The 144,179-nt window shown below is 37.8% G+C and overlaps 4 protein-coding genes across 5 annotated transcripts in view; 1 reads left to right on the forward strand and 3 right to left on the reverse strand.

Annotated features, from left to right (window-relative positions):
* Positions 1–13,190: 13,190 nt before the first annotated feature.
* On the reverse strand, positions 13,191–15,857 carry LOC117342477 (mucin-1-like). The gene has a single exon (XM_033904648.1). The coding sequence runs from the start codon at positions 15,855–15,857 to the stop codon at positions 13,191–13,193; it is 2,667 nt and encodes an 888-aa protein (XP_033760539.1).
* Positions 15,858–19,508: 3,651 nt separating this feature from the next.
* Positions 19,509–99,048, reverse strand: LOC117321796 (E3 ubiquitin-protein ligase UBR4-like). Its single transcript, XM_033876370.1, is given in 116 exon segments — positions 19,509–21,895; positions 22,166–22,325; positions 29,092–29,185; positions 29,328–29,467; positions 29,669–29,753; positions 30,291–30,485; positions 30,755–31,014; positions 31,667–31,789; positions 31,964–32,053; positions 32,219–32,447; positions 32,859–32,968; positions 33,497–33,569; positions 33,951–34,141; positions 34,379–34,498; positions 34,708–34,861; positions 35,512–35,593; positions 35,863–35,950; positions 36,691–36,818; positions 37,121–37,274; positions 37,677–37,798; positions 38,271–38,526; positions 38,981–39,122; positions 39,505–39,620; positions 39,622–39,773; positions 40,167–40,308; positions 40,528–40,673; positions 40,943–41,027; positions 41,464–41,646; positions 42,105–42,216; positions 43,683–43,843; positions 44,509–44,655; positions 44,926–45,051; positions 45,249–45,387; positions 45,723–45,962; positions 46,166–46,230; positions 46,589–46,717; positions 47,060–47,147; positions 47,574–47,659; positions 47,932–48,079; positions 48,539–48,710; positions 49,009–49,206; positions 51,447–51,525; positions 51,706–51,876; positions 52,314–52,361; positions 52,557–52,634; positions 53,076–53,240; positions 53,512–53,637; positions 54,078–54,191; positions 54,751–54,955; positions 55,765–55,918; positions 56,180–56,333; positions 56,626–56,682; positions 56,951–57,124; positions 57,423–57,683; positions 57,922–58,043; positions 58,941–59,126; positions 60,188–60,359; positions 60,725–60,859; positions 62,292–62,355; positions 62,630–62,840; positions 63,041–63,128; positions 63,401–63,532; positions 64,025–64,114; positions 64,283–64,353; positions 64,994–65,153; positions 65,378–65,425; positions 65,786–65,963; positions 66,203–66,263; positions 66,599–66,683; positions 67,178–67,402; positions 68,011–68,070; positions 68,394–68,486; positions 68,894–68,983; positions 69,492–69,743; positions 70,292–70,462; positions 70,896–71,129; positions 71,766–71,913; positions 73,299–73,369; positions 73,864–73,929; positions 74,155–74,203; positions 74,785–74,861; positions 75,151–75,217; positions 75,440–75,634; positions 75,992–76,071; positions 76,377–76,471; positions 77,032–77,127; positions 77,510–77,738; positions 78,145–78,235; positions 80,001–80,079; positions 81,063–81,144; positions 81,623–81,851; positions 82,206–82,297; positions 83,026–83,163; positions 83,411–83,524; positions 83,815–83,997; positions 84,266–84,388; positions 84,801–84,877; positions 85,277–85,421; positions 85,866–85,968; positions 86,214–86,337; positions 87,249–87,489; positions 89,201–89,286; positions 91,309–91,391; positions 91,621–91,706; positions 92,125–92,312; positions 92,459–92,585; positions 92,940–93,080; positions 93,305–93,601; positions 93,958–94,017; positions 94,338–94,412; positions 94,414–94,582; positions 94,855–95,233; positions 96,439–96,568; positions 96,882–96,985; positions 97,662–97,759; positions 98,933–99,048. Coding segments are annotated over 116 exon segments (15,543 nt in total). The 3' UTR covers positions 19,509–21,830.
* Positions 99,049–118,151: 19,103 nt separating this feature from the next.
* On the forward strand, positions 118,152–118,886 carry LOC117342484. Its single transcript, XM_033904660.1, has one exon. The coding sequence runs from the start codon at positions 118,152–118,154 to the stop codon at positions 118,884–118,886; it is 735 nt and encodes a 244-aa protein (XP_033760551.1).
* A 23,818-nt stretch (positions 118,887–142,704) lies between these two features.
* The window catches only part of LOC117321798 (tubulin polyglutamylase TTLL11-like), a 23,444-nt gene continuing 21,969 nt past the window's right edge, over positions 142,705–144,179 (reverse strand). For both annotated transcript variants that reach the window (XM_033876372.1, XM_033876371.1), the window contains one exon: positions 142,705–144,179. This exon is cut by the window's right edge and continues 1,800 nt beyond it. The gene's annotated coding sequence lies outside the window, so the exon portion shown is untranslated.

Consider the following 144,179-nt stretch of genomic DNA (forward strand, 5'->3'; position numbering starts at 1 on the left):
TGTACTGTACTGAGTGGATGGTGTACTGTACTGAGTGGATGGTGTACTGTACTGAGTGGATGATGTACTGTACTGAGTGGATGGTGTACTGTACTGAGTGGATGGTGTACTGTACTGAGTGGATGGTGTACTGTACTGAGTGCATGGTGTACTGTACTGAGTGGATGGTGTACTGTACTGAGTGGATGGTGTACTGTACTGTGTGGATGGTGTATTGTACTGAGTGGATGGTGTACTGTACTGTGTGGATGGTGTACTGTACTGAGTGGATGGTGTACTGTACTGTAGTGGATGGTGTACTGTACTGAGTGGATGGTGTACTTGTACTGATGGATGGTGTATGTAGAGTGGATGGTGTACTGACTGAGTGGATTGTGTAATGTACTGAGTGGATGGTGTACTGTACTGAGTGGATGGTGTATTGTACTGATGGATCGGTGTACTGTACTAGTGGATGGTGTACTGTACTGAGTGGACTGTGTACTGTACTGAGTGGATGGTGTACTGTACTGAGTGGATGGTGTACTGTACTGAGTGGATGGTGTACTGTACTGAGTGGATGGTGTATTGTATTGAGTGGATGGTGTACTGTACTGAGTGGATAATGTAGAGTACTGAGTGGATGGTGTATTGTACTGAGTGGATGGTGTACTGTACTGAGTGGATGGTGTATTGTACTGAGTGGATGGTGTACTGTACTGAGTGGATGGTGTACTGTACTGAGTGGATGGTGTATTGTACTGTCTGGATGGTGTATTGTACTGAGTGGATGGAGTACTGTACTGAGTGGATGGTATACTGTACTGAGTGGATGGTGTACTGTACTAAATGGGTGGTCTATTTTACTGAGTGGATGGTGTACAGTCCCATGTTTTGAAAGATATTCCAGATGTGATCAAAATAAGTCGAGTAAATTTCACGAAATCTGAACCAATATTTTCGCCAAATGTTTCCTTTAGACAGAAATGCGTGGACATTAGCATTTTGACTTTCATATCAGACTGAAAGCGAGATTGATTTGTCTTATTTTGTGACAATATCCGTTTAATATCCATTCCATTAGCCATCTTTGTGTGGGAAATACCAGTAAGATATCAATGTTTAGTGATATTAGCCCCCCAATGTTGGGGTTGATTTGTTGTGATACCCAGTGCCATTGTGTGGTCCTACTAGGCCGAGTCACCTATCGATAACAATCCAGCCCACAACAGGTACATATTTACTGTTGTGTTTGGGAGCCTTGAGACGGTTATCGAACGATTCCAGTGATATGCATTAATACCTGTACATATATGTATACAAAGGGACTATCTCGTCCTGGAGTGTTGTCCTCCAACAGACAATTCGTCACATGCACCTTTGTGGGATTGACAGGGTGCTGCAGTTTTATATAAACTCGCATATCAGATCATCCGCCAGTTGAAAGAACTCCCATACATTGTGATCTCGGGAATAGCAAGGTTTGTGTGATCTCAAGTAGATTGTTTCCACATCGAGCACGATACACAGTTATTGTCGATACCATACTAAGACATTTGTTGGGAATTCTCTCAAAACACCCGTTCTCTCAAGAACCTGTCGGTATAGCCATTGACACACGTGTGCGTGTCCGACAGTTTTCAAAAGTAACTCCACAGGAAAAATATGCCGTGTCATTTATCGCAAAATTATACTGTTATAACAGTCATTAAATAACTATTCTTCCAAAAGACCCATCACATAACTATCCTGTTATCAGTATTATAACACCCATCACATAACTACCCTGTTATCAGTATTATAACGCCCATCACATAACTTCCCTGTTATCAGTATTATAACATCCATCACATAACTACCCTGTTATCAGTATTATAACGCCCATCACATAACTACCCTGTTATCAGTATTATTACACCCATCAGATAACTACCCTGTTATCAGTATTATAACACCCATCACATAACTACCCTGTGATCAGAATTATAACACCCATCACATAACTACCCTGTTATCAGTATTATAACACCCATCACATACCTACCCTGTTATCAGTGTCATATCACCCATCACATAACTACCCTGTTATCAGTGTCATATCACCCATCACATAACTACCCTGTTATCAGTGTCATATCACCCATCACATAACTACCCTGTTATCAGTGTCATATCACCCATCACATAACTACCCTGTTATCAGTATTATAACACCCATCACATAACAACCCTGTTATCAGTATTATAACACCCATCACATAACTACCCTGTTATCAGTATTATAACATCCATCAGATAACTACCCTGTTATCAGTATTATGAAGCTCATCACATAACTTCCCTGTTATCAGTATCATAACCCCCATCACATAACTTCCCTGTTATCAGTACTATATAACACCCATCACATAACTACCCTGTTATCAGTATTATCAGTATTATAATACCCATCACATAACTACCCTGTTATCAGTATTATAACACCCATCACATTACTACCCTGTTATCAGTATTATCAGTATTATAATACCCATCACATAACTACCCTGTTATCAGTATTATAACACCCATCACATAACTACCCTGTTATCAGTATTATAACACCCATCACATAACTACCCTGTTATCAGTACTATATAACACCCATCACATAACTACCCTATTATCAGTATTAAAACACCCATCACATAACTACCCTGTTATCAGTATTAAAACACCCATCACATAACTACCCTGTTATCAGTTTATCAGTATTATAACACCCATCACATAACTTCCCTGTCATCAGTATTATAACACCCATCACATAACTACCCTGCCATCAGTATTATAACACCCATCACATAACTACCCTGTTATCAGTATTATAACACCCATCACATAACAACCCTGTTATCAGTATTATAACACCCATCACATAACTACCCTGTTATCAGTATTATAACACCCATCACATAAACTCTTTTATTAACACCATGTTTCTTGTTTTAGTTCTGACGTCATACTTCTCAGCGTCACGTCCGTTGAGACGTTCCCAAAGAAAGACGAATGGAACTTGAAGATATCGCCATTTTAAATTTCATATCAGCATGATAAAATGCTGTTTTCACAACTATTTGAGAGATATTTGACCTTTAAGCACAAACACACAAAATTATGGGTCTATACGAGTCTGTCCAGACGTCTTTTGGCCTATCATGTTGTATACCATTTTTAATGCTTAGCACTAGTTAGAAATACTGTATTTCTTGTGGTTAATTCCTAGACTGATGATAGACATGTCTGACTGTATGTCGTGATGACCTCAGCGTAGAGCATATAAATATCTATGGTATATATGACACAATGGCACAGGACAGTGACGGACACACTGTACCTCCACACTGTAGTGCATAAGTTGAGCAGTTACATCTGCGATGAGATTTTTACTATCTACCCTGGAATCTCGACATTGCTGTGACCCATGGTGACGAGGTTAAGGGCTTCTTCACGCGCCCAGTATAGCGGTAAACAATGGGCTGATAAGAAGTCCCCTTGACGAAGACTGTCTGAATGGTCTAATACCTCAGAAAAATGACGGGTATGTAGCCGATATCACATGAAGATATAACAGGAGGGGGCGAGTATGTGCCGGTAATGTTTGGGGAGGGGCGAGTATGTTGTACCGGTAATGTGTGGGGAAGGGACGAGTATGTACCGGTAATGTTTGGGGAGGGGCGAGTATGTACCGGTAATGTGTAGGGAGGGGACGAGTATGTACTGGTAATGTAATGAAGAGGGGGCGAGTATGTACCAGTAATGTGTTGAGAGGGGGCGAGTATGTAACGCTAATATGTTGAAGAGGGGGCGAGTATGTACCAGTAATGTGTTGAGAGGGGGCGAGTATGTACCGGTAATGTGTTGGGGAGGGGCGAGTATGTACCGGTAACGTGTGGGGAGAGGACGAGTATCTATCGGTAATGTGTTGGGAGGGACGAGTATGTACCGGTAATGTGTGGGGAGGGGCGAGTATGTACCGGTAATGTGTTGGGAGGGGACGAGTATGTACCGGTAATGTTTGGGGAGGGGCGAGTATGTACTGGTAATGTGTAGGGAAGGAACGAGTATGTACCGGTAATGTGTGGGGAGAGGCGAGTATGTACCGGAAATATGTGGGGAGGGGACAAGTATGTACCGATAATGTGTTAGAGAGGGGACGAGTATGTACCGGTAATGTTTGGGGAGGGACGAGTATCTATCGGTAATGTGTTGGGAGGGGACGAGTATGTACCGGTAATGTGTAGGGAGGGGACGAGTATCTATCGGTAATGTGTTGGGAGGGGACGCGTATCTATCGGTAATGTGTTGGGAGGGGACGAGTATCTATCGGTAATGTGTTGGGAGGGGACGAGTATGTACCGGTAATGTGTTGGGAGGGGACGAGTATGTACCGGTAATGTTTGGGGAGGGGCGAGTATGTATCGGTAATGTGTAGGGAGGGGACGAGTATGTACTGGTAATGTGTAGGGAGGGGACGAGTATGTACCGGTAATGTGTGGGGAGGGGACGAGTATGTACCGGTAATGTGTTAGGGAGGGGACGAGTATCTATCGGTAATGCGTTAGGGAGGGGCGAGTATGTACCGGTAATGTGTGGGGAGGGGCGAGTATATACCGGTAATGTGTGGGGAGGGGCGAGTATGTACCGGTAATGTGTGGGGAGGGGACGAGTATGTACCGGTAATGTGTTGAAGATGGGACGAGTATGTACCAGTAAGTGTTGACAAGGAGACGAGTGTGTAACGGTAATGTGTTGAGGATGGGACGAGATTGTTCTGGGTATGTGTAAGAGAAGACGGGTATGCGACGGTAATGCGTTGAGGATGGGACGAGTATGCAACAGTAATGTGTTGAGGATCGGACGAGTATGTAACGGTAATGTGTTGAGGATGGGACGAGTATGTAACGGTAATGTGTTGAGGATGGGACGAGTATGTAACAGTTAAGTGTTGAGGATGGGACGAGTATATAACAGAAATGTGTTGAGGATGGGACGAGTATGTACCGTTAATGTGTTGAGTATGGGACGAGTATGTAACAGTAATGTGTTGAGGATGGGACGAGTATGCAACCAAAATGTGTTGAGTATGGGACGAGTATATAACAGTAATGTGTTGAAGATGGGACGAGTATGCAACCAAAATGTGTTGAGGATGGGCGAGTATGTGACAATAATGTGTTGAGGATTGGGCGAGTATGTACCGGTAATGTGTTGAGGTTAGGACGAGTATGCAACAGTTATGTGTTGAGGATGGGACGAGTATGTACCGGTAATGTGTTGAGGATGGGACGAGTATGTAACGGTAATGTGTCGGCGGAAAGAACGAATATAATCAGTAAGATGTTGAAGTTGAGGTGTGGGGACAAATAGATAGTCCACCCACTTATCTATAGCAAACAACGATGCCCCCTCCCTCGACACATACCCGGGGATTTAATCCTTCTTTGATCGTTCGACACAGACAAAATTTATAGGTAAGCGAACTTTTAAAATCGCGGCGAGCTTCGCCACACGTTTACAAAGGGATAAAACAGTGTGACTTTATTGCATAAAGGTACAAGACCGAGAGATACGGCAAGTATTTTTATGACGACTCTGTATGTCCCAAAGCAGACGGCTATTTTATCATCGAATCGTGTAAAATTACGAGCGGATTGAGTGATAAGAACATTGTCACTGTGGTATAAAATACATCAATGCAACTCAGAGATAACGCCCACAATTACAACACAAAGGTTTCAACTTGCTCCTAAAGGGGCCACGTTTTGTTTGATACAGGTGACGAAACGGAAGCAGCTTACATTAGCTGATTAACCCAGGTAAGCCTACTCCATCTGAAAACTAAAACTAAATAGAAGACAACATGAACGCGCGGCAAGATATTAGCGGCTATATATGTTTGTGTATAGCTTATGGATATTGTCAATGCAACGGCAAACCCAGCAAACAAATAAACAAATACCGGAAGAAACATTCGGAATACCCTTTCCGCCATTTATTACGAACTGCCTTCGCTTTATTTGACGTGTGCGAGGTGTTCCGATTACCGAAAACAAAATTACTTGAAACTCCAAATCGGAACCTCTTGTCATTTTTACGAAGCTAGACAAACGTAGCCGAAGTGTTCCGATTGCCAAATAAAGTCACTCGAAACTCCTAGTCGGATCCCCTTGTCATTTTTTGTTTTACGAAACTAGACAAACGTAGTCGAGGTGTTTCGATTGTCGAAACTCCTTTAATATGAACCAATCGGCGAGTTCCTATTGGACGAAAAAGACATTTGTCAGAGTGTAAACATCATTGTTATTGCTACCTTGATGATCTTTATTGTTTACCATGCAGACGGTGGTAGTACTCTAGTCAAGTGACCATTCAGTTAAAACATGTCGTCGGTAAAATATATAATCAAATTGCTCCATGAAACTGTGTCATACACGACATTGGTTAAGTTGTCTATCTCTTTAAAATGACGCCACATTACGACTTTAAAAAACATATAACATCCATGCGCTGTTGTTACCGCCATACTGGTCTACCGACATCAGTATTGCATACGTCCCTACAAAGGCCAAGCACGGCGTGACGAGTTTAATATCAGATACGGGACTTAGTGTTGTATCAACATATGCAGTGTCAACATGCAACAAAGAAATAATAAATCTTGATTGTTATTAAATTACAGTGATATGGTAAAAGATCAAACGACTATTTCTGAAAGATAATAGTAAGTTTGATTGCAGTTTTGACAAGACCGATCTTCTAAGAGGGTCAATCTCAGCTAGGGTAGTACGGAGTAAACCCCAGTTGGGTGGGCATGGCGGTCATTCATCTATATTTCAGGGAAATTCATTTTCAAAGTACAGCATTGTTTGATCGATCTATCCACCAATAAGAAATTTGAATGGAAATGGTGCGGTTCGCGTCACAAGTTTATGGGAATAGTGCGGAACGCGTCACAAGTTTATGGGAATTGTGCGGTACGCGTCACAAGTTTATGGGAATGGTGCGGTACGCGTCACAAGTTTATGGAAATGGTGCGGTACACGTCACAAGTTTCTGGGAATTGAGCGGTACGCGTCACAACTTTATGGGAATGGTGCGGTACGCGTCACAACTTTATGGGAATGGTGCGATACGCGTCACAAGTTAATTGTAATGGTGCGGTACGCGTCACAAGTTTATTGGAATGGTGCGGTACGCGTCACCAGTTTATTGGAATGGTGCGGTACGCGTCACAAGTTTATGGGAATAGTGTGGTACGCGTAACAAGTTTATGGGAATGGTGCGGTACGCGTCACATTTTTATGGAAATGGAGCGATTTCTCGATAAAACCAGATTCTTCTTGTCGATATTGTGATTAGAGCACACAATCTGCTGCGTCGCTGAGCGCGAAATCATGTGTCATTCCAGTTAATCTGTCATATGACTTGCGTCACCCATTGAGCTCGTTCAGGGAAACCCTTGAGCGATACAAAAGGCAGCGGCCGACCTGCACCAGCCGTCTAAAATAGAGAGTAAAGGTCTAGCTCATGTTAGCGGGAATTTCCCTTTAGTCTAGTGTCAGGGATTTGGGAGAGAGAGATCACTAGTTCGAGCCCCAGCACGGGTAGAATACTTTCCAGTAATCTTACTGTTCTAGATTTGGTGCTGTTCACCAATCCAAGTGAAAGCTATAGGTTATCGAGAGGCTTCATTGGAGCTAAAGAACCTGAGTTGTGGTTGTCCTCGAAGGCTAAGACTTTGTTAAGGAGGGAGTAGTGTAAAAGAAGAGGGTATAGGTCACCTTACAAGCTCAGGTTTAGCGGGAAATTCCAGTTAGCGGCCTAATGGTTGGTCTGCCTTGAGAGCGAGGGGCCGCTATAGCGAGCCCTAGCACGGACGGGATATTGTTCGAGTTCTTTATTCCTTTTTATTACAGAATGTAACATATTCGTCACGACGAGAATATAATACTAAATACACAACCGACTTTGAAATTACATTATTTGGTGAAAATGACTTCATTTGCCAAAAGAAGTTTTAATTAACAAAGATTTTATGTTTTATTTTGTTGAATATCGCAATTCTTACACCAACAATCAACATAACGCCCTTTTCTGTCCCTGATTCTGCTTGCCCGGTTCTCCTCTACTAAATTGCTTAATTTATTTAAGAATTGCCTCTCTTTCATTTCTTTACAGAGTAAAATATCATATTCGCGTTCAATAGATACACGGCAGGCAGAAATGGCGCTTGTCGGGAAAATGTCACATCGTCGTAGGTACAAATCGCAGGTCTATATACACGGTTTAGATTGCGCTTAGTTTTTATTTCCTAGTAACTTGTCATCATGTGACTTGCTAGATTTTGTAAACACGCAAAATTTATGTTCCAGAATGATAGTTTCGTTAAGATTGTCAACAAAGGTAAAAATGCAACTGATGGCTTAAGATATGATGTTTCGTTTGTGTTTGGTGCGTGTGTTCAATGTGTTTGCCAGTCATGTGGAGACTAGTGTGACTGTATGATACATATTAATAAAAATATTAATATTTCACAATGAATCCCGCCAAACTGCACGTGACCTGCGTGCAAGGGCCACCACAATACGTGACCACATCCTTATTAGGGAGATATGAAATCAATCCACCAATCACTGCTCCTTTATCTGTCTGTCACATCGGCATTCGCCCCTCCCCCGGGGTACAGCGTACCGCACCCCTCCCCTCGGATCTGTAGTGGTACCTCGCACGAGACAAGCATCGAGGGAAATTAAATTCATCCGATAAATGTCTAAACGTCCTTCTCCTTCTCATCAAGGCGACGACCCTACATATCTGCTGTACTTACCGCAGTCTGATTACAGAGTACAGGACCGCGCCTGTATCATTAGCGCTGGTGCGGCCGGGGAAGGTGTGTAAGCTGTCTTCACTCAAGCGATACATACTGCTATTGTAACTCGTTCTTTACGATGTTTTTTTTCTTCTATCATTTATATAGACGATTTTTTTTCGTTGATTGGACCGAGTGATACCGAGGCTCTTGAAGAGAGTATAACGTCTTGTTTATTATACTATATCGAGTGAAACTGGGCAATAGGCGCCGTCATATAGGCGATAAAAACCAATAACTTATACTAATGATTTGGAAAATTATTACCGTGAATACCAAGGAGAGTAGTGGTTCTTGAAATAGCCAAAAGTTCATATCGATTATCCTGGGGAGAAGTGGTTTCACCAATCATTATGTAACAAAAGATACCCCGTGATCGGAAAAGTTCACGTAAATGTTGCCACATAGTTTCTTTCATGAAACATGGTCTGTTCACTGGACTCCGAAGCAACACGACCTGTTTGCATACTTTCCATAGTATAAAGACCTGTTTGCACGATTCCAAAACAAGACTTCCTATTTACACAATATCCATAGCAACGCCATATGTTTTCATAATTTCCCTACCAAGTTTAACACTACTTGTTTTCACGATTCCAAGGCAATACAATTTGTTTGAACAATTTCCAAAGCAGCACGATCTGTCTGCACGATTATCAAGAAACACCACCTGTTGCACTATCTCCAAAGCACCACAGCGAGTTTTTTCACAATTGCCATAAGGATACAAGATTTTCGGCAGTATGCTTCAGTGAGGCAGCACTATAAAATCGATATCAGTTCCGCGCCATCTTGATGAGATAAACATGAATACACAACACGCAGAAGCCTCATGGAGAGACCGTCCTTAAATGACTTTAACTGTCGATAGAAATAATACAACACCGAAACCAAAACTACCATTGAACAATTCCCATAGCAACGGGACCTGTACTTAGTCTATGCACATCATCGTTAGAAACACGTTAAATCTCTGCGATAACTCTACATTTCAAATTGATTACATTAGTTTCATAATGAGGCAACATACAACTATCTCCGTATACCTCCCTCCTCTACACCCCGGAGGTGCAGGCCACTGACGACGTTACCTGTGCAGCAACTCGTGGAAATATGTCACTTTGACAGATACTTATACCGTACTTCGTGAATAAAAGTCCTGAACCTCAACTGACCCTTGACGCCAAAGTTTACGCGGGTCGATTAGCTTTCGAGAGTAGTTCCGTTAATTTGCCGTAATTTGTGGAAATGATAGGTCGCGCGGCAGTAAATTGTTAGCCACCCGATACCTACTCGTTTGACTTCCAAGTGATAAATTCAATTAGGATAAAGTGTGTTATCGCTACGAAATCTGGCCAGGTTTTCCGCCGCTGTCAGTAGTATACCCGAGTATTCAGGATTCCACCCCAAAATAGTTTAAAGCGTTTCTCTGTCGAAGTATGAACATGGAGCGTTAAACCTTCTAATTGCATTGCGATAATTTCAAATAAATCAAATTTAGTTTAAAACCAGGTATAAAGTAAAGATATTAGAATAATACATGGTATGTGTTGGGAGACTTTACCTCCCCCACCCGGGACGGTGACAGGCGGGGGTATCGAGTGACTGCCGGGGAAACAAACCTTCAAACTAATGACACCAGGTGTCGCTCTGATGTGAGAACTTCGAGTCAGAGAAACGTGACTTTTGTTCTATACATTATGTCATAAGGTACTCATGTATCTAGGTGTCAAAACAGCAATTGATAGCCACGGTCGGTAATAGTCGTTGTCGCTGACGAGATCGTTTCCGTCTGAGACAGGCGAGGGTTCACCTCCCCGGGGGAGACATCATTCTAATAAGAAATGAAGTGGCCAGTCATCCCATCAGGAGTGTGGCATACTCTTCAGTACTGTAAGGGTGTGTATATAATGGGCGACTATAAAAAACGGTTTAGCATTAATTAATAAACCCAGCAGACGTCGGCTTGAATTAGCCGGGTCGCTGATGACTGTATGTGATAGCTTAGTGTTTTATATATTAATATACATATTATATAGCAAGTGTGTAAAACTGCATAATTTCTAATCAAACGAAATCATGACAGTTGAGACAATGAGGGGAGACAACCACACACACACCAAACAAATCGTCGAGTTTTTAGTATCGATCATTTATCACCCAGACAGCTCACACAAGGGGAACTATTTTCTGTCAGGTAATTTCACACCGCGTTCTGTAATATTCTGACACCTCGCCATTCACCACGATTAACCAATCAACGGCTTTAAGACTCGCGCATTCAGAGGTGAAATGTCATTAATGTAATATGAAGAATGAAGATTTAATAACTTCTGTACAATAGACGGGGATTTTAAACTCCAATATACACCACTATGATGGTGCAGTTTAAGCTAAATCGATTATTTAAGTAATTTGAAAATGATGTTATCATCAGAAGTTTGATGACATGTCACTGTCCAATTGGCATTGTTGCCCTGTACCGTGGTGTGATGTTCTCAGACACTGGTCAAGGTTCCCAGGTTGTGTTCAGTCCTCTCCTCGGATAAAGAAACGCGGGTAAATTTGGGCCAGCATCCAACGGTTGAAATAACAGCCCGTTTCATAGTTTTGCCATCCTTCAAATCAGTGACGTCGATGTATGTTCTTGTTCAAATATACCATGTTTTTAGTACAGAACACATAAATCTAGTGATTTTAACAACAATTAAGGCAGTGTGCTTTAGACGATGCCATAAACATCATGTGCAGTACGTGCTTTCAATAGGTAAAACTTCGCGTCAGATATTAGAGGCGAATCGAAATTTATCGACCAATTCAGTCAAGGCCCGGAAGATGAGAGGAGTATATTAATATCGGGATCCGTCCGTACTTTCCCAATCGGAACCCCTCGTCATTTTCTCCGAAACCTACGTTCGCAGACGGTGGCGAGGTGTTCCGATTGTCCGAGCCTACGTTCGAGGTGTTCCGATTGGTACTTTCCGTGAATAATTTCAGATTCCGCAAGTATTACAATATTCACAAAAATCAGAGAAATGTGACAAAACATATCTGGATTGGTCAAATAAAGCAAGTTTGATATCTGAAAGCGTGTCATAAATAAAACATTTGGGGTTTCCGTGCCATGGAAAATTTTCCCCGATCGGAGACAGGCGTTAATTTCATGGCCCTACATTTTGTACTTTGGAAAATCGTCGGATTAGACGTTGAATGGACAAGTTGTTGTTGTTTTGTCTGTCCCCTTAGTTTCGTCAAGGTTCAATTAATATCACACTAGTGGGATACGAATGTTTTGCGTTAAGCCTTGCGAAGAGAACGGGTCCGTCTTGCTATTATTTTGAAGGAGTGTGCAACTTTATTTGTGAAAAAAGTTACATAACTTGATATAATTTATCGCTATTGTTGGCACGGATGGAAGTGCGCGAGGGGTCTTACCAAAGGAGGAAACTGTGTTACCAATCTCGGTCAAAGTACATTAAGGTCCCTTCCATAACAGCTGTGTTAACCCGAAAAAACCCACGAGGTCGGACAAGAGACCCCATACCTTTTAACGTCTGACCGCGGAAAGACAGTGAATACTTAGATAGCAGTTTTTCGGGTATCCATGATGATTGTGGTAGACTTCTATCTTCACCGTAACTCATCCTTCCCTGCGTCATAAATTACCGCGCGAGATTGTTTATAGGCGGCGATGAGGGCGTAATGGGCCCCGGATGGAGTGAGTAATCGGACAACAACAATGACGGAAGTTTCTCTGATCTGTGATCAAAAGTGTCCTATCACCGATACTCGAACATCAAAGTTACTAACAGGGTTATTTAGAGCGAGGATCAGTGTTTAATGCAGCCAAATAGGCATTTTGTGTTTACATTCGGAACGTTTCTAGGATTCACAGCTTTGGCGATTGAAGATACTCGGTGATATACGAGTGAGATTGAAATGGCTGAGAAAATAAAACTTGACCCGTCCTATTGAGGTTTGGTTTTCGATCTTGTATTTATGTTTGTACAAGGTTATACCTGTGATGTATTTTGTCTTTTGAGTTGGATATAATAAATTAGGCATATAACTGCCACCAAGGGGGTCTATATCGGCACGCAACACTAGCTGACCTCGTTGATGGTTGAAAAAAAGACACCAGCACAGGAAAGTATATGGACACTGAGGACAGTTCTGACAAATAAGCGGTCTCACGAGTGTCACACCTGTCCAGAGTGGGGAAGCGGATTGAGGAGGGACAGGGTGAGACTTGAGTGCAAAGGTTAAAGTAGTGAGAGTTCTTGACAGCCACTCTACTGTTTTATGACATCATCATGAAGTAAGTTGACAAAAATACAAGACGTCTTTTTTGTATGACATATGTAAACAGTATCCTACAATAAACATAGAGTATATCTTTCCTTCGAGAATTGAGTTGCAAAGCGTGATTTGCGTATCCGGTGCTGTAGTGTGGACGTGTCTGGTGTTGTAGTGTGGACGTGTCTGGTGTTGTAGTGGGCCCGTGTCCGGTGTTGTAGTGGGGCCGTGTCTGGTGTTGTAGTGGGCCCGTGTCCGGTGTTGTAGTGGGGGCCGTGTCCGGTGCTGTAGTGTGGACGTGTCCGGTGCTGTAGTGGGCCCGTGTCCGGTGTTGTAGTGGGGGCCGTGTCCGGTGTTGTAGTGGGGCCGTGTCCGGTGTTATAGTGTGGCCGTGTCTGGTGTTGTAGTGGGCCCGTGTCCGGTGTTGCAGTGGGACCGTGTCCGGTGTTGTAGTGGGCCCCGTGTCTAGTGTTGTAGTGGGCCCGTGTCTGGTGTTGTAGTGGGGCCGTGTCTGGTGTTGTAGTGTGGCCGTGTCTGGTGGCCGTGTCCGGTGTTTGGTGTGGCCGTGTCCGGTGTTGTTTTGGGGCCGTGTCCGGTGTTGTAGTGGGGCCGTGTCTGGTGCTGTAGTGGGCCCGTGTCTGGTGTTGTAGTGGGGCCGTGTCTGGTGTTGTAGTGGGGCCGTGTCTGGTGTTGTAATGGGGCCGTGTCCGGTGTTGTAGTGGGCCGTGTCTGGTGTTGTTGTGGGACCGTGTCCGGTGTTGTAGTGGGGCCGTGTCCGGTGTTGTAGTGCGGCCGTGTCTGGTGTTGTAGTGGGGCCGTGTCTGGTGGCCGTGTCTGGTGGCCGTGTCTGGTGTTGTAGTGGGGCCGTGTCTGGTGGTCGTGACTGGTGTTGTAGAGGGGCCGTGTCTGGTGTTGTAGTGGGGCCGTGTCCGGTGTTGTAGTGGGGCCGTGTCTGGTGTTGTAGTGTGGCTGTGTCTGGTGTTGTAGTGTGGCTGTGTCTGGTGTTGTAGTGGGGCCGTGTCTGGTGTTGTAGTGGGGCCATGTCTGGTGTTGTAGTGTGTCTGTGTCTGGTGTTGTAGTGGGGCCGTGTCTGGTGTTGTAGTGGGGCCATGTCTGGTGTTGTAGTGGGGCCGTGTCTAGTGTTGTAGTGGGGCCGTGTCTGGTGTTGTAGTGGGGCCATGTCTGGTGTTGTAGTGGGGCCGTGTCTGGTGTTGTAGTGGGGCCGTGTCTGGTGTTGTAGTGGGGCCGTGTCTGGTGTTGTAGTGCGGCCGTGTCTGGTGTTGTAGTGGGGCCGTGTCTGATGTTGTAGTATGGCCGTGTCCGGTGTTGTAATGGGGCAGTGTCTGGTGTTGTAGTGGGGCCGTGTCTGGTGTTGTAGTGGGGCCGTGTCTGGTGTTGTTGTGGGACCGTGTCCGGTGTTGTAATGGGGCCGTGTCCGGTGTTGTAGTGGGGCCGTGTCTGGTGTTGTAGTGGGGCCCGTGTCTAGTGCTGTAATGGGCCCGTGTCTGGTGTTGTAATGGGGCCGTGTCCGGTGTTGTAGTAGGCCGTGTCCGGTGTTGTAGTGGGGCCGTGTCCGGTGTTGTAGTGGGGCCGTGTCCGGTGTTGTAGTGGGGCCGTGTCCGGTGTTGTAGTGCGGACGTGTCTGGTGTTGTAGTGGGCCGTGCCTGGTGTTGTAGTGGGGCCGTGTCTGGTGGCCGTGTCTGGTGTTGTAGTGGGGCCGTGTCTGGTGGTCGTGACTGGTGTTGTAGAGGGGCCGTGTCTGGTGTTGTAGTGGGGCCGTGTCTGGTGTTGTAGTGCGGCCGTGTCTGGTGTTGTAGAAGGGCCGTGTCTGATGTTGTAGTGTGGCCGTGTCCGGTGTTGTAGTGGGGCCGTGTCTGGTGTTGTAGTGGGGCCGTGTCTGGTGTTGTAGTGGGGCCGTGTCTGGTGTTGTAGTGGGCCGTGTCTGGTGTTGTAGTGGGGCCGTGTCTGGTGTTGTAGTGGGGCCGTGTCCGGTGTTGTAGTGGGGCCGTGTCTGCTGTTGTAGTGGGGCCGTGTCTGGTGTTGTAGTGGGGCCGTGTCTGATGTTGTAGTTGGGCCATGTCCGGTGTTGTAGTGGGGTTGTGTCCGGTGTTGTAGTGGGGCCGTGTCTGGTGTTGTATTGGGGCCGTGTCTGGTGTTGTAGTGGGGCCGTGTCTGGTGTTGTATGTGGGCCGTGTCTGGTGTTATAGTTGGTCGTGTCTGGTGTTGTATGTGGGCCGTGTCTGGTGTTATAGTGGGTCGTGTCTGGTGTTGTTGTGGGGCCGTGTCCGGTGTTGTAGTGGGGCCGTGTCTGGTGTTGTAGTGGGGCCGTGTCTGGTGTTGTAGTGCGGCCGTGTCTGGTGTTGTAGTGGGGCCGTGTCTGGTGTTGTAGTGGGGCCGTGTCTGGTGTTATAGTGGGTCGTGTCTGGTGTTGTTGTGGGGCCGTGTCTGGTGTTGTAGTGGGGCCGTGTCTGGTGTTGTAGTGGGGACGTGACTGATGTTGTAGTTGGGCCGTGTCTGGGGTTGTAGTGGGGACATGACTGGTGTTGTAGTGAGGCCGTGTCTGGTGTTGTAGTGGGGCCGTGTCCGGTGTTGTCGTGGGTCGTGTTCGGTGTTGTATTGGGATCGTGTCCTGTATTTTACTTGGGCTGTATCTGATGTTGTAGTGGAGCATGTATGGTGTTTAGTGGACCATGTCTGGTCTTATAGATTAGACCCTGTATTAAATTATACTTTGATAACGCAGCTAGGTAATTAGTTCAGAGTTAATTAATATTTTTACCTAAAAATTGGAAACTGACGTCAATATTTCATAACGTTTATTTCTAATATCTCACCGTTAATGTTTAATTTGATCAGTGAACACTTTTGATGCTATCTTTGATCTGCTGGGAATAAAACTATACAATGCTTCATCATACTGTAACCATTCACTCTAAACTGTTTTTTTGTCAATGTAATTCAATAGTATTGTTATTTTATAAGTATTTTTATGAACAAATTACTTATTCATTGCTACCAGATAATTAACACCATCAATAGATCGATGAGATTTGGGATTAGTTTATAGTGTTAAGAAGTAACAATGTTGTCTGTAGTTATAAGCATTAGCCCGAGTTTCCTCTAACCCCAATACCAGACGTTAGACAATTTGAATGACAGTGAAGGACGTACCTACAATGTATATCTACCTGCATGGGTGTAGCACAATGATCATCAAAACGTTTAAAAGCGATAAGTATACATTTTTCTCTGTAAATTAAGAAATATGCAAATCTAATTCATTCTTTGTATACATGATTAACATCGTAAAGTGAGGATGACCAAGTAAGAACCGTCATTTCTTTTGTTTAACAGCAATATGAAGGCCGACAACTCCAAAGGGTATCCCGAGTGACAACCCACAATCGGGACTTATCTGGAGTGTCTCTGCGTGCTTAAGATATCGTATCACTGTTAACATTTGGTCGTCCTTTTGAAGCAATTCATATTGTTAGTCTTTGTCAATATACCTTGATAACCTCAACAGATATTCTGAAGACGATCGAAAATTTCTTAAGTACCCAATTCCTCCTTGTTATCAGTTTAACATTCCGGATTCTCAGATAGCAGGCGTGTTGATGTGTAGTTTGTCCTCTCTAACCGTTCTACCTACAAAACGTCAGCCAACCTTAAAGCTTCCGTTTCCCCCCTGATAATATGATACTTCCATATTTATCATGTATTAAGAAAACACGTTAAGTTGACGATACGGCCTACTCTAATTGTCGTCTAATAAAGGGGCGGGGCAGGAATCCCTAGAGAGTGAAATAGGCGGGACTATATGATTGACAGCCGTGTGCACCTGGATGTGTGATATCTGTAATCAGCACATGACAAACAGTAACGGAAATCCACTATTGATAATGTTAATCGTATAAGACTCGGATTTTCAAAACAAGTGTTTCTACGTAATATGGTTCATCCTCACTTTCTCGATTTGTGTAGACCATGGTTCAATAAAGAATAAGTTTCGTTGGAGTGTCAGTGTTATTGGTTATAATTCTCATTAACACCATCCTTGCATGACCGAAGCTGTTGTTAGGATATCAAACAATACACAACCAAACCTTCCTCATCGACAATAACGCTACATAAAACGTAGCATTGGGATAAAAGTTTGTATACAAAGAGCCGAAATATTTACTCCGCCAGCCGTTCCTCTGAACAACAATAAAACAAAAATATAACTACTAAATTGGAAAAAATAATTCGATACTATTTGAATGACCCAATTTTTTTAAGGTAACAATTCAAAATCTCGTTTTGTTTTTAAGGATGAATAAGTTTCAATTGTAAATTCACAAAGCTTTTGAGTGACAGACTCATCTTTGATGCATAGCAAAACAATGAATGTACATGTTTACGAAAATAAAACCCATTGTCGTTACGTAGGTCTTTGTTTTATCATCTGTAGGACAGTGGTGCTGGCGTTCCCAGATAGACCACGTTTGCGATACAAAAGTTTGTGGCGATCCCACGTCTATTACTCTGTATCTATTGGGACAGTGCCGCGGTCGTATTTTTTATGACGATATCAAAAGCCGTCCTCGACTTTAGGGGAGAGATTTGTACATCTGCGGCCATGTTCTCCGACAGGTGGACGACCCGCAATTGTGACCGTCCAATTACCGCCGATAAGGTCCCTTCGGGTCTTGGACGGAACCCAGGGGATCTGAGGGACGGGCCCGATAACAAGAGAAATGTAACTTTAAGTACTGGCACCGAGTACTGCAGGCTATCAGGGGCAGTGCTACAACGTTAGCGCCTTCGGTCGCTAATGAGGCAACAAATTGGCTTCTAACAGGTGCTCCAAAACCGTGCTGCTTCAGTCAACCACGTTGGTGATGGCAACTAGAAACCACATCTAGTTTTCTCCGTCGAAATAAAAGTAAAATGTGACATGGCATAGAGGCGCCGTCTAATTCAGTCTTAACGGGTACGTGAATCTAATTTCTGTTCCTATCGTACACCCACACATACTATCATAAACGGGATCCGTGAAGAATAAAGTTTGTTATTGTGGTTACATATCACATTATTTATGGCTCATACCCGTCTACATTATTCAAAGATTGGATGCAAACTGCATATTTTTTTCTTTCAATTTTTCATTTGGTTTTAGTACACTCAGGGTCCAGGGGTATGTAGGCGGTACACTCATGCTCACTCGGGATTCACTTGAATTTGGTATCTTTCTACAGCAAAGTCGTAGTTCTGGATACTTTGGATTTCACAACTGAACATTCGGGATTACTTTGGAATTCATAACGGAACATTAATGATTACTTGGAATTTCATAATGGAACATTCGGGGTACTTGGGATTTCATGATAGAACATTCGGGATAGACTTTGGTTTGGTTCTTTGTTTATAAGGGACATAACTCGTTGAACCCTCTATTTAAAGGACACCTCTCTATTAAGGACACCTTTGCCTTGTCCCTTAGGTGTCCTTTATACACAGGTTTGGCTTTACTTGGGATTGCATAATAGAACATTCGGGGTACTTGAGATTTCATAATGGAACATTCGTGGGTACTAGGGATTTCATAATGGAACATTCGGGGTACTTGAGATTTCATAATAGAACATTCGGGGTACTTGAGATTTCATAATGGAACATTCGGGATTACTCGACATATTCTGGGCAATTGGCATTTCATAATGGACATTCCAGGGACTTGGTATTTCATTATAGTACCCTGGGGATTATTAGAATACCTTCAGAATATCGATTGGATCCTTATATCACATTCACGATCCCGAATATCTCGAACACATTCCGTGTATCAAGGAATTTCGAATTCTTATTCAGTATTCCGGGAATACTGTACTATTTCGATGCATAACAATAAATGCTAATTATATTGGCCCATATTAAGGTTTGGTTATATCAAATGTAAAATATTTGCGTATTTTGCGGTTGAATCTGTTTTCGTGCATAATGCATTATATTGATACCAGTATGTGCATTGACATGTACGTGGGGAAAAAACGGATTTCAGATGTGCACTTGAGGAAACTTATGCACGCCATCATTTGCATAGTGTTAGTTATATTTGGCACTATATGCTGGGAGTTTGTCATTGATCGAGCACTTCGCCAACGTCTTTGCGATAGGGTTCGGTACTCATGCTCTGGGATTAAATACTTTTTGAACAGGAATGTACATTGATATGCACAGGGAAACAACCATCACTGATTGACGTTCTCTGCATATTTAATTAAGGTAAACTAATTAACTGGTCTTTCACATACTTGTAACACAAAACACAACCCGAATGAACACAGAAAGCTTGTATTAATAGATAAGAAAACATTACAATAAACGCCCACCATGGATTGAAACATTATTTTATATTTCATTGGTAGAAGGTATATATTTGGTGTAGGAGATGTTTTTAGAACCTACGAAAGTCCATATACTGTACATGTATTGGTTGTGGACTTTTTTTTTACCCCATTCCTTTTACATAAAATCACCTTATGATTACATCCTTACACAATGAGTAACTTTAAGATTTTACTAAATATGTAGATATTCAAGTAAATACAAATATGTGTATTTAAAAGTGTGATTCTTATTCAAAATGCCCCAAATAAAATATTCTGAATCACAGTAAATGTCCCTAAATGATGTGGACCTGCATCATGCTTTAGACAAGAACATGGCTACTTGTATCAGTTTAAACTGAAAAGACAAATGTTGAAAGTTTCATTTATTTTAAACGTTTCTACCAATATTTTCATTAATATCTTTAAAGAGCGTGACTACAAGTTTAAAACATCATGGTTTTAAATCACATAACCATATTTTTTTTAAAAGTATTCCTTTTAAATCACAATATGTTGTGAGAAGTGAAATTTGTCAGGTACACTTGTCCCTATTGAGGTTGTCCCTTGTTAACACCAAATATCCATCATACAATACTGCACACAACATTGATCAAATGTGTTATCACCCTTTTTTAAAATTCAACAATGACACAAAGTAAAACAAAATGACATCATTTAAGTCTGGTAATTAATCAAATTCTATAACCTGTTCCATAATTGTTTAAAATAAACTGGGTTTTTTTTCAAAGTAGAGCATAAAGATGTACATTTCTATACTGACTGATGTTTAAGTGAAATATGATATGCTCCAACAGTTTAACCTCCATCTTTTCCTATACAACAAATATTTTCTGTAATCAAAGCATGTATTATATGGATAGCTCTACTGTGACTTAACATTTAATGGGGGAGCAATGTTTATGTATAAATAAACTTACATAACATTGTAAGTAATAGGCCAGTGCAAGCGGATATTGACAGATACAGGAAATGTTACTTTAAATACTGTATGCTAGATTTTCCTGGGTCCTGTGGTTTGTGATGTATGGTGTCGTGGTGTTTGAAAGTTTTCTTAAAATCTTTCTCTAATTGTGAATCTTTAACCAGGGATAATTTTGTTAGACTTATTGCTGTAAGCTGACAACCACAAACTGGACCAGTAAGGTTACAGTCCACACCAGAGTTACAATGTCAATGTGATACAGTGTTACACCAAGGGAAGTACACCACAAAGGGAAACAACTGATATTGTCACTATACCTCCCAACTCTCAATGCCTATTTCCTGACAGTACCTCACATGTTTGAATTTTTTGCTATTAATTTATTAAAGGAAAATTGAGGTTTATTCACTGTATAATTTGCACTTTTCTCTGATATTTTCAAAACATAAAAATTTGCGACCGTCTCAGCATTTGAATGTGATCCCCCCCCCCCCAAGAAAATTGTTTTTATACTTTTTATTACCCAATATAATATACTTAATTAAATTATTTAAATTATTCCTGATTAGCTGATCTTTCAATTAAACCTTTCTTGTGCCTTCTTGTATCTCTACTGCATACCTATCAGTCCAAGACAATAAACTATCTATTCTATCTGGTATTTCTCTGATATTATTCTAATTTTCAAAATTGCATTGTATTTCATGCCTAATAAATGTTGTAAGAAGTTTCAATACTATGAACATATTGAATCTAGCTGTTAAACTACCAATTAAGTCAATGTTTTTATGCCTCCTCAATACACTTACAAGGGGAACAATATCTATTCTGATAATTTAGCAGTTTATCAATTAGCAATGTTAAAATCTTCTCAAAACGTAGCAATTTTAGGGAATCTTCAAAAGAAGCAATCTGAAAGACAAATAAATGATACACCATACAACAAAATCTCCATTGACGAACAAATCAAATACCACACTCCAAATACAGTCCGATATCTCTCCCTCCTACATCCAACTACAAAAACTTTGATATCTCTTCCTCTACTTTAAATAAATCCAACATTCCCATCCCCTTCTACATCCGGCTCCATATACAGTCTGATATCTCACTTTCCTACATTCCACTCCAAATACAGTCTGTATCTGCATGGAAATCTTCATTACTTTCAAGGCTGCTGTTGATGTATTAAGGATTGCGGAACTTTTTACAACATCACTGAAGAAAGCTGATATACTGTTCAATTACAAATTTCACAATTAAGAAAAACAACAAGAAAGCATAGTTTATAAGGTGTGGCGTCCACACAAGGGAAATCCTTGGAAGCCTAGGGTACCGACTGGAGGAGTGAAGACAGGAAACTGTCAGGGTCTGCTACATCCTCCAACAAACCTACAAAATAGTAATAGGTCATAGGTCAACATATCTACAACATGTTCCTACCTACCATCTATTGTCATCTGTCTTATGAGTAAAAAGGCCTAACTTTAATCTTATTACTGATCTTGTAAATTTCCCGGTTCTATATTCCTGTGAAATTTTGCTAGATTCAAACCTCCACAGTATTTTGATCATTTAATGAATGCAATAACATCTAAAGAATACAGTGCTTTTTGTTCTCCTTATTTATTGAAAATTCAAAATCAATACAAGTTGTCTTACCAATAACATCCATGAATTCTGCCAAGGATTCACATGGAAGCATCTCCTCCTCATAGGCTGACATGACACGGTCACATGTTTCCACCAACAGACGATCGTTATTTCTAATGTAATCTGCAGCCAGGTTACTCCATACTCCATCTGGGGTAACTGTCACTTTCTGTAACACAAGAAATGGGAGACAACTGTAACACATGGGACCACTAACAAAGGGAAACAACTGTAACACAGGGTACAAAAGACTAGGGGAGACAACTGTATTACAGGGTACAAAAGACTAGGGGAGATAACTGTAACACAGGGTACAAAAGACTAGGGGAGATAACTGTAACACAAGGGACCACTAACAAATATAGACAACTGTAACACAAGGGACCACTAACAAAGGGAGACAACTGTAACACATGGGACCACTAACAAAGGGAGACAACTGTAACACAAGGGACCACTAACAAAGGGAGACAACTGTAACACAAGGAACAAAAGACAAGGGGAGATAACTGTAACACACGGGACCACTAACAAAGGGGGACAACTGTAACACAAGGGACCACTAACAAAGGGGGACAACTGTAACACAAGGAACAAAAGACAAGGGGAGACAACTGTAACACAAGGGACCACTAACAAAGGGAGACAACTGTAACACAAGGGACCACTAACAAAGGGAGACAACTGTAACACAAGGAACAAAAGACAAGGGGAGACAACTGTAACACAAGGGACCACTAACAAAGGGAGACAACTGTAACACAAGGGACCACTAACAAAGGGAGACAACTGTAACACAAGGAACAAAAGACAAGGGGAGACAACTGTAACACAAGGGATCACTAACAAAGGGAGACAACTGTAACACAAGGGACCTCTTACAAAGGGAGACAACTGTAACACATGGGACCACTAACAAAGGGAGACAACTGTAACACAAGGGACCACTAACAAAGGGAGACAACTGTAACACAAGGGACCACTAACAAAGGGAGACAACTGTAACACAAGGGACCACTAACAAATATAGACAACTGTAACACAAGGAACAAAAGACAAGGGGAGATAACTGTAACACAGGGTACAAAATAAAAGGGAAAACAACTGTAACATAAGGAACAAAAGACAAGGGGAGACGAATTACAAGGAAAGGGTGGGGGTTAGGGAAATGTTACACAGGAATCAGTGACAAGAGGAGACAGGACATGTTTAACACTGCTTGGACAAAGGGAGATATTGAGTAACCAGGCAATCAGTAAACAATGGAGACAAGGGGAGATATTGAGTAACCAGGCAATCAGTAAACAATGGAAACAAGGGGAGATATTCAGTAACCAGGCAATCAGTAAACGATGGAAACAAGGGGAGATATTCAGTAACCAGGCAATCAGTAAACGATGGAAACAAGGGGAGATATTGAGTAACCAGGCAATCAGTAAACAATGGAAACAAGGGGAGATATTGAGTAACCAGGCAATCAGTAAACGATGGAAACAAGGGCAGATAATCAAAACTGTAATCAACTGACAAGGATATTTTTTTTTTTAATTTACATTAAGGATGTTCTCTTGTGATGGTTGTCAATGCAAACATTCAAGTGCACCAAAATAAGTAAAGACTTTAATATGAACTTATAAAAATAAGTAATACCTCATAGTAACAAACAAGGTTTGTTTTTTCAGTGATTTGGTCATAAAGTCAACGCAATGTTATCAATAACAAATGAATACAATCAGATTAAACAATTTAAATGTTGTATTCACCACTTAGTAACAATGCTACATACATCTAGTCACTCAGGCACCTAAATACACTGTGAAACACACCCTATTATGTAACAGTGATCAAAGTTCTTCCTATTATATTTGTCTGAGTAAGACACAACATTTGTGACGAAGGCCAAACCCAGACTGCACATTGCAGAATACCTTGAAAATGTACACTATTATTCTCACATTTATCTAAACATATTGACAAATTCCACAATTTCTGCACAGGTCTACACTTCAATTTGTACAGGTAGCCAGTCAAATCTATCCTTAAAGTACACATGTCACATTTATTCAAATATATTGGTCATTTTCACAATTCCTGCAATAAAAAGAAAACCCCTAAGAATGTGGTGAGGACATGATCTACTTAACGCAGATAGGGGCAGGTCCGTGATAAATTAGGGGCCAGCAGGAAATGCTCAGTGCAATGACATCACATCCCCCAACATAGCCTGTATTAATCTCTGCCAGATACTCTATACAAACACCTCCAAATCCTCCAGGTATCCCACACCATTGACAACGCTGGCCCGCGGCTCGCCACCTATTTCAAGTCTCTATCCCTTCATCACACGTGGTAAGCATAGACGAAAAATATGCCAGCATGGTATCAACTTAGGTAAGTCATATAACTGCCACTTGTAAAAAATATTGATATGCATGGAGACCCTTGGAAAAATACACAAACAAATAAGAGCTGGGGTTCCTGGAAGGTCCTTGTTGACATTTTTTGACATTTCTTGAAATGCTTATTTTTCTTGGCTCTGTAGATAACTCAATCAAGTTGCAGATCAGAAGATGCTTTATAGGACATATAGCATTTTCAAATGGAAAAAAGTTTATAAGCATGAAAATATAAGAAAACCTGAAAAACTGAGCATAAATAGCTTTAATGCATTAACGGTACACCATATCTAGCCTCACCCATGTTAAACACCTGTGTATAGAGATAAGTACCGATAAATGGCCCTAGTTCCACTAAAGCCACCGATAAATAGCTCTGCTCCCCCTCACCCAGGCTTACCTGCTGCTGACTCAGGGATTAGGGGATTAACGGTGTGTGAATCCCCCATTGTGCCCCGTTAATCCAAGATCTGGTTCAACAGGGAGCCAGACTAGTATATAGCCATTCCACTCACGTAAGGTCCCCCCTCTCCTCCATACCAGAATCCACCTACAATCTACAGCAAATCCCTGCTGTCTACCCTGGCCTCATAAACATTTGTTTATTTCTTCACCTGAAGTTTTATGACTTTGTAGCAAGTTAGAGTCATAACAGACATCAATTTCAGAAAACTTTTGTAAAAATCATATTCAAATACAGTATCCCTATACATTATTTACAAAAGATTAAAAATTGAACATAAGAAAATGAATTTAAAAAAATGAATATTAAAATAATAATACATGTAATAATAAAAAAAAATTGAATTACACGTCTGTTCATTAATTGAAATATTTTCAGGAAGTACTGTACAGTAAAAGAAACATCTCACAAAACTAAAATCATCTTTAGTTATTAATTTTTTTAGAGGTATTTCATATTCTCTATTAGTTAAACAAGAAAACATCACTTGCTTTTAAATAAAGAAAATATGACTCAATGATTACAGGTAATTCATTATCAGATCAATTGTCATCAACACAGAATTTGTTCTCAAATTCCAGCATTATTTCACTAACCAAGATGTACAATTGTAAATTATTGACACTTTTAATTGCACATAACCTTAAAGTATTGACCCTTTCAGGTTGTGACGATTATGTAAACATGTCTGGTGTTGTTTGAATACAATGCAACAATTTAAAGATCTATGTGTCACAACTAAGGAATTTTGTGACATCTGAATGATTTCTTTGTAACAAAAAATTATCTGTTAATCCTCCTTTGGTCTGGGACGGGACTGCTCCTCTAAATACACATTTCCCCTGGCAGAGCCATCCCCCAGTCACTATGTCCCCCTATATGGTAACATCACACAAGTTTCGCTCAAATAAATTCATTCTTAACTTGCATAAATCAACTTTTTTCAGATTTAAAACAAAAAATACATGTTCTTTTAAATTTTTTATGATAATGACATTTTTAAAAAAGTTGTAAAAAATGAAAGCAGAGAAAAATAATAGATAAATTTGTTAAAGAACATTAACAACGGACTGGAATCTAGGACATTTACCGTACCAGATTATCGCCACTACAGGGTTTAGGGGCTAGTTGATCCACCCTTTTCAATGGCATGCCCAATGTGCTGAGCTAGTTAATACAGCCATTCACAATTCTATTTAAAAAGATTTACCTCTGCATTACATCTGCATCAACTAATCAAAACAGGGGTTAGAGGATTAGAGATGACATGATAAATAGGCCAGTGTATTGTGTAGGGGGGAGCAGGATCATACCGCTGATTGTCAGGATAGCACAATTCCACACACAACACCTTTCCCTGTTAATCTATTGGTACCCTCATATACACTCTTACTTAATGTCACCCAGTCTTTATTAAATTTAGTGAATACAGCTCTAATACTGGGTTACATGTAACTATTGGTTGGAGTTTGATACAGTGCACTAATGCACTTGAGGTTGGTGGGTGACATCACGTCATATCTGGTATACAGCTTGTCATCTTCTTTGACAGCAGCTACACAGAGAAATCCTTTAATACCAGTATTTCAATTTTTTATTAAAAAATTAATCCATATCCGATCAAATTATTCATAAAGCACTTGCATGCAAAATATCTTTCTGTAACAAACAAAAAAGGGCTAAATCAACCAGGTCATTCTCAAAAATGAAGTAAGAATTTCAAAACAAAACCAACATGTACAATGATAATAATTTATCTATGGTTATTGGGCATTTAGCTTCTAGCCATTGTCTATCTTGACAAGTCCCTGGGGAGCATGCAGCTGGAGCTGCCATTTTTCAGCACAAAATTTCCAGCACTACCTTATCACGTACATGTACTCAATTACTGCTGAGTCATGTTGGTCATTAGTTAGTGTATTCATTTATTGGTTGTGGTATATTGAGTCATATAGAGTAGTGTCATCGCAACATCACACTCGTAAATATCATATTGGTTGTGGTATATTGAGTCATATAGAGTAAAGCGTCATCGCGATATCACACTCGTAAATATCATATTGGTTGTGGTATATTGAGTCGTATAGATTAAAGTGTCATCGCAACATCACACTCGTCAATATCATATTGGTTGTGTTATATAGAGTCATATAGAGTAAAGTGTCTTGTTCACAAACAAAACACACTATCGATCGTACCCCTGCAGGATTCAAACTAGTGATATCCTTCAATCACTATCAAAGTGTTCTATCAATAAACCATGGTCCCTGTTTGTACAATGTGCAAGGCGTAACAAAATGTACAACAATTTTTCTTGAAAAGCATAGAAATTACCTTTTCAACCCTATAATTAATGGCAAGTAGAACTTTAAAATAAGCCGCCGGTAATTAATACCCCTTAACATAGTATCAGGCAGGAACTCCAGAAAAGTGGATGTGTCACCTTATAGTAGATCGAACAAGAGACAATAATAATTGCACTTTCCTAGTTTTAAGATATATTCACTTGTGGCCATATTGAATATCAGATCTGGCAAGAAATACAAAATTAGCAGGTAACTCACCTGCTGACAATTTGAGGAAGTTTCATGAAAATCAAAGTAAATCATTTTTTTTTATAATTAGGACCTGGTAATGAACACCTTGACCTTTCACCTTTAGACCTGAAAAGCAATCCTGAGCAAACACTTAAAATTCTTTCATGATTTGAACTGATGGACCCAGGAAGTTTAGGATAATTAATACACAGAAGTCTTTGTACTGACGACTCCCCACACTGACCCCTATATATAAAACAACTACCTATGGTATCATCCATATCTACCAGCTCTCACAATTATGCATTAAGAAAACGTACTATGTAAATAGATGTCCCCACTATATCTACGGGTTGCATTGACCTTGGAACCCTGATAGGTGAGCTCATTCGCTTTATTCTTGCACATAGACACTGTATGGAGTTTGACCAAAATCAAGAAGAAATAAATTTCTAGAATGATAACAATGATTCAGGGCAAGACAGGACAGGATGAGAAATACATTGGTAACACTGTGAGTCTCCCCCAATAAAATAAAAGTCATAAAAGCAGTTCTTACATCAAATAAAATCATCTTATTGAAATCAGAAAAGGAACATTAAGCTTCTTACACGGATTACTATACAGGGGTATCTGAGCCTACTCTCTTCCTATGCCTAAGACCAAATGGCAATCCACTTAAGAATGTAAACCTACATGCCATGATACCTAAACCACCCATATTTTAAAGTGGTTAGACAAAAACTAAAGAGGACTCTGGACAAGGACACAGATAACACTAAATAGCCCTCATAAAGTGGTAAAGGTATAACAAAGGGCTGTCACAGTAACTCTTTCAAAACCTGTAATGCTGCCCAGGAAAGTACAACAATATACTTGGTTAGTTTATCCCTCATAGGTTTAACCATAAACACTTCATAATCTCACCTTGAAACAAGGGATAACACTTTGATAGATTACCTTAATGATAGTGTCATACTGAGTTGTGACCAGATCTTGTCTTAAGGAGTTGTGACCAGACCCTTGTTATACAGAGGTGTGACCAGACCTTGTCATACAGAGGTGTGACCAGATCTTGTCATACAGAGGTGTGACCAGACCTTGTCATACGGAGCTGTTACCACAACCTGTCATACAGAGGTGTGACCAAACCCTTGTTATACAGAGGTGTGACCAGACCCTTGTTATACAGAGGTGTGACCAGACCCTTGTTATACAGAGGTGTGATCAGACCCTTGTCATACAGAGGTGTGACAAGACCCTTGTTATACAGAGGTGTGACCAAACCCTTATTATACAGAGGTGTGACCAGACCCTTGTCATACAGAGGTGTGACCAGACCTTATTATACAGAGCTGTTACTACAACCTGTCATACAGAGCTGTGACCAGATGTTGTCTTAAGGAGCTGTGACCAGACCCTTGTTATATAGAGCCGTGACCAGTCCTTGTCTTACAGAGCTGTGACCAGACCTTGTCTTACAGAGCCGTGATCAGACCTTGTCGTAGAGAGATGTGGAAGTTTTCTATCTTGACTTACCTTATACACCTTGTCGTAGAGAGCGATGACGAGACCATAGAACACTAAGTAGGGCTTGTAGGCTCCATATTCCTTAGCTGTCTTGTTCGATAAACTGAATAAAAACAAGTGTAAATCTCATAAAACGGAAATACATCCATCCAAATTGTAAAATCAAAGCTGGCCATTAATTCATGAATCATACTTTAAAACAGCCACTTTTTATTGAAATTGCCATACAATGCAGGGTTTCCTACCTCTTGGCCCCACCAGGGCTGACAGCACGTGTGTGAGCTAAGACGAGTATCCTCTCCAGAAACTTCAGGCGGTGTTGTTTCCATTTGTCATATGACATGACATGTAGTGCCATCACTGTCCAGTAGAGGGCACCCTCCGTCTAAAACAGAGTGCACAATCAATAGTCATATAGCAATTTATGTTCGTACTACATTCTGTAGTCTGTTTGGTGGGAAAGAAAACAAGACAACTTTTTTTAGCAATTCATCATCGTCTTTTACTGAAAAGTACCCTTATCTAAGAAGCAACCAGTTGTTATGAAAACCAGCTTATATACAAAGTTCATTCATTTTTTACTCACCTCATAGCTATTCTCTACCCATTTCTCTTTTGGCTGTTCTAAAAATGTTGTTAGGTTTTTCTCTTCCCTGCTGAATGACCTTGTACTGGAAAAGAAGACATTTTACCACATTAAGCCATGGGAAGGGGGGCAACTCCTGTAAACAACTTGTTCCATTTCTTCAAGGGACAATAAGGATTATTATCACCATGGATGACATCCCATCATCATTTTGTATTTAGGTATCATGGTTTATTCTTTACAATCTGGATCAGTGGATCATAATATTTTTTGGGATGTTAATAATGAGACATTCTCAGAAATCATATTAATTTCGTCAAAAAATTGCAGTCCCTGATCCCTCAAATAATTTTTTTTATTATAAAGAGCAGCGTTAACTATTTTCTTTAATCAATCTGGTGTTAAAAGTACTAAGAGATCTATTTGATTAATTTTAATCAGATATACTATTATTTTGTAGTGTCATACCTATAGATTACCATTTTAACACTCAGTAAATCATTTCTTTAGTGCGAGATACAAAAATCCCATAAGTAAAAGTATGGAAATTCTCTAGCCTTGCTGTTTACCCCGTTTCTATGAACAATGTTATAAGGCTATCAGCACAAATTTGTCAACTCACGTGTTTATAACATAGAGGGCCATGTGCATCATGTGTGGTATGAGATGGACATTACTCTGCCTTCCTCCACCCCCACTGTCGTCACTGAATGAGCGCTCCTGGGAGAAGCGAAGGAGAAGGATCTTGAGGTCGTGGACCGTGTAGAGATAGGTAGGATCCCTAACCCCAGTACACTCCTGTAGGTATGAGTTGTGGCTGAAATGCAGAGCATTTAGAACTACTTATCAGCTTGTCAAGTCTCAAAACATATGAACACTAAAACTGGTTAAACAAAAAGTTGTTTTCTCCAATTGTTGAAATTTTTCAGCTTAATCAAATATTTAAGCAGTTTCGTTAATATCCTGGAAAATTGTAAATACAAAGCTTCTTGAAAATAACTTCTAAAATAACCACATTGCAGAATAATTTATTGTAAAATGAAGGAACCTCCGTTATATAGTACTGTTATACAATGTGGGCCTTACCGTGCGAGACAGGTGGCAAAAGCCGACTCCTGGACCTGAGGTCCCCACAGTGGTAGTAGGCCGTTACATTTGGTGTTAGCGTTCTGAAGAGCTGCACTCTCCCATTCCTCACGACCACGCGCATGTCGTACGGCAGCTGTGTGACAGTCTATGTGTATGACGTTGAAGTGCGATACCGTACTATAGCCAGGCGTTTTACGGAGCTTACACTCAAACTCGTCCAGATTCACACGTTTGGTAAATGTATAGACTCCTAGGACCTGTCAATTGAAATTTAGATACTGTTTACAATTCCAGTTTTATGTACATAAATTTATAAGCAGATTTCCGGGATGAGTTCATATTTCCTTTGAAGTATTTTACTAATAACTGTTCTTAATGGTATTTGTTTGTTTGTTCGCTGGTTTTATTGCCCCAAGAACAGCCAGGATCATTTTGAGGTGGAGTCTCCTTGTAGGAGTTGGTGACTACCTAACTGAACAATATACAGGAGGCCAGTCGCAGGCCATGCAGAGCAATTAACTGTAAAGTGTCTTGCCCAAGGACAAAAACACAAAAGCACAGATAGGCCTGTTTCTGAACTTCCCGAGAGACACGAACCAACACGGGTAGGGAGCATTCTTGTTAATACCTCTCCTCTTATAATGTTATAAGGTATAAAATTTAATATTGTTATCTTCTATGGCTAAAAGCAGTTTCCCTATTTATTTAACAGTGGGATCTGACAGTTGTTACCTTCTATGGCTAAAAGCAGTTTCCCTATTTATTTAAGAGTGGGATCTGACAGTTGTTACCTTCTATGGCTAAAAGCAGTATCGCTATTTATTTAAGAGTGGGATCTGACAGTTGTTACCTTCTATGGCTAAAAGCAGTATCGCTATTTATTTAAAAGAGAGATCTGACAGTTGTTACCTTTTGTGGTTGGTAGCGGTAACCTTCCCTACATATACAACAGGTAAGACCAGTCTCCTCCTTCAGATCCTCCATCTGTTTCAGCACTGAGCTCTTCACAGTCACCTGACCTTTGTCATTGGTCTGAAATACAAAAAGAAACTCGTCAAAATGACAGAAGAAAGCAACATGTAAGAAAAATATACATATGTCAGTAACAGAATATAACATAATATAAAGTAACATGTTTTCTGTAGATTTTAACTATGAGTCTAGGGTTTGGCATTCTGAATCTACACCTGCACTATTGTGTCTTACCATCATGCCCAGTGCTCCCAACTGTTTCTTTCTCTTTGCCATGGCCAATCGCTTCTTCTCTGCTTTTGTTTGATGTCGGAAATCTTCAATCTGTAAATAAGCCAACAGTTTTATTTTAATTTCAATAGAAAACAATAACATTTTCTTCACTAATCAATGATTTAATTACATAATACAATAAATTCTTCGTAAAAAAAGAAATTCATTAAGACTGTATTTCCTTTCGACACTTAGCTGTCATATAAGTAGACTTACCTTGGCTGCCACCTCATCATGTTCACGTAGAGCCTCCAGTAGGTTCTCCGCCATGGTGCCTATGTGTTGGTCTGAAGAGGCCTGCTCAAGCTTGTGTAGGATCGGGATACACTCTGCACCAATCAAAAGTTGGGAGGGTGGGTGGCCGCTACATAGTCCTGTCAGAAGTCGTAACACATAGCTGAGAGCCTGCTTTCCCAGGAAATCCTTCCAGTTCTCTGCATCAGTCCTACAAAACATGATAATCGGTCATTATGTGTCATCAAAGTTACCAGTAACAAAAACTTAATACCTTAGAAACTTGAAGGAAAGACTACCCTAGACAAATTAGAAAGGGTGTGAATCACGCAAAATTAACACATAACTAGTTAAACAAATTTTGGCGGATAATAACTTTTGCAATGTCAAGTACATACTTTCATTTAGAAATCTGAAAAAAATTTGCTTTCTTGAGGTCCACCGAAATAAAAATCACAAAACACAATGAAGTGCCTGAAGAATTAAGGAGTTAATTATCATGTTTAGTGTATGGTCAAGCTAACAATATAATGTTCTGAGTACGTATTTCAATTAAAATCTTCAAACCAAAATTTTCTTGAAACAAAGCCTGTCAGATTCAACAATGGATCTAGAGACTTACGCCAGAAGTGTCTTGAACATCGGTGTGTTCTTCAGTATGTAATCCACTGCCATCTTACAGATACCATGTTCCACAATCATATCCTTCAGCCTGATACCATTAGCATTACTCTGTAGCACGAAAAAACATTGTTAAAGAATGGCATGATTTAACAGAGGTAAGGGCTAGTCCTGTAAAATATATATCCTACGGGACGACTCCAGAAAAAGGGAAATTCTGTTCATGGAGGATGCTGGAGAAAATGCAGCCTATTATATAGTAATGTTTAGAATAATTTCTTTCAGTGGTTCCTGTTTGACAAACCTGGAGGCCTCCTGCGGGGTAGAAATTTTACATGAATAGCCCTTAGTCGCTGTTCAAAGACCTATACTGTAACAATATTTAGAAAAACTAGAAAATGTCTGTAAGATATAAATGCCTCTGCTGCCACTTGACACCCCGAAACACAGTTTGGTGAGAATCACATCAGCAGTTCCTGATTAGCTAGTTATATTGCATCGGACAGGACCCGATACAAGGGGACAGGACAGACATGGGTAACACTATATGCCCCCCATTTCATGGCTGGGGCATAAAAATGATTTGTTGATCCATATATGATATGCTGAGCTAATTGTTTATATTGGAATACTACTTACCTCTATACTACAGGCCACAGCACAGAAACAGTCCAGGTGGACAAGTTCATCCTGACTATGTTCTACGTCAAATCTACAGCAACACCAAAATACAACGGTTTACCCCACAGGTAAAATATCCAATATACAACAAGAAGCACATGGGGCAAAGTCACAATATCTTAGGTAGTACAAGAGGCCCATGGGGCTGAACTTACAATATCCAATTGGTAGTACAAGAGGCCCATGGGTCTTAAAAGTGCCACATGGTACGTAATGAGGTCCATAACACTTCAATTTCACATGCCAATATAGTGATTCATGAAAATATAAGCAGTCTGGGTTTCAATTCCTAAATACATAATTATTTAAGGTATTTAGATTGACACATGAAGTACATGATAAGGTACAAATACAATACATAATTTGTCATTTGCGATGTAGGTTATAAAGACGATGAAGAGGAAATACTTACTTGGCAAAGTCCAGGTAGGGCTTGAAGTGGTTGATAAGAGCCAGCATCTTATCTTCCTCTCCGAAGGCAAGGAAGGGGATAAGTCTCATCAAGCCCTGCAGCACGTTAGCATTGGAGCGTACGAATGGACTGTTGATACGGTCCAGTAACAGCATCAGCTGGTCCTTGTCACCGCAAAGCTTGGAGAACTCCTACACAAACAAACAGGATGTCTTAAATATCACTGATACTATACAAATAAATCCCAATACTTAAATCTGATATTTGATCATACTAAAATTTGTCAGAACACAGCTATCTTAAAAACAGTCATTCACGAAAAGCATCAGTATTAAATCAAAACTAGAGAAGGGCTATCATGAAAGGGGAAAACCAGTGTTCCATTTCATTATGAACATTGCAAACATTACTAGACCTACAGTACCTACCCTGTACTGTTCTGGTGGCTGTGAGCTGGCCTCCAGTAGAATCACTTCCATGATTTGGAGAATTTGCTCAGAGATTGTCTGTCCCTTGGTTGCGGAGCTTTCTTGTTCAGCCCAAAGTGCCTGCAATACAGAATTTATAGATGTTGCAATTTTCACATGGAGTTTATTAATATTGCCGTTATACCTTTGCTACTAAGTATACATTTTTAGTAATTTACTGCAGAAGAAAAACACTAAATGCTGATATTTTCATGTTGGATTTTTTTTTTTTTTTTTTCTGACTAAAATTCTGAACTGATGTACAAATTTTGAAAAGGTTATAAACTCACCATATTGAGGGCCCCAAGCATGATGTTAATAGTGTTCATTTCTGGTTTGATGAGCTCCTGTCGATTAGCCTTGACATTGACAGCAAACCCAAATAACTTGAGGAGGACCGTCATCATCTGTTTACCCAACACCAAGTCCTTGATGGCTGGCAACCTGTACACAAATAATGAGTGATTTGATGTTAGTCTCAGTGACTAGAACTAGTATCCTGTTTTATAAAACCGTATGAAGATATTAAAAATGTCAAGAATGGTAAGATAAACATCAGAAGTTATCCAAATATCAGATGTACAGAATCTGGTACTATATTACTATCATGATGTCAAGAATAGTACTATCAGCAACTGTAAGACACAATTTACCTGGTCAATACCATTACCTTTAATCAACTACTGTTACAGAAAACTCTAGTCAAGAGCAAAATCAGAATTTACCTGTTACTGTTAATAGGATAAGAATTTACCTATTTTAAGATCTGAATTTAGCTATAGTATTAATGTCTTGTAAAATATCTTACACATTATTTTTTTCTTAATTTGATTTTAGTAAGTATGACCCATGCATATATTTTTACAAGGACTTTGATTTGAATAAGGTTTACTAAGTGGGATTTATCTTCCCTGCTTTGTTAAATATCATTAATTTTGTACATGCAATTTATAAAGTATTGTTATAAGTCCATCTATTTGCCAAAAGAATTTTTTTTAAATCATCAAATAAAACTAGTAATTGTTATGTTATGCTGACATAAAATCTTATGTCAGTTTAAAACGACCTACAGTATTACGGAAATGAAGCCTTACCTCTGTAAAATGACTCGGAGACCTTCCCCCTCGTTCAGCACATTTGCCATCTTATACACCTCCTCCTTGTCAACATCTTCCTCTGTAACACATATTTGTATTTAAAATATTTACTCTATTTAGTCTGACAAAGAAAATCTTAGTAACATGAAATTTCAAACACAGAAAGTGGAAAATTTCAAAGGTTTTCAAAACTTCTTTTTAAATTATTAAACACAGGAAGTGTTCACTTAAAAGTTGATATCTCCTTGATAACCTTTGGTACTATCTATTTATCATTAACAGCACAGAAGTTTGCTTTAAAATACAATAACTTGACATAAAGTTATATTAAATCTTGATTATACATACCTGTACTGGTGTCCAGTGAGTTGACCATGTCTTCAGTTGCATCCCCTAACAACCCCCTCATCCGGTAGATAATTGGCATCGGTTCTCCCTGAATACAAATGGTTCAAACATGTAGTACAACCACACTGTTTTGGGAGTAAACATATCTGTGTAAAGTTCTCTAAATCAATGATGAAGCAAAGCCAGGGTATTGTTTGGCTAGATTTAGAATTTGATCTTAGACAAGGACCTTGACCTTGGTAAATATGTGAAGAGTCACATGGCACACTGCTTGAAGGAAATGTATGTGTATACTGTTTAATTTACTATTAGGTATCGTGGCAAGAATATCAATCTGGATACATTGGTATCCCTATACGTCCAAAACATACTAAACAAAGTAAAATAGATTATTATCTTAATTGGTATTAATATACCCCGAGGCCAACTCGATTTGCACTCTTCTCCTCCTAGAATATAACTTTTGGTCACTCGATTTGTAGCTCTTCTGCTTCTGGAAGATCTTCGACCTCTTCTGTCTCAAAGCTGGAAGATTTATCTTCCAAGATGGCAGCGACCATTTTCAAGTATGCGACATGCAGAGTGATGAGTTTCATTAGAGATGGATTTATGGCACGTATATGCACAGGTTTGTGTTACAGTGTTAGAGAAAACTTAAATTTGTTTGTTTTGGGTTATGTTCTTCCGGTTTACTCAATTTACACATAACAGAATGAGATCTTCAGAGAAGGCTTCTCTTCTGAGAAGGATGCAAATCAAGTTGGCCTCTGGAGTGATCTTTTTTAAATTGATATCCAATGTCACCTGATGACAGTTATTTAGCCTTACCTCGCCATGCTCCACTGCCCAGACTTTCTTATACACATCACGTACAGGCAAGTCAAGGCTGATGATCTTTTTATTCACCAGTAGCTCCATCCCAGTATCATCTTCTAGGAGTGCAACCAACTCACAGTCTGTAAATAAAATTACAGGAAAATTTGTATTACCATTTCAAACAAAAATCAGAAGTTTATTTCTCTGGCTATATGTAAGAACAAAGCCAGAATTCAGGTAAAAAAAAAAAAAATTGATACCCATTTCCAGGATATAATTATCATGTATCCCTGATTTGAAGAACCTTCTGTCACCTCTACTTAGCATCATGATCATGTTGTAGTGAGCAAACAAAACTTATGGCCAAGCTCGTCAGTTTATTACATCCAATTTTTTTCCGCCTTCTTTAGAAGCAAAACAAGGGATCGTAATGAGTACAAACCTTGGCAGATTTTGTTTTTGACATCCCTCATCAGTGGCCCAAGACCTGGTTCATTTGAGCTGTAGGGATTACCCAGCATCCTCCCCTGCAGGAAGTCCTCTTGTTGTGGATCTTTCTCCAGGATCATAAGGAATTCTCCCGTGTCACTCTCCTCCTGTGAAATAACACAATAATTGATTACTTTTCAAAGCTTTGATTATAGTAAAAGTTTCTCTCTGTAAAATGGGTTGAAATTAATTTTCTTTATTCCAACTATCTGACAGCTAGTATCAGTACAGCTTAGACTAAATTATCTCTTCTTCACATCAAATAGATTTTATTTCCGTATTTTTTTCACTTAAATGGGATTTTCAAAGTTAAAACAGATATTATTTACCCAGAATAGCTACCAGTAATCATTTCACCAAACTTTATGGAACTGAGAAATTAGACCAAATGGTTTTAAGAAGTTGATAAAAGAAAAACGGACGACCAATGCTGTGTCATTGAATAAACTCACAATTTGGCCAAGTGAGATATAAACTTAAACAGAGAATGATACTCTGTCCAAACTTACTGGGAAGATAATGCTACACAGCCTTTCAAAGATGAATACAGGTGACCGGTAGTCATCCTCTGGATACTTCTTCACAGTCTGCACACACACCTGCATAAACTCCTTAGTCTCAGACTCAGTACCTGTATATAAACAAAGAACAATTGTTAGTTTTGTATGGAGTCTGATGTTAATATTTTACTTATTTATATCCTGTTATCTAAGTGAGCCTACATTTACTGGGAGATTAAAGCGTCTGTAGCTCGAATGCCTAGAAATATTTATTCAGTTCCCTAGTATGCTGCTGCTATGTAGAAAGTAAAGCATATCTCGGATTCTGTAGCATACAGAAAACAAAGTTAACATCCCCAAGGGAAAACGATATCATAACAAGTGTTTATTACAGTGAACGGGATCGTTACATAATTATGTCCCCCAAACGATCCCCACAGTTGTTAATAGTAGTTGATATCGCAATAGTGTTTGTAATGTCATACTTCATCTATACTAAGAAAGGAGCAAAAACAATATGTCCCCCGAAACTTTGTTTGGGGGACATATTTATGTTAAATATTGCGAGAGAATGTATTATCCTCCAGTTGATGTAGCATGTACCTGTAGTGAGCTCTTCCAGTAGCTCCAGCAACTTGTCTTGTGTGTCATCAATAAGCTTTGTCCTCTGGACGACGAGTTTACGTAGAGACAGGTAACCGTTCAGGACGTATCCCACCAGTTTGTTCTTATAGTGCTGTTTGATCACCTCCTGTTCCACAAACAGGGACAGCAACTCTATCATAGCCTTCAGTGCAAATCCTTGGGCAAGGTCAGAGGTCAAGGTTGTCTCCTCCAAGTACTGAAGCTGTTCTACCTCCTGTAAGGGCAAGGTTAAATTCACTGCATTGACAATACTGCTTAGACAGTTTTGGTTGACAGTTAATCAGTATAATCCATCTGTTAAAACTGGGACCTGTTTTTGAAATGCTGCAGACAAACTAGTTATTTGTCCTTTTTTTTTTAAATTGAACATTTCAGGCATAAATCTTGATGGACCTGCAGATATTAATAAAGGCCTTGAAAGCAACATGAAATCACTAGGTCTGTCATTATTTCATAATTAAACAACTGATCAAACTGTTTGGACTGTAATAAATGAAATTATCCACATTAACTGGTTAACTGTCTTAACCGACACCGAGAAGTTTGCAGAAAGATTTCTATACTAATATATCCATCAACTAGTTAACTGCCTGCACCGACACCGAGAGGTTTGCAGGAAGATTTCTATACGATGATATTGATCCTGGACCTGGTTGTTCAGTACTTGCCTTTGTGATGAGTTCACCTATATGGAATAGCAGGCCCTTTATAGCCAGGTAGTACTTCCAGTAGGCTGGTGCTATCAGGCGTTTGTACAGTACCAAGAAGTTGGTAGCACTCTCTCCACTCTGACCGATGTCATCCAGGCAACTGTAACATAACATATTAGAGAAATGTCTTACTGCCTATCAGGGTAGAAAATAACACTCATATATTTATCCTGTAATAATCATAGGGGTACACCACATCAGTATTGGCTTCAAAGTAGGGTAAGGACAAAGACCATGAAATAACATTAATTTTGTAAGCACTTGTATTAAACTTCATTTGACAATGAAGGAATTTTACCAGGCATCAGCTATATTTAAGAATTATCTAATGTTCCATTTTCAACCCTATAGAGTTCAAGTACATTATATATTAATCTTGCTAAAAGATATTCATATCAAAAATCATTGTCCAAAAGAATACAGAGAGCATGTCATCACTACACAGAATTATACTGAAGACATCTATAAATTCCGAGACTTACAGAGTGAGCATGTCTATAATCTCTTTCTTGCGGGTTGGAATTTGTGCTATGGATTCCACAATGCTACAAGCTGTCTGACGTGCTGATCTGGATGATGGGGAGAACATGGCCTGTTTTCAACCATGTGGTCTGAGTCAATTTAAGCTGGACAGCGGGTGTCTTCCACATCTTTTGGCGCCATCTAGTAGCATACTTCTCCATCAGGAAGCGTGCTCTGATCTCCTTCTTGTTTGGTTTTTCTTTAGGCTTTTCCTCCGATTCTGCTGAAACTGAACACGAAATAAGTGATCATGGCAATATACTGTTAAGTAGATCACTCAAGATTTCCCACCTCTTCAGACATATTCCCAAATACAAGATTTCATGAACGCTGATCTAGAAATTGCTTTCAATTCCTGAATGATGATCTATTAGAGTCATGGACTCTGTAATTACCTATATCAGTAACCAACAGCTTGGCTGCCATCCAATGGTGTTATATATTTTCTTACAAATTTGCTATTGACTCTCCTTTTGTATTAATGCGAAAATAAATCCCACACGAAATATAAATGATTTGAAGAAATCCATATGTTGGGACTATATCAATGTTAACATGTAGCTATATATAGAGGTACTGGACAATGTCTATTTACAAGTAAATAAACTCCGGACATACTGACCTTTCTTCGGAAGACGTTTACGCCATGTCTGGAAAGAGTTCCTTGGGTCACCAGCCAGCCAAGCTTTACTGTTGACATGGAGTTCGGAAGAGAGCTGGCCAACACTAGATGGCCCCACCTGTACCTCCGGACCTCTATTATCCTATACACATCAATTATAGACTTTATATATACATTGCCTTAGAATACCATCTGTATTCTGTAATAAGCCTAGGGGGCCAACATATTAAACTTTGACTTAAAGTAAAGCTTCAACCTTTTTGCCTGTTTTACTGAACTGTAACAGATATGGTGGGCTTATAACCAGGGATGGGCCTATTACCAGATAAATATCAGTAAGAATTTGTCTACCTGTACATACCTTTTCATTAACCACAGTCACAGTGGTGCTGACTGTAGCTCCTGAAGGCTTGATAAGATGCTGTAGGATTCGTAGGCACGGGAGTGTAATACTGTCCATGATAACAGGCTGTTTTAGCTGCATCCCCATTAAAAACAGCCTCATCACTAAAACGAGTTAAAAGCCCATTAAAAACAGCCGTATCACTAAAACGAGTTAAAAGCCCATAAAAAACAGCCTCATTACCACTTAAACAAGTCAAATCTCCATTGGATCAATCAACTTAACCCCATCAATGTTAAAACCATTTTCAAACAAATATGAATATCCCACTGAGGTTGTTAAATCACTTAATAGCAAATTAAACATACATATACTTGGCTTTTTCCTTATTTGATAACAATACAAAGCAGCACAAATATTAAATGTCACTTACCACATCGGACACGCTGTTCCCAGCATGTATCCTCCTGCTGAAGGGATCGAGCCAATAGAAGGATCTCATGTCTCACTGACGATCCCTAGAACACAAACAATAGCTTTCATATGTTTTAGTTTACATGGCTTATCCTGTTTAAATATCAGAACATTCATGATTTCAGATTATCAAATATCAAAACATTGTACAGTCAAACCTGCTCTAACGACCCCCTGTATATAACGACTGCCTGTCTATAACGACCGGTTTTAAGATTCCCCGTGAGATCATATGATTTCAGATCATCAAATATTAAAACATTTATGATTTTAGATCATCAAATATCAAAACATTTGATTTCAGATCCTCAAATATCAGAACATTTATAATTTCAGATTATCAAATATCAAAACATTTATGATTTCAGATCCTCACATGTCAGAACATTTTTAATTTCATTTTATCAAATATCAAAACATTTATAATTTCAGATTCAATAGTCAATCTAATGAACGATAAAAGAATAAATTCCCACTAACCAGGTCTGGGTTGGAGAAATGACCCTTGAGGGCAGCAGCAATGCGGGTCATGATGAGGTTGTTCATCTCCTCTGTACCACGACGGCTATCCTTTGTGAGGAGACAGAGTAGGTGGCGTACCTCGGTCCTCACGTGTAGTGTCCCATGTCTTAAGTTGTAGTCAATCAACTCTTTGATCATCCCCTACAAAACACAAACATCATGTTCTTTACTTCCAACATCCATCTCCAGATATTCCATAGCCTTGGTATTATTTTATATAATAGTGACATTTTTATTTTTTTTCAGATCCAACAGGACACCAGACTGATGTAATTTAATTCAAACAGTACCTTATAATAAGATGCATTTTCACCAGAACCCACCATGCATAGGATTTCTTGTTTTCTGGATTTCTCTCATAGGATATATATTTCAATGTAATAGCCCTTACAAAATTATTTCTGAAAACTTACCTCTTTAATGACTAGACAATCAGCTAATGCTATTAACCTGTTTGAATGCAAGTTAGAGTTTCTATGAGCACCTATCTTACTACAGAGCATTTATATGATAGCTTATCTGACGACAGTCTCTCTGTGATCCTACTTAACTTGTGAGCATCTGTGAGAGTCTACCCGACATCTGAATTGAGAACTTACCTGACTACAGAGTATCTGACGAAGGTTGGTATTGGTGACAAGGGCTCTCAGCAATGTAATACAGTGTTCCACAGCTGAGCTAGCACAGCCATAACAGTTGCTTGGACGACCTCTGTAAAACAGTATTGAAAACAATTTAATTTGATAACTTCTGTTAATGACAATCAGGAATATACTGCCTTATTCATCGTATTGAGTTATTTCTGACATTAGTTTCTTAATACTGGAGCAGTATGTGACTTCCTTTACATGTTTCAGCATATAACCATGTTTTCAATGCCAAAAGAGTTGAAGTAAAATTACCACTGATATGAGCATGTTTACAATATATCTGACAATTTGGAGGAGCTACTATAGGTCCCTGTCTTAAAATGTCTGTAGACGAGGCAGAGAATTGCAGCACATAAGTGAACAAAAAGGACAATCCAGCTAATACATATACAGTGGAACTTCGTTATCCGAGTGTTCGAATTAAGCGAGTTATCATTTTTGGTGAAAAGTTTGGTCAATATTTGTCAACATTATAATTTATATAATCATTATAACTTCGCTCTGTCGCTCATCAGTTTAGTGTGAAGACTGGTCAATACATGTAAATATATATGTAATGTTTCGTTATGTTACTTGTAATTTGGTGTAGTTTTGCCGATATACAGTCACGATAAAGTTTCTTTCACTTAGTCACTTCAAGAACGATCTGATGTCCAAGTCATGTTTGCAAAAGGTAAACGATAAAACGGAATTCGACAAAATAACAAGTTATTCATGTCAAATCAAATACCCGGTAACCGTTTGAGTTTAACACAGATTGCATGCAAAACGTAACAGAACCATTACCTTTTATTGGATATATAAAATACTGTTTGATCGGCCTACTTACTTTTTATTGATAACCACGTTTCATCCGATTTAATAGACAGCACTGACCGTTACAGTTGTACTCTGAACACCTTGGCAGTAATTACGCTATAGTTTCAGCAGTTTAAAGATTTAATAGGCGCTGGTGACTGTTTCATTTCTACACCTGTAAAAACATCAGCCGGGTAGATCTACCAGTGTGTCAGAGATTAGTTCCGCTTGAGCGAACGGGTAGATGAGTTGTTGACTATCGTGTGTACTAATATCGGCGACCGCCTTAGGAAATTACGTGATGTAGGTAAAGCAGTACTTTTTATCACCAAGACATGTTGTTATAAGATTCAACCGACAATTTCTTTTATGAATTTATGAAACACTTATAATAGCATGTTAGGTTAGTAGTGCCGATATGTTCAGTATTACAAACGGAATTTAGCTCTTAAAAAATGTCGGCGTTCACCACCGATCGACGAAAATTATACTTCGAGTTATTCGATCATTTCAAATAGGATTTTTATTGTTGGGACCAAATTTTCACTTCGTATTATCCGAGTTCTTCGAGTTTTCCGAGTTCGAGTTTTCCAAGTTTACTAAGATAAAGAGAGAATTCGGCCGGGACCGACGAGGTACTTCGAGTTAAGCGGGGTATTCGAGTTATCCAAGTTCAAGTTAACGAAGTTCCACTGTATTACATATCCCGGCTACTTGGGCCATACTTACATGTCCTTGGTAGCTTTGGGTTTACAGGTGACCTCCCTGACCTTGGAATTGTCTGTGGTGTCGCGGGGAGAGGAGAGTGGTGAGGCACGACTGGCTGCAGCCACAGCCTCCCTCTGCTGGCAGTCATATTCAACCAGCTCCTTACGACAGGCTAGCACTTTCTGTCAGTCATAAAACTCAAGTTTAGTTATAGTTCAAATGCTAGAGCTCTTACCTAATATTGCCAAATAACTTTTTCATGATTGCACTGTTCAGAATGTGAATAGATGTAAAAAAAAACCCACCCAAATTCAAAATAAAATATATAAATTTGGTTCCAATACACTTCCTAACTGACATAAAACCCATACAAATACCATGAAAATGCCATTAAAATATTGCAAAGTCATACATAAGTTGAACTTCATGATTTTTTTATGTAGAAACTTTCATGGTTTTAACTGAGAAAAATTTAGGAAACCCATGAATTGACAAACCAAACCATGAAATACCTGATATAAGGTGAATTATATAGCAGTCTGAAATATAAACTCTGGTCATGGCCATTGAGTTTTGTAATACTACCACCTCAATATCATTCATGTCTATGATTAAGATTCTAATTGGGTTAATGCATGGAAGGTATAGCGTAAAGCAAATTCTTTAAAAAATTATCTGACTGCACATACAATTAACCTAATAGCTAGCATCCAAGTTGGTCACTATCTAATTGTTCATAAATATACATCTCCGGCCCAATTACTAATCTAACCGTTTGGACTGTGATAAAGGAAGCACAGCCAAAGCATTGGTAATGTTCTGTAAGTAAGAGTTAGAGTTACATTACCTGTATAGTCTTGCTAAGTTCGTCGAAGGAGGACTTGCATTCACTACAGTACTTGATGGCGAGTTGTTGTATAGATTTGTTAACACTACTGTTGGTAATGGCAGCCCCAGCTCCACCTCCTCCCGATCCTACAGCAGCCTCATCCTGCTGTGAAATTAAAGGTAACTATAATGTTGGATTAACTCAATATGACACTAGACACCTTTGTATGATCATTTGTTATGAACATATATTACAGCAGGCAAAAAAAATCTTTTCTCTTGATCAGCATACAAATACATTATGTACAGGATGTGTATGCTTCTGAGTATGAAATACAATGTCACAGCCATTCCTTGGTCAGAACATCGAAACCTTAGTTCTGTTTATATCGACTGTTTCTTAGTTAAGAAGAGATATAAAAGCTGAGTGTTGTACCGGTAGTTTCTCCGAGCTGTGTTCTGTGACTTGTACTAACAGCTGCTCCAACAGGGGACGATGGTGCTGTAACTGCTTGTAGATTCTGTCCGCCTTCTCAAGGAGGTTGTTGATGGTGGAGATTGTCTATCAGGGAAAATCACAACTCAGTACATTTATAGATAAAATAAACCCTTACATCGTGTTCCCTAAATATCAGTCAAGGTAATATCATAACCAATTATATTTTAAGTATATAGTATGTATAATACTTTTTCTTTAACCATTTTGTCCAGGCTTTATTGCTACAATTTGACCTTCAAAAACCACTCGACCTCACATACCTTTTTACGATCCTCCTCATTCTCTATAGGGTCGACAGCACAACAGGACTTGGCTGTTAGCGTGAAGTCAAACTTGGCATATTTACAGAAACCACAGGCATTACACAGGAACGGATCCTTCTCATCGTAGTTTATAGCTCTGTTGAAAATTTTAAAACACTTATTCAGAACTACAACACTAACAAAATGTGCTTCTTACAAACAATTCTTTATAGTTACTGTATCAATGTGAAAGCTTCAACTAGTAAGATAACTAGAGTGTGAAAGGAAAGACAGCCTTCTAATTACCATCAGATTCTGTTCCATACATGTACATAATGATACATAGCAGAAGATTTTAGAACGTGTTACAGCCAAAACCTTTAACCTTGAGCAGTGCTATCATACATAAAACCTACAACAGTATGTCATGTGGACAGTTATCTTTACAGCTGCCAGCTTATTTAATCAGCTACTGGTATGATCATCGTGTACCTGCACTTGTGGCACTGGAAGACATTCTCGCCACAGTTGCCACACACACCAGGGTTAGCGGGTACTGAAGCACTACACCGTGGACACTGAAGTGTCTCAGCTGTGGCCTGCAGGTTGTCGTAGAAGTCGGCGTACTCTATCATTAGGTTACATGCTACGATGGGGATGGGGAAGTCCACCTTCACATCCGTCTGGCCTGCAGACAAGGTCACCTTTCGTGCCTTGTGCCATAGTCCAGGTCTGCAAAATCATAAAAAGGGCTTAAATGTCACCATTACGCATCATTCTGAATTTGCAAATTTGATGTGGCTGCAATATAAACAATGACTTAATGTTTTCAATACTTACTTTATTATAGATGTTTTTAACTGATCTTATATTTCTAGTACATATTATATTTACTTTAAGGATATATTATTCAGATGTTATTGTAAACAACTCACTTGTTTTTGAGCTCAACCACTGCCTGAACAGTCCTGTTGTTGTAGTAGATGTTCATTACTCGTACCTGTGGTAAGAGTAAAAATCAACAATGTCTCAATAGGGATATTTCAGTGATCATAATTGAACTAAAGGTGTATTGTATATACATTGGGCAGTGAATGTACATTCTACACAATTCATGTTGTTTTTTGTTTTTTTTTGAAAACTGCAAACATTATGTCATAAGTTTGAAAATATTAAAATTCAAACTATACAGTAATAGCTGAAATTGGCCACATAGTAAAGAAAGAAACAAAAAAAAGCTATTTTTTCAGGAATTTTAAGAAATGTTTTGAAAACATGACAACAAAATCCTTGAACTCATCACAGAGATACTGCACTGCTAATGAAACCTGAGCACTGACACAAGTAATTCTCCTTACCATCTTGGTGCGTTTCAAGTCGCTGATGCGGAGTGATATCTTGGAGATGGTATGACTCCCCACCAGTTTCACAATCTGTGTTGTGGTCGTAAACTTAGAGTCGACCTTAATGGCTGACAGCTTCAGGTTCTGAAAGCATTACCAACATAAAGAAATTAGTGATGAACTCCTACACAACACTTTTCATCAATGATACATGATCAGTGTGTTTACCTTTTGGCAGTTAAAAACATAAAGGCACAAAAGAGTCATTAGGTAAAAGATAGCATTTTCAATTTGTGAAATATGGCATTTTTCAACATATATCATATAACAAACATACATGTTTATCTATTGTTGCATATGCTAATGATACTGTAACAGTTAATGAAACAACTGTCTATTAATAAGCTTTATGCCAGAAATTTAAGGTAAGAATGAAACAACTGTCTATTAATTAGCTTTTTGTCGTAAGTTTAAGGTAAGAATTACCGTGGATTCCTCCTCTGGATTGTTACACACTAGACAGGGGTCACTTTCCAGATAGTACCCATCAAAGTCCACCAGTCCCTGTAACATACTGCAGCAAACCTACACATCAGTATATACTCCTAATATTCCTGCAGTAAGCCTAGAGGGCCATTAACATATAGCTTCTGACTCAAAGTTGGGGGTGGGACTATTACAGGACAATGAAATTGGCAATTGTTGGTAATTCTAATACCTTAAGTTAATATTAAGCTGCGATAGACATGAGCTGACTTATTACAATGCAACAGACTTTCTAAAGGATAAATATGTTACAATCTGCACACATTAAGTATGTAAACAAGACTTTTTCATGAAAACATAGTTTATGAAAACAGACTTTTACAAATTAACAAATTCCTGAAGCCATATTTTGTATACCTTGTTCACCTTGCACGATTTTTTTATGCTACTGCACTGTGTTTTTGGACAGACTTTGCACCTGTACTAATTTGACAGAATCTATTTCTATACTTACTTGTAGATCTGGGCGTTAGGGTGGTTTGACAAGATCTGGTTCTCTTCTTTTAGCACTGATATAGCCTTCTCCAGGTATTGCTTGGTCTGTAATATATACAATGTCTTAAGTTTGAAACAACTTTATCAGAACAGATATTTCACTCTGACTCATGATTTTTAAACAATGAAGAAAACAACTGTTTGGTACCAATGGTAATAATAGATGAAGCACTACAACATTGTTTTGTTTTAGTATGATTACTGGATTACAGCCAGGAAAGGACTTGATGTTTTCTTCTCCTATTCCCATCCTCTCCCTAAATCACATCCTTTCCCTAAATCACTAACATTTCAACCCTGCATGTCGACTTAAATACCTTTTTCTCCGATGTTTGTGGTGTCTTGAGTACAAAGTATCCAAGCAGGTCCACAAACTGTGCAGCTTTACGCCCATACAGGGGTAGTTCCTTCCAGAGACTCCACATCAGTTCTAGTAGATGTTCTTGCTCCGACAGACTGGAGTTCCTGATGCAGAAAAAGATGAAATATTTATACATACATTCAATAAAATCTGGAAGTCCTTGATGTTATTCTATTATCATATGATGTCACACAAGGTTTATTATTACATCAGATATAGTACACTTAAACACAATGTATAAAACATAGGTTATTCACTGAATAATATGCTTGTGGTAATGAAAAACATTGATCTAGCACTAGTGTAAAGTTAAGACTTCCCAACTCAAACCAACCTATATTTACCCCTAGCTCTTCCAAAAACATTCCAACCTTCCAACTCTTCCTATATCGGACATTACACCTTAAAATTGAAAGTGTGTGTTTTACCTATGCTAAATATTGGATGCCAGGTATTTTATAGTTATTATATATGAGAACAGAAAATACCCTTACTTTAAATTAGATAAAGCCATATTATAAACAGTTAATATATACTTGGTTATAGGTGGATTTAAGACTTACTTGTAGATGTGGTAGAGCAGGCTATGAGCTTGCCAACGTATACTTGTGGCATTTGACTCAAGAAGGAATGTGCGCAGGAAGCGAATCATCAGGTCTTTATCCAGGACACGATTCAACAACTGTACCAGATTGACACACAAAGCCTCATCATGGCGCTGGCCATCATCAGAATCTGGACAAAAACCGAAATTATAATTTTCTATTGATATTCCAGATAGAAATCAATTGAATAGTATTGGTTTGAATATATTCTATACATGCATGCATTATTTTGTTAATAAGCTAAGGGTCGAACACAACAACTTATTTATTTAAACTTGGATAAATGTAGGAGGTGGACGTACTGCAGGACAATCAAATAACATTTGCTAGCATTTAATTGAACACCGTTATAGATATGGGATAAGCATGGACTCACTGCCAAGTTTTTATTGAAAACCTGATGGATCTGCGACCTTGTGTACACCTACCCTCGTTTTTGTCTTTGTCTTTATCCTTGTCTTTTTTATGTTTGGCTGGGGAGCTGGTGGAAGCCCCGCCCCCTATCCCTGTGTGACCTGTGACTGGACCCTTTGATCCACATAGGGCACACTGCAGCAGCTGTAGGACTGTTGGAGCCACTCCCTCATCTAGCACAATACTGGCCCTCACTAGGAACGCCAATACTCCTGTAACAAACAAGAGGCCCATGGGGCCTGCATCGCTCACCTGTTGGATTAGGCCAAATGTCAAAATAATGTTCATATTCACTTTGTTTTATTTGTTAATCTCTAACAATATTTAATGCTATATATGGTTATAGTGTGGTAATTCAAACTGCTTTCAGATTAATGAAGTCCAGACTCTCTAAGGTCTGAAAGACCTCAAGAATTGCTTTTAGAACATGCATTCATCACTTTATGACAAGTAGCGATTCAAAGGAATTACCTCTATTTCACCTATTGGGTCCTCGGGGGTCAGAGTCACCATTTATGCAAAATCTGTTCCCCTTTCCCCAAGGGTGTTTCTGACCAAATTGGGTTCAAATCCATTCATAACTTTATGACTAGTAGCGATTTAAAGGAATTACCTCTATTTCCCCTTTTGGGCCCCGCCCTTTTGGCCCCTCGGGGGGTCAGAGTCACCATTTATGCAAAATCTGTTCCCCTTCCCCCAAGGATGTTTCTGACCAAAATGGGTTCAAATCCATTCATAACTTTATGACTAGTAGCGATTTAAAGGAATTACCTCTATTTCCCCTTTTGGGCCCCGCCCTTTTGGCCCCTCGGGGGTCAGAGTCACCATTTATGCAAAATCTGTTCCCCTTCCCCCAAGGATGTTTCTGACCAAATTGGGTTCAAATCCATTCAAATCTGTATGACTAGTAGTAATTTAAAGGAATTACCTCTATTTCCCCTTTTGGGCCCCGCCCCTTTGGACCCTTTGGGGTCAGAGTCACCATTTACTCAAAATCTGTTCTTCTTCCCCCAAGGATATTTCTGACCAAATTGGGTTCAAATCCATTCATAACTTTATGACTAGTAGCGATTTAAAAGAATTACCACTATTTCCCCTATTGGGCCCCGCCCCTTTGGCCCCTCTGGGGTCAGAGTCACCATTTATGCAAAATCTGTTCCCCTTCCCCCAAGGATGTTTCTGACCAAATTGGGTTCAAATCCATTCATAACTTTATGACTAGTAGCGATTTAAAAGAATTACCACTATTTCCCCTATTGGGCCCCGCCCCTTTGGCCCCTCTGGGGTCAGAGTCACCATTTATGCAAAATCTGTTCCCCTTCCCCCAAGGATGTTTCTGACCAAATTGGGTTCAAATCCATTCATAACTTTATGACAAGTAGCGATTTAAAGGAATTCATCTATTTCCCCTATTGGGCCCCGCCCCTTTGGCCCCTCCAGGGTCAGAGTCCCCATTTATGCAAAATCTGTTCCCCTTCCCCCAAGGATGTTTCTGACCAAATTGGGTTCAAATCCATTCATAACTTTATGACAAGTAGCGATTTAAAGGAATTACCACTATTTCCGCTATTGGGCCCCGCCCTTTTGGCCCCTCGGGGGTCAGAGTCCCCATTCATGCAAAATCTGTTCATCTTCCCCCAAGGATGTTTCTGACCAAATTGGGTTCAAATCCATTCATAACTTTATGACTAGTAGCGATTTAAAGGAATTACCACTATTTCCCCTATTGGGCCCCGCCCTTTTGGCCCCTCGGGGGTCAGAGTCACCATTTATGCAAAATCTGTTCCCCTTCCCCCAAGGATGTTTCTGACCAAATTGGGTTCAAATCCATTCATAACTTTATGACTAGTAGCGATTTAAAGGAATTACCCCTATTTCCCCTATTGGGCCCCGCCCCTTTGGCCCCTCGGGGGTCAGAGTCATCATTTATGCAAAATCTGTTCCCCTTCTGCCAAGGATGTTTCTGGCTAAATTTGGTCAAAATCCAATATGAACTTTTTGACTAGTAGCGATTTGAAGCAAATGTTGACGGACGGACGGACGGACGGACGGACGACGGACGACGGACGACGGACGCTGCGCCATGACATAAGCTCACCGGACCTTCGGTCCAGGTGAGCTAAAAATAGAGCTTACACAGAAAATTCCTCAACACAGATTGCATCTAACATGTGAATCAAGTCAAACCTGACAAACTAAAGGAGGGGAACAAATAAATCAAGAAGAGGAACAATTCCTGAGGCCAGCTAGTTCCAATAAGTAATCTACTTATTTTGCTCTCTAATCTATAGCTGCTAAAGCTACCAGCTATAAAAGAAAGTAGAATATACCAATTTGAACTTTCTCCGGGAGTTTTATCAAATTAATTTAAGCAGACTGATAATTGTATTCCTAATTCTGTATACTATGCTATTTACAATGAAACATCTGTGTCCTACAGGCTAGCTCTTACCTTGGTGGTCTTTACAATACAACTGCCAATTGACCGGGCGTTCACTGGCAATCTCCGCACAGATCTTCAGATGCTCAACCTGTAAACATCACCATACATGGCACTGTCAGTCATTAATTCAATTTTTAGTCAGTATACACTAAATGTAAATCTACACATCACCTTACAATTTAGTGATATTGATTTAAAATCTTGTTTATATATAAGGTAAATGAAGACTGTAATATTTTACATTTTTTTTGCACCATAAGGTTCTTACAATGTTAAGCAGCGTGTCGTAAGACAGTATGATGGGAGTAGGCATACTGTCTGTCATGAGGAGCCCTCCTTCCCGACACTGGTCCATCACTGTGCATAGGTGGGACTCCACGGCATACAAGTCTCTCAGCTGGCGATATTTGTCCTTGGTACCACAGATAAACAGTAGTAGCTGTAACACAAACCATATATGCATGATATACTTGTATGAATTCAATAAATCATCAAGGAATGAGTTTAGTACCATACAAAATTTGAAAACTTTAGGTAAGTTGGGAAGATATGCCTTAAAAACAACGGAAGGACTGACAAACCAACAAATGAATGTAAACCTTTCTTTAACAGTTACTGTAGAAGGCATGAATTACTAACAGAACCCTAAAAAGTTTTGAATTTCTAGGTTAAATGTTAACTGATTAAGAAGTAGTTTGAAAATAGATATTTAAAAGAGTATGAGAATAATGTATAAGAAGTACAATCTACATTTAAAAAGTATGCTGTAAAAACAGGATGAGGGATTTAATGATAAGTGATTTAATCTGTGCATGATTTTTAAGTTCTCAGAGATTTAGAAATACAGACAATACTCCAGCACTGTACATAACATACCTTCCGCACTTGTCTTTTGACAAATGGAGTCTGCTGTGTCATCATGTACTGCAAAAGAAATCGTAAGTTAGAACCTCTATAAATATTTAAATGCAATGGAGCATAAAATCACATTATAGAGTCAATTGTGAAAGAATTACACAAACTTAAAATGATCTAGTTTGTATAATATGACTGAATATAAACACTAATTATATAAGACTATTTTGAGAACTCTGAACTGTATTGATGTCCTGTACAAACCTCAGCAAGTGTTGTGTTCCACACATAGTCAAAGCTGGCCGCTGGGACATTGGCAACACTGTCAGATATCTTCTTTAACTGTGGAACACAATAGATCATTGTCAATTATCTTTGGCACAAAGTGGATGTAATGAGACACAATGGGCATGTAGTGTTCACCTTGTCTAGGGCTTATGAAGTGAACACATTGTTGGAAGATTAATTAAATTGATTTTAATTAACATGACGTAATATTGAGAATTTCAAAGCTGATTTAGGTTATCAATGTGAAACTCGAATTCATACCTTTCCTTTCCAGTTATTGTCACATACAACCTTGAAATTTTTACAATCAGAAACAAATTATCTGAAGATTTCAACATGTTTGGCTCCTTTGACCTTGAAAGAACTTTGAAGGTCTTTATCTCAGCATGCTCCAAGCCTAATATCACAACCCTAGATCTCTGTTTTAACTATTAATCTTACAACTATTGAGTAACACATTGTTTTAAATACTGCTCAAAGAGCTCTATCTATTACCTGGTATGGAAGTCGTAGAACCATCTCAGTGAGAAGTTGTGGGTAGTCTTCAAATACATCACTGGCATGACCTTTGACATACTGGCGCAGGAAGAAGGGGGACATGTCTGGGGGTGGATGTGTTGGGTGTGGTTTCAGTAATTTTCCGGTCACAGCACTACCCTCCTGGAAATATATACAGACATTTCACAAATATATCATACTTAACAGAACAGTTAGACTATAACTAGACCGAGATTTTATATAGAAAATCTTACATTCAACTTTAATCCTGGTATGAAGATCATGAAACTGGGTATGTGACATTCCATGTGGTTGTATTGAAAAATATTGCATTTAAATATTAATCAACCCAAGGTAATATTATCCCCCATTACATATCAGATGTAAGTGACTGCCAGGGAATAGTATTCCTCAGCCCACAGTCATCACTTACCTCCTGAGAGGTGAACTGCTTCCAGAAGGGTAGTAAGTTACACAGGATGTTGAGACAGTAGGTGATGCCGTCGCTGGAGATCAGTGCGGAGGCTGATGTGTTACTGATGAAGGAGGAGGTGGAGGTCTGAAAATGGTACAATTACAAGTTTCTTTAATTAAATTGAATTATTTTGTGTGTGTTATTTTACAAAAAATCAGAGCTACAATCAATACAATGTAGATTTTACATCAGGGCTTGTGAAGTTTGTAAAATTTTATAACATTTAACCTGAAAATATAGGTGTCAGGAGAGTTTGGCAAAATCTGACTGTGATAAAGTCAATAAGAAATAGAACACATCTACAAATTTTACCAAATGACCATCCTAAATACCATAAACATCTTAAATAATCATTCAATATTCAATTTACAATATGTAATATACTTTAATCTGCTGTTTTGAAAGTGATGTTTTTTATTATTCCCTCCAGAAAATGATATTTGTCATTTCTAGCATTGACGGTAAACCCCGACATTTCCGAACTGTTTCTTTGTCCTTCCCACCTCCACAAGTTTTACACTCACCTCCGAGGAAGGCTTCGTTCCAGCCTTAGTCCTGGACAGTAGCACACTCAGTAACCTCAGCAACACTAACTTCACCTCATAGTTTTTACTCCTGCACGACACATTCTCAAGACCCTGTAACATGCATGGGTAACACCTCATGATAAAACATCACATAACTGGTCTGTTTTACTATGTAACATGGCTAATATTGTAGGACTCATGTGTGATAACAGTATTGTGACAAAACAATTAATAAATGACATCACAGGATTGTCTCAGTTGAGAAGCACTTAGTGTTTAAATCAAAATTAATCTGTCTTCATTGAAATCAATTTGAGATATTTCACTTACATACTCATAAACATGGACTTTTATATCTGACAAACAGTATCTCACACTCGTGACTATGCCATATGGAATTCATTGAACTTGTTTAATAAATTCCATGTGACTTATTCAGTCATATAAGATCCCATATCATGCTACCCAAGCCTTTAGCACACAATGAGCCGTTGATGATTCTACACTGTTGAAGGTTTTACCTGCTGACTCTATAACCAGCCTTCAGCACACAATGAGCCGTTGATGATTCTACACTGTTGAAGGTTTTACCTGCTGATTCTATAACCTATCAATCTATTTCCATAGACAGATTACCATATCTGGTCGCTGTGTTAATAAAGACACTGACCTGTCCAGAGAGGTCCAACTCCTTGATAAGAGCGGTCAGCACACTGTCCAGTGCGGCCTTGTCTTTCTCATCATCACTGTCCAGGTCAGAGGTCAACATGAGAAGCACCTGCATGAATGGTATAGCACGGACACCACCCACTTCACGTACCTCGGGGATGTACTGAAGTAGGCGCTCCAGTAGGATCAGGCGTAGGTTGTGTAGCCTATCAACAGCAAAATGCATTTATCTCTTAGCTATCAGACAGACATATCTTTTCAGTCTGAAAGCAACATACTTTCATCAAATTATCCGTGCTGAGGATTTCAATCTGAATAATAATTAGTCTGGTGAAGTTAATAGTACCTGATTACAAGGCTCGTACTGTATACCACTAGATCGGACATGTTTGCTACAGTCTTTTCACCCTCAATAATGACTGGTGAATTTTTAATACTGTCTATTCTTGTTTACTACAGAATATTACTGTAAATCACTTATGTTTTGAATGAGAGTCTATCATGAATTCAAATCCTTTGCAATTATTTGGATGAAAGCAACACCTTTTGGATAGCGACCAATCTATCAGTTAGTATGCTGATATAGGGGTCTTTACAGCACCCATGTCTCTAATAGCTCATTTGCAAATTCAAAGTCATTTCTAGATCAGCATTCACGAAACATAGTACATGTATTTGCAAAATCTAAGTGATTTACAGTTGCATTAAATTTAACATCATTTCATTAGGCCTTTAATTATACAGGACAAAATTAACAGGAGATACTAAAATGTTTAATCTTTGTATAGCTACTAATGGTCATATTTAGTTAACTTTTGTGGTATTTGTGGGACTGATAGATAAACTTGGATGGAAATTCAAAATTCAATCTCCATAAATATTTAGTTAATAGTATCAACACACTGAGTTTGTTTAATATACACACTTCACTCTAAAGACAAAAAATATATCAGAAATGAAATACAAATCTCTGATACTAAATTTCATTTACTTATGACTAGAAACATAAATATACCTGACACTGGTGTCATAGTCAGCATCCATTTCTGAGCCCTCTGTTTCCTGAGGGAGTGAGCCACTGTGCATCCCCACACTGCTAGTCTCACTACGGGCACTAAACATGGTGCTCTCCCGGTCTCTCTCCCCATAAGCACTACTTCGTCCACTGGCTAAAACATTAAACATGAAAATGCGTTCAGTAAAACCAACTACCGTATTTATGCTGCAATAAGCAGGCCAAGGGGCCTACACGTAATCTCTGACTTAAAGTAGAGGGCTGGCTTTACGGGACAATGAAAATGTTTTTCTTCTAAAATACTATAGAGTGAGTATATTACCAGACATTTCTAGATAAATATGGAACTAGTACAGACAAATGACAAACAGATCAGACCTACTTGATCAGGTAATGTATATTTTAAAAAATTTACCTCCACTTTCTGAGCCTCCGCTACCTGCATGTTCTGCAGGAGATGTGCGAAGTGTGGACCCATCTGTTGCAGCATTACTGCCGATCTCATCATCACTGCCAGGGGCCGAGGCTGTCGTGTCTGACAGTGGCCCTTCCTCTAGGGACATTGCACTCTGAAGTAAATATCAAAGGGCACTCTATCATATGCAGGTACTGTAGTTGTTGTTTTTTTACCAACCAATTCCGAATTATTCTTTCATACAGTCATGTGTTAAAAATATGAACACAATTTTTGACGAAAGACACATCATTAAACTAGCAAATAGGCAAATTTTCTTAATTGTATCTGGGAAAAGTTTAAATATTTCCTATAATTTCTAATTAGAAGAATAATTTATTGTATCTGGGACAAAATAAAATGTTTCCACAAACCAATTGCTCTCACTGTCTCTGACAATTGCATACCTGTTGTGATCTGTTTATGCCTAGGCCCTGTAGTCCAAGACCTCCACTGTGACCAGGCTGTAATGAAGGTATCACAGGTAAGCTTTGTAACACACCAACTCATGTCTAGTTTCTAGTTCTCCTGGTTTTATAATATGTTACAACACTTTTACAACTAATTACCAGAATGTTTTAATTTTTTTTTTTTGCTCCTTATTTTGATATACTTAACATCTTCACAAAAATAAATGATTTTTTCAAACTAGATTTTGACAACTGATTTATGAATGATTAGTATGTGCATTGTAGTTTTGAATTATAAATAAGACAATTCTGTTGATCCTACCTGATCCTGTAGGCTGAGAGCAATAGCAAGCTCCACCATTGTCTCATCATCCGCATCTGGGGGGATGTCAACCATGGGAGGGAAGTTTACACCACCTGCAAACAGTGCTTCCAGGGGAATTGGTCCCCCGTGACCCTGTTCTCCAGGCTCCATCACCATAGGTTCATTGTTCTCCTGGTTAACAATAGGGACAGCAATATTTAGTAATTAGCTTATCCTCCATAGTGTCAGATTAATTTAGTTTTCCCACTCAACTGCAAATTTTTGGATGTACAGACAGAGACAGACAGGGGAAGGGCAACATTATGCCTGCAACCATATCAGACTTGAGAATTCCCATGGAAAAACTGCATTACAGGAGTCCCACTGCAAATCCAGTGGGGCTAGGGAAATGAATATCACAGCAAAGTATCTTGTACCAACCAATACAAGAACTTTGTATTATTGTCCACCAGACAGTGCTCATACTTACCACCACCTCAAAGTGTTCATCTCCATCCTCCTGGTCATGCTGCTCTGGGACAATTTCCTGCATTAAAGGCTGAGCAGGTTGTGCAGACTTGTCTCCCTTGTCATCATCTTCATCGTCATCATCGTCTTCATCGTCATCATCATCTCCTCCCCCTGGTGAGCTACACCTGGGGGGAGACGGGATACAGACCCGACGACGACGATGTCTGGGACGAAGACAACGTATCATAGCCTGCTTACAGGCAAAACTCACTGTCTGGTCCTGTAGGAATACATTGATTTCCATAACCTTTCTCTTTTACTTTGTGTTAGTTTTGAAATTTGAGTTACAGATAATATATATGTATGGCTTACACAGATACATGTGTGATGAATAACAATTTAAGGCAACCATCAAAGGTTCAAAACTTTTAATTAGAAATATGAAATTTCAAAAAACTTTTAATTAGAAATTTGAAATTTGAAAACAATTATTTAAATCTTATACATGATTGCCTTACCTGACAGAGAAGGAGGCGGACATACATCTTGGTGGCCAGAGAGATGTTATCAAACTCACACACAGTGAAGGCGTGCATGATTTCTACTAGGGCACCAACTGTGGCATCAACATGGCTCAGACCTGTACATACAAACACTTATTGGTATTTACATGTATATATTTACATTCCTAATGTGGTTTGCTGATATGAACATACCAAGTGAAAACAACAAACATATGACCATGAATACACTATGAAAACCGTATGAAAACATTGTCTCTCGTGCAAATCACCTGATTAATCGGGTCATATTAATACGCCATTGACAGTAAGACAGGAAGAGTAGCTTCCCTTGGATCGATAATGTTGGTACAAGATAAGTGTTAAAAATATTGAATGATTGTATTTAATATTATTTTTACTTTAATACTTCTTTCTTTTTGTTTTATACAAAATTAAACAAAAAAGACCGGAAAATGCGGAACGGCATTAAAACAATGGCGTGGTGCATAGGCGGGATCTCCCGGCTGTTCTAATAATTTGGCGTTTCGTCGTATACATGACAAATTTTTATTTTTAATAAAATTTCTCGTTTTCTCGATATAAATTTTTTAAATCAAGGTTATGTAAATATATGAATTGAATAGATTTTCTAAATTTTCATTGCGGCTATGAATACCAGTAGCTAGCTACATATCCTCCGAGGCGCGCTACCGCCCAAACGTGACATCAATCCATGCCGCACATGAATATATTCACGCACCGGAACTACTTGTAACTAACATAAACAATCATAAACGATTGCTAGCGCACAATATGACAGTTGTTTGCAAAGCTCTGGCATCTATATCGACAATAGACACCAAAAATAAGACAGTTTAATCCTTAAATATATTTGGGGAATTACCTTTTTTTATTGGCTAAGAAGTCCAACACCTCTTTAAATTGGCTAAGAAATCAACATTCATCATGATATCCCAAACATACTTTCAGAACTGTAATTTCAATATCATTATGGCATTCTTAAAACTATTTACCTGGTAGGCAGACAGGGGCCAGCATTGGGTTGGGAGGCTTCAGACTGTGTAGCTTCCAGAAGGCCTCCATCAAGTGTGTGACAAAGTGTCCAGTCTCCTTACTGTCCAGCTGGGAAAGGCTGGATGTATAATGACCATCAAATTTCTCTTCTCCATCCTCCTGCTCAAGGTCTGTAACTTCCAACACTGCAAAACAACAATATATATATATCAATATACCTCAATATTCCATGGGTATCAATATTCTTTGATATAGTGCATATATATCTCAATACTGTGTAGATATCAAGTTGCTATACTTCAATAATGTGTAGATATCAAATTGTTAATGATACTTCAATGTAGTGTAGATATATATCAATATACCTCTGAATACATATGACATAAATATCAAATGAATATATCTCTATATAGCTCAGCATGTTGGATGTAAATATCTCAGTTTACTGTAGATATCAATATATCTCATGAGTCTATATATGCTAAATACTAATATTGGCATTAGATATCAATATACTGTAGTCCTTAAGCTATATAACCAACCACTGATAACACATTTGACTACACTTCACTTTTACCTGTTCCTGTACATTTGCTGGGATACACTAGAACTAGCCCTGACCTAGCTCTGTCTGGCCCTTACCTCTGACTTTGATGTAGTCTGAATTATTTCTTGCTTGACATGTCCTGCCTTTAATTATACTCAGACTTTGACACAGTCTGAACTATCCCTAACTTGATCTTAACTGGTCCTAAACTAATTCGGTCATACCTGACCCTGATTGGCATTGACCAAATGCTGTCCTGACCAAATTTGATTTTGACACAGTATGAACTATTCCTAACTTGACCCTGATTGGCCTTGACCAAATGCTGTCCTGACCAGATCTGTTTTCGACACAGTATGAACTATCCCTAACTTGACTCTAACTGGTCCTGACCTAATTCTGTCCTGACCAAATCTGACTTTGACACAGTCTGAACTATCCCTAACTTGACCCCGAGTGGCCTTGACCTAATTCTGTCCTGACCAAATCTGATTTTGACACAGTCTGAACTATCCCTAACTTGACCATGAGTGGCCTTGACCTAATTCTGTCCTGACCAAATCTGATTTTGACACAGTCTGAACTATCCCTAACTTGACCCCGAGTGGCCTTGACCTAATTCTGTCCTGCCTAAACCTCTGATTTTGTCATAGTCTAAATTATTTCTTGCCAGAACCTGAGTTTCCTATGAGAACTTACCTTCCTCACTGCTGACAGACATGGAGCCCTTTTCTGCAAATTTGACAAGGTTGTGTGGTCTGGCTACAGCCACTGACCTGGCAGTGACCAACAGACGCTGGTACGCCTCTACATCCATGTCACACTCCTCGCGGGATAGCAATGTCATAACATGTACAAGCTCTGCCTGGTCCTTTGGTCAAAATGCAACATCAATATCATATTTAGCATTACACTATTTAGAATGAAACATCAATATCATATTTAGCATTACACTATTTAGAATGAAACATCAATATCATATTTAGCATTACACTATTTAGAATGAAACATCAATATCATATTTAGCATTACATTATACAGCAGTCATACAAATCAATAGCGTATTAATAATATGGAATCTCAATATCAAATAACAGCATCTTAACATATTATAGCGTTATCAATCATATGACAATATATATATATTGCTGATTCAGTAACACAATTGCAATATTATAAAAAGTAAAATTGTTGTAGACTATATTGTAATATTCTAGAGTAACATGGCTGATGTACCTTATGGTTGTAGTAGGATAACCTATTAGGGAAAAGTGACGCCAGGAGAGACTTGGTGTGCTGTTGTACACTATGAGGTGTTGGCAGAGTCAGCAGACTGGTGGCAATATCCAGGGTTAGCTGGTGAAGTGGGTCCTAAAGGAAACAACATTCTCGGTATAAGTCTTACTGTTCTGAAATCTCCATATCCAATTATTTAGAAATTTCAATGATTGCTTTTATATTTTTAAACATGCTATCAACAGCTATGGTCATTTAAGGACAGAAACTTTCAGTTAAAGTCGACAAATGTTATCAATAGAAATGCCAATTCAACAATAAGAAATCAAAGGGCCAAAGGCCCTGAGAAACGTCAGGGTCTGAGGTCATATTATAAGAAATTTAAAATTGGATTTTATAGTCCGACAGTTACATTTGCATCAGATGAAATGTCTTCATCTGGCTTAGGCCTGGTATTTCTATTCTATATATATTCAAGAAAACATGTATAACATATATATCAGCTGACAAAAGCTGAGTATAGTTCTTTCCTGATTTCTTTATTGCTTGTGGAAGATTATTGATATACTCCTGAATCAGTAAAGCTGCTTGTAAACTTTGAAAAAAGAATCAACTGAGCGACAAATCAGTCTATTAACAGAACATGTTGTCAAGTAACTACAACTAAAGATAAAATCCAAGATGTACACAGCCGAAGTTTTTTAAATTTTATTTATCAAACATCTATTTTATGACCCCTTAGGTAACACATTTTAACTCTGATAGAAAATTGCGGTCGCGTTGTCCGACGAGACATATCTAGTTTTGACACCGCCAGTACATCAGTCACGGATCATAATCATTAGATTCTTTTCAAACAACAAATAATAACCTTATTTAATAAAATCCTCACAAAAAACGGCAATGTAGTTTGTTACAACTTGCCCTCAATTCCTGGTCATATTTCATGCGTATTCTAGCGACTTACAAATGAATTTGAAACTGCGAACGGTCGTTGGTTTAGTTACAGTCTGGCTGACTAGTGTCGTGAAGAGTCACGTGACAGCTGAAGTTATCTCGTGGAATGCTCGGGTGCATTTGACTATGTAAATAGGATTTGTTTTAAGCTATAAAATGTTCCTGCATATTAACTCAGGATGAACAGATGTGGATAGTTTCTCTGTGAATGCATGTAAATTTCTACGATGATCAAACTGATTTTTCTACTTTCGTTTTCAAGGCAGTATCGAGACGGAACTACGTAATCCTACGCCAACAAAATTGTATATACTGACGAGGAAAAAGGTTAATAATTATACTCTAAAATAATCTAGAACACCAAACATTAACATTTCATTTTAAATAATTGCAGTAAACACGGTTTACATAACTTAAATTGTGTCAATAATTGCTATCAAAATAGGAACTATATTAGGCTGCGGATGTATATCATTTGTATGACAGAAATGAGGAATAGTTAGCCGGAACAGATCTATCAGTAACAACATTTTCCCACCACGCCTATAACGGCAGGTGCCAAAGGCACCCTGACGTTAAAAAATAACATTATATATGACTAAGAGCCTACCTTTTCTTCACATAGTGATGAAGCAAATGCCCCATCTAAAACTTCCAAAGCACTCCCCAGCAGCCTGGAAAAAAGCAGCAATTTTTTTTATTGGCTGAACTGATTGCAGAGAGCACTGAGTTTTGTAATAAAATTATCAGTAAACTATTTTGTGAATGAGTTAGATGACCACCAGAGGGAACAAATGTGAAATATCTACAATAATAATTGAGAGCCATATACACATTCTTGGAATCATGGAACAATAATACATTATGCATAATCAAAGAGATCAATATTCATTTAGTGGTTAATTCATTCATTGTGTCAATAGGGGTCAAAGTTGAAGGTTACAGTACCTGTCAGCGGAGGTTAGAGGTAAGGGTGTATTGGGTACAGAGTCGCTGTCACTGTTCGTTATGGCTGACGTGGATGTTGCAGGTTTAACCACAGCTTGGGATTCTGGGAACTCATCCACTTCCTCTGGCCAGCCAAATGCTTCCTTGGTCTTCACAAACACCTTGATGGAGTCGACCATGGTAACTCCTGCAGAGTCTGCACTAGCACCCACTACAACAAACAGTTAGTATCTTATAAATTCCACCACACAAAAAACGATAAGTATCATATAAACCGCACTACACAACAATAGTCAGAACAATAATACTTATATATAAATATATTAATTTTTTTTTTTTTTTTACACAAATGCTATGTCAATTACGAGTTGTTTTTTCTCAGAGATTTAATATTTTTCTTCTTTTTCTTACCAAATAGAGTAAACTTCTTGTCAGCCATGAGGGATTCTTCCCTGGTGAAGGGCAGGTCGAACCAGCGGTACCGGTTAGTGAGGTTTACCTGAAACACAAAAACCAAAACTGTGTTGACAAGACAGTCTAATTAATACACCCTTCATCCAATAGGCAATCACAAGAGGGAACAACAATCTTTATAAAGACAGTTGAAAAGAAGACAATTTTAAAAGTTTTTTAAATAATGAAACTATCTATAAAAGGTAATGAATAAGTGGGCCTAGTTTAAAAGACACTTGTAGAATTCAGAAGAACTCAGAGAAGGGACACAACTCCTACAAATCATGCCTAGAAAGTTTCATTTAAACATAACCATACCTGTGTTGTTCGCCCAAACACCTCCAGGTAAGAGGGTGCCCTCTGTACATTCTGACTGCCAGCCAGAACACGACAGCCCACCATCACATTGGCTGCATTGGTGTTGTTTATTTCAATGTTAAATCCTGCAGGCTAGAAATGAAATATTCAAAAAAAAAATTTAATCTGATCAAGACATGAAGATGGTTAAAATAAAGAATCTAATATGGTGTATATAGATAGTATGGCATATCCTTTACACAATTTCTAATTTGGTATTGTTATTGTAGAATACAGTAACAGTTAATTACCTTAAGTCTGATGTGTACACCATGCAAGTTGATATCATACTAGTAGCATTGTTTTTAATATTGCATTTCCATGCTAAGTTTTCAAAATGATATAAACAAATAGACTTACTCATTAACCCTTTAATATGCAGAATATGCATTTCGTACAGAGAAAGTTTTTTTCCAAAGACTATAGCACATTTAAAAAAAAATTTAAGTTCAAATAAGTTGGTTTCCAGTTTAAAACAGTTTCCTTAAAAATTCAGATTCTGCCGTTCTGACCACACAAAGGAGATAGATAAGTCTACAGCATCAGAGATTTCCTTCTATTTTACAAGTGTTAATGTCTACTTACCTTGGTGCTGGCCACGTACATGCCAGTGGTGTTGAGTCGGTGTTTTACCTGCTGGGTGTTATACACCTGTAGAAGGTCATTGCCTCCAAACTGTGTAAGAAAAATAACATGTATGACACACAAGCTTTACTTCCTACAATTTCTTTCTATAATATGTTTTTTCTCACAACATGAAACTTTTTACACCTTGATCAACTTGAAGACAATCTGTAAGTTTACAGATTTGGTACTTTTATTTGTGACATTCTGAAGACATACCTCTATATCACTTGTCTGCTGGCAATGCTCAAAAAAGTCTATGGGGAAGGACACAGAGCCAACTGGTCTTCCTGTAACACAATACAATAACTTATAGCGTCAACAAGAACATAGACGTTCAGATCCCCTACCCAAGTGAATGATGAAGGTGGAATTCTGAAAGGGACTGTTTAATTTTGGAGGAATAAAGCATGACAAATTTCACTTTTCTCTTTGTCGCCATGGAAACATGCAAGTTAACAGTGGCAAATTTCCAGCGCTATTACATGTAAGGTTATTTCAAATTAATTATTTGGTTCACAGCCCAATTTTTCTACAAAGAAATGGAGGGAATCATTTTTTTATTGGTAAAAAAAACAGAGGAGGGCATGTTTTTAGTTGTTGTTGTTGTTGTTTTTTTTTTTCTCAAACCAATCATTATCCATTTTCATATAAACTGCTCAAAAATTGTGGGAAAAAATGATCTATCATCGATGGTTCTTTGTTTCACATTAATTAACATGTGCTCTATTTTTATGGTTAAATATAATGGATATTACAATAGAAAGGTTTGTTGGTGATGGTTTTTTCCACACATTCTGTGAGGGATGGCCTGAGAACCAAGTTATTGGTTGTTGTTTTTTTTTTGTTACACTGAACAATCCTGAGTGTTGTTGTGAAAAGAACAATAACATAATGAACTATCTCCAATATGATGTACACAAAACCTACCTGTCCTGCTACTCTTTCTCTTCTTGGCAGGTTTGAGTACAGCAATGGGAGACTGGGGCTGGAGATAGGGGGACAGCCAGAAGCTGGTGCTGTCTACATTAGCCATGTAGATCCTCAGGGAGCCATCTTCACACAACAAAATCATTGTAGTCCTTTGTTGCTGTAACACAGATACAAAAACATACAAACATTGATGAGCTTATACCAGTTAAAATTATACCAGGTAAAACTACACAAATAGGAAGTAAAGAGAGATCAATTAAGTCTCAAAGTTACAGAAACATTTACATCAAACCTGTTTTGGCAAGTAAGGACAATACTCTGAACTGTTGATAAAACAGATATGATTCTGTCAGACTTTATAATTACATAGTAATAACAGACCTGATCCGAATTGGAAGCAGAGTGTCGGATGGCTACTACATCTTGGATCTGAAAAAGAGATCATATCATTATAGTAAGAGGCTTTATTATGACTGCTCATAAATAGTGTCTTCAAGGTCTTTTAAGCCAATATAAGATAGGACCTTTTTGTCATATATGTGGGGGAAAATTACCAATTTAGAAACAAATTTTCTTTAAATATAACATCTTAAATTTAATTTAGATAATTTCCGTTGGGAATGGGGACCACAATTAACACCAAAACACCCACAGAAAAAACCTAGCTTTAGAGAACTGAGAATAATTAACACTCCCAGCAGGTAAATTTTACAGTAAATGAAACAAATGATCTTCAACCCAAGTATTATTCACGAAACATCAATTTCATCCTTAAATAACACCACTGACCTTGGCTTTGGCAGGGACGACTTTGATCTCCTGTGCCTGAATGATGTCTGGTTTGATCATGAGGACAACTGGGTTGTTGGAGGTCTGGGTCATACAGTACATGAGCCCTGTGTGTCCTGGTATCTCTGACCACTGGACCAAGGGCTGACCATTGCTACCTCCCTTTCCTCCACCATTGCTAAAAAAAGTAGCACATACTAAATATATATATAACATGAAGAAGGACAATTTACACGACATATTATCCTACCTTAGTGATATACAAACAAAAAACTGTGATTAAAACAAGTATTAGTGGTAGGAAATGGAGAAGTTCTTCTCTAACCAGCTGTACAAGACGGCCAAGGATGGACCAGAGTATACCTTGTGTGAGCTATATAACTTTGTGTGACGTCCAGCAGTGAAGAAGAGACTTACCTTTTAAGAGCAATAGGGAACAGGAGTGGATCCTCAGTTATATAGGTAGCAAAGCTCTTCCCTATAAATAGAAATTATTATAGTGACTCTTCATAGTAAATTATGATACATGATAATGACAAACAGGTATGAAAAATCAGCTATTGATATCTATTTAAGACAGACAGGTATGAAAAATCAGCTATTGATATTTATTTATGACAGACAGGCATGAAACATCAGCTATTGATATTTATTTAAGATCTTACCCCAGTTTCTTACACATTGCTTATATCAGACTTATAAGTGTATGATCTTTCTGGATACTTTAAGATTATAAATGATTACAGAGATTTATGAAGCCACTGACATCATAATATGGCAGTAAATGACCTACAAACTGACTAGTATACTTGCCTTGGGTGTAACTGAAGAAGAGGAGCTGAAGTGGGTGGGAGTAGTAGACAGACACGCCCCCTCCAGCAATCTGACCGTTACTCTCCTGGATAACAAAACAGTTCAAAGAATATTGAACAGAATCACTAAAATCAGTACTGATGGAATGCGTAAAAAGGCTTCTGTTTGAAAAAAGTTCTTGTTTTTGTATACAAAACATTTAAATACTAAAAACACTTGGGCAAGTGTCAAATTTGTTACATGCTTTTTTTATGGAAAGTTTTCCAAACATTTTTTAAATTTTGAGCTAAAATTGATATTCCAATGAACATTTTGTACTCCTCATTTTGCTTTTTGACATATCATTCTTGTACATTGTACCTGCAAATCGAGCTGTTATAACTTATTTGAACCCATTCTCAAGCATAAGAGGTGGGGTTTGGTGACAGATATTCAGTGTATATCCCAGACATAATTTGAGTCGAGTGCTTGACTTTGTAATGATTTCACTACTTGACTACATTAATGTAATGAACTAGACCTCATAACAATTTTGCTATGACTGGATACCCTAAATTGCAGTTGGAGATATGTATGTACCTTGAGATCAGGATGCTGAACTTCCAGCACATTGGTGATGTAGAAGGGACCATGTTTAGCACTACTACTGTCCTCCATCTGTTGGGTGTATATGTAACCAGTCGATGACATCAGTACAATTTGACGTCCCTCCTCAGAAAAGATGAATGTCGCATCGCGAATCTTACCACTTGGCAGGAGGAAGAAATACTGAGGACTGAGGGCATCTGTTCCAAGGTCATAAATCTGTAATATATACAGGTCAAGGTCATAAATCTGTAATATATACAGGTCAACTTCATAAATCTGTAATATATACAGGTCAAGGTCATAAATCTGTAATATATACAGGTCAACTTCATAAATCTGTAATATATACAGGTCAACTTCATAAATCTGTAATATATACAGGTCAAGGTCATAAATCTGCAACACTGACAGGCCATGGATACAAATTATAGCATTTATAGAACAAGGTCATAAATCTGTAATATATACAGGTCAACTTCATAAATCTGCAACACTGACAGGCCACGGATACGAATCTATAGCATTTACAGGTCAAGGTCATTAATCTATGATATATAGAGGTCAGGCGCAGGGTCATAGATCATTTATATTACTGGGAAAGCTCCTTAACCTGCAAACTATATTGACAATGTAAAATTTATCATTATAATAATAACATGCTGTTTCAAAGTTTTAAGTATAGATTATTCAGATGTAATAAAATATAAAATGATATTAGTGATAGTAAGTACAGTGTATTCTTTGAGGTAGTATCCTCACACTAAAATTGAACTTTATCAAAGTTTAAAACAGGTTAAGGTAATGACAAAGAAAGAACTGTTTACCTTGACGAAGTCTGCAGTAACAATAGCCAACTCAGTCTGGGTTCCCGGTAGCCACACCACCTACAAGTAAATCTTTCACATAAAATTTGTACAATTAACTGTCTAAACTTCTAACAATAGAAAACATTTGTTTGGCCACCAAACTGCCACATCTCGTTTTTAGTTATTACTTCCATGTCAAGTTTCTAGTCAGTATTTTTAGATTATATATAATCATGTTACTCAGTTGGTGCAGAATGATACTGGCAGGTAAATAGAAATCAATATAATATATACTTTCTATTGAGATAATATTCCACACAATTCCTTCTGAATAATCATGGCTGTTATAAGTGAGATTCTGAATTAGTCATCAACATGATATACAAAGGCCTGAACAATACCTTGATGATGAAGTTGCCAGTAGGCAGTGTTGGGTGTAAGACCAGGTGGTCAGCTACCGATCCTGAACTGTTGAAGGTCAGTACATGGCAGTCCTACAATGTAAAAAGTCCTTAATTCATTTATCTACAACTGGGTATCATCATCTGAAAATAAACCACAGAATTAAAGTATCATGTTATGTTAGGAGTTCTTAGTCTGCCCTCTTCCTGTTGTCAATACAATGTTATATCTATGACAACTCTGAGGTTGTGCTACCTTGCCCTCTTCCTGTTGTCAATACAATGTTATATCTATGACAACTCTGAGGTTGTGCTACCTTGCCCTCTTCCTGTTGTCAATACAATGTCATATTTATGACAACTCTGAGGTTGTGTTACCTTGCCCTCTTCCTGTTGTCAATACAATGTTATATCTATGACAACTCTGAGGTTGTGTTACCTTGCCCTCTTCCTGTTGTCAATACAATGTCATATTTATGACAACTCTGAGGTTGTGTTACCTTGAGTCCACAGACCGCCAGGAAGTCCTCGTTACAGGGATTACCAGTGATGGACAAGACTGTGAAGGGGATTGGTGCCGAGGCCAGCCTCTGTAACATATAAACACACAACATGTAAACATTCATCAAATTCTACATAGTATTATATAACCATCACTATAATATTTTAAATAGTTTTATAAAAATTGTGAAACAAGCTATGTCAACTTTAATTAATCACTCTTGTTGGCCTGGATGGAAGCATGATGGGTAGTAAGTGTGGAGAAGAAACCAGAGTGCCCAGAGAAAACCCTCATGGTCAGATGGGTGACTATCATACCAGTTCACATCTGAATAGGGAATTGAACCCTGGTCACCCCATTGTGTTGCCACTGTATCCCCGTCTCATATTAAAGAAAGCTTTTCCAGCAGAAAGTTTCAGCAAATGGTATAATAAAGTCTTTACTGCCAGCATCTGATGTTTTCACAGGATATATCTAGCAGTCTCAACTAAATTTTTCCTATATCAATCTTTAGACTTAATATTACATTGGTGTTACAGGAAGTAAAAACTTATGCATACGAATGGAGAGGTGGTAAACAGTCTACACCAACTTACCGTGAGAGTCAGCTTCTTTTTACTGGAGTCGGCCTGTTTTAGGAGTGCAGATAGTTGTAGGATTGTGATCTTTCCTTTCTCGTGACTCACGGCCAGGTGTTGACGCTTGCCATGAGGGGAGGCAAGCACGCACATGGCCACTCGGCGCAGCATGTGTGCCGAGATCAACTGACGTATCTGTTGTCCCTGGTCACCACTATAGTTCATACGCACATTCTCAAAGGCCCCTTCCTGTGATCCTAAGGTTACAGTCTGTAAAATTAATTAAATCTGTATTACAAAACAGTATCATTTGTGTATGTATTATCTTTACTACGGATTACCTACCTTAATAAGTTTGTGTAATATCTGGTTAAACAGGTATATATTTAGACCAATTAATACTTACCATGTTTAAGGTCTATCAATATGATCTATCACAGTATGTACCTCTATGTGTAAAGTCTATGGTTTGTTCAGGGAGTCACAGCTATATATGGGGTATATATAGGTCTATGGACATCTACGTTCATTCATTGTACAGCTCTAACGTTAACCATGTTTTGTACAGTATACAGTATCTCTGGTTTTGACGTTGTATACAGACATTAGGATCTATGGTTCAAACAATGATCCATTGTTATATATCAAATTATATAAGGTCTATGTTTTGTACATTGATACGCAACTTCATAAAAATATGCTTAAGTTTTATGTGTGTCAACCACGTTTTGTAATTATAAATAAAGTGATCTAAAGTAACAGTGGTATGTTTTAAGTGACATCTGATTTACATGAAGAAGGTATGTGTCAGTACTTACCATTAGCTGTTCAGTAGTCTCCGTGGTCTTGGGCTGGGTGTGGAGGTCGTGAAGTGCCTTCTGAGCACGCTGGGTACTACCCATGGGAGATACTCTCTGGTAGCTGTCAGTCAGTGTGGGAAGGATAGACTCCAGCATGTTAAGTATGGTCTTCACTGTGTTGGAGGATTCCTGGCATAAAGAACACAGCTGGTTAGGACAAGCTACAACACTTACTTGTATTATATAATAGCAAAAAAGAGGCACATTTAGGCTTTCATTCACGTGTGTAAATTTGTCTTTAGATGCAAACAAAATCTGTTTCAAAATTATGTACCACATGCAGAAGTGGTGCCTCCTAGCATGTGTACTTCCAAGCCACACTTAATGTTCCTAAAACACTCACCACATACATCAGTAAAATCGAGGGCCTCCCTGAATATGTATGTACAAGCCATACTACTGTGTTCCTACAACACTCACCACATGCTGTAGAAGGGCCTCCCTGAGTATGTCTGTACGAGCCCATACTATTGTGTTCCTACAACACTCACCACATGCTGTAGAAGGGCCTTCCTGAGTATGTCTGTATGAGCCCATACTATTGTGTTCCTAAAACACTCACCACATGCTGTAGAAGGGCCTCCCTGCTGCCCTCAACTTGACGACTCAGAGCCTCCCGTGCTTTGTTCACCTGTTCAGCCATTTTGTTTACATCTGTCTGTTTCTCCAGTGGACTAGGAGAAGACGTGCGTCGCCTCAGACTGCTGGGCAGCATGGTTTCCATAGAGAATGGTGAAGCTCCAGCCATGTTGTCCAGGCTGTCCAGTCCACTCTGTGCAGAACGCTTGACAAGGGACTGAACATATAACACAGAAATTACTGTTGATGTGTATGTTCCTGTAGATTTTGATTGCACAAGCAGAAAACTTTCTGCTACAAACCAGAGTGTGTTGTTTATTGGCAAATTGACAATTTTGCTTAATGAATTTATCCACAAATATGCCTTCCTCTTCATTTTTTCAGAATTATCAATTTAAAACAAGAGATTGTTTTTATGAACAAAAGATCTTAAGGCCCAGACAAGAAAATATTTCAAAATTTGCACTTTTTGACCTTTGACCCTGAGGTCAAAGTTACAGTGACCTAACGGCAGTGCATTGCACATCAGCTTTAGATGATGCATGTATCCTACAAGTTTCATCAATATACCTTTAACAGTTTAAAAGTTATTGTCCTGACAAAAAAAACTACTAGAAGAAGAATCAGATTTCTGAAGACGAACTGGTACTAAATACAAGATGTCTCCCTTCATTCAAAGAGGAGACATTATTATATAGTGAGCTAAAAGTGGTCACAAATAGGTCCTCTGCAAACTTTAATACATTTACACTAGGGGAGGGGGCTTATTTGAGGATAATTTTTTTTCTACCATACATTTGGACATATCACTTATTATCATGACATATTTATTCATCGAAAACAACAATCTTACCTTGCAAGACCCATCCTCCTTTGCTCCACAGTCACAGAAGAAGGAACCAAACTTGGCGTAAGTCAAGTCGTGTTCTTTATGACAGACTTTAGCACAGACTGTACAAACACCCACTCCATCTACCATCTTACAGGTGTGGCAGTGGTACCTGGAATACATCAGAAAAACCAACTGAAATAGCTAGCATGTGGTCAAACAACAGGGAAACTGGAAAGAATATTTCTTCAAAATGAAATAAAAACAAGGGCCCAATGGGCCCAAATCGCTCACCTGCAATGCAGTGATCTTTTCATATATGGATCCTGCAGTTATTTGAAAGCATGCTACAGGACCAATATAATGTCTCTCTGCACTTTGGCTATTCACTAAAAGTCATTTAAAGATTTAAGCATACTTGATCGACGTGACCTTGAATGTGAGTCAGGGTCATTCATTTGAACAAACTTGGTAGCCCTTCACCCCAGCATGCTACAGACCCAATATTAACTCCATGGGACTCTTGGTTATTGAGAAGAAGTCGTTTTAAGATTTCAGCCTTTTTGACTCCTGTGACCTTGAATGATGGTCAAGGTCATTAATTTGAACAAACTTGGTAGCCCTTTAACCCAGCATGCTACAGACCCAATATCAACTCCCTGGGACTCTTGGTTATTGAGAAGAAGTCGTTTAAAGATTTTAGCCTTTTTGACTCCTGTGACCTTGAATGAAGGTCAAGGCCATTCATTTGAACAGACTTGAGAGCCCTTCATCCCAGCATGCTACAGGCCAAATATTAGGTCTCTGGGACTGTTTGTTATTCAGAAGAAGTCATATAAAATTTTTAGCCTTTTTGACTCATGTGACCTTGAATGAAGGTCAAGGTCATTCATTTGAACAAACTTGGTAGCCCTTTACCCCAGCATGCTACAGGCCAAATATTAGGTCTCTGGGACTGTTGGTTATTGAGAAGAAGTTGTTTAAAGATTTTAGCCTTTTTGACTCCTGTGACCTTGAATGAAGGTCAAGGTCATTCATTTGAACAAACTTGGTAGCCCTTCACCCCAGCATGCTACAGACCCAATATCAAGTCCCTGGGTCTTTTGGCTATTTAGAAGAAGTCGTTTAATATTTTTTTAGCATATTTGACCCCTGTGACCTTGAATGAAGGTCAACGTTATTCATTTGAACAAACTTGGTAGCCTTTCACCCCAGCATGCTTCCGGCCCAATATTAGGTCTCTGGGCCTTTTGGTTATTGAGAAGAAGTTGCTTGAATGGAAAAGTTGACGCCGGACGGACGGCCGGACGCCGCGCCACGGCATAAGCTCATTTGCCCTTCAGGCAGGTGAGCTAAAAATAAATCTGATATATTTGTTTACATAAAAGGATAATGTCAGTTTTCCATAGTATTGACACATTTATTTTTTTGAAAATTTAAAGAAAAAAATGTATCTATCATAATTATTGAACCAGATATGCAATGGTCTGATAACATAAATAGTGGTTCTTGATTCTCTCAAGTTCTATCATAGATTATGTTGGGACATGAACTAACCAGTGCTGGTTCATGAACTCCTTCTGGGTAACAGTAAAGGTACACAGCTTGTTGTTAAGTGACTCCTCGTCCTACAACAGAAAATGACTACATATAGACATATTAATTCAGATGAATTGTCACACAGTCTAAAATTCATGCGAAAGTACTCAATTTGTAACATTTGAAAATAAAAATACTCAGCTTCTTCTAATATTCATATCCAAATATAGACACCCGCTCCTGACTTATAACTTGTCAAATCATATTACATTTAATTACTCACCTTTGATGGCTGGGTAATTCTATCTATAAAACATTCTGAAGCTTTCAGATTAATATGGTGGAAACAATGTAATGTTGCGACACCCTCAAAATCTCTCTTCTTTCTTTTATTTTCTTCATTTTTCATTTTTAACTTAACATATCGTCACAATAATTTGATCGGCCTGATGGTCTAGTAAACCAGTGAGCTCTATTTAAGGGATCCTTATTATAAACCAGCAGCAGCTTCTATATTTTGTTTGGATTGAATCCTCAAACCATGGAGTTACTAATTTGAGCCAGTCAAATAAATTGTATTTACCGAGTCCTCGCCTCCAGAATCTTCATCCTCCTGTGTTAGGTCCTCCATCCAGTCCATGTCACCATCCTGTAATTTGTTACCAGGACATATTAGATACTGTTAGCACTAGGTTTACTGGTACACACACTCAGTAAAAGTATGAGAATGTGATTTCAATAATATCTTGAAATTAATTTTAATGAGCATTTTTTTTACAACAGAATGTAATTTATATAATGATTGAAATAGGACAGTTGTTCTTGAATGAATTTGATAATTAAGGAAAAGTTAAAAATGTTCAAGTAATTTTACCTGTGGCACGGTCATATCACTGTCCATGGGAGGTGACAGTACACCGCTTCTGTAAAAAAGGTCAGAGTTATCAGTGAAGCTCACTAACATTTCCTTGTCAGAGTTATCACTAAAGGTCACTAACATTTCCTTGTCAGAGTTATCAGTGAAGCTCACTAACATTTCCTTGTCAGAGTTATCACTAAAGGTCACTAACATTTCCTTGTCAGAGTTATCAGTGAAGCTCACTAACATTTCCTTGTCAGAGTTATCAGTGAAGCTCACTAACATTTCCTTGTCAGAGTTATCAGTGAAGCTCACTAACATTTCCTTGTCAGAGTTATCACTAAAAAGTCACTAACATTTCCTTGTCAGAGTTATCACTAAAGGTCACTAACTAACATTTCCTTGTCAAGTTTTTTTTATAAGATATAACTCCATTATTGCTGTATAATAAAAAGATAATGACAAAAAGCATTCTCAGTTCCTTTCAGAGTATTATCCGATAGATCCTTTCTAAAATGTTCTTAAAACACTTTCTGGTATTCATCCATTAATTTTCCTTCATCCCAATTAAAACATCGTAAAAATACAACAACTATTAGGTAATCATAAAATGTTACAAAATATAAGATGGAAAATGATTAGTACTTCTCTGAGCTTCTCTTGAGAGCCCCAAGGATTTCTCCAATGTAGGACAGCAGACAGCATAAAGTGTCCAGGATAGACTGTAAGATATAATCAATATATGACACCTAAAACCTTACTCCGCATCCTCAACTTATACTTTAACAAAAATATATATTATCATTACCCATATAATTTGTTGACCCAAGAAGCTCCCAAAACACATGACATACCTTAAATTGAACGGATTTGTGTTGGTGTTTGCTTAACTGTTACACAGTAATTATTTTTATTCTCTACTTACTATTTGATGTCATAAAAAAAATCCAGTTTTAACATGACAGTATTAATTTGTCTCCTGTAAACTATGATATAATTTACAGTGTTTACCTTGTTGGTGTTTCCATTTTCTAAGGTTATCTTTTCCAGGACTTCTTTTTTGTTCAAAAAGACTGTACTGTAATCCAAAAAATATTTAATCAGTCAAAAGAAATTAAGATGGTTAAAAAGTTTATCAAAATATTCTTAACGTTAACTGGAATGTAAATTCCAGGCTGTATAATAATGGGGTGTGATTTTTTTCACAACCTAAGTCTAAATTTAAACACACTCAAATTTTATGTGGATATCAGATGTTTGTATACTACAAGGATACTACAGGTATATGAAGATAGCCTACCATTGGTCAAGCCATCCTGTTGCAGCCTGAAACAACATGCTGTGTCCACTGCCTTGACCAGCACCGGCCAAGGTGTGCATGACCATCATCAGCTCTGGGAATCCTGCGGTCTCCCTGTCCGACCCCGTAAGTAGCATCCCACCCAAGGGAATCAGGGAACACAAGATAGACAAGGGCACCTTCTCACTGACAAGGCTAAAAACAGTAAACATTCATTTCACTGGTGAAAGGATAAACTTAAATAAAAGCATGTGCTCTACTACTAGGCATTCATATGAGGTATGAATTCCATGAACTCAGTTATATAGGCCTGAAAGCCACTTAGCTTTCAAAATCATTAAACGATTTTAACATCAACTGATCACAGAAATAAGCAAAGTTTAATAATTTGGTTTTATATATATATATATAACTATGATGTACACTGGAATTTTATTGTTCTTATAAATCTCAATGATTACATAAGAACTAAAAGAGACCATTCAAATATACTGTCTTATTATAAAATTCCCCTACATTATCAAATTAGTGAATTATAATAAGTGTGTTTACCTGTTTGGTTTCACAAGATACATAGTAACTGTTCTGAGCAGCATTCTGTTTTCTCTCAGGGTGTTCTCATCCTCCTGATCCTACACAAAACAAATATCAGTTGTCAAATACATTCCTGCAATAAATGATCTGCTATTGTTCAACATAATGTTTCTGAAGACAAAGGAATTTTTTTTTTCTAAAGAAAAAAATACATAGTCCATTTACTAAATTATTATTTATCAAATAACACATATGTAAAGAAAACTGGGAAAGACCAATGGCACCGACCATGTTTTTGACACAACACAATTACTTTTAAAGGCTTTAAAGGTAAAACCATGAAAATGCCATTCCTACATAATTCTACTGTTATATACCACTAAATAGGAGTGAAGGGTTTTACCTCCGTGGGTAGTATCATCTTAGAAAGGTCCATCTGTGCCAGACTCGACAGTGATCCACACAGTACCTCATAACACTTGTCCCCGCTCTTGTCAGCTATTTAATGCAGAAACAGATACACAATGTACACACTGTTACATATCTCTTATTTTACTCATCAAATTTCATTTCAGCATATTTTATTGATAAACAATTTGATTGAACATCAGGCTTAAGCCTTTATCAAAGTTCTCTCCATAAAATAGTACATTTATACACTGTATATGTATAGAGAGGATTTGTAAATAACATATAATGATAATCTTTAATATGTATTTTCTTTTTCTTTATGATATTTTACAATTCATTACTAAATAAATACTTATTTAGTACTCGGTTATTACGCTGGAGAGAGACAAGTGTTTGATCAACGACAGAGTTTCCGACTATAATTCCATTTCATCAAATCAGTTATATACAGTCCTTAGGTAGTAAGTATACCTTATATCATATTATAGTACTTAATATAGTCCTTAATGTATGGCATAGGAGTTGTAGAAACCTGGTCAAGTATTGATATTCATTAGTATAAAATATCTTGCCTAGCTGAAACAGCTTGCTGAGAAGTCAATGAATCTTTGTCAAATATTGATATCAATCAGTAAAAGATATCTTACCCAGCTGAAACAGCTTGCTGAGGAGTCGTAGAATCCTTGTCGAGTATTGAGATGTCAGATTTTCCTTTGAGGCGGACAACACCAACTGGGTCAAATCTGCATCAAAACAATATTGATATATAATTTAATGCACACTTCTGATTTGGTCTTTTGATACCAATGGCAGTTTGTACACATATTGGGCTCGAGATCAAAGTACAATCCAAAACTGAATGCGATATGAATTTCAACAAATATAATGAAAAAATATCCAATAAAAAGAAACAAACCACCACTGAATTTTGCTGAGGGAGAACAGGCGAGAAGATAATTAAAGACTTTAACATTCTATAAAGGAATTGGTGTGTATAGAGTTAGTCAAGAAACCTCCACATATTTTTGCAGATATTGTATTAATGACTTTTGAATAAGAAAATGAAAGTAAGTGCACCATTTAAGTTGATGTCTTATTTCTCAATAATGTATATAAATTATTTACCTGCTGATTCGGTGTAGAACTTGTAGAATGCCTTGCGTTCAGACTCTTTCTCCAAGTGGTTCTCCATGAACTTAAGACAATCTAGGAAAACTTTCTCTTCCAGACCAGTCTCTGGTTCGGACAGATTCACACACAGGTCATGGCACACAGAAAATGCATAATGGAATGTCTTTTCCAGAAATTCATCTCCGTCGACTGGTCCAAGGAACCGCTCTAGGGCTTGTGAAACCTAGTCATTGAACGAAACATTACTGTATATATACATCAGAATAATCAGAACCGTCACACAAATAAAAATGACTTTCATCAATATTGATACTTTGAAAAGTTATAGATGCACAGCATGTTACAAAGCAGTTTACATTTTCAAAACATTCAATTCTTAGTTAATACTGTCTAATAAAAAAGTCGGAAGGAAAAAAACAAATCCACCCATAGGTAAACACATTAATCACCCATGTAATTTATCTCCCATCATACTAATCTAATAGGCAACAGTCTACATGGTATTGAAACGAGAGGTTATCCTCGTCATCATAATCTAATAGGGGACAGTCTACATGGTATTGAAATGAGAGGTTTAAGATAACTAACAATTTATCTATCGTTCATATAATTGGAGTATAACTGTTTACCACATCAGACAGGTAGGCAGTTGATGCGTCCAGTGTGAAGGGAAACATGACTCGAATCATCTCCTTACTGCTGGCTGTGTCTGGACACCATCTGTATATAAAACGGAAAACTCTAGGTTTAGTTTGTTTTGTTTAACATCGTATTAACAGCCAGGGTCATTTAAGGACGTGCCAGGTTTCGGAGGTGGAGAAAAGCCGGAGTACCCAGAGAAAAACCATCGGCCTACGGTCAGTACCTGGCAACTGCCCAATGTAGGTTTCGAACTCGCAACCCAGAGGTGGAGGGCTAGTGATAAAATGTCTGGACACCTTAATCACTCGGCCACCGCGGCCCCCTACAGAAAACTCACCATCACATACATATGTCTCTTAACATTAATTAACATTGCACGTCTTAAAAACAAACAGCCACCGTTATTTACATTATACAAGAGGCCCAATGGGCCTGTATCGCTCACCTGGCTCTACTATGTTGATTACCTCTTTATTAAAATATCATAGTAAGCTAGATTTATTCGTATTAAAAGATTTTCTAGTCCTACATTCCAGCATTCTATTGGCCTAATATTAGGTCTTGCAGGCTCTTGGCTATCGCAAAATTATTGTTTACAGATTTAAGCCGATTTCACCCCTGTAACCTTTAATGAAGGTCAAGGTCATTTATTTGAACAAACTTTGTAGCCCTTCACCCGAGCATGCTACAGGCCCAATATCCAGTCCCTGGGCCTCTTAGTAATTGAGAAGAAGTCGTTTGAAGATTATAGCCTATTTGACCCATGTGACCTTGAATGAAGGCCAAGGTCATTTATTTGAACAAACTTTGTAGCCCTTCACCCCAGCATGCTGCAGGCACAATATCAAGTCCCTGGGCCTCTTGGTTATTGAGAAGAAGTCGTTTGAAGATTATAGCCTATTTGACCCATGTGACCTTGAATGAAGGTCAAGGTCATTTATTTGAACAAACTTTGTAGCCCTTCACCCCAGCATGCTACAGGCTCAATATCAAGTCCCTGGGCCTCTTGGTTATTGAGAAAAAGTCGTTTGAAGATTATAGCCTATTTGACCCATGTGACCTTGAATGAAGGTCAAGGTCATTTATTTGAACAAACTTTGTAGCCCTTCACCCCAGCATGCTACAGGCCCAATATCAAGTCCCTGGGCCTCTTAGTAATTGAGAAGAAGTCGTTTGAAGATTATAGCCTATTTGACCCATGTGACCTTGAATGAAGGTCAAGGTCATTTATTTGAACAAACTTTGTAGCCCTTCACCCCAGCATGCTACAGGCCCAATATCAAGTCCCTTGGCCTCTTGGTTATTGAGAAGAGGTCGCTTGAAGATTATAGCCTATTTGACCCATGTGACCTTGAATGAAGGTCAACGTCATTTATTTGAACAAACTTTGTAGCCCATCACCCAAGCATGCTACAGGCACAATATCAAGTCCCTGGGCCTCTTGGTTATTGAGAAGAAGTCGTTTGAAGATTATAGCCTATTTGACCCATGTGACCTTGAATGAAGGCCAAGGTCATTTATTTGAACAAACTTTGTAGCCCTTCACCCCAGCATGCTACATGCCCAATATCAAGTCCCTTGGCCTTTTGGTTATTGAGAAGAAGTTGTTTGAATGAAAAAGTTGACGCCGGACGGCCGGACAGACGGCCGGACGGACGGCCGGACGGACGGACGGACGGACGACGGACGCCGCACCACGGCATAAGCTCACTTGCCCTTCGGGCAGGTGAGCTAATAACTGTATACCAATATCACAAACTATACCAATTACAAAGTCCCTCCCTAAAATTGGACAGAAAAACTGGCACAATAGGCTTGTAAACTATAATAATAATACACTTACATGACTAGGTCGGAGGCAAACTTGACTAATGCCATGAGGACATGCTTCAGAGAAGCATTGATGCTGAACACAGGTTCCACTGTAAGTCAGACAAATCAGCATGGGTGTCATATATGTATTTACTTATATCAGATATATATATATATATAACATAGCAACATAAATGACGACGGAAGACAACTTTTTGACGTGCCCTGACCGGGCCTCGAACTCACAATCTACGGCACCCATTCGTCTAGCCAGAAATACCCCCAGCTTATACCGCTGTGCCACATCGGCGTTCTTAAAAAAAGAACGTTTCAATGGCGCAGTGATGGTCGGCTAGATACCATGACATGATCATTGTGTTAGTCGATAAAGATAATATATATATATATATATATTTAAAAAGAATAAAAAATAATAAAAAACACAACACAGCAGCTAGCGCTTTTGTCACGTCTAGGTGACTCTTCAGAATCTAGACGTGACGAAAGCGCTAGCTGCTGTGTCATGTTTTTTATTATATTTTATTCTTTTTAAATGCATATTTTTCGTCCGTAAGGTTCACCTTAAACTTTTTAACTTATATATATATATATATATATATACTGAAGTCTAGTTAAACAATATATATCTATTAGGGCTTTTCCAGTAAAACATCTACCCCACTCCAGGACTCCAGGTTTGGTTAAGGGAACCAGCTATAGAATTTATTTAATAAATTACATAGAGGAAATTGGAAGGCAATCCAACCATTTATAGAAGTGATTTAATGTGGAATCCTGGGGTCAGGTAGATATTGTGATGGAATAGGCCTTACATTACAGAGTAACTTATATAACATTGATTATAATATACACTGCATCACTAGTATCATTATCTTTTTAAACTATGTTATACAGATGTGAGCATTCTGTTTTCAATCAGTAATTCAAGGACCAGTGTAGAGTCAGGTCAAAATCTTTACCTCAGAAAGTTGACCTAATCAATAAAGCCAAGAAACCATTGATTTGAGACACAGTTAAAATCAAAACAATAAATGCATATAGCTAACATCTATCTACTCTAGGTTGTACTTACTGGAAAGTGTGCCAGTGTGGGCCGTCAGGATAGAATCTATGTAACTTTCAGCTGGTAAAATGTCATCGGAAAAGTCACTATTCTGAAATAAAATTAAACATTTTTAAATAAATTTCATCTTTATTCAGACACCTCATTGTGAATATTAGAATATCCGTTTTTTTATTGATCCAAGGTCCTTTACAAATCTTTGTAAGAATTGGAGGAACATTTCTTTCTCGCACTTCACAAGTGCAATCCAATGTTGGATTAGGGAAAGGATAAATCTGTCATCATCTAGCCTTACTCTACAAAAATTCATCATCAATGATAGGATGTCAATACAAATGCAATGAGTTCTTTATTTCAATGTGACATACTGTCCGACTTTGATGTGCATGAAAACACCTGAAAGATAATTTAAAACAAGTATGCTGGGTATTGCTAAAGCAATATGTCCCCTAACAGCCTCCACTGAAAAAAGTAACAGTAAAAGGCAGATGGACCGAGAGGAAGCCTATAGTCCCCCGCAGGTTTCACTGGTAAGGGAACTAAGTAGAAGAACAAACTGTTTGACTTACCCAGGCTCCTGTGCTAGGAAACTCATTGTGAGTGGTGGAGGACCATTTAACATCAATGGCTAGGGAGATAGGACGGGGCAGTGTACCCATGATCTCAGCTCCTAGGGCTGAGACCTTAGAGGGAGAGCTGGAACCCAGACTCAAAACCGTGCCATATCCCTCAAGCTGGCGTGGTGTCAGAATCATCTCGCTGTCCTCATCCAATTTTAGTTGATGTAGGATACAGGACCTGAAAAAAACACCACATACAACTGAACAAATTAAGTGAGCCGATAATCCTCAAAATCTTATAAGGTGTGGAGCTTGATGGAATGGTATTATCGTGTGAATATGAACTAAATCTGTCCGGAGGTTCAGGAGATATCCTGCTTTGCCTAAATGAATGGATGCATACACTCATGTACAGACAAATTGATCACTATATAACCCCTCCCTTTAGTAAGTGAGAGGCATAATGGTCTGTCTTTGTGGTGACAGGTTAATTCCACAGTATTTAATGCAGTGATATCAGCAATAAAGCCTACAATAACTGTTTAAGAAATTATTGTGTAGAGTGATTAGATAGATGTTCGATAATACTGACCTCACGTAAACACTGTAGGTCTCCAGCTGAAGCAGAGTGGCTGGGATCAGGTCCAGAGCAATCTCCATAGCTTTACGTGGATCTATGTCGCCCTGGAAGTAAAGAAAATCTTGTGTAGGAAAAAATATGAATGAAGGTGATAATTATCACTAGTGTTATAGTCACATAGTTTGAGATATTGAGTAAATCATAAATCAGTATCTCTGAATACATTCAACAGTCATATCTACTGTCAGTGTTTACAGTATTGAATATAAACAAACAGGACATGTATTTCTTATCCAAACTCAAATAATTTTGTAGTGAATTCAGATAAGAATTTTAATGAATGTTGTATGATATAAAGTGATGTGCAGCTGATTAAAGATTAATCAAACTTGACAAAAAAAGAAATGGAACCAAAAAATAACTAGAATTGGAAGAGTTCAGAAATGAAAAGTACTAAGCACTTTTCTCAATATCTCAAAAAGGTTGTTCACTTATAAAGGAATTTTTCAACATGCAGATTAATTTCCATTTTGTGGGCGAGTTTAGTTTTCAATAAATAGAGGATAAATCAAACAAATTTAATAAATTAAATGCTTCCAAATATTTATCATCAACATTTATTGAAAATTTTACCATATGTTAGATAAATGATAAAAAGGAGAAACAAACAACTAATTTTATTTTTCAGTAAACCATCATGGAACCTGATTATAATCAATCATTTATATCTTGTACACCATTGGTTCAATTATTGATAATCAAAATGGAATATATACCATCAGTATCTTTTTTAAATGAAATTTCCTCTATTGTTATAGTAGTAATTGCCTACCATAGCTCTGGTGAAGGTTTCCTCCAGGGACACCTGTATCTTAGCTATGACTGCGTCCAGTAACATCACAGAAGTCAAGCCTGGTAGGTCAGTTGGTCCAATAATCTCCTTCTGACTGATCAGTAGCATTGCATTGACCTGTTAAACAGATAAAGATAATGATAAACTCCACCAATGTAAAAAATTACGCTGAATTAATTGTAAGCATTCATTCATAATGTCACACTGGTGTTATGTATACAATATTCATGACATAGTCGAACCTCTGTATAAAGGCACCTGTCGATAAAGGTAACTTTTCTCTTGTTCCTTGAGCTTAAGTTACCTGACGGATTTGACTGGACATGCATTGCAAAATAACCAGTCATGGGATCGAGTGACTTACATTGAAGTTCATCGCCAGACGGATGTCGTAGTTGACATTGTTGGCAACCTTGTTGGCACTGGTGAGTAAGGTTTCTGACTGCTGAGTAGTTAGTCCCTGCTTCACTAGGTAATCCTGTTACAGAAAACATCAACTCAGACCATGTACAGCAATCAAAATAGGAACTAAGAACTTCTATTATATAAAATATCATAAGTTTGGTTTTTTGAAAGTTTTCAATTTTGTGGGCTCAAAAATTTTTAATGCAAAACAAGTGGTGTTTTTTTGTGTTTGCTATTACTAACATTGAGAAATTAACTTACATATATATCATAATACTTAGAATCCCACAAAAACATCAAAATGGTTTGCTGAGCATTTCATTATCATTATAACTCTGACATATGAAAAGCAGTACTAGTTACCTTCATCCAACCACTGAAGACTTTGTGTCCCAGCCTGGAGACCCAACGTAAGGTGTGTAAAATATGTCCATTTGACATGTCCAGCTCGCCACTCTCAAGCATGCGGAGGTATTGTATGGAGGGAGGCAGGCATGCTAATAGTCTCCAACTTACAAGGAAGTGATAGTGGAGAGCTGATGCATCCTGCAAAGTAAAAGCCCATTAAGATCAACCAACAGACATATGTATCCTTCCCAAGATAGTGATGCTGCCAAACTCAAGTTATATTTCAGGACCAACTGTAAGTTTTTGAAACTGAAGTTAAAATTTTATAAATTGAAAGGCAACACACAGTAGTCAGTAGCAACACAGAACATAAGTAATTCAAAATATTTCAACATCTCTTAAGACTCAACAAAATATTAACTTTGAATTGTTTTTGTTTCAGCAGCATTACTGTACTAGTACTGACCAAAATGGAGAGCTTGCCCTTGACTTTGTCACACTTGGATCCAACCATCAACAGAGAGATACAGGCATCATACAGCTGGTTATAGTTGACCACATCAGCACTGGACAGCAAGAAACTGCACGCCTACAGACCAATTACATAATATATTATTTCCTTGTCCTCACCAGCTTTTTTACATTTTACAAAGCTTCCCTCCCATAGACTAAAATCAAAATACAGCATTTTTCTTGATTATGATTTACTCAGCAAGCTGATACTCAATTTTCAAATATTATCTTATTGAACCTAGGATTGTAAACTGCAGGCTAATACTATCAAAAGCCCTTTTAAAGGTAAACTTTAAATAGGAAAGACAAATGACTAATATCCTCACACTTCAGGACTAACTTTTGATTACAATTAAGAGTTTTTTTGTTTATTAGCACTATACTTTCAATATATTAGATAGAAAAATGGCAGCCATGTGTTGAATCTAGCTACAAAACACATATCATTAAAGTACTTTAGTAACCAGAACATGCTATGGACTACTGACCAGGCCATCCACCTTTGGAGTCTCCTGGGAATTGACGCTGATCGGTCCAAGATTGTAGAATCTTGGTCTTTGTATGCCTGTGGATATAAAACATTCTCTTTCAATAAAAGTTTATTTTCTTTGACAAGATTTACAAAAATATGATTAAATGAATAGTTAATTATCAAAGGAATCATGGACAATTTTATAGTCCTATAGTAGGATTCTATTTAAGGAAACTACTGATACACATATATCTAATTTTGTATCAGCAATTCAAGGGAAAAACAGTCACAGCTATGTTAAAAAATAATTTTGTAAAATCTACTGTACAATTATATGAAAATAAACATATACTATCACCTTGACTATACACATTCTGAAGGTTCACTGGTTAAACAATGTAAACAAACGGTCCTAATTCAAGTACACTTTTAACACCATTTCACCATATCACGACTTCAATACTTTCCATAATTAAATGAATGGAAACATACCATCTGATATTTCCTGGGCAGTGAGGTTTCTGCGATAGTTTTCCTCTACCTCCCTACATGGGAAGAATTCTGTCTGTCTACAGGCAAGGCCATCTTCTTCTGGGGAAGTCGTCTGGGCATGAACCACAAAAAGGTTCCATCTCACCTATCAAATATATCAAAATATTAACTCAAAAATCTTCATGTTGAAATTGAATCAAAATTATGTAAAATTCATTTGGTTTCAATTTAGTTATACTGTGTTTTTCTTTTCATATTCACATGAAGCCCATCTCCTTATATGAGTCATTAGCTTGACCTATATTAAGTAAATTGTGTGACCTACTTGCTCCATGAGTTTGGTTATAAGAGTCATCAGCTTGACCTATATTTAATAAGTTGTGTGACCTACTTACTCCATGAGTTTGGTTATAAGAGTCATTAGCTTGACCAATATTTAGTAAATTGTGTGACCTACTTGTTCCATGAGTTTGGTTATAAGAGTCATTAGCTTGACCAATATTTAGTAAATTGTGTGACCTACTTGTTCCATGACTTTGGTTATAAGAGTCATTAGCTTGATCTATATTTAGTAAATTGTGTGACCTACCTGTTCCATGAGTTCAGTTGGGGGGTCATAAAAGTAATGTAACAAGTACTCAAACACAACTAACAGTCGTGTTAGGGGCAGAGGAACCATGGTCTCCAGCTTACTGAAAGTAAATGATAATCAGAATCATAACTCCTCCTCATTTATTAGAATCATAACTCCTCCACATTTATAAGGATATCATAATGCTATTAACATAAAAAGTATCTGCTTTCTTCAAATACACTTTTAACATTCCTTGAAAATAGCTTCAATTACAATTTTATCTTTTTGTTATATAAAGTTAATATGTCAATAATCGTCATTTTTCTAGCTATACAATTTCATGATACTATGAAGTGTACATACACACTGTCCATCTCATTGATAGCTATCAGATTCTGGGCCATCTGTAGTAGGAGGGACTTCTTCTTCATCAGGGGAAGACTGTGGAACAGGAAGATCAGTACCTGTAAGTGTTCCACGTTGATGTCTGAAACAAGTGTTATAAAAAAAACAATAATTATGGTACATTGCTTGTTATAATGGTACATTGTTTCCTTTGCTATGCCTCAGACTTAAAAGTAAAGAGATTTGGATAAAGTGTTATTATGCACGAAATATTTACTATAAGTGTACATTAATAAAACACATGCTTGATTATGATTTTGAAATCATCAAATAATGCCATAAAAAATTGGTTCTTAGGCCTGCCCGCATTTAATACTTTTCCAGCGTTTGAACGAAAAACAATTACAAGCACTAATGAGACCTAGTTGATGCAAATGGCTGACCATCTCAATGCGGACAATGGCTTTTATATCGGTGCAGATTCTGAAAGGACCGACAATAATACTGCGGCCACAATAATACTGCCGCCATGAAATATACTTTAGGGATTTTCAGAAGCTTGTACAATGGCAGAACTATACATTTCGATAAAGGATGGGTCCATGGCGACTGGGAAATTGATGTTCTCCGACTAACTGAAATAATGTCATGTTTCGGTCTGAATTGGGAAGTTAACAGACAGTTTTGACCAAGTCCAAATAAACATTAACATTGCTCAAACTGTGTAGTTATTTGGGCATTACGTGAGAATCAAATTTGATGTGAAAGAATAAAAAAAAAAGGCCTCATCTGTTTTGTATCCAATAAAATGATAAAAAACACCTCCCTCCCTCATGTATTTTTTCACAAATTGGCCTGAAAACCAACTCATTAATCTATTCATATGGCCTAAGATGAATAATTGAAATCACAATTTCTGTTTCTGTATTATTTTCTATGGCAAAACTCCTTGGTGTGCCAGTGTAATGTTACGCTAACATGCAGAAAATAATGCACTGAGATGTTATTGCTTCAAAATAAGATCACACATAGCATCATGCAGAAATGACTTACCATCACATGTGTCAACTTGGGGATCAAGATCAATAATGTTGCTCTTCAGCGTGGTAATAAAGTTCACCCAGATACTGATCACAGCAGCCTCACTTTGACTTTTCATGAGTTTAGCTTCACGTTCACGCTGCTGTTTGAGAAGTATGACTTCTGCAAGGATAGCCAATGTCCGGGTGTGTACTGTCATTGGCCAGGGCTCCACGGCACTAGGATTAATGCCCAGCTGACTCAGCAATATGTCCTGACAATAAAACAGCTCATACTAAAGACATCATGATCACATGGTTACCAGACTATATGGTTTTAAATGCACAGTACAGTGGACCCGCGATAATCCGGACGCTGATAGTCCGGAAAACTCGCAGTCCGGACGGAAATGCACGGGAACGGATTTCCGTAACGTTATTTGTACTCACCAGTCAGGAAATTCGGATTCCAATTCTGGAAGCCCATTTTAGGAACGGAACGTACTTTTCATTAGTAAATTTCCTGCAATAATCCAGACGATTTTTTCACCACGAGGAGAAAAAATGTCGGGGCAAGTCACCCGTGTCGACAGCTGTACAGACTATTGCTTGACACTGTGCGTAGTCATAGCGACCGCTGCCAGGTCATAGCCCAAGGGTGTTTACCTGTGTTACAAAGTGTAACTTTTGTTTTTATAACGGTACATTACTTTTTCTCTACGACCTTTTTAAACTTTACAGTATTAAAGGATTTTATAGTATAGCCTGGTCTTGCTTTTATCAACTTGACGTACAATATCTATTATAGTTATTTTACAGACGGCAACTTTTATAGGAACACATATTGCTATTTCGTAATTAGCAAGAATTTACGCACAAACATACAGTACGTGATACCATAATTAATCAATCTCAAATACATGTAATAAATTTATGATCGGTAATTAACATCATGAACACTTGTATTGGGTAAACACGGATATCGGCTTTGTAACACCGTTACGTGAAAAGACGACTCATTGAAAGATGCACGTTATTAATTACATACACATTTACGTATTAAGCAGTGATCACAAGAACTGGGTTGATTACACACAAATTAGTCAATAGTCGTATGATACTTAATTAAGCGTCACATTGTTAAGTTAATACGGGTTCAATAATTATCGGACTTCTTCGGTAGTTCTCGCTGGTGTAGCGTACTTTTAGATATATAGCTTGGGGTTTCTGGTACGTAAAAATCATAAAAAAACATGGACTGATGGTAAGTTGTAAAATCCGGGTCTTTTATTTAAGGTATTTAACGTTTGTAATTTCTACTTGTTTGTGAACCTCCGGGACGTGACACTTGTGTGGTGTTTGTAGGTCACATATACACGCTATAAATAAAACAACTTTCACTTTACATGTTCTTTTAAAAACAAAGTTTATTTTTTACTTTCTACAAAAGAAATCAAAAATCATATCAGAAACATAAGTATATTTATTGTTAAAAAGTCTGACAATTAGACGTGTTTATGAAACGTCCCGGATTGTATGTAATCAAGGGAGATAACTCTTACACGACAATTTTTTTGACCTGGTAGACGAAATTCGGCAGTCCGGAAATCCGGACGGTTTGGACTGGGAACGAAGGTGTTCGGATTATCGAGGGTCCACTGTACATAATACAAAACTTAATCTGTGTGCTATCATTAACACAATTTCCTCATATTGATAAGTTTATGTAACACAACCAGTAGTGGAATGCTATTGTGAAATACTTAAGCTTATTCACATTTTGCTGTGTGCTATAATAATCATTTACAGTTTTATATTTGTGCTCATAGAAAATATGGGAAATTCAGCAAAGCAAATATTTAACAAACTCAAGACATACATTTTGTTCCAGGGATACTAATTAACCAAGGAAATAGTTTGAAATTTTCCACAAATAAAGGATACAAAATGAATTAAGGATATGGGCTCTTGTATAATATTACATACCTCAAGTGTTTCGGTCAAACATCCTTTAGATATGAGATTGTGGTTGAATTTGGCCAACGCTCTTGACAATACATCAAACACCTTGTCTAAAATACAAAGATTTTTTTTAATCAGCACATTAAATCGTAAATGATGAACTAGAAATGTACAACACAGGTGACTCAAACTCCTTGCTGCCTATGCAGATAGTCAAAATGTAAAATAATGATGTAATATATAAAACTATCAAATGACAATGGATGCAAAATTTCATGAATGCCTGTTGAAATTTACACCTCATTTTCTTTCATCCCTCAAGGTTCATAATATTCCTAACCCCACTATATTGACAGAAGATACAGTTACTTGATATACAAAGTGAAGAGAGAGTTACTTGATATACAAAGTGAAGAGAGAGTTTCTTGATATACAAAGTGAAGAGAGAGTTACTTGATATACAAAGTGAAGAGAGAGTTTCTTGATATACAAAGTGAAGAGAGAGTTACTTGATATACAAAGTGAAGAGAGAGTTACTTGATATACAAAGTTAAGAGAGAGTTACATGATATACAAAGTGAAGAGAGAGTTACTTCATATACAAAGTGAAGAGAGAGTTACTTGATATACAAAGTGAAGAGAGAGTTACTTGATATACAAAGTTAAGAGAGAGTTACATGATATACAAAGTGAAGAGAGAGTTACTTCATATACAAAGTGAAGAGAGAGTTACTTCATATACAAAGTGAAGAGAGAGTTACCGTAAATATTCGCGTATAGTGTGCACTTTTTTTCAAAAATTGACAAGTGAAAAAGACCACTGCGCACTTTACGCAAGTACAAGCCTTTTCCCAGTCAGAATGAATGTGATTTGACTGAGATTTGTGATCGTTTCCTTTCACAGCAGGATTGATTTAATACTTATATGTATAACACATATAAAGCATTTAGAAAGTAATAGTTAACAAATAATCAAAGAAATGAATAGTTATTTTGATGTTTAATTCCTTGAAATTGTGTATTTATCAGCAATTACGTGGATTTATCTAAATCGATCGTGAGCCACACGTTCCGTACACATACGATCTCACTTGAGCATGTTCCTGTATTCAGGTTCAAAACGATGTATAACATCTCAATTAACATCAAACAAAACTTGAAATGATATAGCAGTACTTCGTTATTTCATACTTCTAAATTAATCACCTTATAAATCCAGAGTGCTGCCAGAAACTGATAACGTTCAACTTGTTTATTTACAAAAGCTGTAACAGCACGCTTGCGCAATTAGGCAAGGGTAACACTAATGCCTTGATCTCGTGCGGCAGTCACTGACCAACTTGGCCATATCAAATACGATCTGACTGTGAAAACTACCGGGGTACTCTTATTTATCGTTTGCACTGTAGATTTATCCATTACACATGTTAATTCATTGACATAAAAGTTGTGACCAGCACGACGACAGCAGACTTGTTTCCGTACTGTTTACAAAATGGCGGCCTGTGTTACATTACGTAGCAGTCAGCTTACTAGTCAATCTTGTTATAATTGAGCTTAATTAGCTTTGTATGTTCATGGACAGATACCACAAGAGATCATACCTACGTGAAAATCACAAGGTAATTGAGGGTGGGATTAATTATTTTGTTTGTACTACAGCGTAGATGGGACCGCTACAATTTGCAAGCTGAATAGGCCTGTCCCGGTATAATGTAAACAACCTGTCAATCCAATGTGTCAAATCTGACCGGTGATTCCAATTAAATGTGGTAAATAAGCTTTCATAAGTTACAAATTCCTATCATCTTATGCTTTAGAATTCATCTACCGCTCAGTTGAATATTGAATTTTTTTTTTTTTTTTTTTTTTTTTGAAAATGAACCTCAAAAACGTACCTGCGCACTATACGCGAGTGCGCACTATACCCGAATATTTACGGTACTTGATATACAAAGTTAAGAGAGTTACTTCATATACAAAGTGAAGAGAGAGTTATTTCATATACAAAGTGAAGAGAGAGTTACTTGATATACAAAGTGAAGAGAGAGTTACTCGATATACAAAGTGCCTAATTAGCAAGTATGAAACACGAATCTTTGACTGACAATAAAATGGAAAGATGGACTTACCAGATGCATACTTGATACATTCACGGTCAAGTTCACGTACAAGTGTGGCGAGATTTCCCATGTGATCCTCATTCAAAGAAGATCTAGAACATTCAGTTAGTTTAAAAGTCTCTATATTCATAAAACTATAATTACAGAAAATACACATTACCGAGTACACTTATTAGACAATTGGTTTAATTAAAAATAAACTTATTAATGATATCTTCACATAACAGACAATCAGAGGATTGTATTGTTTAATTACAGTATATATGACATTATCATTACGTGGCTATCATGTGACATCAGTTAAACAGTGTTTGTGTTTACCGGAACATCTTCTGTATTTCTCGATCAGTAGCATTGAGGAAAGACTGACTTAAGAAGTTCAGGATATCTGCAGCTAGTTGGACAAACTGTAAAGTAGAAATACAATGTATAAATAAATGTTTTACATAACAATCAGTGAAGAGAATACAAAATTCCAAGATTAAGTGAAAGGTACCAGCTTAAGAGCATTGTTTTTAGGTAAACATTAAACTGAAGTATGTTTTCTAAAACAAAATTCTTACTGTCGACGGTCAACTGCAATCCCTGCAAAAATAGTCCTTATAAAAGTTAGGCCTGGAGTTGTGTGGGTTTTGATTCAAAGGTTTATATGAACTGTGCAACTGAGCAAAAGCTTGTCTTTTGCTAACAAGTCTAACAATGGCATTAGTATTTCAGAATTAGAGACATTTTTGCAATACTATAAATTTGGTCTAAAACAATTAAAAGGTCCCTACATCAGCTGATGTCCGACATTAAATAGTTTCTTGATACACAGATTCTTACCCCTTCTGGTTCCCGTTTATCTGGAACAAAGTTGGGACTGTCTCCGCTACTGATTTTGCGGGAACGTTTGCCTTCGCTAGAAACATCCACACGGGCAGGGACTGGGGGTGGGGCAGATGGCTCCACTGTGTCTGTGGGTGGGGATGGTTCCTCAAACAGTCCCCCCAGGATGGGTTCCGAATCCTCATCTGGACATAAAAGCAAGTTACTGACATCTTAGTTTGATTGACAAACACAATGCAATTAATATTCACAGTGCTTTGAGGTCTGATAAACAATTCTTTCACTTTCCAAGCTAGTGAAAATAAGTACATACATGTATGTTTTAACTTACCATCATCATCACTGCTTTCCTCAGAACAGCTGAAGTCATCTTCGTAGAATGTGTTGGAGTCGGATGCACTGCTACTGCTTGTTTCAGAGGACTCATTCCCCTGTTTCAGTCTACGTAGGAGAGATGCCTATAAAAAGAGTGTAAGAACCGTTACACAGTAACACTGCTGGACATTCCCACATTATTAACCAACCCCATACAAACAATTCAGTGGGGAACACTGGGTGTATTTTCCCATTTCCAAACCTGCAGGGCTGCATAGAATTGTGAAAATAGTATTTCCATAAAGTAGCCTGATGTATGGTATTAATGGACACAATTTGAATCATATGTGCCATTATAGATGGAAACGGTTTAATGTTTATGTTTACAAATCAAGATTTAACCTTGATTGAAGTGTACAAGAATCAATAGCCTACTTCTATGATCAGATGAAATCTTTATTCAGTGAGAGAAAGACATGACTGCAATAATTATGTACCTTTCTGAAGGCATTTTCCACCAGGTTCAACATTAGGTCTGTCAGATTGATAGCGTTCAGCAACTTCTTGACACGTTTCCAGGCAGTCTGGTATGTCATAATGGTAAAGTCCAGGCCTGGCTTGGGTGGAGTAGTTGATCCCTGATCCAAGGAAGCATCATGTTAATATTGCAGATAAATTCCACATACACACCACAAACATATATGTAAACACTAACAAGAAAATCATATTTCCAGACCTTATAATTAAGCCCTGTATTTCTCATATTCCACTTCCTCTATTTACATATTGGTATAATAAAAGCTCTGTATCCAACTTTGCCCCTCTGACCCTTTGTCTGACTGTAACCATTCTGATCACTCACCAGATCTGGCACCATGCCCTCAATCTGTAGATCATCCAGCAACTCCTGCACCAGTTGTCCAGCTTTGGTCGCCAGGGCTACAGATAATGCTCCGAATCCATGGAATGAACTTTTCCAGGTGCTACTCCGACTGAAGGACTGCGTCTCCTTGGGTTTGGCAGAACTTTCAGACTGGACAGGTATCTTAGGTTTACTTGGCTCTTTCCTTTCCAGTACGGTGGAAGGAGTGAGGGCAATTATGTTTTGTAGGCCTTTCATCAATAACCAAGCTGCCATCAAGTTAAGGTTCTGGGCCGTCTGCAATGTAAACATATACAATGTGTTTTTTTTTTTTTTTTTTTTTTTATAGAAACAGCTATTCATGGCAGAACTTGTAAAAAATACTGTTTAATATCATACTTACAATTCAGTTCTGCACACCCGGGTGTCTTTGATGTACTTTTATCATCAAAATACATCTTGACCACATTTAACATTACAAATATGAACTGTTACATTGAACAGCAATACTGGTGCAGCTTCATGGAGTTACAGGAACATTTTAGTTATGTTGTATCAATGAGCTACTATATCATAAACTCAAATCAAGCATTCTTTCATCAGGGTCAAAGTTTACCCAACAAAATGCCTAGGCTAGGAGATGCTGTACTCACATTGCCTCCTGCTCTTGTGGAATTTCTCATAACAGTTGACACTGTGTTGAATATCTCCAGCTAAAAATGTAATATAAAATATATCTATGAATGAAAAACATATATCTTGATAATTAAACTTTCATTCAAAAGAATTAAGTTTGATATTTTTATCCCTCAATTTGGGGGAAAATGGTGAATTGGTAAAGAAATGTTAATTTCTTTTATTCAAAATAATTTCAAACGGGAATGACGGGCCATAATAAGTCACAAATGCCCTCAGAAAAATAGCTCTGAATATATTGACCAATCAACAAGAAATCTTTTTTACTAATCCTTCAAGTGTTATCTTTCTTAATGAATAACCACAATTTTGTGGTTGTGGTCTAGACAAAACTTACACTTCGTTGAATCACAGTAGATCCATAGTTGTCAATCTCCTCGTCTTTACTTGATGTAGACTTGGCTGGGAGTGGTGCTTGTTAGAGCCACAACATTATTTGCCATGGCGACAGACAGAGAAGCATATAAACAGCTCATTGTGATGTTGACAATTTTCTCCATCCGCTTTGGAGACAGTGGTTCTAGTATCGGTAGGCTGAAGGCTCGCCACACTACTGAGATATCACTCAGTAGACACTGGTAACTAAAACAAGGAGATTAAAGCATTCTTGTAAGTACATGATGTATCAAAATGATGTCATCATGAATTTCATTTTCTTATTTTATTTTTACCTAAAGAAAAGATCAAACTAACCAAGAGGCATATTGCAGCTACTATTTACTATCATGATTACAATTCTTAGGAGAAAAAAATCTGTTAGCTCCAAAACAATTAATAAAATAAATACTGGCACAACACCTAGTTGTTTATAATGATCCATGCTTGAACTGAAGTCATTTTCTGCCAAAACCTACCTTGTCCTTGATGTGAGGGCCTCCACTAGTGTGTTAGGCATGATGAAGGAGGTGCCAGCTACTGCCTCTTTGTAGCGCTGGGAATACCTTCCCAGGAATGTCAGACTAGAACAAACATTCACCAGTATATCAGCTCCATCTAGCTGCAGAAGGTGTGCTAAGTTTCTTTTTCCAAAAGCAGCTTTTAAGTCTTCTGACTCACGACTGTGTCGACTATGAGGTGTGTCTTCATCGTTTACCACAGGGTCAACCACAGGTTCTGTTTTCTGTGGACTCGAGATGCTCACCTCCTCAAACACAGAGGTCAGCTGGTCAAATATGTCACTTCCTGTGTCTAGTCTTGATCTGGCTATTTCTTTGGGCTGAACTTCAACAGAATCTACAAAGAAAAGCAGGTAGAAATATATCTGACATTGATCTCTAACTAGACATTATTGAGTCTTCCGATTCTGACAGATACTTGAAGGAAACATTCACTTAAGAAAACACAACCCTGCTCCCCCAAAATGACTTCCTTTACTACTCCAACACTACAGACAGTCAATCAAAGTTTCTTAAGATTATTCTTTGAACAAGCAGAAACCCTCATAAAGGATAAACAAACATACTTTTGTAATCGATTGTTTTGAATATAAGGAATAAATGTATCTTTGTGCCAATTATTTCGGCATGAAACCTAGCAACTCAATACAAGAACAGGGCATCCAGTAGGATTAAAATCTCAAGAGTCAGTGACCCTTACCTCTGAAACCCTGAGAGTCAAATCAAAATCCCGAGAGTCAAAATATAAAATTCTCAAACTTGACGGTTAATCGTTTCCAAATGTAAACTAATAAAAATGTCTTTTTTTCAAAAATTATAATTAATTGAATTATATTCAAAAGAATTTAATTCATCTTAATTTATTATCTAATACAATGTATTGGTTTTTATTAAATAAATAAAAGAATTTTTAAAATTTACACTTTTCTTTTAATTATACAATGTATATTTTTTGTTTGAATTAAGTACAATTAAAACATAATTAATTTTTTTATTTAATTTGAAGAACTGAAATAAATTTCTTGTAAACCTTTTAACAAAAAAACTTGTATCACAGTTTTCTTGCTGAAATTATGTTTAAATGTGTTACATTGGTTAAACATAATTTGTAAAACCATCTTTTTATTTTTTATCTTTTTTTTTTAATCTGCTTAGTCTCTAGAGGTAATTTTTGTATGCTAATCCTGTTATCATATTTGCCGCCAAAATGTAACATGAATGATTTACGCTCCCCACCCTGTCAAATGCACTGCAGATCGAGGTCATGTAATTAAGGTTATTCAGGTTAACAACAAAATGGCTGCCGCCTGTGTTGGCATGCTGCAAACTTGGCTTACTAACGATCTCATTCTTGTTATGTAAATACTTGAAAGTTATCAAAAACATGTTACATTTATTTGTTGGGATGGGAATCTTCTATAGCTTACTTATTTCAAATATTTTAAATGTTATTGCTTAGAACAAAGTGCAGATCGGCCACTACAGGTATGTACAGTGGATACTTCACTTTAAAAGCAGGTGTCTGAATATTCCATTACATACCTGTGTCTGTTTCGCGTATATGGGAAGGAGCCTGAGCCTGGCGGAGGACAGCTACATAGGACGTAACATCAGCCTTGTTTAGGCCACTACTTCCAGTACATAGCGCCTTGATCAACATCATCAGATGTTTCTGACAAAACCCAACAAATCCTGGATCACTATCAGGTCATTATATTAACTCAAAGCTGATTTAACTATTTGTGAAACAGAGATTATAACAACAACACTGAAAAGATAATTTCAATGTCTTATATAATGGAATTAATCTTGGATATGAGCAAGAGAAATATATTTCATAAATTGTAGATTCTAATTTTTTTTTTAAATGTAAAAAAATAAGTTTAGTCTTCAGAAGCATAATTTTTTTCTGACTTGACTGTAATTATCATGTACATGTATAATGCAACAAAGAAATGCTGTTAAGATAAGCAGGCTAGCTATACCTGTGTTATACAGCATTCTTCATGATAGGTCTGTAATTTCTCCAGCAGGAACTTCAGCAGTACACGGCATGCACTGGACACAGTACCAAGGTGGGCTGACGGTACTGCAATCACACATCATCAATTGAAACATTGAATTTCCATCCCTATTTCTTCATGACAAGGGCATTCATAAATACTAAATAGGAAGTGTTAATTATCTAAACAAACAAGAGATCGCAGAAGGATCTTGGCGCCCACCATTGAATGATCTATATCCGTCAAATGAAAGACAGATATTTTCTCTTCTTTACCTTCTTTCACTCATCCTTCAAAACTTTTAATATCTATATATCACGATATAGCAGAAGCAACCTGCAATTTTCAAAATCCAAGATGGCTGTCTATCACCCATATTGTTTTCTGATCGGTCCTAAAATGCAATATGCACAACTAGGGACTAAGGGAAACTAACATATGAAATATGAGAAAGGTCCCTTCAGGACTTTGAGAAATAGTGATAACAAACTTCAACCTTTAGTACTTTCTGAGAAATAACGATAATAAGAATTATTTACAATTTGAATTGCCCACCATCTAATGATGGTGAGCTAAAAATCTTAATCAGCATGCGCACATGTGCCTTGATTAAATATATTGATTAAGTAAATGACTACAACATTAATGTTGTCCTGGTTTAATTTGTATGTAATTAATGTAATTTCATTGCAATCACGTAATAAATATGATCTAGCAATCCTGTTAATACCAAAAGAACTCCATTAAATATGGATACCATACCTGATCTTGCACTTGCGCTCATATAGTGTGAAGCCAGAGCCACAAATGCAGAGTAGAACTTTTCATGCTGAGCTTCATGTTCAAGAATGTCTTTTTCACTGTAAAATACAACACACAAATCTTAAGAAAGTTGATAAAGCATACTTCTATGGCTCAGTTATACATGTTGGAAAATACATTTTCATCCTGGAGACTGGCTTCAATATCCGCCTCAACAGGAACGTTCTTTTATTAGCCCTAGGAATGTATTTCAATCAGTAACTTTTTCACTATAATTGTATGTTTGTTTTTGAAGTAAGTCCAGAGCATGATTTCCTAAATTTTGAAGAGACCCAATGCTAAGAGACATCAAATGGGTACTCCAAATACAGATTGGTCCCACATGACAGGAGAAATAAATACGAGTCCAAGGATTCAAATATTGGAGTCTCAAATTGTTTTCTTTCTCTTTTTCACACTAAGTATTTGCATTCTATGAAATCTCAGGGGTTGGGATATTCTGAGGAACAGAAAAAAAGGACTTGATTGTTATAACTTCATTACTTGTACATAATCTTAAATATGGTCTGTTGTCACAGCAGCTGAGAGGGGAGGGGGTCTGCCCTCTTATGATCACTGGTCAAAATGTGTAGATTATATTATGTACCATGTACACCTGCCAACAAGTGAAAATGGCTTTGGCTATGGTCCCATGAAAATGAACTGTTTGGATAGCAAACTGAAAGAGTAAACACTCAAATTAAGATAAGTGAACCCTTGATGTTACGACTGGATATCAGGAATAATAACAATAAGCATGTATTTAATGTACAATTTTCCTCCATCACTGCATGCGCATCAGCCAGACTTACAAAACCTCATTTGAATCTGAAAAGAACTAGACCCAAGTCATGGAGTCATTTTTAGAATGATAATATAAATCATACACTGTGTATTTTTATAATTTTAGAGGACGTATACGTATTGCGGTTTCACTTTCAATGACTGCAAATATATTTAATGTTTAGGATAATGTTCCCCTATTTATGCGACAATATCGACGTGTTAAAATTGTGTTTTACTTATTATACGGCTATTAGTGCAACAAAATCTAGATTAAGTGTCAAAATGAAACGAAAGTGCCAGTCATATTCGTTTTTCCTGGAAGTATGATGCAAATCTAAATATGTATCTGACTAAATCTACATCCTCGTCACAGGGATCGAAGTGTAACTTACATACATATATTTACAATTAGGCGATTTACTTGAAAAGAAATTATATGTCTGAACCTTTTGGCTAAAGCTTTTGCAAATCCAGGCAGATCATCTTTGTTGAAAGACGAGTAGGACGCGGTCAGGAGCGGTTTTACGCTCACTGACCACTTCATCCCTGGACTCGCAGCCATTTTTCCTGTGACTACAGGTTTCACTGCAAAAATGACCCCTAATAAAATGGTCCCAAAAGGAAGCACGTAGAGTATATTTCAGCATTCAAAAACATGCTTCTTCTCATTTTAATAAGAGGATAACATTTATTTGATAGGTAAACTATGCTTAAATGAAAGTTAAAATCATTGTAATGAGAAAATAAGTATGGTAAATCTAGTCGGTGTCTAGTGAAATTATAGACCATGTAACTTGTTGCCGTTAACAAAAAGAGTTATCGTTCCTTTACAATCAAATTTACTGACTGACAATGTGTATGATGAAACTATTTAAAACAACGGATTGGACACAAATTATGTCAAATTGATATATAAGTGTGCATGGCCAAATCGACCGCTTATCATATTTTAAAAGTGTAATGGCTGATCTACTGGGCTTTTGCCGTATGGTAAAGTTTTCAGAGTTGAAAGCTTGAATGTAGCCTAAATCGAAGGTAAAAGATATTTGAAATCTTTGCGGTAAAAAAGAAGGAAGGAAGTAACGATATTCGTTTTTATTTAATGCCATCAATCAGTTCTGCTGTGTAGATATCTGTCTTGAAATTCGCTGATCCGATTTTCATATTAGCCTATAATTACTTTTTTATGTGCAACTTTAACACTTAGATAATTAACATTAATTCGTAACCTATTAAAACGTTGTCTATGGTAAATATGATTATGCTGTTCAAATAACTTTCTTAATTATTGTTTTCAATTTTTGTGGACCTAAAACAATAGTCGTCTGTTATTATTCTATTAGTAAATACTATTAGCGAACTTGATAAAACAGAAAAAGATGATGTGAAATGAAATTTCTAAACACTGAAAATATCCATGCATCAGTACCATTTTTACATTAAATTGAATATCGAGTGTAATTTATGTATGTTTTATTGATCTTTTGGATCAAACTAATTTAAAAAGTATCTTCGAATACACTTCATATTTAGCATATTATTTTTGTGTCATAATGTGTACATGTATACATGTAATCTTGCCTGTTACATGTAGATCTGGGAGCGATATGTTACGCGCCCGTTTGTTTCGCAATATTCTGCAAAAATAAGTTTTTAATTTCTTCCCTTTTTAACTACTGTTGTAGAAATTGATATAGATTTTGTTGCTACATATCCAAACAGGCATATAGAAATGATTCTGTTGGATTTATGAAATATTTTTATTTGTCAAACCAGATATTCAGTAGTAGTGTTTGAGGGGTATTCGAAGGTCCCTCGGTCTCTGAACAGTCCCTCGAGTCTCAAAAGGTCCCTTGGACAGTCCCTATAGGGTTTTTTCATAGGGACCCCTGTTATATGTTTGTCCCTATACTTTATCCTCATAGGGACCCCTATTATGTCAGTCCCTATACTTTATCCTCATAGGGACCCCTGTTATGTCAGTCCCTATATACTTTATCCTCATAGGGACCCCTGTTATGTCAGTCCCTATACTTTATCCTCATAGGGACCCTGTTATGTCAGTCCCTATATACTTTATCCTCATAGGGACCCTGTTATGTCAGTCCCTATACTTTATCCTCATAGGGACCCCTGTTATGTCAGTCCCTATATACTTTATCCTCATAGGGACCCCTGTTATGTCAGTCCCTATATATTTTATCCTCATAGGGACCCCTGTTATGCCAGTCCCCATATACTTTATCCTCATAGGGACCCCTGTTATGTCAGTCCCTATATATTTTATCCTCATAGGGACCCCTGTTATGTCAGTCCCTATATACTTTATCCTCATAGGGACCCCTGTTATGTCAGTCCCTATATACTTTATCCTCATAGAGACCCCTGTTATGTCAGTCCCTATATACTTTATCCTCATAGGGACCCTGTTATGTCAGTCCCTATACTTTATCCTCATAGGGACCCCTGTTATGTCAGTCCCTATATACTTTATCCTCATAGGGACCCCTGTTATGTCAGTCCCTATATACTTTATCCTCATAGGGACCCCTGTTATGTCAGTCCCTATATACTTTATCCTCATAGGGACCCCTGTTATGTCAGTCCCTATATATTTTATCCTCATAGGGACCCCTGTTATGTCAGTCCCTATATACTTTATACTCATAGGGACCCCTGTTATGTCAGTCCCTATATATTTTATCCTCATAGGGACCCCTGTTATGCCAGTCCCCATATACTTTATCCTCATAGGGACCCCTGTTATGTCAGTCCCTATATACTTTATCCTCATAGGGACCCCTGTTATGTCAGTCCCTATATACTTTATCCTCATAGGGACCCCTGTTATGTCAGTCCCTATATATTTTGTCCTCATAGGGACCCCTGTTATGTCAGTCCCTATATACTTTATACTCATAGGGACCCCTGTTATGTCAGTCCCTATATATTTTATCCTCATAGGGACCCCTGTTATGCCAGTCCCCATATACTTTATCCTCATAGGGACCCCTGTTATGTCAGTCCCTATATATTTTATCCTCATAGGGACCCCTGTTATGTCAGTCCCTATACTTTATACTCATAGGGACCCCTGTTATGTCAGTCCATATATATTTTATCCTCATAGGGACCCCTGTTATGTCAGTCCCTATACTTTATCCTCATAGGGACCCCTATTATGTCAGTCCCTATACTTTATCCTCATAGGGACCCCTGTTATGCCAGTCCCCATATACTTTATCCTCATAGGGACCCCTGTTATGTCAGTCCCTATATACCTTATCCTTATAGGGACCCCTGTTATGTCAGTCCCTATATACCTTATCCTTATAGGGACCCCTGTTATGTCAGTCCTTACACTTTATCCTCATAGGGACCCCTGTTATGTCAGTCCCTATACTTTATCCTCATAGGGACCCCTGTTATGTCAGTCTCCGTGCGAGATCCATTTTTAGATGGGTATGAATACATGGACTGAGATTTATGTTCGTCAAATTCGATGGCTCAAGCTCACATCAACCAGATTATGAAAGAAGACGTTAATATAACAGAGATTTCAACTAACAGAGTCGTTTGCCGCTTCAGTCTTACACAGGAAGTCATCATTAGAAAACTTAAAGTTGAGCTTAGAATTTGTTTGATTGAAGAAGGAAAGAAAACGAGACTATCGGGAGAATTTTTGAAGAAACTTTTAACTGTATCAGAGAGCTTGTGGTGTAAATGTACATTTGTAGAAAAATAAAATGAGCGCCGAAACAGATAGCGTGAGTGTTAATAGCTGTTTATCCGTGAAAAAAACCCCGCCACCCATCAACACTTTCGTACACTGGCCAAGACATCATCATCAGACTCCTCAACAACTTGCTACAAACGGATTTTCCATACTGGGAAACGTCTCGCAAACTCAAATAAGCTTGGTGTGTGTTTCTTTTGTTTAAGATCCCAAAATAAATAATCCTTTCCAAACAGTTTATATCCTGGTTTGTATTTGTATTGAAGGTTGAAAATCTGTTTTCAGAACTGAATAAAAACAAAACACAGCACTACCTAGTACCTACCTACCCATATGTAAAACCCCCTGGTCGGGTTACAGTAAATCAAGATGGCCTTACAGACATGGGAGGTGTGCGCGTGTGATATCGATTTTTTCATAGAGTCAGGATGGTCATGCAATTGGGGAGAAGTAAAACTTGAACATATTAGAGAACTATTATAAATATTAGCAACAGACAATTTTTATACCCACTTTGTCACTGTATTGTTCGAATTAAATGAACGCATAGGTGTTGAAGTAACTCTCTAATGGATACGGACTTGTTCGATAAAAGACTCCAGAGCTATTTGTTAGAATAAAAACTGAAGCAGAAGCCTATTGGACTACATTGAAAAAAAGTTACTGTATCTATCCTACGCATATGAGGTTAGATCGAAAGTAACGCAACTTTTTGTTTGTTCGAGATGTAAAGAAGGACTTGCTAATCAATGTGTGCTACTTTCAGGTGATGGTATTATTGATATCTATTTAGACGAAACGCTGATCCGTGTTAAATATAATTTAGAAGTGGAAAAGACTTGGCGTGAACTTGTCATGCACTCGTGTATACCTTCGGGTATATTGCAGGATTATAATTTACCAAACGAGAATCACGTAAAACAACGTAATTGCAATAAAATAAAGAAATACGCGAAGAAAATCGCTGACGCTGCAACACATCTATTCATTTAACTACGAACAGTCGTAGATAGTAGACGTATACTACATTATGGGTGCAGATCAGTTTGTAGACATTGGCATTGATGAGATGAGACGTCGGAGGTACATCTGTCCTATATGTATTTCTTTTCGTGATAACTACACTGACAGAGGTGATAAACGACTTGTGGAACACATATTGGAAGAGCACCCGAAAGGCACCTGGGCGTAATAGTTTTAAGTCACACTGTAGGAAAAAATGTTAGCAACGTATTGATTCTTTCTGCTTATAGATGGACTCTGCTATCACTCACCCAGTTCATCACCATATGACAAATTCTGCTGATCGACTGATGACATTTTATAATTTGAACTGTAAACTCCGTCAAACTCCATATCAACTAGCTACTGATGTTTTGTTTTACCAAGGTGTCAGCGATTATGTGACGTGTTATAAGTGTAGAAAAACATTGAACTACTGGAAATATAAGATGTTTTCAGTGATGTGTATTGACAAACATTGTGTTTTACCATATCCTCCCAATCCAAGCCTTGTATAGATATGGAGTCATCAGAAGTCATTAGTATGGAAAACTTATTAAAACTGACATATGCAAATCATCTTAGAGAAATCATAAGCGAAAGACAATGTGATATGATAGATTGTTTTATTTATGTGGATGATATCAAAGTGATCCGAGACTTCATTCGAGAGACTGTTCGATTTGATATAGCGAAGTGTTAGAAACTGTTTCATATCCCAATTGTGTAATGCTCAATGGAGAGTAGAGGAGCTCAAAACAGAAAAATGAAAAAAAAAAAAATGTGTTTGTTATATGGTTAAATAAATACATCGGGTAGAAGACTGGTTTCATAAAACATTGAATGTAATTACATATTGTAATAAAACTTAAAAATTAAATATTTTGTCTCATTGTCATTACAAATGTTGACCGAGGAAGAGAAGCGGCGTATAGATGGAGTATATTGCAATTTCAAAAACGGAGGCGGTTTTATGAGTCAGACAAAAGTTCATAGTGTTGAAATCAAAAGGATTCACTTCACCGGGTCTATATCAGATAAGAAGATATATCCAGAGTCTTGACAATTATAGTTTACAAAAAGCAGTCAAGCGTTCCTTCAAGAGAGCACGAGTGGAAGTATCGGGTCCTTGAGTAATATCAAGCAGATCTCGCGGATGTGTCGAATATCTCTAAACAGAATGATGGTATTCGATTCTTTCTCGTGGTCATAAATGTATTCAGTCGTTTCCTATGGGTGGAACCTATAAAACAAAAAACGTCAAAAGATGTGTTGGATGCTTTTAATAAAAAGATCATCATTAGGAGTAGAAAGCTGAAACGATTATTTACAAAAGGTCAAGAATTTGCCGGTAAATTAATGAGACTGTTCTGTAAAGACAATGACAAAAAATACTTTACCAGTCAAAATGATACCAAGGCATCGGTAGTCGAGCGTGTCATAAGGACGTTAAGGGTAACAATGTATAGATATTTAACGAAATATAGGAGTTGTGTGTATGTTGACAAATTGCAAGATTTCGTCCAAAATTACAACGCTACATTTCACAGGTCATTAAATGGTTCGGCTCCAAAAGATGTTAACAAAACTGACGAAGCAGACCTTTTTGCGTACATGTATCTCCGAAAAACAAGTCATGGGAAAAAGAAAACCAATGTGGTAAATAAACCAAAATTTGGGTTAAGGATAGGAAAGAGAGTTTCACACTTATAACAACCATTTACGAAGTCTTACCAGCAGCAGTGGTCCTCAGAGATCTTCAAGACCAACAAACGTTTCTTACGACAAGGAATACCACACTACCAATTGATTGACTTTTAAACGAGCCAACCACTGGAAATTTTTATCAATCCGAACTGCAGAGGGTGGAAAAGGATGAAAGTGCTTTATGGTTTACCAAGGAAGAACTTAAAAAGCGCAAGAGAGTTGGTCAAATCGAATGGTTCGTAAAATTTGAATGTTGGCCGTCTTAATAGCCGCCTTAAGTGGATAGCAGAGAAAGACCTCAGAGACGTAAGAAAAGCCTAAGATGTCACATTACGTAGTCATTCATAGCGATAGAAGTAAGCATTACTTTCCACGAAACAAACCTTGTCATTTCGGTGCGCACTTCCAAACACCGCTGAATCTACATGAGACTTGGAAAGTGGCCTTAGTAGATATAACTTTAAGTACGAGCTAGACGAAGACGCGACAAAACTTATACTTACACAGTGACATATGTACCTAATCCTTGTCGATAGTGAAAATGAAACTCTTCTCCGTCCGATAAGAACAATAAAAGTAGCCAACTGATGTCAATCGTTCGATGTACCATATTACGTACCTGTGAAAAAGTCGGAAGTGAGAGATGTGGAATTTCTGAAAAAGACGGGAAAGGGTGAAAGGGTCATTCTTAAAATATCAGGCAAAGTGATTACACTTCATCTTAAACAATATCCTTTTCTATCATGAATATTTCAAAGATGTACGTACCCAACGTTGGAAAATGGATGAAATATTATGAAGCGATTGTACGTGGAATGGAAAATGATTATGTGAACAATACCAAACGGAACGTGAAGCAATTTGGCGGAGGATTGTCATACAATTCGAACGACTTCATGATTCCTGTAGACGAAAACGACAGAGAAGGAGAAAAATCCTTAATGTTACTTTCACGTGAGATAAACCGCAACATGGTCTCTTCGGTTCAACAAGTCGTAGAACAAGACAAGTCTGAGAGAAAAAGAAAACGAGCCCCAAAACATAGTCAGTCTGTCAGGAAATGCCGACGAATACACACTACACTCGACTTTTTCTCCACAGTTCCCAACCGTCTGTTGTTTATCCCATAGTGACATTTCGGCACTCGTAAATTTTGGTTTGTGCAGTCCTGATAAATTTGATAAAACTGTCAGGGACGTTGGCCAATTTGATTCTTTACAGGATATTTTGAGAGTTCTCCAGACTTCATACACAATAAATCAGTCCAGAGGCAGCCCACTAAACCTTGCAGCAGCGTCCATATAATGCGTTTTAGTATTTTTGTATGTTTGACGACTGCTGATTCCAAAACTGCTTGGTGCCACTTTGGCACCTTTGAGCATTTTGAAATATTCAAGATGGCCACCAAGATGACTGAAAAATCCAAAAATGGCAATAAATTACTCATTTATTACACTAAAGTTATAATTTTCCTTTCTATACTGGGATTTGGGGGGGCCATAGATGCCATTGCGATAATGTAAAATACAATGCAGTAATCATTTCTTTAATTTAATCTAAAACGGCCGGCAAAATAGCGGCCAAAATGGCTGCCGAAACCTCAAAATTAAAAAAGGCATTTATTATCACACCGGTTACGAGTAACTATGAGGTAATGCTGTACCCCCGGCGTCGGCGTCGGCGTTCGTGTCCCACCCCACTTCATAGTTTTTGGGGTAAGTTTTTGGAAAGCTTGTAAGTCCAAAAGTATACACCTCACACCCTTCTAATTTGGTTTATACATTCATTAGAGGTCTGGAATTGTTATGATAATCATGCACCAAAACCCACTTTAAAGTTATTTTGGGTAAGTTTTTGGAAAGCTTGTAAGTCCACACCCTTCTAATATGGTTTATACATCAATTAGAGGTCAAGGAGTGATGTTATGTGAAGTACAATTTCGAAATGACATGCTTATACATACATAAAAAAATTAGTGCATAGTGTGGTTGCTGATGCCGGTGAGCTTTCACAATCATTGATTGCACATGTTGTTTCCCTAGAGTGGTCTTTGTTGTGTCTACTTGCAGGTTTTATGGGACAAGGAATACATAATGAATATATCACACAGAAAAAGAAGAAGAAACAACGCCATTATCTACTTGGTCAAATCCAAGATGTTTAATGACCAAAAAGATATCGAAATTACAAGATCAGAACTCTGAGATCTCGTAATGGCAATTGGTGTGGAAACCATAATCATATTTTTCTGTCCAATGATTTGTTATTTTTTGCTATACATTTTTGTGGGGGTTATAGGCGTACCTATGGCAACAACCACAGGTCATACACATAAACTTGTATAGGGGGAATATGCGTACTTTGACACCAACCACACCAGTACAAAAGAATATTTGTGTCACTTTCTCCTTTTACACGACTACTGTTCGCTATCGAATGTACACACTTTGCGAATAATAACATCCACTTTAGGTACATTATATACTATTCTCTCAGTTCCGCTTCCAGTATCACTCAGCTGATCTGAATATGTTGTCCACTGATTCTCACAGATGTGTTCAATGGCGCAGTCACATAAAACTGTGCATGTCAACTGAGCCTTTTGGCAGCCACACCTAGCTGTTGCACACGGATGATCACTAGTTAAACCACATCTGATCATCTTCAGAATTACAGGGGAGCTGGGAATACATTGACAGGTAGTGTAAAGGGTGAAAGAGATTGTGGCGCTTCATTCTGGTTCAGCCAAAGTCTCTCGCACCAAGATCAGGGGGGCCTTCCTCTAGTACTCCCTTCCAAATGTATATGAGAACATATATGAGAACGTTTGACGTTTTCGGCAAACGATTCGCTGTTGGTGGCAGTGACTTTAATTTCGGCGTTGCAGTAATGTTTCTTCGCCAGTAAAGATACCAATATTTGATATCAAGGTTTGGAGACGTTTTCTATAATCCTGCTGCCAAAACTTATTGCAACACATGATTTTGGCCCTGAAATTATTCCATTTATATCTCCTGCCTGCTCATCAAGCTGGCTGCATATGTGTTCTTTTTTAAGAACCTTCAGTGATGTCCATTTTCCTATTCAAAACATGTAGGCAACACTGTCACATTCTGGCAAAGCATGTGCTGCCAAAAGGTGTGCTACTATCTTAGCATGTTTCTTTGCCATTGCTCGTTCATCTACTGATGACCTGTGTGGACAGGTGGCTTCCATGATGACAGTGCATGTCAGATTCTGGATATGGTACAGGTAAACCAGTCTGCCTCTTCTGAGTCTTCTGTCTTGTTTTCTGTTAACTTGTTGAGTAGGTAAGGGAATGGTGAGCCCAATCATGTGGCGTCTTCTTGTCCTTTCCCATGCACGCATATTTCGAGTGCCGCTCTTGATGCTATACTCGTAATGTCTGTCGAAACCAAGGCAGGTATCACAGATGTACAACTTGTGCCAGATATAGTCCAGAAAGCCGTTTATGTAGTCCTGAATTGTGCCAGTTGACGGCCAGTAGGTAATTGAAAGTATAGCACACCCATCGATGATGATCGTTTCTGACTGCTGTAAATGACGAGGTGACAGTTCAACTCGCAGTTTTTGCTTTATTGTTGACTTTGTCTTCGTTATACGCATGTCTCCACTGTCGTCAAACTCTTGAGTAATGAGGTCGGTGTCAAAGGACATACCTTGTCTAACTTTGACACTCTTTTTTTTTTAGAGATGCAGAGAAACCATCTGATCTGCTTACTTCCTAAGCTTCTATTTGGGTCTTCCTACAATGACAGCCTGATCTTTATTTATTGTGTCATTGGATATTCTGTCTGTGACGATGCTTACGATGTTTTCAGTATTGTGTTCCTCAGTCAGCAGATCGATACAGGACTTCAGCTTGTCTTTATCTTGAACGTCTGATGTCACACGAGCTGGCATCTCCTCCCTGTGTGAAATTATTTGTGTTTCTGTGTCTTCCTCGCTCATGTCTGCTGTCTTTGACCAGGTCACATAAAGGCTCAGTGCCTATCGTTTAAGAACAGATTGGTTAAGAGTGATTCCCACAAGTCATCCGGGACCTTGGCCATACCGCATAAATGTTATTTCGATAATGTCTGACCACATTCCATTCCACAAACCAGGTTGATGACGCATCACATGCTGACCTCCCTTTGCGGAACTGTAGACGAGTAAATTATTTTATTACAATCGCATGCTTAATTTGTAAAAAATATATATATATCGTACCTTGGCCTTATAGATACTAAAAGGTAAGGAAGTAATAGATCGAAAATCTAGGTCACCGCCTACCCTCTTGAGGAAACCCTGTTATCCCTGAAATATGCATTGTTTACTGCTACAAGCCTATGTGCCATCGATTCAAAATTGTTTTTCTTCTTAGCTGGTCATCATTTATTTGTTGTTGTGTGTTGTGCACGCATTGCTCGGGAATTTATATCCGAACTCAAATAAAGATACGATCACAACAGCCATTCAGTGTTCCTTTACGGAAGTGGAATAGACAGCCTACCGACCGTCAACGCAGTTAATAACGGCGTAAACATCCGATGAAGTCCGAAACATAATTTTGTAAATATCCGCGAAATTTAAATAATAATTTCGGTCTGCATCGGGTGTTAACGCCGTTATTAACTGTTACCTGTGATATATACCTGTAGTTGTGGCCAAGTGTATGAGTTCTTTACACAATCCAGCGTTAATAAAACATTTTTTTGTGATGACCCCTGAATTGGACGTTTCAGGTGTCCGTCTCCGTGCTCTGCACTGGGTCTACCCACAGGTCCTAGCCTCGTCTGTCAATACATCAAATATATTATATATTTGATGTATTGACGGACGAGGCTAGGACCTGTGGTCTATCTCAAAATGAGAAATGTCTGATATGGAATATAACAAAACTAGTCAGGAATACCTTCAACTGTATGTACAACAAGACTACATCGACCATGCTGAGCTGATGGAGAACAAGACCATGTTTGCTGTCAGAGCGCTTACGTGGCAACTGAAGAGTTCTACACCAAGACGGCAATTTTTAATCCAATATCCGCTGAGAGCACGACAGCTATTAAGTCAGTTGAGAAATCCTTGTTTGTAGATTAGATCACCATGACAGAAGAAACTGGAAATTTGTTCGCAAAAGGTAACTCGAAGTTTGTTCTTATTTGTAACGCTAGCAAGAAATATTTTCCAATGCCAAATTGGTTTGCAGAAAGATAATGAAAACCCAATTTGGATGCTACGATTCTGTTGGGTAAAACGCCATCGATGGTTGTACCCATGCCGGTATTTTCACACAAATTGCAGGCTCGTCATACCGATATTGACGGTAACGGCCATGTGGCTACCTATGAGTACTTCCCGTTTTGTATGGAAAGCGCGATGGAAGCTTCTAAAGCAGGGTTTACCGTCAAACTGTCAGTAATGTGGCGGATATAGCATTCTTGTATTCACTAAAAGAGGGAACGGAATTGATGATCCTCACCTGGCAATGTGAAAATAACGCTTCCAAAATGCATTTTATCATTATGGGTGAGACTGGCAAACTATTCGAATGTTCGTTCTTATTTAGTGAAAACAAGCTGAAACCAATACAAGTCAAACTGTGATGGATGTCGAGATGTATATGAAAACTATTTAACCTAGAGACCGTAAATACTATAGTGGCAGTAACTGTTTTTATGTGACGAATTAAAAGAAAAAGGTGGACGTATATATAGAGAAAAAGTTCAGGTGAATGAAATAGACCGTATCTTCTACACTGTGGTTAATGATCCACAGAGTAAAATTCTAGTCCTACAACTGTTTTTAACCTTTTCCGTGTGCAAATGAATCTTAAATGGCTAATACTTTATCCAATTTAGTAACTAGGCTACCGCAGTTGATTCTATATAAGGTTGTTCTGGAGCCTCAAGTTATCTATCTTTTTATTGTTTTATCTTCGGTTTTCAGACAGTATATTCCCACCCAAACTAAAGCAGGAAGAAAATGAAAATGCTAGTTTTTGGAAATGATTTTTCTCTGGAAATTACCGATCGATCACCTCATTCGGCACACCTCTACAGATTATTCTACCCTAAACTGAATCTACCGAGGTGTGCCGAACGTTAATCCCTGTGTCTCGCTCGCCTGACCGACGTTGCATGTTGTTCTGAAGTTAGTAATGATAACCTCACGCGATATAGACATTGCGTTATCTTTGATTAAAAAGATGCAATCTTTCCATGACCTTTAAGGGTTATCTTAGTAACCAGTGTTTTAAGTGATATTTTAATAGCTTATATATCCCTATGATGTAATTTAACAGAAGTAACTTGATCAAATTTAGTCTGTATCTTGGCTAACCATAGGTATAGCTGTCGACATGGTATTTGTTAAGCTGTTTGTAAAGTTGAACAAAACATGCAAGCAATGACACTGCATTTATTAAAAACTATGAACATGGCTTGAGTTTGAGGTAAAAGTTGCATGTTTCTGAACAAGCCTCCACAGTCTTGAAAACATCCTTTTTACTATGATCAGGGCCCAGTTGTTCAAAAGGTGATTAGCTTAATCACTTGATTAGTGAAATTTTCGTCTCTCTTTTACTTCAAAAACCTGTGTATGTATATTCCTTAAAACAGTCAGGTAGGAAGAGACGGACGAGTGTTATAGTTCCATAAAATTTTGTCAAGTTTGTTTTACTAGAAATAATTTTATCAGGATTTTGAAATTGTTGTTAAACTGTGATTAGCCTAATCACTTTTTAAACAACTGGGCCCTGATGTCTTATTAATTTGAAATAGGAGTAATTTTATTGATTTAAATGTCGCCCTTTATACCATTTTTGTGTAATATTATTGACAGCCGCCATTTGAATTTCAACATCGCAAGTGTTTACACGTACGTGACGTCAAATGCTCCCATGTGTGGTAAAGACACTTGTCAGAATAACAGCATGATTATTTTTGGGATTTGATAATTTTGGTGACCTTAAATCATTCACTACTGCATCTTTCCACAATGTCAGTAACGCTACAGAAGAAACTGTAAGCAACACATTGGTATGTAACATGACTAGTTTTGTGCAAATGTGGAGATATTTATTCGTTTTTAAATTTCAGCATTATTCCCCTCTCTATAAGACTTAATAAACTGGTTTACAGATAATTTGATGTAAGGTTATCCTAATTAATGTCATGATATTGTATTAGGGGGTTGGGGGTTGGGGTTTTGGAGGGATTAAATTAATACATTGTACACATTTTACCTTGGCAATATTGAAAATAAGTGTGATATATAGAGAATAACCCTAGAGATTTCAGAGTTGAGAATCACCTTGTGAATGTATGCTGGGAGGATAATTCATTAATGTGTGTTGAAAATGAAACCAATCTTATGAAAAAGGTATCATTTAAATTTTTCATTTCGTCTTATTTTGGATGGTCTGGTGGCGAATTGGTAACGCACTCGCTGTAACATGTGGTTCACATGCCTGGCCACGTGTAGTTGTTCTCTTTGGTTATCTGATGTCCTCCTACATAAGATTCCTTGTGTGCTTCTATCGTTTAAACATTTTTTCATTGAATTGGCCACAGCATATATAACTACAAACATATTTATTGGGACTTGAAAAAAGTCGTCAGTTGTTATAATATAAATGACGTTAAGATTTCATTATGTCAAATTAAAAAAAATGATTCTGTTCTTGCTCAATGATTCTAATAAGACCACAAAGAGGCCATTCAGGAAAGAGGCGCAGGTTTTATACAACTTTTATTATAAATCTTTACGTAGATAACATTGACTTTTTACATAAAGACATGTAAACATTACAGCAATAGATGGGTACAAGATTTTAAATAAAATATGGTACCTGGTTTTATTTGTGATCTTGTGAAGAAAAAGGTTTGATATACTTTCAGGAAACTAACACGATTACAACATTTAACGAACCAGGGGCTAGAAAGACAAAATATTGAAAGAGCCATTTCATGCGGGGGACCACCCATATGTTCATATTTATATCAGAATATTAATTTTGTAATTTTCTGTTACCTTATTTGTTAGCTTTAATGAACTTCACAGTTGCGGGATGATTGTGAATGGCATGAAATACAACAAAACATAAGTATTTCACAATACCCGGTGTGATTATAATAGGCCATTTGTAGGATTAGTTTTATCTTTTTGATATCTAATACTGAATTCTTGCTGAAAATGATATTCATTCATGTGCTTTGAAAAACACCTTTTAATGATATAAATATTTTTTTGATTTTTTTTTTAAATTAATGTATTTGCACATGGATTGGATTTCTTATTCGTACGTAAACAAAATATTCTTTTTTACGGAAGGCCGTAGCGATCTAATCTGAAGTTTTTGTTTTACGATTTGAAATGTCCTTTTCATTATATGAAGTGTTTTTGTTTCATGATGTGAATCAGTCGTTTCATTCAAATGAAGTGGTAATTTCTTGTATGAAGCGGTAATTTCTTGTATGGAGTGGTCGTTTCTTTATGTATTAAGTGCTCGTTTTATTATATGAAGTATTCGTTTTATTATATGAAGTGGTAATTTCATTATTTAAAGTGATAATTTCATTACATAAAGTGGTAATTTCATTATTTAAAGTGATAATTTCATTACATAAAGTGGTAATTTCATTATATAAAGTGGTAACTTTATTATATGAAGTGGTAATTTCATTATATAAAGTGATACTTTCATTACATAACGTGTTAATTTCATCATATAAAGTGGTAATGACATAATTAAAAGTGGTAATTTTATTATATGAAGTGGCTATTTTATTATTTGCGGTGGTAATTTAAATATATGAAGTAATAATTTCATCAAATGAAGTGGTAATTTCATTATATAAAGTGGTAACTTCATAATATGAAGTGGTAATTTCATTATATGAAGAGGTAATTTCATTATATAAAGTAGTAAATTTCATTATATAAAGTGGTAAATTCATTATTTAAATATGTAAATTCATTATATAAAGTGGTAATTTCATTATATGAAGTGGTTATTCATTATATAAAATGGTAAATTTATTATATAAAGTTGTAATTTCATTATATAAAGTGGTAATTTCATTATATGAAGTGATACTTTTCATTATGTGAAATGAAACAATCACTGCATAATACATAAGGCAGCTACGGCGTTCCATATTTATAGTTTTTCTATTGAATGAAATCGCTCCAAATATTAATAGACACACGTGATGTTCGCACATTTTGTTCTTGGCGCTATATATTATAGATACTCAATTACCATCGAATTGGGTACAGTCTCCAATTTACTCGTCGTGGAAGTGGTCCACCTGACAAGGAAGAACAACATGACGCACTACATCATCAAGACTATCACTGGGGCACAAGGGAAGCTTATTTTCAGAGGTCTACCATTCGGGTATTTTGATCATTCAGGTAACTTTTTAAAATTCGTTATAATAATATATCACATACGGTCGGTTTACCAATCTTAAGGGTAGACAATTAGTTTCGATTGTTGTGGCCTCGACCCCTATGAATTTTACTGACCCTCCTTGGTTTCATTGTAGGTCAGTTCAGACTTATGGCAAGTAAAGGTAGAAAAAGTCCCCCTATGTGGATATCGATAATTCATTTATTGATTTCCATAAATCATTTATTGATTTTTGATCAGAAAACAAAATGGCAAACAGGCTGGAATCTTGGATTTTTCGTGAAGGAAATTTGTTTTCGTTATTTCTTTAAAAATACTGGAGTGATATTCCTCAGACTTTATGTGTAGGTTCCCCTTGATCTCTAGTTGTGCCAAATCAATTCAGATTTTTGATCAGAAAAGTAAAATGACCGTCAAATGGCTATCACGAATTTTGACATTAGAAATATGTTACAACTATCCCTTGAAAAGCATACTTCAGGAATGGTTCTCAAACTTCACATGTGAGTTCCCCTTCGTCTGAAGCGTCTAAAGTTGTGCCAAATCATCTTTATTTGACTGTTAAAAATGCTATATCTGATACTCGCTAATCAGCCATACATACAACCAACAAACATCATATAATGGTGGGCACCAAGATCCGTCTGCGATCTCTTATTAAATTAGGCCCGTGTATAACTTTACCATCCTATATCTCAGTGCACCTCGATATGAAGCTCTATATATTTCTTTGTCATAGCATATTGTACGTATGTATTCCTGAAGTGATTATGGTAATTGTAGTAATGATTGCATCAACATTTCATGCGTTATTTCATTTCTCCCATTTTTCTGGTATGACAAAATAGCATGCACTGGAAAACAATATCATGACGTCAAGGCATCACAATGACCTCATGTCAATATATTCTGAACCGATTCTCGAACCCGTGTAAATAAAAAAGAAGGACAGGAGAAAATCCATCATCTACATCGTTGAGGATATGACAAAATATCTCCAATCCTCGGGGTGATATTATTGGTTGTCAAACACTCAGGTTAGACAGCAAAGGATATCACTCATCGTGTCGGAAATTTCACTGTCGCACCCGCAAGATACAGGGAAGATTGTATTCATCTCCCTTCAACTGGTGTTTTATAATTACATGTCTTATGAATTACAGATGTAATCATTTAACATGTAATTATAAAACACCAACTGGTGTTTTATAATCTAGATTGCTGTTGGTTATAAGGTTATAGCAAGCCAAAGTGGTAAAAAGTCCCCATTTATGGATACCAATCATTCATTTATGGATATCCATAATTCATTTATTGATTTCCATAGTTCATTTCTGGAATTCCAAAAATCATTCACTGATATCAATAATTAGCCTATTTTTGGATATCCAAAATGATTTATCGATTTCCAAAAATCTCTGGGTGTCAAAGGTAGACAACTCTCTCCAGTTTCTCATCGGAACTCCTCGGAATAATACGCGACGAAATTATTATACCGTTTTTTTCAGATTGCTGGAAACATAAATTAATTACAAAAAACGTCTAATTATTGGTCATAAAATGTGTTTTATGTATAATTTTTGCACCGAATCGTTTGTTAAATCTAAACAAGATGCAGATTCACATTGGTACATAAACATGTGCAAGAAACGTTCATGCATGATTTTTACAGACCCTCTCTGGTTCCATGGAAGATTAGTTCAGACTCGTCCCCTACTAATTTTACGGACTCTCTGTTGTTCTATACTAGGTCAGTTCGGCTCGCCCCTACTAATTTTGTAGACTTTCTATGGTTGTATAGTAGGTCAGTTCAGACTCGCCACCTACTAATTTGACAGACTTTCTATGGTTCCATGGAAGATTAGTTCTGACTCGTCCCTTATTAAATTTTCTGACCCTCCACGGTTTCATTGTAGATCAGTTCAGACTCGTCCCCTACTAATTTTACAGACCCTCTACGGTTCAATAGTAAAGGTCAGTTCAGACTCGTCCCCTTCTAAATTTTCTGACCCTCCACAGTTCATTGTAGGTCAGTTCAGACATCGTTTCTACTAATTAAGTGGCCCTCTATGGTTCCATGGTAGGTCAGTTCAGACTCGTTCCCTACAAATTTTACTCGCCCTCTATGGTGTCATAGTGTAGGTCAGTTCAGACTCGCCTCCTACTTATTTTACAGCCCCTCTATGGTTTCATAGTGCAGGTCATGATATGTTCATACTCGCCTCCTACTTATTTTACAGCCCCTCTATGGTGCCATAGTAAAGGTCAGTTCAGACTCGTTCCCTACTAATTTTACTGGCCCTCTATGGTTCCATGGAAAAATATCCGAATTTAAAATCAAAATAGCCGCCAAACGGAGGCTCCCGATTGGTTGAAATGTAAATATTTCTCGATTGTGATAAAATTGTGTACAGGTACACCTTGAGACACTTGGTCACTGTCCCAACCACAGTTTTCCATTAAAACAAAACGGCAGCAATTTACAGGACTCTGACTGGTCGAAATTTAAATATTGTCCCTTTTATGAATTTGGTTATATATACCATGGGACACAAGTCACTTTCGTAACCTCAATTTCATCTTTAAACAAAATGGCTGCCATTTTCTAACCTCTGATTGTTCGTAATTTAGATGTACAATCCCAATTGCTAGCAATAACAGACTTATACAATTCCATTGCTAGCAATAACAGAAGTCTGTTATTGCTAGCAATCCGGTGTATATCTCAGTTAATACAATTTTCACAAAACTTTGTATGCCTAGTCAGTACGATGTGTAGTTGTGCAATTTGTTCTCTTTTTTTCTTGTTCCAAGATGGCCGCAAAGGCCAAACTCATATCCGGTTATATTTCCCCTTTTTTATTGATCGCAATAAACCTTAGTGTATATGTTGATAATGGGACAGCGCAAGTTTATAGCGAAAAAATCAGAGGTTGTAATCAAAATGACTGCCAGATGGAGATTTCTGATTGCTCAGAATTTAAATTTGTCCAATTTTGATGAAGTTTGGTATATAGGTACACCATGGGACACGAGTCACTTTCGTATTCCCAGTGTCACATTTAAACATAGCGGCTGTCATTTGCAGTACAGAATTTTAGGAAAATTAATTAAATAAGAGTTTCCCCTTAAATGCAATAATGTGTTTCTGTTGAAAATTTTAAGTTAAGGTATTTCGTTCTTGGCTTGGTTTGTCATTATGACAACTGATGGGCATTTGTACCCCTGTTTCCCTGGGCATCACTTAAACTGTTTAACGTCAAGCAGGGTGTATGGAATATAATTCCTATTGACTTTCATTTGTCATGGGATAGGGATCGAACCCATATCCTTCATCACAGGGCCGAACGCTCCGCTCAAAAGTCAACAGTAAGGTAATTTCATGGGAGACAATAGGAAAAACAAAGTTCAATAGAAAGAAGAGAAAAGATAAGATACATCTAGGTTCTTACCTAGCAAACAATGGGGACAGCAGGTACACATTTTACACCCTACCTATGAAGATGGCCATTCTGGGTCTAATATGACAATTAATATATAATTGTAATTAAGGAAGGGGGATATTTTGACTGTTTGGTAATTTTAATTTCGTTTTAATTTCTTGTTTCTCATGCTGTTATATGTAAATAAAATGAAGATGTTTGTCTATTTGAATATCTAATTGTTATTGTGCGTTACTCTATATCAAATGGTAAAGGTCATGTTAAATGTTGTCAAACGTCAACATCACTACATATATGATATATATTACCAAATCATTACAGGTCACATTCCAATATGGAACGTTATCAACCTAATGAGGGATACCTTCAATTGTATGTACAACAACGGCTACATCGACCATGCTCGACTGAGAGAGAACAAGACCATCTTTGCTGCCAGAATGCATTATGTGGCAACCGAAGAGTTCTACTCCAAGGCAGCCATTTTTAATCCAATATCCATTGAGAGCACTACTACAATCAAGTCAATTGGGCATTCTTCGATTGTAGATTCGATCACCATGACGGAAGAAGAAACAGGAACCTTGTTTGCACAGGCTAACTGTAAGTTTGTTCTTATTTGCAACGATAGCAAGAAATCTGTTCCATTGCCCGATTGGTTTGAAGAAAAATACTCAAGACCAAATTTGGATAAGGCTACAATTCTGATGAGTAAAACGCCATCGATGGTAGTACCCAAGCAGGCATTTTCACACAAATTGCAGACTCGTCATAGCGACATTGACAGTAACGGCCATGTTGCCACCCAAGAGTACTTCCGGTTTTGTATTGAATGCGCGATGGACGCTTCCAAGGCAGGATTTTACCGCCAGTTCGTGTCAGAAATGTGGCTGTATCCTGTTTTAGAGGCAGATGTTACATTCTTGGGTGAAAGCAGAGAGGGAATGGCGTTGACGATCCTCACTTGGCAGTGTGAAAGTAATGCTTCCAAAATGTATTTTGTTATTTTGGACGATAAAGCCAAAATTTTCGAATGTTCGTTCCTATTCAGTGAAAAGAAACTAAACCCAATACAAGTCAAACTGTGATGGACATCGAGGCATAATTATATGAAAACTGTTTTATACAGAAAACGCGGATATTATAGTAGTAATAACTTCTTCTGCATGTATGTAACCGTTTTGATGCGATGATCCAAATTGAAAATGAAAAGTGGGCGTATATATCTGGAAATCGGTCCAAGCAGGATTAACACATCTGACATTAATCATACCATTGATAATAATGCTATAACTGAACATTAAATAAACATTTCACCTCGTTTATTTTTATTTTCGATTCCTACCTACCAACTTTATCCATCTAATTTCGTTCATTGACAAATTCAAATTATTAAATAAAATTTGTATCATTTAAGAAAACCTCAATCTATAATTTTTTGACACATTGACGTGAGATCAACTCATGCATTATTTGTGTCCATTTTATGCATGCTTCCTTCACGCCAATTACGTTGCGTAATGAGATTAGTTGATCAAGCTCAGAAGTCTATATACTCTATAAAAGGTACGCAATAGTGCAGTATGTATTTACAACTGAAATTATTTGACCCGTTAATTGACACAATGTTGTTATTTGGTTTAGGGATATTAAAATACAAGTCAAATAGAACAAACACTTTTGAAATACTGTTTACGAATATCAAGTCAGAAGTAGTATGATTTATGGTGAATTGGGAAGATTAAGTAGTATGTTATATAAACTGATCTCAAAGTTACATGATGAAGGCGTTTATAGATTTAAATGGGTAACTTTTGTTAGAAATAGTTTTGATGAATCTGGCTACTCGAACATTTCACAGATTGCGGGAAAGTCCATGTTATTATATATGAGTACGAACTCGAGTTATTGGGTGGTTGTATCACTCTGTAGCACGGATTCGAGGTTGAATATAATATTTGAGAAAAGTGAGAATGTTTAGAATTGGCCAATCAGGAAAGGGGAAAAGCACAGTCATATAATAATACGCGTTAGTTTCGCGTAATAAAAAATATTATTTTCTTCTACGAAAATGGTTCCAACCGGCTTTCGTAACATTTAACTAAATTCCGTACGTCTAATTTAGAAATTCCGACTGAGACCGGAAGGTGGTATGATATATGTAAAGAAGGTAGGATATGCTATTTATGCAATGAAAATATTGGAGACGAGTACCATTATCTATTTATATGTAGACATATTGAAATGAAAATAATTCGTTAATAATACATCCCACAGTATTACTGTATTAATCTAAGTATTCATAAAATGAATGATCTAATATCTATGTAATACACAATTACTGAAGAAAGTTTCTTTGTGAATTAGAAAATTGACGTCGCTTTTGTAGAAACACATTTGTTTGCATATAAAGGTAAAGTTATATTTTGACCTTCTACAATGTTCTAAAGAGATTATGTGTAAGGAAAAAAATATTGAAATATCATACATGTTTATGTCAATGCTGTTTTTTTCTGCTGAAGTCGTTTGTATATATAATGCAGGTTACTGGTTTATTATTTTTAACATTTCTTTCGAAAGGAGTGGACTTATCACCATATTCAATACACTTTTATAGAAGAAAGTTTCTTTGAGTATATGGAAATTGAAAATATGAAGCAATACTACAAATGTATACCATTGTTGCAATGCTGTTGATATTGTGAAAATGATGTCTGCTGAAAATAGAATGAAATATCTATGATAATAATCAACAAAACAAAGTTTCTTTATTGATAAGAACATTTCTCATGCATATATATTTGCAAAGTAATGATTCTCACCACCTTATTCAAGTTTTTAATCAAAATATCTAAACGAACAATTTCAAATTTGAAGACTGCCATAAATATTTACATCATTGTTGTATTGATGTTTTTATTGTGTTATTCAAGAAAATTTCTCTGTTTACAAGTCTTTGTCAACTTAATTTTAGTAATAACGATAAATTGAATGTCAATATTTTCATTTGTCCATCTTGCCACGTATTGTATTGTTTGTATAGTATTCCGAAATCCATGTAACTCATTTTAATGTGTCTGGGTGACTAATAAAATCTGAATTAACTGGTCTTACCAAGTTTCAAATTCTTTATTAGTTATTTCTTATCAGGTAGGCCACTTAGTTCGCGGACAAAGGGAAGGTAAATTACCTTACCTGCTCAGGTACTCACCAGTCAGAATAGAGAGAAATCTGTCAATCAAATTAACTTTATTGTGTTAATTGTCAGTGTATGATAATCTAAAACATGATGTACTAGATACTCAGAATTTTCATCAACATTTTATATCTAGTTACTGAGCAGGATTTTGTGCATGCAACCAAATGCAAGAAGAGAATCTGAGACCATAAAAAATCGTCCAGTAGTTCCTAGATAAAATATTCCAGATATGTGTATTAGTATGATTTATGATTTGATAATTAATACCTATGAATCAGCATATATCACGGAAACTAAACCAAAAAACCCCACCAATATGTGGCGAAAAGTAAAGTTTCTAATTTCAGTATTTCGTGTATCACACCTATCTGAACGAAGTAAATATTTTGGAGTATGCTCGAAAAACTTTTCCGTTTAAGATGTTTTTGAAAATCAAAGCATAGGTGACAACAATGTCAAGATTAACTGAATATGTCAGCATATTTCAACTTAATATAACTTATCTCCATGGTTTTTTTTTCAATACGAAGAAATGGAGTGCGCTATAGGTTCACCCCACGCCCACACCTGGCCACACATTTTTATCAACGTTTTAAATTAAAAACTGGCTAATTGTAGAATTAACCAAAATGATCCAATTGTGCCTCCATATTTTGAAATTCATGTTAATTCTTTCAGAACAACTTTGATTCAGCTGCGATTTTTGCCCGTTTTACAATATAAGGTTATTAACATAACTATTTCTAAATTAATATAATGAGTGTGCTTCATATCTACGAGGCTAATATTTCGCGGTTGTCCCAGTTGAAACACAATGTCAACTGTACAGTATGTACCATATTTCATTTCTTGAATACGAACATTTTAGAGCGCTTTCCCCAATAAACGTTTTTCTTTCGAAAATATTACGCTATGGATCTTTGAAATAATTTTCTATTTTACGCTGATGCACTACATTCAGATAATTATCATATGAATTATAAAAAATATCAAAAAATGGCATGCCTGATCTTATCTTAACTGAAATACAATGTTATAATGGAAGATGCATAAAAAATAAAAGAAGGAAAAGAAAAAGCAAAAACAGCAAGAGGCACATGGGTCTTAACGGTCACCTGAGTTTTGATATATTTTAGCACATTTGGCCACTGTGATATTGAATGAAGGTCAAGGTCATCCATTTGAACAAACTTTGCAGCACATCATCCTAGCATGCTAAAGACCCAATATCAGGTCTCTGGGCCTGTTGGTAATTGAGAAGTTGAAAATGTAAGTTGTTTACGACGCACGACGCACGACGCAATAGGTAAACTGAGACTTCGTCTCAGGTGACCTAAAAACTTTGTATTTACAGCAAAATTATAATTTACTGTTGGTTTATATACATATTTATTTATTTTATGATTTACGCCAGTGGGTTGTGCTATCATAGTCCGAACGATTTTGTCTATCTATTCGCTTTAATATATGCTACCTTTTACATAGTATACAGCTGATTTATAGTCAGAATTATTTGGGGTATTATTACCGAGGCTTTCTTTTCAAAAATTGCTTTCAGATGCCTAATAAGATTTAATACACAAAAAGGAGTGAATGGTTCCATTTTAGCGGCCCTAAAGGTAGGGCGTTATGATTGTACCAAGTGTCCTATTGACCGTAAGAGGCGACTAAATGTGGTATTTTATATTTTCTCGTCTTTATAAACAACTCTCTTATTCAGAATGTCTCGTTTGACACTGTTCACTTTTGGTCTTTCCAGAGTGTCTATATATGGTAGTTGCTACCCATCGTAGCCTTTGAGGAGTGATTAAAATCTGATAAGAAAATGTGTTATACATACTATATTTCTCCAGGTTATATCAACAACTAGAAACAACGAATGCAATAATAGAAAGAAAAAAAGTTTACACAAGTAAAAGGACATCCATAAAACGAAACAGTCATTCTAACTTAAAATCGATAAAAACGGGGACAAGAACAAGCATCAATAACAGAACTGCATGGATTTGATTAGTGATAATCTTATACCTCCTTCACCTCAAAACCTGAGTTTTTGTATATTCCTTAAAACTGCTAAGTAGGAAGAGACTGGAGGGTGTTATATTTTCATGAAATTAAATTTTACCAGAAATGAATTTATCACTATTTTAAAATTGTTAAACTGTAACTAACCTTATCACGTTTGAACAACTGGGTTCAGCTTTTCCGAAAGGGTAAGTGTCTTCTGCGTCATCAACGACAGATTCCCCTTTACACCACTTTGATCAGTTTTGATTCAAACTAAGAAGGGTCGGATCAAGGAGGAGAAAAATATAATTCTGTTTGTTATGAAAGGAACACCAGAAAAGAGAACGTATGAAAAAGAAATAAGGAGATGATGTCTGTATGCAAACTAAAGAAAACGGAAATAGATATGAGTACTACAACCCAAAGTCTTGGGAAGAAAAAAACAAGAACAAGTTTAGTATCTTTTGACGACTTAGCATATAATAAAGGACTTTTTAGAAGTATTAAAGAATTGAAAAACAAGGGGAAAATAAAGAACGATCTAGGAATGAAAGAGAGGGAAGCTGAATCAAAATTACAAAAGGCAGCTACGAAACGAACCGAATCAGAGGAATGTATATGTTATTATTCACTGAGTACGAGGTTCTCCCTGGGGAAGAACAGTGACACGTAATTCAAGACAAAGCCGACCAATTATTAACACTATCAGAATGTATGCGGTGACTTTATTAGAAGATGCACAATTGTATTCTAATTATTGGAGTTTTCTACTTATCTCAAAGCCGGGTGCTTTGTAGAAAGGACACAGATAAGTTTTTTTTTAAATCTAAGATAAGGCCAATATGTCAACGGACATATTATAACAACAGTATACATATGCAAAAGTTATTTCCCTTGTATGTGCATCTCGATCTAGATTCACACACTCAGTTTTCAATCATATTCAAACTTTTTATACTTACACCTGTAGCTATAATATGAAATTTTACTTTGCCGGTGGCATTTCGAATAGAGTTTTTACTTGATACAAGATATACTTTGGTTTGGGACGGTGGTTTATTTTTCCGCCCGCACTCCTCTGTTTTGGTATGGGACGGAGTATATTGTTTCGCCCCGCGCTATTATGTTTTGGTATGGGACGGGTATATTGTTCCGCCCCGCGCTTCTTTGTTTTGGTATGGGACGGGTATGTTGTTTCGCACCACTGTGTTTTGGTATGGGACGGGTATATTGTTTCGTCCCGTACTACTGTGTTTTGGTATGGGACGGGTATATTGTTCCGCCCCGCACTATTCTGTTTTCGTATGGGACGGAATGTATTATACATTCTGATATTATTCGCAAATACTGAGATTTACAAGCATTTCCTCCATTTTCATCCAACACGAGTCTGCATGTACTAATTTTCGTTCACTTTATTGGAACATTCGGTCATACATAAAGTTACATTATGATGAATAATAAGCTCAAACAAAGTATTCTGTTGGACGGTGCGGCAAGTGGTTTTTTTTTTTCCGCCATGTATCTTATTCTTTCTGTTGAACTTTGTGTTTCCTATTGTGTCCATTGACACTGCCTTACTGTTGGCCTTTGAGTGAAGCGTTTGTCCCTGTGAGGAAGGATAAGAGTTCGAGCCCTAGCCCATAACCAACGAATGTCAATAAAAATTATACTCCATGCACCCTGCTTGACGTTCAAAATTTTAAATGATGCACAGGAAAACAGGGGTACACATGCCCATAAGTTGTCATTATGACGGACCAGGCCAAGAACAAAATTCCTTACTTAATATTTTCATCAGAAATGCATCATTCAATTTAAGGGAAAACTTTAATTCTGTAATGCTTTAATTGTACGTTAAGAAATTATCTTTACTTAAGGAATATTGATGAAACTTGCATCTAGCGGGAATTCATGCCAACATGTCTGCGATGTTATCAACAATTACCACAGACGCTACAGCTAACAACTGAAATATCAGGAAATAAATAAAAAAGTGATATGTTTGTGAAAATAATGCAAGGAGCTTCACGTAATAGATGCATTATAAAAAGTGAAAATATCACTGTCATGTAATTTTCAGTAAATATAACGTGTATATCTGAGTGTGTACATATCAAATACCTATGCTTATACTTTTTTCCACTTGTATTCTCTTGAGACAAATGAACACTAATACAACCTGCAATTACCTCCAAAAATGACAAATCACACCTTGGAAACGTTACTTTTGGATTGCAATATATTATCAAGTGCATTTCCATACTGCTTGGTCACAAATCAGCAAAGAGTCCAATTTCTGAAAAGAACTGATTTGGAAGCGCAGTTTACGTAGTTCAAACACTTAATTTTGTTTTGACTTTGAAATGCAAATAGCGGTTGTGAATAATGCTATATATATATGGCACAAAGGGAGGCATTGGAATCAATAAAACTACTCATACTAATCAACTAATCATACTATTAAGACATCTGATCATAGACAAATTTTCAAGACAAATAGTTAAACTGTGGTCCTTTTTCAGAAATATACATCTTTTACCTCAAACTCAGCGGTTGTTCAAAGCATTAAATCAAATGTTAAATGTCTCGTTCGCCTATTGTTCGGAAATTAGTATTTACCTCACACGATATACACAATACGCTGTTTTTTTAATTTAAGAAATGCAACTTTCCGGTGACTTTGAAGGGTCATCTAAATATTTTTAAAGCCTAGTAATCCCTACTATGATGTAATTTAATAGAGGTAACTTGAACAATTGTAATTATGTATCATGACTAGCAATGGGCCTTGCTGTTGGTATGCTATTTTTTAAGCTGTTTGCAAATTTCAACAAGACATCAGAAAACTGACACTACATGTATGTATCATGTAAACTATGAAAAAAACTGAAAAATTATTCAACCGCTCAGTTTGAGGTAAAAGATGCATTTTTTTTTTAAAAAGGACCCACAGTTTAACTATTTGCCTTGGAAATATCCTTCTTACTATGATCAGATGTCTTACATAATGTAATAGTATGATATAGAAGTGTTTTTATTGATTTAAAAGCCTTTGTGTAATATTATTCACAGCCGTCATTTGCATTTCAAGGTCGAAATCAAAATAAAAGGTTACTACTACGTAAAGTCAAATGACCTTATTGTAAAGAATAGACACTTGTGAGCATAACAGCAGGGATATTTTTAGGTTTGTTGATTTGTGTGACTTATAATTATTACCCTGCTACATCTACCACAAAGTAACTTTACATGAGAAACTGTTAGCGAAATGTTGGTATATTACATGACTAGTTCTGAGCAAATTATTTTCCTTTATAGATGATCCTTAATAAACTGGTTTACAGATAAAAGGACGGAGGATAATCCAGATAAATGTCGGGCTAATGTATTGGGGGAGTGACTTTATACTTATGACATCATTTACCATTGGCAGTATGGAAATTAATTTTGAGATTTAGACAGTAACCTTAGATATGAGACTTGGTATAAGCCAGATTTATGTGACGGGTGTGGTCGGTGAGGCTAAAGACGCATACATTCCGGAACATCTGGTCTTGTTGTCAGTCTACTTTATCAAGATTCTCCATAAAATCTACATGTACATGTATGTTCTTTATTCGTATTTCCCCTCGTCTTATCAAGTTTGACTTAAAATTGCTGCTTCGTTATCATGTCGGTATACTCTATTGTTTTTAGACAGGCTTCAGTTTGGTTGGGTAAAACGCCATCGATGGTTATAACTAAGCAAGTATCCCCAACACAAGCTGCAGACACGTTAGAGTGGCATTGAGGGTAATGGTCACATCCCTACCCAGAAATTCTTACGGTTTTGAATTGAATGCGCGATGAACGCTTCCTAATAAATTCTTGTAGGTTGTACATGTGTTCATTTGTCTCAAGAGAATACAATAGAAAGAAGTACAAGCATAGGTATTTGATATGTACACACTCACGTTATATTTATTGACATTTACATGACAGTGCTATTTTCAGACAATTGTAGAATTATTTTTATTTTCTGTTTTTGAGATCTGTTACTGAATTCTTACTGAAATATAATATTCACTGATGTGCGTGGAAAAAAACACGATTAAGGCTAAATCTGTAAGATCCATAGAATTGCTTTTTAATGAATCGGTTTACACATGAATCGGATTTCTCTTCTTTTACGTAAGCAATTTCCATCTTATACGGAACACCGCACTGCCTTATCGCATGTGTTTGTTTCATTACACGAAGAGTTCATTTTATTATATGAGTGTTTGTTTATTCATATGAAGTGGTCATTTCATTATATGAAGTGGTCGTTTTATTATACGTGTTTGATTCGTCATATGAAGTGATAATTCCATAATGCAAAATGAAACAATCACTTCAAAACACACCAGGCAGCCTCGGGGTTCCATATTCATAGTTACTCTGTTACACGATATCGAGCAAATGTGTTTTTATATTTGTTTATTGTAGTTGCTTGGAAATACAGACACTTTTGTATTCGCACATTTTATCGGCTCTGTAAGCTTGGGTACAGTCTCTATTTTATTTGACGTGGAAGCCGTACGCTTGACAAGGAATAACGACATGTCGCATTACGCCATCAAGAATATCACTGAAACACAAGGGAGCCTTCTATGCAGAGGTGTGCCATATGGGTATTATGATCGTTCAGGTAATCTTTTTTTAAATTCGTTTTAAAACACCATATTGCATCACATACGCTTGAGTTGCCAACCTTAACGTTATATAATTAATTTGGATTTTTTAGCCTCTCCAATAATTGGTCAGATCGGCTTCAACTCACCCTCTATGGTTCCATATAAGGTCAGCTTAGAGTGGCCCCTATGAGTTTTACTGACTCTCTATGGTCCATAGTAGGTCAGTTTTAACTTGCCCTCTACTAATTGTATTGACTCTCTCTGCCAATTCACCGAAATATTGCATCACAGACATATTAGCATGGCATCCCTCCAGATGCCAGTTATATCAATATTCCTTAGTTAAGAGAATTCCTTAACTGAAAAATTTCCATAGAAAAGTATTACAGAATTTAAGGAAGATTCAGTAAATAAGAGTTTCCCCTTAAATGCAATAATGCGTTTCTGTTGAAAAAAGGTATTTTGTTCTTGGCTTGGTCTGTCATTATGACAACTGATGGGCATGTGCACCCCTGTTTCCCTGGGCATCACTTCAAATGTTTAACGTTAAGTAGGGTGCATGGAATACAATTCTTATTGAATTTCGTTTGTCATGGGCTAGGGATCTAATTCATACGATGGCCGATATCGGACGGGCAAAACAGTGTTACTAGTAATACGTTTTTGTCAACGAAAAATGTACGTACATATTGTATGTCAAAAACATCTACTGCTAGTAGTAGATAAATTTGTACACAAAAAGTCTACGTACAAATCCTGTGTCAAAAACCTGTTACTAGTAACACATTTTTGACACAAAATTTGTACGTACATAGGAAAATGTGTATTTACGAAAGTAAATGGGATATTCCCAAAAATAATAACTGGGTCCGACAGACCAAGTTTCCATGCGAAATAGTCCTATAATGCAACGGGCGTGTTATCAGTCTATACAAAATGGCGCAACGCCGAATGCTTGAGCCTGCCAAAACACAGACTGATTCTGCCAAAAAGAAACGTAAATGAGACTGGAATCGGCAAAACCCGAGTTTTTCCTAGGAATAGGAAATGATTCGTTGGAACTTACTGGGAGAAGAAAAGGGAATAGACTCGATTCCGATTTTGCCGGACGCCTATTGGATTGCTGGTTAGCTTTTCCAGAGACGTATATCACACGTCTCTGGCTTTTGAACATTGTCAACTTCACCGATGTTTGTTTATTTTGTTAAGTTATTACACGAATATTCTGTTAATATGTTTAAATTAAAGCATTAACAGACGAAATTCTTCACGTATACTCGATATGTAAACAACGGTCATGTGTGTACAGTAGTTTATGTGCAGTGCACGTTGTCATAGCCTCGTTCTCGGCTCCGTGACAAATCTTGCGATAAAAAGAAATGCGGCGAGTTAATTTTATACACAGATCCTCCGGCCAAGTGTCCAGCCCAGTGGTAATTTTAATAGGAGAGCGTGAATGAGCATCTTGGACTTCCATTAATACACATGTGGAACTAGAATTTTAGGTTATTTGGGAGTATGTGGCTTTAAATTCGAGTAGATAGTTGGGTTCTGGCTTTTATTACCTTATCAGGCAAAATCAATGTCCGTAAATTTTTTTGTCAAAAATGTGTTACTATAGTAACAGGTTTTTGACAAAGGATTTGTACGTACACTTTTTTGTGTACAAATTTATCTACTACTAGCAGTAGATATTTTTGACACACAATATGTACGTACATTTTTCGATGACAAAAACGTACTAGTAACACTGTTTTGCCCGTCCGATATCGGCCATCGTCACATTCATATCCTTCCTCACCGGGGCGAACGCTCCACTCAAAAGTCAACAGTAAGGTAGTTTCAGGGGAGACAATAGGGAAAACAAAGTTTAATAGAAAAATGAGAAAAGATAAGATACATCTAAGTTCTTACCTAGCAAACAATGGGGACAGCAGGTACACCTTTTACTCCCAAACTATGAAGATGGCCGTTCTGGGTTCTGATATGACAATGAATATATAATTGTAATTAAGAAAGGGGGACATTTTGACTGTTTGATAATTTCAATTTCGTTTTAATTTTTTGTTTCTCATGCTGTTATATGTAAATAATCTAATTGTTATTGTGCGTTTCTCTATATCAAATAGTAGAGGTCATGTAAGATGCAGTCAAACGCAAACATCACCACATATTTGATATATATTACCAAATCATTACAGGTCACATTCCAATATGGAACGTCATTAACATAATGAGGGATACCTTCAATTGTATGTTCAAAAACGGCTACATCGACCATGCTCGACTGACAGAGAACAAGACCATCTTTACTGTCAGAGTACATTACGTGGCAACAGAAGAGTTCTACTCCAAGGCAGCCATTTTTAATCCAATATCCATTGAGAGCACTACTGCAATCAAGTCAATTGGGCATTCCTCGTTTGTAGATTCGATCACCATGACGGAAGAAGAAACAGGAATCTTGCTTGCACAGGCTTACTCGAAGTTTGTCTTATTAGCAACGATAGTAAGAAATCTGTTCCATTGAAGAAAAATACTCAAGACCCAATTTGGATACGGCTACAATTCTGTTGGGTAAAACGACATCAATGGTAGTACCCAAGCAGGTATTTTCATGCAAATTGCAGACTCGTCATAGCGACATTGACAGTAACGGTCATGTTGCCACCCAGTTCGTGTCAGAAATGTGGCTGTATCCTGTTTTAGAGGCAGATGTTACATTCTTGGGTCAAAGCAGAGAGGGAATGGCGTTGACGATCATCACTTGGCAGTGTGAAAGTAATGCTGCCAAAATGTATTTTGTTATTATGGTCGATAAGGCCAAAATAATCGAATGTTCGTTCTTATTCAGTGAAAAGAAACGAAACCCAATAAAAGTTAAACTGTGATGGACATCGAGACATGTATGAAAACTATTTTACACAGAAAACGCGGATATTGTAGTGGTAATAACTGTCTTCTACATGTATGTAACCGTTTTGATACGATGATAACAAATTGAAAGAAAAAGGTGGACGTATATAAACAAGTTTGACATTAATTATATCATTGATAATAGTGCTATAACTGAACATTAACTCTACATTTCATCTCATTATTTTGGATTTCATGCTGTTTAATTCCGTTCATTGATAATTTCACTTTAGTAAATCAAATTGGTATCATTTAAGAAAACCTCCGTATGTAAGTCTATCAATTTTTGTGTAATATATAATTCCATTGATTCATTGTTGTCAGATTAACTCATGCATTATTTGTGTCCATCTTATACATTATACCTTCACGTTAATTATGTTACGTAATAAGATTAACCTGTCTTACTAAGTTTCAAAATTTGTATGACTTTATTTTTAGCAGGTATGACACTTGAATGTCGTAAGCACATGTAAATTGCTTTACCTGTTCAGGTACTCACCAGTCAGATTAGGAAAAATCTGCCGATCAAGTTAGCTTTATTGTGTTAATTAATAGTGTATAACTACAAGAGTATTTAATGCTTTTTAATCAGTCAGGAAATGGTAAATTTAGGATACTTCAGAGATCGCCTACCGACCTTATATAAGTTGTTTGATATTTAACATTAGTGCCGGCCCAAACTTCAATTTCGATTTTTCTTTCATCAGATGTAGATTCATAAAAATAAACCATAATCGCATAAATGATTAATCATTATATCAACTGATAGTCGTAGTGGACCACCTTGTATAACACAAAGTAAAAAGAAGGGGGTACCCTAACAAAATATAGACTGTGATTACACCTATACTAATTGACTAAGTTGACAAGACTGTATGTATTTTAAATTTAATTATCATATTCAAACTAAATATATCACTACACTTACTCAATGAATGTCAATATGACATAATTGGTATCAAAATAACAGTAAATGTACGCACCGTTAACTGTTATAATCGATTTTAATTTAATTTTGCATGTGAAAATCATTTACCATTTTGTTAGGGTACCCCCTTCACTCCACTTGGTGTTATGCAAGGAGACACACTACGACTTTCAGGAGAAATAATGACTAATCATTTATGTGGTTGATATGGTTCATTTTCATGCCCCTACAAACGGTGGAAAAAAAAAGAAATTGGAGTGGGGCCAAATCTTGACGCCGCCTTTCATATTTGGACTAAAATTCATATCCTTTTCAAACATACATATTACAACGAATTGAAGGTTACTTTGAGATAAATATCTAAAACATCATGTACGAGATGCTCCGTAAGGATTTCTCTTAATGTTTAATTTCTATGTACTGAACAAGATTTCTTGATTGCACCAAAATGCAAGTAGAGAATATGTGAACATGCAATCGCTTAGAAACAAGTTGTAGCTGTAAGTGTAGTTCCTGGATTAAACATTCCTGGTATTTGTATTAATGTTTACCTGTGAATCAGCATATCACATGGAAACCAAACAAAAACACACCAATATGTGGCGAAAAGTAAAGTTTTAATATCAGTATTTTTGGTTCCACGCTCATCATGTAAATACATGAGTACACTCGAATAACATTTTCTGTTGAAAATGATTTTGAATATCAATTAATTTGTGACAACAATGTCAAGATTAATTGAATATACCGACAGTTTTCGACTTATTATAATCTACCTCAGTGTTTTGGGGTGAAATGAAATGGCTTCTCCTGGACAGGTTGCTCCTGTCCCCACGTTTTCACCAGCTTTTATGGATAAATGAATGCTAGCATAATGTGGATGTTACCATTGTGCCTAAATTATGCTTCCTAATCCCCCCCCCCCCCCTCTCTAAAAGAAAAAGGGCCCACGTTTTTCTTTTTAAAACTATTACTAAACGGACCTTCGAAGTGATCTTCTATTTAATGATGAGTTGCAAGAAAAGTGAAGTGTAAAATGACCACAGATAGGCATTGCCTAATGCTATTTTTAGCTCACCTGGTCCGAAGGACCAAGGTGATCTTATGCCACACCGAAGCGTCCGTCCGTCCGTCCGTCAACAATTGACTTCTTCTTCATAACTACATATCAGAATTTGACCCCAATTGGGTCAGAAGCATCCCTATGGGGTGGGGACTCAAAATTGTACAAATGGACTGGCTGACGCCCCCCCCCCCCCTTTCCAGGGGTCTGAGGGGCGGGGCCAAAAGGGGTCAATTTGGCTCTATTAATAAAAACGACTTCCTCTCTAAAACCAAGCAATGGATATCGCTCATATTTGCCTGGTAGCATCACTATTGGGTGGGAATTCAAAATTGCACAAATGATGGGGCTGACTCCCGGGGGCATAAGGGGCGGGGCCAAGAAGGGTCAATTTGGCTAAATTGATTTGAACAACTTCTTCTCTGAAACTGAGCAATGGATATTGCTCATATTTGCCTGGTAGCATCACTATTGGGTGGGGATTCAAAATTGTACAAATGGTGAGGCTGACCCCCGGGGGCATAAGGGGCGGGGCCAAGAAGTGTCAATTTGGCTAAATTGATTTGAACAACTTCTTCTCTGAAACAGCTCATATTTGAGTGGAAGCATCCTTTTGGGTAGGGATTCAAAATTCTATAAAGGAAGGAACTGACCCCCGGGGTGCAGAGGGTGGGGTCAAAAGGGGTCAATTGGTTTAAACAACTTCTTTTCTGAAACTAAGCTATGGATATCACTCACTTTTGTGTGGTAGCATCCCTATGGGGTTGCGCCAAAAGTCAATTTCATTTCATGGATTAATGCATTTTTTTGGCATAAAAACCTCACGTACCCATATAAAATGCCTATGATATATTGACATAGCAATACCAGTGACAAATATACTTAATCATCATTCTTGTTTCATATCTCATGAAATCCAGGTGAGCGATACAGGCCCTCTGGGCCTCTTGTAATTGAAATAAAATGGTATAACAGAAAGCGCATTAAATACATTTTGTGGCCAAAACGCAAAATATTAGCTGATCTGCAGGTAGGTCGTGATACATTTAACCGTACCTACTGCACCAATGATCGTAAGAGGCGACTAAATTTAGGATTTTATGTTTTCTCCTCTTTCTAAACAACTCTCTTCTTCCTATGTCTCGCTTGACACTGTCCTACAATTTCGGTCTTACCAGCGTCTGTAACAAGTAGGGTAGTTGCTACTCTTGCTTAACGCTCTTCATTTCTAAAAAGACGACTGGTTCGCCCGTTGGCAGTATAATGTGAGCGGATGGAGTGTCCTGACTCTGGGTGTCATCGGCAGTATACTTCAGTAGATCAAACCAACCATTGTTTAGTGTGTTATGGTAAAATGCCTACACTACTAGAGATGAGATCAATGTATGTCCGGATTCGATGTAAAATCTTATAAGAACGCAATAGGGTGTTTTAGTCACACAGGTGTATAGTAGAACCTAACAAATTTTAACATAACACAACAAATCTTGATGTTCCATTGCAGCATCTTCGCTAACCAAGGGTTACTCTACGCTAAGCTCCGTGAAATGGAGCTTAGCGTAGAGTAACCCTTGGTTAGCGAAGATGCATTGCAGGGGATCTTGATTAACTTGACAAAACAAGATTTCTTCATGTATCAACAACATGAAAGAAAAAAGGCTATAATAGATAAAAATAGGTGACACAAGTAAATGAAACCGTCACTCAAAATCGATAAAAGTGAGGGCAAAAATTACAGATTTGCATGGTCTCCCTTGAAAAAGTGCAAGATCAAGACCAGGTGTTCGGAAAGGGAAATTAAAAGTGTGTTCTGCTTCATTAACAACAGCACTGCAAACTAGAGAAAACTGAAATAGATAAGGTTACTAAAATCCAACGTCTCGGGAAGAAAATTAAAGACCAATTTTGTTGTCTTTGATAACCTTAGGCATAAAATGAACATCTGAACAATAAGGGGAAATCAAAACCGGTAAAACTATAACCAAGTACGAGATCCTCCGTGAAGAAGGACAGTTATGCGTAGGTCAAGACAAAACACGGCCGATTATTAACTCTGTGTTTGAGTTGTCAGAATGTATGAGGTGACCATATTAGAAGATGAACATATGTGTTCTAATTATTGGCATATGCTACTCATGATCACTAAACCTAGAGCTTCATAGACAGAACACATACGTTTTGTTTGCTTTTTGTTTTCAATTTAAGATATGAATATAAAGGCCAACGAACTGCGTCTATTAATCCTTGGGGATCTTATCTTTTCTCTTCTTTCTGCACAGCTTTCTTTTTCCTCGTGTCTTCCTTGTCAATGCCTCACTTTTGGCCTTTAGTTGAGCGTTCGCCCCTGTTAGGAAGGCGTTGGGTTCTGTGTTCTGGCCGAGACATACCAGAGTCTTTAAAAATGGTAGTTGCTGCTCCTGCTTAGCGCTCAGCATATTAGGAATGGGACGACTGGTTCGCCTGTTGTCAGTATAATGTGACCGGGTGGGGTGTCCTGCTGGGTGTCTTCGGCAGTATGCTGCAGTGAGGTAGCACTATAAATCGGCAAAAGTTCCGGCCTATCACAAGGAGACTTTACACAAACATACCGCAGCCTCCCAAAACACACATACGCACTTACCACACTCATACATATCGCACACACGGGAGGCCGTCCTTAAATGACCTTAGCTGTTGATAGGACTTTAAATAAATAAAACCAAACCGAACCAAACCAAACTTACTAGGTACGGATAGCTACTTAAACAGAGAAGACATGATAAAAAAAATCAGGTCTGGTCCTGATCTGGTGTCAAACTTAGAATATTTTATAAATATATCAAAATTTTGGTTCCAATCTAAGCTTTTGATTGATTGCTGGGTATGATATTTATCAGGAAAGTGTCAAATCAGTTAGTCCAACTAGTGACCTACCTATATAGCTACATTTGCGCATTAACCGACACACAAAATACAAATTCACCAATTACAGCAATAGGCTATTTGCTTTTGAGAAAAATATTTGTTATTAAAAAGCAAAACAAAGTTCGCCAGGCCATACCAGACATTGTCGCATAAATAGAGTGTTGCTAACGTAATATCTCATGAATATGTTGTGATAACTGAAATATCAAGGTGATTCAAGGTCAAGAACACCTTTTTCTGCAAGAATGAACACGGTTGTTACTGTACCTGTACTTACCACAGGCGCTTGCATAGAAAATGTGATTTTCATTTTTTTTTAATATGACAGCGGTATGTGTACTCTACATACCACTGATATCATTTTTTTTAAATTCGCATTTTCTATGCGAGCGCCTATGGTAAGTACAGGTACAGTAACAACCGTGTTCAGTCTTGCAGAAAAGGTGTTCAAGTCAAATGTATCCAAAGTCTTGACAGAAAGTGAAATAACTTTATATGGAAAGAGTGCATGCGTGAGACCCCAAACAATCCCGTCACCCTAGAAAGTCTGTATATACTTTCACTGCAGACATGAACTAGTCAATCACTACAAAGCTTCGGGCGTCCTTGAGTGAGGTATTTTTGACATGGGAAAATTGTTTTTGGGGATGATAAGTTCTTAAACATTAAGAACATCAGCTCGATTTTATTCCCAGAACAAGAAGAATGGAGATGGCTGTCCAAGCATGATCTTGGCCCTTTTTGTTCGTTTACAAAATAAATATGGACCTGGTGATGTTGTTTTTAGACAGTTTTTCGAGAAATACTTTCAAGGCATGTATCAAGCATCGACAGATCCTTCAAGATGTACATGTATGCCTGAAATTTGAAACTGAAAAAAAAAAAAAAAATCTGCACAAACTTGCAGTTCCCATATGGCGAACTCTATCTTCGCTTGGGCGAGATTATACCTATACATGTACTAAAAGGCAGGGTGCATTAGGGGAAATAGGAGTTAACCTGTTTTAGTATTTCTGTATTGCTCCCCAGGGAGAGGATGAATTGGACCCTGTAGGTTAACAGATGAATTTTGTTCATCTGAAATTGTGTGTAGATAGATATAGATGTTAGTTAAAGAATAGTGATGTATGTCATCCATTGAACTGGGGCGTCTCTGCCAAAGTTTATTAGCTCACCTGGACCGAAGGGGCCTGAGGGGCGGGGCCCAATACGGTAAATTGAGGCAATTCCTTTAAATCGCTACTTGTCATAAAGTAATGAAAGGATTTGAACCCAATTTGGTCAGAAACATCATTACGGAAGGGAAACAGATTTTGCATAAATAGTGACTCTGACCCCCGAGGGGCCAAAGGGGCAGGGCCTAATGGGGAAATAGAGGTAATTCCTTTAAATCGCTATTAGTCATAAAGTTATGAATGGATTTGAACCCAATTTGGTCAGAAATATCATTGGTGGAAAAGGAAACAGATTTTGCATAAATGGTGACCCTGACCCCGAGGGGCCAAAGGGGCGGGGCCCCATAGGTGAAATAGAGGTAATTCCTTCAAATCGCTACTTGTCATAAATTTATGAAAGGATTTAACCCAATTTGGTCAGAAACATCATTGGGAGAAGGGGAACAGATTTTGCATCAATGGTGACTCTGACCCCCAAGGGGCCAAAGGGGCGGGGACCCATAGGGGAAATAGAGGCAATTCCTTTAAATTACTACTAGTCATAAAGTTATGAATGGATTTGAACCCAATTTGGTCAGAAACATCATTGGGGAAAGGGGAACAGATTTTGCATAAATGGTGACCCTCGCCCTCGAGGGGTTAAAGGGGCAGGGCCCCATAGGGGAAATAAAGGTTCTTCCTTTAAATCGCTACTTGTCATAAAGTTATGAAAGGATTTGAACCCAATTTGGTCAGAAACATCATTTGGGGAAGGGGAACAGATTTTGCATAAATGGTGACCCTCGCCCGCGAGGGGCCAAAGGGGCAGGGCCTAATGGGGAAATAGAGGTAATTCCTTTAAATCGCTACTAGTCATAAAGTTATGAATGGATTTGAACCCAATTTGGTCTGAAATATCATTGGTAGAAAGGGAACAGATTTTGCATAAATGGTGACCCTGACCCCCGAGGGGCCAAAGGGGCGGGTACCCATAGGTGAAATAGAGGTAATTCCTTCAAATCGCTACTAGTCATCAAGTTATGAAAGGATTTAAACCCAATTTGGTCAGAAGCATCATTGGGGGAAGGGGAACAGATTTTGCATAAATGGTGACCCTATCCCCCGATGGGCTAAAGGGGTAGGGCCCCATAGAGATAATAAAGGTTATTCCTTTAAATCGCTACTAGTCATAAAGTTTTGAAAGGATTTGAACCCAATTTTGTCAGAAACAGCCTTGGGGAAGGAGAACAGATTTTGTATAAATGGTGACCCTGACCCCCGAGGGGCCAAAGGGGCGAAATAGAGGTAGTTCCTTCAAATCGCTACAACTCATAAAGTAATGAATGGATTTGAACCCAATTTAGTGAGAAACATCCTTGGGAAAGGGCAACAGATTTTGCATAAATGATGACTCTGACCCCGAGGGGCCAAAGGGGCGGGACTCTATAGGGGAAATAAAGGTTATTCCTTTAAATCGCTACTAGTCATAAAGTTATGAAAGGATTTGAACCCAATTTGGTCAGAAACATCATTGGGGGAAGGGGAACAGATTTTGCATAAATGGGGACTCTGACCCCTGAGGGGTTTCTTTTGTTTGTTTTGTTTTGTTTAATGTCCTATTAACAGCCAGGGTCATTTAAGGACGTGCCAGGTTTGGAGGTGGAGGAAAGCCGGAGTACCCGGAGAAAAACCACCGGCCTACGGTCAGTACCTGGCAACTACCCCACGTAGGTTTCGAACTCGCAACCCAGAGGTGGAGGGCTAGTGATAAAGTGTCGGGACACCTTAACCACTCGGCCACCGCGGCCCCTGAGGGGCCAAAGGGGCAGTCTAATGGGGAAATAGAGGTAATTCCTTTAAATCGCTACTAGTCATAAAGTTATGAAAGGATTTGAACCCAATTTTGTCAGAAACAGCCTTGGGGAAGGAGAACAGATTTTGCATAAATGGTGACTCTGACCCCGAGGGGCCAAAGGGGTGGGACTCCATAGAGGAAATAAAGGTTATTCCTTTAAATCGCTACAAGTCTTAAAGTTATGAAAGGATTTGAACCCAATTTGGTCAGAAACATCATTGGGGGGAGGGGAAGAGATTTTGCATAAATGGTGACTCTGACCCCCGAGGGGCCAAAGGGTAGGGCCTAATGGGGAAATAGAGGTAATTCCTTTAAATCGCTACTAGTCATCAAGTTATGAATGGATTTGAACCCAATTTGGTCAGAAATATCATTGGTGGAAAGGGAACAGATTTTGCATAAATGGTGACCCTGACCCCGAGGGGCCAAAGGGGCGGGGCCCCATAGGTGAAATAGAGGTAATTCCCCTCAAATCGCTACTTGTCATAAAGTTATGAAAGGATTTAAACCCAATTTGGTCAGAAACATCATTGGGAGAAGGGGAACAGATTTTGCATAAATGGTGACTCTGACCCCCAAGGGGCCAAAGGGACGGGGCCCCATAGGGGAAATCGAGGTAGTTCCTTCAAATCGCTACTACTCATAAAGTAATGAATGGATTTGAACCCAATTTAGTGAGAAACATCCTTGGGAAAGGGCAACAGATTTTGCATAAATGATGACTCTGACCCCGATGGGCCAAAGGGGCGGGACTCCATAGGGGAAATAAAGGTTATTCCTTTAAATCGCTACTAGTCATAAAGTTATGAAAGGATTTGAACCCAATTTGGTCAGAAACACCATTGGGGGAAGGGGAACAGATTTTGCATCAATGGGTACTCTGACCCCTGAGGGGTTTCTTTTGTTTGTTTTGTTTTGTTTAATGTCCTATTAACAGCCAGGGTCATTTAAGGACGTGCCAGGTTTGGAGGTGGAGGAAAGCCGGAGTACCCGGAGAAAAACCACCGGCCTACGGTCAGTACCTGGCAACTACCCCACGTAGGTTTCGAACTCGCAACCCAGAGGTGGAGGGCTAGTGATAAAGTGTCGGGACACCTTAACCACTCGGCCACCGCGGCCCCTGAGGGGCCAAAGGGGCAGTCTAATGGGGAAATAGAGGTAATTCCTTTAAATCGCTACTAGTCATAAAGTTATGAAAGGATTTGAACCCAATTTTGTCAGAAACAGCCTTGGGGAAGGAGAACAGATTTTGTATAAATGGTGACCCTGACCCCCGAGGGGCCAAAGGGGCGAAATAGAGGTAGTTCCTTCAAATCGCTACTACTCATAAAGTAATGAATGGATTTGAACCCAATTTAGTGAGAAACATCCTTGGGAAAGGGCAACAGATTTTGCATAAATGGTGACTCTGACCCCGAGGGGCCAAAGGGGCGGGACTCCATAGGGAAAATAAAGGTTATTCCTTTAAATCGCTACTAGTCATAAAGTTATGAAAGGATTTGAACCCAATTTGGTCAGAAACATCATTGGGGGAAGGGGAACAGATTTTGCATAAATGGGGACTCTGACCCCTGAGGGGTTTCTTTTGTTTGTTTTGTTTTGTTTAATGTCCTATTAACAGCCATGGTCATTTAAGGACGTGCCAGGTTTGGAGGTGGAGGAAGCCGGAGTACCCGGAGAAAAGCCAACGGCCTACGGTCACTACCTGGCAACTGCCCCACGTAGGTTTCGAACTCGCAACCCAGAGGTGGAGGGCTAGTGATAAAGTGTCGGGACACCTTAACCACTCGGCCACCACGGCCCCTGAGGGGCCAAAGGGGCAGTCTAATGGGGAAATAGAGGTAATTCCTTTAAATCGCTACTAGTCATAAAGTTATGAAAGGATTTGAACCCAATTTTGTCAGAAACAGCCTTGGGGAAGGAGAACAGATTTTGTATAAATGGTGACCCTGACCCCCGAGGGGCCAAAGGGGCGAAATAGAGGTAGTTCCTTCAAATCGCTACTACTCATAAAGTAATGAATGGATTTGAACCCAATTTAGTGAGAAACATCCTTGGGAAAGGGCAACAGATTTTGCATAAATGGTGACTCTGACCCCGAGGGGCCAAAGGGGCGGGACTCCATAGGGGAAATAAAGGTTATTCCTTTAAATCGCTACTAGTCATAAAGTTATGAAAGGATTGGAACCCAATTTGGTCAGATATATCATTGGGGGAAGGGGAACAGATTTTGCATAAATGGGGACTCTGACCCCTGAGGGGTTTCTTTTGTTTGTTTTGTTTTGTTTAATGTCCTATTAACAGCCAGGGTCATTTAAGGACGTGCCAGGTTTGGAGGTGGAGGAAAGCCGGAGTACCCGGAGAAAAACCACCGGCCTACGGTCAGTACCTGGCAACTACCCCACGTAGGTTTCGAACTCGCAACCCAGAGGTGGAGGGCTAGTGATAAAATGTCGGGACACCTTAACCACTCGGCCACCGCGGCCCCTGAGGGGCCAAAGGGGCAGTCTAATGGGGAAATAGAGGTAATTCCTTTAAATCGCTACTAGTCATAAAGTTATGAAAGGATTTGAACCCAATTTGGTTAGAAACATCATTGGGGGAAGGGGAACAGATTTTGCATAAATGTTGACCCTGACCCCTGAGGGGCCAAAGGGGCAGGGCCCCATAGAGGAAATAGAGGCAATTCCTTTGAATTACTACTAGTCATAAAGTTATGAATGGATTTAAACCCAATTTGGTCAGAAACATCCTTTGGGGAAGGGGGAACAGATTTTGCATAAATGGGGACTCTGACCCCCGAGGGGCCAAAGGAGCGCGCCTAACGGGGAAATAGAGGTAATTCCTTCAAATCACTACTAGTCATAAAGTTATGAATGGATTTGAACCAAATTTGGTCAGAAACATTCTTGGGGGAAGGGGAACACATTGAGGTCTTTCAGACCCTTAGAGTGTCTGGACTTCGTTATTTCTTTAAAGCAGTTGGGATCTCCACACCATAACCATACATAGCATTGTTTGAGATTGACAAATAAAACGAATTGAACATGAACATTATTTTGACATTTGGTCTAATCCAACCAGGTGAGCGATACAGGCCCCATGGGCCTCTTGTTTTTTGTTTTACCATGCTTGCTAAAACATTTATTTTTTCATGATGGACGCTGTTAAAATTATTTTCTGATATAGTTTTTAAATGGCAATAATTTCAGTTCATATTCCAATATGGAACTTAATCCACATAATGAGGGACACCTTCAACTGTGTGTACAGCCACCGCGACTGCATCGACAATGCTCGCCTGACAGAGAACAAGACCATGTTTGTTGTCAGAGTCCGATGCCGGACAACGGAAGAGTTCCATACCAAGGCAGCCATTTTCAAACCGATATCCTTTGAGTGCACGACAGCTATGGAATCAGTCGGGAAATCCTCGTTTGTAGATTCGATCACTATTACAGAAGAGGAAACTGGAACATTGTTTGCACAGGCTAATTCTAAGTTTGTTTTTATTTGCAACGATAGCAAGAAACCTGTCCCAAACCCGGACTGGTTTGTGGAAATATAAACACAATTCTGATAAGACTCCAGTTTTACTGGATAAAACTCCATCGATAATTGTACCTAAGCAGGTGTTCTCGCACAAATTACAGACCCGTCACAGTGACATTGACAACCATGGTCACGTTATCACCCAAGAGTACTTCCGGTTTTGTAAAAGCAGGTTTCTACCGTGTTTCTAATGTGTGTCAGAAATGTGGTTATTTCCGGTTTTAGAGGCGGATGTTTCATTTTTGGGTCAAAGCAGAGAGGGAACGGAGTTGACAATCCACACTTGGCAGTGTGAAAGTAACGCTGCCAAAATCTATTTTGTAATTAACAGAGGAAATGACTATGTGAGAGTTCATTCCTGTTCAGCACAAATCGAAACATACCATATAGGGAGATTTTTTAACGGCCATGATGTTAAGTGATTTGTTTGATGTCATTATTTTTCAAAGTTCTTCTTAGACCTTTCTTATATTTTGTACAAAGGATACAAATGTTTAAAAGGAAAACGAGAGAAAAGATCAGTTTTACACATAACCAATAAAGACGTAATATTTATATTATTTCCTTGTTTGTAATTAGTTTTTCTTTATGTACATATCTTTATATACATTTACTTAGTTCAGAATAGAATGGCCATGAAAAATAAAACAAGACAAACAGACCAAAATGAACAATAAAATGAAGATTTTCAAAATTCCTATTTTTATTAACATCACACAAACAGTTATGATACTGCTTATTTCTCTTAAACAAGTGATATAACATACAACATGGTTCATATGTATCACAGTGATTGATATCTACAGTCTAACCCCATATTTATAATTGGTAACACACACTTACACACATATGTACAGTTGGTCATAAATAGTTAACATACTTTCCCACACATCCTTGTAGACTGAGAATGTACATAGTTGTATACAGTTCTCATCAAACATATTGAATGCTTTAATAAATGTATTAGTCATGATAATTATGACACATATATAATACCATTAAATTATGTATCCAAGGTCAAAGTCAACCACATCAACCCAAGGTCACGTATCCAAGGTCAAGGTTATCAGGAGATTGTTCATCCATTGTCAAAGTCACAATGTGACAAGTGTATAATGTAACTAAGGTCACTCACATCGCCAGTAGACAATGTACTTAAGGTCAAGGTCACTCACATCACCATAAGATAATGTTACTAAGGTCAAGTTCACTCAAAGCACCTGTAGATCATGCAACTATGGTCAAATAAGTTCTGGTGTCACATAGGTCAAGGTCACAAGTATATCATGGAACTAAGTCAAGTTAGTTCTCGGGTAATCAAAGTCAAGGTCACTCACATTACTAGTACGTCCTATAACCAAGGTCATGGTCACTGACATCACATGAAGGTCTTGTATCCAAGGTCGAGGTCACTCAATTACAGTATAAATAAGTCATGTATCGATGGTCAACATCACAACTATTTTATCAAATGCAATATTAACAAATTTTTAAAGGATATTGTCTCTAGTGGATCACAAAAAAAATTCATTATCACAGCTTTCAGTGGAATATCACAGGTTAATATAAACAACAAATAAATAACTTACAAATACCTGTGTTTACAGAAGTCACAGAATTATACCCAAATCTGATTGTTCTTGTCGCAATTGCTATTTTTCAGAAATGAAGTTGCACTGGAGAAACACTTTTATATGCAAGAACTGAAACCTGATGTAGCTACACTTTCGTGCTAGATTATCAAAAGTGAGAATTGGACTACCTTCCATGTGATGAGGGGAAGCTGATTGTATTAGGTCATCAATGGATCCAGAGTCGTATATGATATATCACAAAACAGTAAGGCTTCCATTTGCACCCCACTCCTACCAACTAATACCTAATAATACATAAAACATATTAAAGGTTTAACCACAAATATCAATAACTTTAATCTTTATCATATTTCTGACTTGTATACATTGGGTCTAAAAAAGGAAGTTTTCAACACCAGAGTCCACTCCCAACCCTGACCCCAGATATGAGCAAAACACCCAAGATAACCTATATCTCTAACAATATAATGTGGTGTCATTCGAATGAGTGAAATAAGTCCCACTCAATTACAAGCCAAATAGGATTTCCCACTAAATGTGTTTTCTG

This window comes from Pecten maximus, chromosome 2 (genome assembly GCF_902652985.1).
Source record: "Pecten maximus chromosome 2, xPecMax1.1, whole genome shotgun sequence".
NCBI classification, from domain to species: Eukaryota; Metazoa; Mollusca; class Bivalvia; order Pectinida; family Pectinidae; genus Pecten; species Pecten maximus.

What these genes read in the sequence shown, in the direction of transcription:
- LOC117342477 (XM_033904648.1), bottom strand. Translation starts at nt 15,857, where the DNA reads ATGCTCCACTACAACATCAGATACAGCCCAAGTAAAATACAGGACACG.
- LOC117342484 (XM_033904660.1), top strand. Translation starts at nt 118,152, where the DNA reads ATGAGGGATACCTTCAATTGTATGTACAACAACGGCTACATCGACCAT.